At 40.7% G+C, this 142,500-nt stretch overlaps 4 protein-coding genes, 2 long non-coding RNA genes and 4 other non-coding genes across 16 annotated transcripts in view; 8 read left to right on the top strand and 2 right to left on the bottom strand.

Moving 5' to 3' along the window:
* si:ch211-195b13.1 (STKc_SGK domain-containing protein) overlaps positions 1 to 8,380 on the bottom strand; it is a 17,504-nt gene extending 9,124 nt beyond the window's left edge. Inside the window, exon 1 of the mRNA XM_037794186.1 lies at positions 8,038 to 8,380. Coding sequence (XP_037650114.1) covers positions 8,038 to 8,065 — 28 coding nt within the window. The 5' untranslated portion in view covers positions 8,066 to 8,380. The remainder of the gene's footprint in view (positions 1 to 8,037) is intronic.
* Positions 8,381 to 30,209: 21,829 nt separating this feature from the next.
* Positions 30,210 to 30,691, top strand: LOC119502909. Its single transcript, XR_005210214.1, has 2 exons — positions 30,210 to 30,241; positions 30,499 to 30,691. It is a non-coding gene; the product is annotated as an uncharacterized LOC119502909 (long non-coding RNA).
* Positions 30,692 to 51,447: 20,756 nt separating this feature from the next.
* On the top strand, positions 51,448 to 54,709 carry LOC119502907. Of its 6 annotated transcripts, XR_005210202.1 has the most exons (7): positions 51,449 to 51,493; positions 51,729 to 51,769; positions 52,359 to 52,446; positions 52,632 to 52,696; positions 53,104 to 53,191; positions 53,836 to 53,923; positions 54,285 to 54,709. It is a non-coding gene; the product is annotated as an uncharacterized LOC119502907 (long non-coding RNA). The 6 variants fall into 6 exon arrangements; XR_005210199.1 differs by lacking the exon at positions 52,632 to 52,696; XR_005210201.1 differs by lacking the exons at positions 51,449 to 51,493; positions 52,632 to 52,696 and adding an exon at positions 51,549 to 51,573.
* LOC119504054 lies at positions 51,933 to 52,069 on the top strand. Its single transcript, XR_005210499.1, has one exon. It is a non-coding gene; the product is annotated as a small nucleolar RNA SNORA9 (small nucleolar RNA).
* LOC119504050 lies at positions 52,577 to 52,713 on the top strand. Its single transcript, XR_005210496.1, has one exon. It is a non-coding gene; the product is annotated as a small nucleolar RNA SNORA9 (small nucleolar RNA).
* On the top strand, positions 53,321 to 53,457 carry LOC119504052. The gene has a single exon (XR_005210498.1). It is a non-coding gene; the product is annotated as a small nucleolar RNA SNORA9 (small nucleolar RNA).
* Positions 54,021 to 54,157, top strand: LOC119504051. Its single transcript, XR_005210497.1, has one exon. It is a non-coding gene; the product is annotated as a small nucleolar RNA SNORA9 (small nucleolar RNA).
* A 2,157-nt stretch (positions 54,710 to 56,866) lies between the features above and the next one.
* Positions 56,867 to 62,898, top strand: si:dkey-154b15.1. The gene is made up of 3 exons (XM_037794188.1): positions 56,867 to 57,172; positions 61,208 to 61,299; positions 61,391 to 62,898. The coding sequence occupies exon 3, from the start codon at positions 61,391 to 61,393 to the stop codon at positions 62,564 to 62,566; it is 1,176 nt and encodes a 391-aa protein (XP_037650116.1). The 5' UTR covers positions 56,867 to 57,172; positions 61,208 to 61,299; the 3' UTR covers positions 62,567 to 62,898.
* Positions 62,899 to 65,055: 2,157 nt separating this feature from the next.
* On the top strand, positions 65,056 to 123,137 carry myo1g (myosin IG). Of its 2 annotated transcripts, XM_037794174.1 has the most exons (23): positions 65,056 to 65,255; positions 69,118 to 69,218; positions 73,287 to 73,495; positions 76,257 to 76,350; positions 76,600 to 76,765; positions 78,301 to 78,354; positions 78,529 to 78,624; positions 78,790 to 78,906; positions 79,865 to 80,071; positions 80,317 to 80,462; positions 80,553 to 80,667; positions 83,106 to 83,276; positions 84,619 to 84,689; positions 90,836 to 90,910; positions 91,059 to 91,191; positions 94,006 to 94,172; positions 95,372 to 95,579; positions 96,197 to 96,420; positions 97,835 to 97,979; positions 100,658 to 100,762; positions 101,483 to 101,596; positions 107,187 to 107,344; positions 122,684 to 123,137. In XM_037794174.1, the coding sequence occupies exons 2-23, from the start codon at positions 69,124 to 69,126 to the stop codon at positions 122,844 to 122,846; spliced, it is 3,033 nt and encodes a 1,010-aa protein (XP_037650102.1). In that variant the 5' UTR covers positions 65,056 to 65,255; positions 69,118 to 69,123; the 3' UTR covers positions 122,847 to 123,137. The 2 variants fall into 2 exon arrangements, with proteins under 2 accessions (XP_037650102.1, XP_037650101.1); XM_037794173.1 differs by lacking the exon at positions 65,056 to 65,255 and having other exon boundaries at positions 68,881 to 69,218.
* A 17,370-nt stretch (positions 123,138 to 140,507) lies between these two features.
* si:dkeyp-92c9.2 (uncharacterized protein LOC571482 homolog) overlaps positions 140,508 to 142,500 on the bottom strand; it is a 4,579-nt gene continuing 2,586 nt past the window's right edge. Inside the window, exon 2 of the mRNA XM_037794189.1 lies at positions 140,508 to 142,500. This exon is cut by the window's right edge and continues 457 nt beyond it. Within this exon, the coding sequence (XP_037650117.1) occupies positions 141,796 to 142,500 (705 nt within the window). The 3' untranslated portion in view covers positions 140,508 to 141,795.

Below are 142,500 nucleotides of genomic sequence, written 5' to 3'. Positions count from 1 at the left end.
ATCTGTAACCCTGTAAAGTTACATAACTGTGCCATAATGCAGATAGCTATACTGCCTGGGGAGGAGAGAGAGATGCATAGCAAAGTTTCCACTGAGTGGTCGTGATATTTAAGCAGAGATTATGTGGCGTTCGTTGATTAAAGTGTCGTATGATCACTCACAGAGTCTATAGTGTTTTATCCGCTTTTACTCCACTGTATATCAGAGACTTTTTTTACCCCACTTCAAATATTTGGCAGCTTTAGTTGCTTTACAGATAAAGATTCATGTTTTACCTACAAAAAATAATGTATTGTTATCAAAGCTGAAACTATAAGTTGATTAAAGATGTTTCCAGCTCGAATGTGAGAATCGGCTGCTTTTAAAGGGGAACACCACCCAAATTAAGATTTAAATTCAGGCCGTCAAAGTTAAAGCAAATTTGTTTTAACGCCACTAATATCTTTAACACATCTTTAGATTTTTAGGTTGTAGAGAGTTGTAAAGCTAGAGTGAAGATACTTGCATCATATGAAACTAAAAATTAAAGGTCCCATATTGTAAAAAGTGAGACTTTCATGTCTTTTATATCATAAAGCAGGTTTAAGTGCTTTATAAATACTGTTAAACTATCAAAACACTCAATATACGGAGAAATACACGCAGCCTGTATTCAGAAATTGTGTGTTTGAAACAAGCCGTTAGGATTTCTGTCCACTTGTGATGTCACAAATATACAATATTTAGACCATTACACGGTTTTAAACGTAAACATTCTAAATGTGTCCCAGTTTATTTCCTGTTGCAGTGGATGTGAATAACATCAGCTGACAGGAAGTAAACATGGACCCAAACTGTTGCCTAGCAATGCAATTCCTTTGAAATTCCGTTGAAATGCACTAAAACGGAGCGTTTCAGACGGAGGGTAAATACAGGTATATTCAGGCAGACAGTATGAGGAAAATAAAGTGTTTTTTGAACATTACAGCATGTAAACATGTTCTAGTAGAAACCTAAAATACAAGTATGAACCTGAAAATGGGCATGATATGGGCCCTTTAAGGAATCCATTGGTACCAACCATGTCATACTAGCTTGTGGCCAAGGAAGCTAAATAACGCTCCAAACTTACGCTAAATTTTGGCGAGGAAAAATTGGCATGGCCTTTTTCAAAGGGGTCCCTTGACCTCTGACCTCAAGATATGTGAATGTAAATGGGTTCTCTGGGTACCCACGAGTCTCCCCTTTACATACATGACCACTTAATGATAATCACATGCAGTTTGGGGCAAGTCATAGTCAAGTCAGCACGCTGACACACTGACAGCTGTTGTTGCCTGTTGGGCTGCAGTTTGCCATGTTATGATTTGAACATATTTTTTGTGCTAAATGCAGTACCTGTGAGGGTTTCTGGACAATATCTGTCATTGTTTTGTTTTGTTAAGTGATTTGAAAACAAACTATCAAATCCTCACATTTGAGAAGCTGGAACCAACAAATGTTTGCTTAAAGAATGACTAAAAGGATTATTCGATCATCAGAAGTTGCAATCAACTAATCAATAAATCAACTGGCCATTTTTGACTGTAAACACGAATGAGTCTATAGCCATGGATGTATAAAGAGACGTCTGTAAACCAGAGGATCATTTCGAGGTAGATTAACGTCCCAGTACAAACACTTAAATAGCCCTCATTTAAATCATTATGTCCTAAAAGTTGTAAATTAACCAGAGTTATTTTCCTCAGCATAATGAACGTGCATCAGACCCACGGGACTGCACCGCCCTGCACCCTCATATGACATATCTGGTTCTGCCAGCTTCCTACTGGCTGTATGCAGCTGTAATAATGGAGATATCGGCTGTAATTCATGACTTTTATTATCTTATAATAAACCCATGGGCTGTATGCTGTAAGCCTGTACCGTAGTGGATGTATTAACGTCTCTGTTCCCAAACAACCGGCTATCAACCAGTAGCTAGTATTTAGAATTTAATGTAGTTGTAGGCTATTTACTAACACGCAGGGCAAAAGCACAGGACACAACCTCTCATACATCCATGGTCTGTGGTCTATTGGACATCCATTTTGGATCCTTGACGTTAAAAAGTTTGAGATTGCTCTCAAAATCTGTGTTGGATTTTTCTAACTTCCTTATATGTCCATCGCTCGCTTTATGCTCCTCTGGGGAAAAAAGTTAAACAAGTAAGTAAATAGTTATAATAGTATGGATATTTATAATTTTGCCATTTCGGTAGAGACATTAAAATGATGACGATAGAATAGAAATCATTTTGTTGTACTATTGTACGGCACTTTGTAGGCGGATGTTTTACTGGCGTCTTGTAGCCGCTTTCAGTCCAGAATGGCGGAGGCGTAGCTCTGCTGCTGGGCACTGATGTTGCAATTGAACGAACCATTGACTTTCACTTCTTAGCAATATACGTTCTTTGCCCGCTCCCTATGTCGATATAAACAGCTCATTCTAAGGTAACGAAAACACAACAACTCTTAATTTCAGGTCATTTATACACCGCGTTACACACTGATCTTTTTAAGTAAAGGATCTGAGTACTTGTTCCACCACTGTTATTAAAAACATCTGCCAGAGATTCATTCATCTGTGAGAGGGGAACTTCTGGGTTTTGTCCCCAGTTTGACATGTGACAGACCTTTTATAAATTAAAGGAAGTGAGATATCACAGGACCGGTCGTTCTTGTATTGGGGAAAGAGGAAGTGCCGTCTTAATCTGTGGCACATGGGCCCAAACTGAAACTGGCTGTGTGTGGAGCCAGCCAGCCAGCAGCGTATCATGTCCTACCAGCCAGCAGCGTATCATGTCCTACCAGCCAGCAGCGTATCATGTCCTACCAGCCAGCAGCGTATCATGTCCTACCCTGGAAAGCTACCTGAGCAAACACTCCCAGCTCAGCTTCAGCTCTGTTTACTCACAGGAACGCACCGGGTCCGGTGGCATGACAGCGACACCTCTCACCAGGCTTTGTGTGGGGCCCTTTCCTCACCTCATGTAGTCTTACTCTGAATTATTCAAGTGTATCACGTTATCATCTCTGGTAACACGTCGAAGGACAAACAGGACTTGGGCAGTTCCCACGAACGGCACCAATTTCTCTTTGTTTGATTTGCATTGTTTCTGTTGTGATGGAACAGGAAGTCAGGTGCTGTTGAGCAGCTGGTTGAAGAAGTACTTCCCCTTTTTACAGTACGTGATGTTTTTATGAGTAAGAGGTGTGAAAGGAATCTTGCTGTCACGTCTTTCCTGTTATGATAGAGAAAGATGATTTGTCCCCGTAGGAGGTTTGAGATCACTACAAATGAACTGAACATGCATTAGAGATGGTATGTCTTTCAGTTTCTCTATGAGTGTCTCTCTAGTGCCAGATTAGTCGGGTTTTATTTAGCACCTTCACAAAGGCTTCCCACTTTTCCGTCGCTCTGTCCAACCATGCGTTTGATGCTGAGCAGACGAGCAGCACTTGGAGCAAGTCGTGTGAGTCGCCTGCCAACAGATCCATAAAAGTCTTTCCAACCCTCGCGGGGTGCCATCGATCACAACTCCCCGGCCTCAGCGTGACACCACTTGTGCCACATGATTATAGGCTCTTTCTGGGGCTGCAGGTTGGTGCGTGAGTTGCATGGAAAATCAGCCCCAGCGTTTGCCTCTCATGTTACATTCCAGTCACAGAGCTAAGCATCCTTTTTTACCTGACGATCTTTGAAAAACAAATTAATTTACGATTAATCACAATTAACTATAGACAAGCATGCAATTAATCACTATTAGATATTTTAATTGATTGACAGCCCTAAAAAAATATTGATTATAGCACCTTTAAAGACTTCTCTTAACATCTGGATAAAAAAATATTTTGTCTGTTGCACAATAAACATGTTTTTAACCTGTTTGTCAAGTTGCAAATGTATTTCATAATCCAAAGTATCTGAAGATTATACATGTCCTTACTCTTTTTGTAAAACACAGGCAAAATATGGCCGTTTTGTTCTGGATATTTAGAAAAAATATACTGATATGCTGTAACTGATGATACATTTTCAAAATGTTGATTCATGTTGTGCAAATTGAGCTGGAGAAGATTATCAGCTACCATCTTTATTTAGAATAAGAAAAGGAGGTGCAACATGGGAAGCAGGTTAAAAATCGTTGTTGTCCAGCGGACGATATATTTTCTCACTCAGGTGGTTAAAAAAAAGTCTTTAAGGATTTGTGAAATACCTTCAGAACAGTTTTAAGTGATGTTAAACGACCTTCTTGGTTTTTCAAAGATTGCTGGGTATTTATTTGTCAGAAAATCGGATGCTGTTTAACTCTGTGACTGGAGTGTAATACATGAGAAGCTAGACTTCTTCTACCTGCTTAGCCTCCAGTGTGGTGGGTAGGAGGCAGCAGAAGCTGGATGAATGAGTCATACAGACAAACAGGTCCTCGCTGATCAACCGTAGGGCCGGTAGGAAGGCTGTCGGCTAATGAGGATGGAGGATCTCTAATTATAATGTTGGTCTTGTTGACCGGCTCTGATGAGCGATCACGGCCTTGTGTGTTTCACACCCACACGGTCACACCGACATCATCACCCTCTGCTCTCGATCTCTACTAATATCACATCTCTCTCTCCTTCCTGTTCCTGTTTTCAGTTTCGAGCTTGCGCCGTCTGCATCGGTTCTGTCTCATACTCTTGGTATTACTCATGCAGAGAACCGCAGAGACGCAGACCTGGAGGTGTTGGTCTGGTCCGACGGCGTCGCAGTGCAGCCTCAAGCCGCAGCAGCGACTGGGTGCACATTTTGGCTCGTGAAACCCCAGAGTTAGAATTGCTCTTTCGTCTTTGTTTCCCTCCTGAATTTACCAGGCAGGAGATGAGGTTATTTTATTTTTCTCCATTCTCCACGGGGGGATTAAACGGCTGCTCATACGCCTGCTTCATCAGATAAAAAAGAAATGTTTGCTCTCTTATGTGATGACTCAGACATACATTGCTGCCAAATTATTCCTAATGAAGCATTAGTTTAATTTGCTGCCAAGCAAGTGGGATGATCCTGCCTATTTCCAACCGCAGAGCGTCTATTAATTATATTAATGTGACTGCTGTAATTACTATCTGGTACTACCTCCAGTCTACCATCATATTTCTGCTCTGCTAGACGTTACTCTGGTTTCCTGAGCGGTACAGAAACTATAACAGTTCAGTAAAAAAGGAAGCACGTAAATAAAGTCAGAAGCCATTTTCATTCAGAGCACCAGACTCTCATTCACTAACTGCTCCTCCCATGTCGGCCAAACATCATGAATCAGTGGACAGTGGTGACTTCCGTTATTGAATGCAGTTCCTGTTTCTCTGTTCGTGGCCTGCATTGTGTTCATATGAAAACAACAAGTGACTTGACACGTGGATAAAAAAACCCATTTAAACTCCTTCCTGCTTGTTGAACACATAGATTGTATATAATATAAGTGGACGTAGTCACCGGGACGTCACCCAATGGTTTGTGGACTGCCATTTCAAAGCCTCAAGATCGGCATTTTGTCCGTCGTAATCTTGGTATTTGGCCATTGCCATGTTGGTCTTTTGCAACCAGAAGTGACACAAGAAAATGAAAACACGGACAACTCCCAGACCGGACAACGCCCTGGTAACGACCTGTCAATCACAAGGTAGCCCCGCCCTAAAGCATCCCCTGCTTTATGGTCTGCTTGACTCTAAACGGGACCATAATTTACTAAATGAACATCATGCTGTATTGAAGAAGACTTGAAACTAGCAATTGAGACAATAAACTCATGTTTACAATGTTTACTGAGGTAATAAATCAAGTGAGAAGTAGGCTCATTTTCTCAGAGACTTCTATACAATCTGGCCATTAGAAAGAATGCAAGTTCATCATTGGCTTCGCTTCTCAGACCCCGTGGTTGCCCACTGGTTGATCATCAACATTGCCCTCTATAGCAGCACACAGACTAGCGTAAATAAAGCGAACACACTTGCACAATTTATTGATTTGATCCAGTTTGCGGTCTGAGTGTTGATGGCTCCGCAGATTCAGCGTAAACCTCATGAGGTCAGTTATCGCTATGAGATATTCATCTGGAAAACATCCGCTGAGAATCAGTCGAGTGTGGTAGCCGGAAACCAAACCAATTAATGACTTGTGATGATGAACGAGTGTCATCGTTTTGTGAATTTGAACCGGTTGGCAGTTTCGTGGCCTTGAATGTCTGGAGTCTAGTCAACAGAAACTAAAACAAGACGTGGATGGTGGAAAATGAGGCGTGGTTGTCTCACTTCAAGTTCATTCAGGAACTTCGGGGATTTCAATGTGGATATTTCACAGAGGAATTTCCCCAAACAGATATCGTGTTTTTCCAGTTTGATAACAGGCCGTGAAAGCTCAATGAGTGGAGCATTTATTCAGTCAGGTGCAGGGGAATATAAGGGAGAGTTTTCAGTTATCTGAATCAGTTGGTTAAAGAAAGTCTGATCCAATCACCTGCAGAGTAATTTAAAGTCTACGCCCACTCATGATGCCCCTAATCCTAACAAATACCTACTGAGCTTTTAAGACCCCAGTGAGCAAAGTAAAGGTTAAATGCCTGCTCTGTGAGGCTACAGAGTGGAGGCCCAATATGTACATCTAGACATGGCTAAAACAGGCAGTAAATGAAATGCTCTGAGAAAAAAAGAAAGAAAATCCGGTATCTGTGGCTGTAATAAGGACTGTAATAAGCCCGTCCAATCATTCATTCGGTGCCTGTCTGCCTACCTTCCACTAGTTTTTCCACAGATTTAGGTACTTTTAGAGCTAGTGCTACTAGCTACTTTCATTGGAAAAGTGTTGGCAACACTGGGTTGGGTTTTTTCGGTTGGATCATTATAAAATCTAGCGTACTCTTGCTAGTTTCTCAACATTACTGACCCTAGCTATGAAAGAATAGTGGACATTTTGGGAAATACGCTTGGCTTATGAGAGTTAGATGAGTATTGGTACCACTCTCAATGTCATGGACGATACGTTTGAAGCTGCAGCTTCGCACAAAAAGTAAATATACAGTACAGTGGAATATCTACAAAAATCAGTGTAAAAGGAAGAGTTTTTTGGGGTTATGTGCTGGATTATATCTTGGCTGAGTAACAGTAACTTTGTGGAGTCTTGTCGTCACAGTTAAGTTACCATACAACCAGCAAACTAGATGAAACAAAGGAGATATAACGTGTTAATGAGTGAGGCTTATTTAGTCACCATTGGACAGAGCCAGGCAAAACTGTTTCCCCCGTTTTCAGTCTTTAATGCTGAGCTAAGCTAACCATCGGCAAGCTCTAGCTTCATATTTATCCACACAGACATGAGAGGAGTTTCAATTTTCTCATCTAACTCTGCAAGAAAGTCTAATTTCCCAAAATGTAGAACTATTTCTTTAAGGTTTAGGGGCTTGAAATGATCAAACGTACTTTTATATTTGTCATTATTAGCCCTGCCTTTTTCATCTGTATCCGTGGGACCAAAACAGTTTTCACTGATCGCCAAAAAATCATCCGATCTCTCCAGCCCTGGTTAAAATATGGAGGCCCGGCAGTGGCTTTTATCCTCTCAGGTGACAAATTAGATGAGGAGCAGGGTTGCTGCAGGGAGGAGGGGAGAGTCTCTGCGTTGGACATTACAATATTAACCAGACAACGCAAGAACAGACCGCCAAGGAGTGCTGGTCTGGATGATGCCTTTTTGAATTTGGCATGTATTTGTTTGTGCAGCCAAAAAAGCAATCTTAAGCAGTGGCAATGACGTCAATGCAGAAAGGAGGAGAGGGCTGAATAGTTAATAAACAGTCTTAAAGATACACGATTAAATAGGCATACATATTTATATGATTGAGCTGTTGGATCCAGACAAGAATGTTTCCCCACAAAAGAGGAAAAGTTGCACGTCTCAAGGTGCATCCTCCTCTGCTGCGCCGCTGAGAGGCTGCACATATATTCCCCAGACAGTCTCACAACACAGACAGAGAATTAAAGGAGCGCCTACCGATGAAGGATTTCTTGCCGGTCTTCATGTCCTCCTAAGTGTTTGATTATATTTGTCTATCGGGCACCGAGTCTCTGATGAATGAACGTCTGTCTGCTGCAGAGTGTCCAGGTGATTGAGTGCATGAGAGAGATGTAGTCCTCCTGTAAATATATGCCTCCCTCTCTCTCTCTCTCTCTCTCCGTCTTCTTTATCAATGGCTCTCACTGCAGCTCTGGCCGGGGAAAAAAGTCTTTCGATTCACAGGCAAATAACTTTCCCCGCTGCACTTCCCTTTTCCCTCTGCCGTTCCTTCCTCTTATCGCCCTGCCTGCGCTGCGACCAAATAAACCAAAGATCTGTGACGCACCTGCTTCTCCTCCTCTATACACCCGCCACCGCCACCACCACCACCACCCCAACGCATCACCCCCACCCTCATCTGTTCTTTTATCTACCTGGAGAGCCTCGGAACAAAACAAAAGCAGGTGTCTGGTTACGGCTCCCCTGAGCGTGGGAGTCCCGCCGGAGGCTGAAACCAAGTCTCCATGACGCGGGAACCACCTGAGGAATACAGGGGAACAGACAGCGAGTGTTTAAATCTGCTTTTAATTGGTCACCGCTGCACAGGAGATGTGCTCGCCGCTCATCAGCCCTCCTCTACCTCCTTCGTTTGCTGTCTCTGAGGAGTTTAAGAGGGGTGGGGAGGGGAAGGGGGTAAAATCATCCGGTTAGTCACACTCACTGGTGGCCCTGAGTGCTTTGTTAGCTGTCTGCCTCAGGCTGCAGGCCATCAGATACAATGAGTGCTATGTGATGAGGAGCGAGGTCGGTGAGGGGCTGACGTACAGGAGCAACAGCAGCATCACTGATGAGTCGGGCTGTTTGTCACACGGAGAGGTGCTGCGTTGAATTAGGAGTTTGCTTTGCAAGCTGGACAAGTGAACTACAATCATACTGTAAAGATGATAGGTTGGGATTATGGCTATCATACAATTAAAATAATGAATCGCGATTAAAATTAATATATTTTATCTGTTCAAAATGTACCTTAAAGGGAGATTTGTAAGTATTTAATACTCTTATCAACATGGGAGTGGGTAAATATGCTGCTTTATGCAAATGTATGTATATATTTATTACTGTAAATCAATTAACAACACAAAGAAATGACAGATATTGTCCAGAAACAGGTACTGCGTACCTGTGAGGACACATATCTTGAGGTCAGAGGTCAAGGGACCCCTTTGAAAATGGCCATACCAGTTTTTCCTCGCCAAAATTTAGCGGAAGTTAGGAGTGTTATTTATCCTCCTTCCCAACAATGACCCAAAGTATGACATGGTTGATACCGATGGATTCATTAGGTTTTGTAGTTTCATTTGATGCCAGTATCTTCACTCTAGCTTTAGAACAGACAGCTACGTTAATGCGTTAAAGAAATGAGTGGCGTTCTGAAGAGGGCTGTCGAGTCTGGAAGGCTCTGAAGCTTGACTGGACTTGGAAAGACTTGCAAATGAGAATATATACAGTGTTAAATGGCAGAAAATTGTCTATCCTTACGTAAAGTTCTCACAGATAATGATGACTGTCTGTGCGAACGCTTATCTGTATTGCTGATAAAATCAGTGTTGCTACGTAACATATGCATAGTCCTGATGTGAGACATTCATTTTGCCTTTATTGCTGCTGAATCAAAAGCTTCTGACTCACAGATTCCTGCCCTGCTGCTGAACTCCCACCTTCACACCAATACAGAAACTGATCCCACCGCCGACTAACGAGCATTATTTAGATCTGAAAACTAAACAGAGGTCAAAGAGGGTTTATAAATGTACTAATTGTATTGAGCTGTGAAAGAGAACTGGCCTTCCTCTTTCAAAGCTTCTTTCAACGCTGAGTCATCTTATATCTGCAGCCCTGTGTTGAAATGAAGCAGCTTGGCCAACAAACATATTTCTTCAGCCTGCTCATCACCTTGAACAACACTGACACTGACATAGTTCACAGGGAAAGGGAAAATAAATACAGATTGATATCATGCAACTCGAGAAAAGACTGCAGGGATGTTTTCTTTTTTTAAAAAATATAGGAGTACAGTGTTTCGTGATGAGGCCGAAGCACACGAAGGAGTAATATATGACTGGACAGATTTGCATGTCATTTAAATGAGGGCAGAGTGCGAGCAGAGAGGAGCACGACGGATATGAGTCGGTGTGAGATGGAGTGACTCAGAAATGGGTCGATTTGCTCATTCAGACGTGTGATTGTTTGTCACTAACAGTCTTTGGCTTCATTGTTGAGGAGTTTAGTTGTTTCCTGTCAGACACAAACACTAAAATCATTAACTTCACCCCAGTTAAAGCGGCAGTAGGCAGAATGTTTTTGGCATCATTTGGCAAAAATTCCATAATAGCCTTTCAGCATATTGTAATTCAAGTGTTCTGAGAGAAAACTAGACTTCTGCTCCTCCTCATGGCTCTGTTTTCAGGCTTTAAAAAATCTAGCCCGTGACGGGAGACTTTGGCCAATCACAGGTCATTTCAGAGAGAGATAGCGTTCCTATTGGCAGAACTTGGCGTCCGTTCAACAGATTTCACAATGGTCACAAACTTTCTCATTTTACAGCTAAACCGTGCACAGTATAGGCATTAACGTAACATAATATTGATTCATACACTGTAAAAAAAGTGTAAAATAACGGAAATTTTCCGGCAGCAGGGACGCCAGAAAATGTCTGTTAAAAAACGGAAAAATACCGTCCGTTAATTAACATAAATAAACTGTAAAACCCCCCCCAGTAATTATCTTTATATAGTTAGCCTTTAATACTGTAATATTACAAGAAATATTTGACTTTTAACATATGTTTATTGTTAGAATAGTCATACACCGTAAATCTAAGACCATTTACATATAAATCACAAATGAAACACGTAATTTTACGTTGCAAAAGCCCAAATTTTGCAAAAAAAATCTGTAATTTTACAAGAAATATTTTTAGTTTAATTCCATGAAATCCTTTTCTTCTAACATAAATTAATTGTTAAAATAGAGTCATAAACCTCTAAAAAAACAGAATAAATATCTTTAAAAATGATCAAGAAAAGCTTAAATACAGATAATTACGATTGTGATTACAAAAAATACTGTAAATCTAAGACCATTTACATAAAAATCACAAATGAAACATGTAAGTTTTAAATTTTTTTTCTGTCATTTTGAAATACAGACAAAAAATGTAAAATTTCTTGAAAAGAACTGTAAAAAAAAAGCTTTTTTTTTACAGTTTATTTGATCAGCGCTGCCTAGTTTGACCGTTTGGTCGAAGTTGGCGAGTGATTGACAGCCGGCTCTCATTGACAGCAGCTGGACAGCAGATCCCAGATCAGCTCTTACTGCTTGTTTTCCTCCGGTCTGTAAAATCTTGCAGATGCCGTTAGGAGCACCGGAGGACACAGAGGCACATGATTTTTTTCAGGTTACCTGTTTCATGTACTACTGTCACCATATAGCGACCATTTTATAAAAATAACTTTTTTTAATCATATTTGCTCCGATCTCGCCTACTGATGCTTTAAACAGACAGTGAAAAATTATTGTTTGTTGCAGCTTTAATGTGGAACACAATAAAATGTTGTCCACTAAGACCCTGATATGGGGGGCAAACCCAAATTAAATACACAGAGTGGCTGTCTGAATACCTTTGTAAGTTTAAGTTTGTGTTTGCAACCAAAGCCAATCCCACAGTGTGTTTTGATAAAACATAACTCTCGCTCTAAAAGCAGATGGTCTAGAAATGCAGGCATGTGTTCGTCCTGCCCGTCCTGCTGTCTCCTACAGATCTGCAGCTCTGTGCTGTGGAAGTCAGCTCTGAGGACGGGAAGGTGAGCGAGGAGGGCGAGGGATTGAGATCACTCTGTCTGTACAGTAGGTCAGTCTGTGAACAGCCCCGGCTCACCTGTTGCTATCTTTAACCTGATTAGCAGCAGGTTATGTTGGAGAAGGATCTGTCGCGTGTGTGTGTGTGTGTGTGTGTGTGCGTGTGTGTGTGTGTGTGTGTGTGTGTGTGTGTCGGCTCAGCTCTTTCACTGTAAAAGTTAAGGCGGCTGTTTCTGTGAAAATCTTAATCTAATACGAGTCTTTCTTGTCTTGTCTTCCTGTCGAGCCGTTGAGAACCCAATTTGTACAATTTCAGGGATGTCAAAGAGAAGCCAGAGTCTCTGTGTGAGGGTCACCCGCTAGGTGAGGGTGGATTTAAGGAGATGCTCTCGAGACATTGAAGAGCTTATCACCCGCTGCCCCATAAATAGAAACAAGCTGGTCGTCTTAAGAACCGTGTGATCCTAAATGTGAAATGTTGAGTCACACTGGCCGTGGACAGAGAGGTGCATGTCCCAGTAATATGAAGTGAAGGGAACAGCTGGGGAAATTTTCCAAATAAGCTGCTGTTTATGCACTAGAGACCTTTTTAAATAACTTAAAATCGAGATGAAATGAACAATGCCTTTTTAACTCATTTAGATCACATGCAAAAATACAAAAAATCTATTTTTTTCGTATTAATATCAAAATCCAGTCATCTTTTCTTCCTGTAAAACTAAATATGACGTGTGCATACGTAAGCTAGTACCAACCAGTTTCCACCACGACATCCGTCCATCATTTACTGTCTTTCAGAGGCTGTAGCAAGTTCAGTTTTAGTGCCAGAGTGACTCATATGAAACTAGATCTGAGGTCTACGAAACCTGAGGAATCCATTGGTGACAACCACGTCATGCTATGTGTTATTGTCTCCTATTCTAAAAATTGCGTATTTGAATATTTCTGCACACTGGGGTCCATAAACAGTCTTGGAATTACATAAATTGGGTATCACTGTAAAGCTGAGACTCTTCTGGATCCAACTGTGTTCATGTGTGATGATGTTAGTCCCCATAGGAGACATTTCATTGTAGTGAGACCATTTGTTCTAATTTGACCTCACTGTATTAAATGACCTGTGGTGACCTCTAGGATAATCACAGCCTCATGAAACTTTACAGCCACAAACTACAGACCTAGAGCATTCAGAGGATGGATGGCTTTCCTACGTAGGTAGATTGACAATAAGGGGGTTTCTGTGCAGTTTCCAAAACAGAAGTGCTCGCTATGCAATCGGTGAAACATGCAATTATTGCAGAAATCTCAAAATGTCAAAAGTTTTCGAAACCAAATCACAACATGTTTTCTTCTATGGTGTTCCTCAAGGTCTTAGTGTCTTAATGTGGTATTTGGAGGGATTATTGATCATTTTTATCGATTCTCGAGTGGTAAAAATGGTGAAATTTAGCACCAAATCTGTGTAACAAATGGTATCAACCCCAAAGTTGCTGCAGTGAGTATATTCTAAGTCCTTATACACTTTCACAATTTATTTTGATTATTAATTAATTAATGTTTATGTCTGATTTATGACAAGAACAACTTCACACACAGTGCTGCATCTCAAATTAACCCTCAGGTTCACAGCTTTCAGATGATGTACACCACTTCTATGTGACATCTACTGTTGACCTGCTATCTCCCCCTAAAGACCCCCTGTACCCCCTAAGAAACGTGACTATGTGAGTCTCAGAGGGTTAAGGAAACAAGAAATGAGCCAAACAATTCAAAGCAAACAGGATTTGTTTTTAACTAAAAACTTGAAATACTTAGCAGTAGTGTATGTCAGACTTTATTTTGTGGTTCTTGGCGATCTATACTTGTATACTTTGTACACATGTGAGATATGCATGATGGTTATTTCACAGGATGAAAGGAGACGATATATTAACCCACTAGATGCTTTATGTTTTGTCCTCACGTCACTTCCAGCTGTCAACACGGCCCCTTGAGAGATACTCGCTAAGAGGAGTCAGTGCATTTGCAAATCCCTTAAAGTCACTTAAAAGCTCTGTTAACCATTTATCTTGGTGCAAAAGACGTAAGTTTGTAAAAACACAGCCAAATATGACGTGTGTTATATCAGTAAAACAAGGTTCAACTTAATCTAAACAAGAAACTGATCCACTTTGGACCCCGCAAAGAAAGTGACTCTGAGAGACGAGAGGAAGAGAAGTTTAGGCCGCTCTACTAATAAAACATGTGATGGCTTCATTTCTGTCAGTAATGAGGACACCATGCTTTGCTTGGATTATAGTAGGGCATCTGGCCAGTCTACCCCCAAGGACAGAGGACGGAAAATATTATCTATAAAAATAGCCCACTCGTTCCCTCTCTCTTGAACGTAATTCTCAGAAGTCCCCGACTTTTAAAAAAAAAATGTACATATCAGAAATGACACACATTACATCACACTAAAAGGTCAGATCATTAATGTCACCGCTTCATGTTATACTCTGACTTATAATCTCCCTGCTAGAAATGTCATTATCGGCTATTCCTTGATGATAGCTTATCGTATAAGGGCAGAAGAGGTGTGTGTGTGTGTGTGTGTGTGTGTGTGCAATCATGCCGTTGTAACCCTGTACGTGTGCAGCGCTGCAGACCAGTGAGCAGGATGAGTTTAAATGTCCATCACAAACGCTTTGTGCTGGGAAAGTTACACAACACCTCTCGTGGTCTTACCTAACTGCTGCGCTACTGGGGAGGATTACAGGGATGTGGTGGGATACTGGGAGTGATGTGAATGTGAGTGAGTGTGTGTGTATGTGGGAAAGTTTATCGCCACCAAAATCTAATGGGTTGTTCATTGTGCTAAACTCCACCCCTCAAAAAAATTGCATTCAAATCCCTTCGCAAACTGTTGGAGTAATCCTGCTAACAGAAGGACAAACAAACAAACCAACGCCGGTGAAAACATAACCTCCCTGGCCTCGGAAGGAGGTTATGTTTTCACCATAATAATAATTATTATATCGTAATAATCATTAGTTGTAGTGTTGTGTTGTGTAATTACACCCTTGTTCGGTATGTTTACTCCGTACGTGTGTGCTGAGGTGAGTAGTACTCTGGTATGTGGCAGGATCGTACAGTAAGAGAGAGTTTAACTGGGTGTGGACTCTGAAACATACCTGTCAAAGTGACTCAAATGTACTCTTGGCAACTCCACAGTTTAGTCTGTGGTTTATACAGTGTATGTAGGAAACTGTTCTTCATCATCATCATCATCATCCCCACCACTCGTTTCTCTGATCCGCCTCTGTCCTCTTCACACACTCTGCGTCTGGAGGTGCGTCTGTTTTGTCCTCCTCTCATATAAACTGCAGCATTGAGCTCTGCCGAGCACAGCAGAGACAGTTTACATAGTTAAAAAAAAAAGCAACAAAAATGTAAATATTGTTTAAAAGATGGAGCCTCACGCTGAACAGAGCTCCGGCTGCCTGCGAGAGATAAGTGAGAGCTCTGTTTTCTTTTAATTCAGAAGCCTGTGGGGATTTCTTTTAGAGCTAAGATGAGGGTTACGCATATTACTCTTTAAAAGAAGGAATAAAAATGTACAATCTGCTAACTACTTATCAATATACCTAGGACTGTCAATCGATTAAAGTATTTAATCGTGATTAATCGCAAATTAATGAGACATCTTTTATCTGTTCTAAATGTACCTTAAAGGGAGATTTATCAAGTATTTAATACTCTTATCAACATGGGAGTGGACAAATATGCTGCTTTATGCAAATGTATGTTTATATTTATTATTGGAAATCAAGTAACAACTCAAAACAATGACAGATATTGTCCAGAAACCCTCACAGGTACTGCATTTAGCATAAAACAATATGCTCAAATCATAACATGGCAAACTGCAGCCCAACAGGCAACAACAGCTGTCAGTGTGTCAGTGTGCTGACTTGACTATGACTTGCCCCAAACTGCATGTGATTATCATAAAGTGGGCATGTCTGTAAAGGGGAGACTCGTGGGTACCCATAGAACCCATTTACATTCACATATCTGGAGGTCAGAGGTCAAGGGACCCCTTTGAAAATGGCCATGCCAGTTTTTCCTCGCCAAAATGTAGCGTAAGTTTGAAGCGTTATTTAACCTCCTTCGAGACAAGCAAGTATGACATGGACAGTACCAATGGATTCATTACGTTTTTTAGTTTCATATGAAACCAGTATCTTCACTCTAGCTTTAAAACTCAGCCCACTACAACCTCCGAAATATCGATTGTCTTAATGTGTTAAAGAAATTAGTGGCGGTGTGACGAATATGCGTTAACGCGTTATCATGGCGTTAACTTTAACACCCCTATAAATAACAAAAAATTGTCTTCACTCTAGCTTTAAAACTGAGCCTGCTACAACCTAATTTTTCAAAATTTTCAGTCAGTTCATAAATCAAACAATTACTTGATTAATTAAAACAAATAATCTGCATATTGATTGATAACAGGGCTGCATCTAGTGATTATTTTCACCATCATTCGTTCGTCTATCAGATGTCAGAAAATAGTGTAAAACGTCTGATATAATTTCCCACAGCTCAAGGAGATGTATTTAAATTGCTTGTTTTATTTGACTAACAGTCGGAAAAACCCAAAGTATTCAGTTTACTGTCATATAAGAGAAAGAAAAGCAGCAAATCTTCACATTTGAGAAGCTGGTACCCGTGAACATTTGACAGTTTTGCTTAAAAAAAATGATTGCAGATTAATTTTCTGTCAGTCGACTAATCGTTGCAGCTCTAATTGTTAAAAAATAATACCAATAATGAAGCCAGTGAGTTCTGCAGAGAGGACGGGTCTGTTTTTTCTTTTTGTGTCATTTTTCCCAGTTAACTCTGGGCTGCAGGCTTTCATGTGTTTTACATAACAGTGCTGAATTCCCTCTCCAGCCTTTCATTTGATGGATGCACCAAACACTCGCAGCCAACAGGAAGTAGAAACGATTCGACGGCGCTGCCAAGAAGTCAATTCAAATGTTTGTCTCTCAGTTTGAGATGAATGTCAAACAAAGAAGTGCTGCGTCACGGCGCAGAGCAGATTTAATCCAGATGTACAGTGACATGTCCGCCGGGCATTAGATGACATCACTGTCGCTGGGCTTCAGAGAGCTGGCGAGAGTTTAGAGGAGGACGATGGTTACATCAGCCTGCAGCCGTGAGTTTAATATTAATGAGCCCCTCTGCCATCACGGAGTTAGTGGGATGAGAAACAGGGAGCAGGTGCAGGCCGGCAGCAGCGAGTGGTGATGACCAATCGCTGCACATTTCCCCGAGAACATGACTGGGACATTTACATAATGTGTGTGTGCGTGAGAGTACAAACACACCTATTACTCAGTGACGTCCGATGATACAGAGCGAAAGTAATGAAGTGTGATCTTTCCCTCAGGGCAAGGCCAACTTTATGTTTTGCTTTCACTAATATCAGCGGATGTGTTGAAGGGGAAATCCTTTGAATTATGATCAGACCGGGGTTTCAATTCCAAATTAATACTGTTTTGATGCTTTACTTGGTGGAATATAAATGTTTTTTTGTATATTTAGTGGTGTTTCTTTATTTTATCTGGAGCTGAAATGATTAGTTGATCAACAGGAAATGCATCACCAACTATTCTGATAATTGATTAGTCATGTAGAGTTATTTTTCAAGTGATAGTGCCAGACACTTGTTGGTTCCAGCTTTTCCAACTGGAGTATTTGCTTTTTTCTCTGTTTAATATCTTTGTAAACTGAATATCTTTGGGTTTTGGACTGTTGATTAGACAAAACAAGACATTTAAAGACGCAACCTTGGCTTCAGGTAAACTGTGATAAGCATTTTTCAGACATTTTATAGACGGCAGATCAATAATAAGAACAATCGTTCGTTGCAGCCCCAGTTTCAACACAGCAGCCAAATACAAACATGTATGATAAGCAAGGAGAAGCTCGGATTACAGCACATACAGAGGGAGAGAGACTTCGTTCTCTGCGCAGGTAGACATTACTATATTAATTAGTATATTAATGCTCTGGGTATCAGATATGCACCTTTAATGTAACAGTGATGAATGTTAAGTTGTTACGCTGGTTAAATAACGTTACGTGAAAAGTCGGGCAGTTGTTGTTTAGTTATAGGGTTACTACATTAATAGCTACATCATTATGTTGTCACGCTACGTTGTCACGCTACGTTGTCACGCTACGTTGTCACGCTACGTTGTCACGCTACGTTGTCACGCTACGTTGTCACGCTACGTTGTTACCTTATTATTTTAACACCAACCATGATGTTTTTTCTTACCATAACCAAGTAGTTTTGTTGTCTAAACCTAACCAATCGTTTCACAACGTTAACCATGTGACATTGTGCGTTTCTGCAAGCGTGATACGAAACTGATATGAAACGTATTTATGAATTTTTTGTTCAGAAACGGCGACATTCAGCGTATCCGTGGTTTGCAGAAATGTATAATGCCGACATTTTTTCTGTCATTTCTGTCAAAATGTCAGAAAAGTTACCTAAAGCCCAAGGCATCATGTACAAATGTCATGTTTCGTCAGACCATTTTGTTTTTCATTTTACTCAAAAACTTAAACGATTAACTGCTGCAGGTGTTTTTTCTGTCAATTGACTTAGCAATTACTTGAAACTAAAATGTTTGCACGGTCTATTATTGGCTGATTTTAACAACAGAGGCTAAAAATTCATCATTTATAGTCATCATTCTTCAAGATTTGCATAAAACGTCACTATAAAATCACAGAACACTTTACCTTTCAGCAATGAAAAGTTACTGTTTATCAATTATCCTTCTAATAATTAATTAACAGCTTTTCCTGTAAGAAGATAAAAGTAAAGCTTTACGTTTAATGTTTTTTTTTATTGAAGCTCATGTATTTTGACTGCTCTCCTCCCTCTTGTCTGGTGGAGGAGTTAGTTATGTAACATCCAGAGAGGAGAGGCTCCAGAGAAAGAAGGCCGCGGGGGAGACGGGCTCTGACCTGCAGGTGCAGCCGCTGTGGGAGGACCGCCTGTTTCTCGGCTGCCGGAGTTTAGCACTAAACCCAAACACACATTAAATCCATACATTTCATGCAGAGACACGTGGAGAAAACAGGATTTAGAGAAAATAACAGCACCACCAGCTAAATCCTTGTGGGCGGAGCCGCTATTTCTGTCTATGTAGTGCTGTAAAGATGTAAAGATTAGTTCAACTAGAGTTTGTGTTTCCAGTTTAACCAAAGAGAGATTTTTTTACTTCTTGTATTTTTTCATTTGAAAGACTTTTAGAGGCCTGAAGAAGTAAAAGCATCCAGTATTTTACAAGAAATGCAAAAACAAGAGAAAAACTCGGACAAAAATCTAAAGTTTTTGTAACAGAAAACATTTCTATTTTCTTTATTATATCAGATTTAGCCTTTAGGACTTAAATATCTGTATTGCAGTTTCACTATATTTATTCTAAAATGATAACTTTTACTTTTAAATTACCATCGAGGACAAAAATAGGATCCAACCTAATCTAATCTTTAATGTTTTAATGTTTTTATAACTGTTTTAATTACGTCTTAATGTTCTTTTGCACTTTGTCGCAATGTTCTTGAATGTTTATGTAAAGCACTTTGAATTGTTGCTGAAATGTGCTCTACAAATAAAGCTGCCTTGCCTTGCTCATCTGAAATATTTGTTCTTTCCTTTAAAGCAACAATTTCAAACCAAACATGTAAATTCATGATACTGCAGATGGATCATGGAGTAACAGCTTAAAGTTGTGTAATGGGAGCAGTAACTGAATGATGGAAGTAGTTTGTTGTGACTACAGTAGCTCTCACTTTCATTGTTTAGAGAGGAGCCAGTCGGCACTGATGTCATCACACATACAGACACGAGGAAAACACAGTTCAGACAAACACCTGCCAGTTTGAAAACACAGTGTTTAAAGGGCCGTCCATCTGCGTTGTTTTCCCTTTTTTTCAAATGGAAACGCCCACAAAGCAGTGACGTAGGTTACTAAAGTAAACTAATCATGAAGCTAATCAATAAGGTTATAATTAATGTGAACGCTAGCACTAGCTGAGTCAACGTTAGCTGTTTGAAGTTTGGAAATAACTGAAAGGGTTCATTTGGATTTTTTTGACGTAGGGTTGTGTCTAGTCTATACTCCTGTGTTCTGTAGGTAAAATGACTGGTTTTGTGAATGGAGTCTGGTGGATTTGAAGAGAGCGATATAACGGCTTCAGTTCCCCGTCGGAAAGGGCCGTCTGACGGCGAGGTAAAGCGGCTGTGGACGAGGGCAGCAGAGCAACATAATTTATCCACCTAAAAAACATCAATATCAGTTTAAATGTACGCTATAATTAGAATATTTTCACCGCTTTACCTCGCCGTCAGACAGCCCTTTCCGACGGGGAACTGAAGCCGTTATCGATGGTCTCTTCAAAGCCACCACTGGCTCTCTGGAGAGGGCCATTCGCGTTTTCGTGTCAGCCGCCGTAGCTCTCCAACACGCTTGGCACACGGGAGAGGCTTCAGTTTGGTTGTAAACTCCTCACCTCACCGCTACATACCGCCAGATCCTAGACACTGGACCTTTTAAAGGTTGGAGCAATATTATTATTACCTCCGTGCAGCTCTCAACATGGCGAGGACTGAGCCGGCAGCTCGCAGCAGAAGTGCTGACGGAGATAACAGTGTTTACCCGAGGGGGGAAGCAGAGGGTGGGAGCTACGCTTCCGCGATGGAAAACAATATATAAAAATACAACATTACGTTTCAGAGAAATATTCAGCTTCAATATACAGTAAGAACGTTTAAAGCTAGTTAACGCTGTAGGTAACTGCGCCTAATATCGTGTTTTTTGAAATCCGTTATCTGCTCTTTGTGGTGTTTTCAGGTCATATGAGCTCCTCATGAAAATGGACATGTGTTCCAGTTTTCAGAGATTTATAGTCGTCTGTGTGACCCGATCATGACCGAGACTTTTGACTTACTACAGCCGGTAATAGTGACCAGAAGTTAAAAGACGAAACGGAGATGGAAGAAGCGAAAAACTGGGCAGGCCACATAATGTCAAAACAGTAATGATCCACATACCGTAATATATACTGCTGTATAAACGCTTGTAATAGTAGCTAAAGCAAGTTTCTATTGTCATAACATCATCTAATCAATAAGTCTCAGCTACAGAGGGTGTTTGTGTGTAAATAAAGAGCGACATAGTGTGACAACAATCTCCTCAGATGAACCCGATGAAGCGTCTCCTTCATTATTCACGAGGGGAAAACAGCTCCGCGGCCTCGGCCCTGGATCTGACACCGACCGGATCAATGACCTCCTGCTTTTCCTTCTATCGTAAACACAAACAAAAGTCTTCTGAGCGCACGTGAAACCGCATGGCTCGTCTCATGCGGTGCCACAGAGAGAGAGCAATCATATTACTGATCGTCAGTTGAGATGACGGAGAGAAGTTGCACATTCTCGCTGCAGAATGGACCTTTTGTTTGCCATCGTCATTCAAATCCCGTGATGGGATGTACGTCGTCTTGGATACGTCACGAAAGATACACTGCTGGTTTTTACTATCTGAACCCATCACAGGTTCAGAAAACACCCAGAGGGAAAAATACTTTTTAGGAAATATTCAGGGAGTTCCGAGCAGTTGTCAGGCAAATGAGGTCGGAAAAAGTCAGTCAGTGGTGTTAGTGATATAACCCGCGGCTGATGTAGTCTCAACAAACAGAACCAGGTGAACCAGCTGCAGTATGCAAAAGAACGACGGGAACAAATAGAGCGTGACTCACTCTGGATTCTCTGCAGCAGGACATCAACAGAGCTGACTGACAGGAGGAATTTGAATATATGTTTGAAGCCTACAGCGAGGTCTCGTTCAGGTATACTGGAGGAACAGGAAAGGCTGCGTGAGACTTCACGTACTTCACATTTTTGTCTGACAAATGCTCAAAACTTTCACCTTTAACTTTCTTGTCCCTGAAGGGGAACGTGTCTCACAGCCAGGGAAAAACAAGAGAATATACCAACTTAAACATAAGAAACATAAATCATAATAAAATACATAAAACATATAAAAATATATATAAACCTTCTGCTAAACCGTATACGGAAGTTCATGCACAAAACGCTGTGCGTAAAAGTGCCAAAAATAACTAAACTAATGGCTTATTTGCATAATTGTGGTGCTTTATTTAAATAGGAAAATGTCTTTTGAAGGTCATGACTCTTATATAACTCTCTCTATATATAACGCTTATATAACTCTTATAAATAAGTCTGACTGACACAAATTGTGCGACACCAATCCAGCAATGCTAGTGTTATCATAAGTGAAGGTAAAAATGTACAACTTTCTGCTTTTCTTTATTATTTCTTTATATATATTTAGTGATGGATGTACAAAATGCTTTGAATTCAAGGGATAACATGTTGAAGGGAAAACCAAACTAACACCAAAAACCACTACCAACACACATGAAACTAACCCAATAATAAATATCATTATCAAAATGCTAAAATATAACAATAATTAACAATAAAAATAACATTATAGACATGACCAGGATTACCAACCCTAGCTTTAATAACCGGTCACAGTTCTGACACAACGTTTGGGTCGATTTTGATGAAAACCAGGAGGGATAATCCGGTGTTTGTTGGTGATTAGTATGAGATGCTGTGAACACGTGATGAAAGAGCTTTATCTGCTACAAAGACGGATCAAATTCAGTTAATCATTGTGCCTTTTTTTTCTTTCACCCCGTGTACCTGAAATGTTGATCGCAGGTGGTTTGAGCTCTTTGTTGTGCTGTTAGTTGTCTCTTGTTCCTTTGAAAACCTGAATATCAAAGTCCTGACTGCCCGACCTCTTTTATAGCTGACAAAGGCCGTCTGATCAGCATTAAACCTGGTGTGACCCACATGTGTACCAGAGGTTTTAAAATCTTTTTACACCGTGTATTCACATTACATCGTGTAGCTCTACTGTTTTACTTTTTATATTAATATTAAAGAGTTAATCTGACGGTCAGTGTATGTGAACAAAACTGATTGTTAAGCTGGAACAAAGAAGCTTTGTGAGGAAATGAGGACAGACCTGGGATCAGAATCACTAGAAGAATCTAACCAGTGGTGGGAGAGAAGTATTCAGATCCTTTACTTAAGTAAAAGCACCACTGCAACAATGTAAAAATACTTTAATACAACTAAAAGTACTTGTATAGTATAGTATAGTTTTATGACATCATTAGATTGTCAATACTGATGTATGAATGTGTAAGGAGCGCTGAAGGTCGAGGTGTGTTTTAACTACTTTATTGGGTGTTTTAGTTCAGCGATTCCCAACCTAGGGGTCGGGCCCCTCAAAAGGGTCACCAGATAAATCTGAAGGGTCGTGAGAGTATTAATGGGAGAGGAAAGAAGAAAAAACAAAGTTCTGTTACACGAGTACATCTTATTTATTAATTTTTAGTCATATGGCCATTTTCAAAGGGGTCCCTTGACCTCTGACCTCCAGATATGTGAATGTAAATGGGTTCTATGGGTACCCACGAGTCTCCCCTTTACAGACATGCTCACTTTATGATAATCACATGCAGTTTTGGGGCAAGTCATAGTCAAGTCAGCACACTGACACACTGACAGCTGTTGTTGCCTGTTGGGCTGCAGTTTGCCATGTTATGATTTGAGCATATTTTTTATGTTAAATGCAGTACCTGTGAGGGTTTCTGGACAATATCTGTCATTGTTTTGTGTTGTTAATTGATTTCCAATAACAAATATATACATATATTTGCATAAAGCAGCATATTTGCCGACTCCCATGTTGATAAGAGTATTAAATACTTGACAAATCTCCCTTTAAGATACATTGTGTGATTAATATCCGATTAACTACGGACAATCACGCGTTTAATCGCGATTAAACATTTGAATAGATTAACAGCCCTAGTTTTTATGTAAAATCTTAATCTGAAAAGTACCTGTAGCTGCCAAATAAATGTAGTGGAGTAGTACAAGTACAATGTATCCCTCAGAAATGTAGTGGAGCAGAAGTATAAGTAAGGGATAATGTACAGCGAGCTGGTCATTATCAGGAATCCCCGACAGGGCGATGTGCGGAGGGGTCTCACAACAATGACCCACTAACTGTACATTATCCCGCTTATTACACGGCTACTTACTGAAGAAATCTATATTTTGACACAAAAACGGTCTGCCAGAGTCCGACATCAGAGCTGCGCCCATAGCAACGGTCTGCTATACAGAAATTACAGGCCGCAGAACGCCGTGATTGACCAATCAAAATCGAGTATTCAACACAGCCGTGTAATAAAGTAACATAAAATGGATATACACAAGTTGTGTAACCCGCAGCCAGCTGTGGTGGATATATAACCCACAGATATGTAAACCAGAGATTAATAATGATGTAATGTGGAGCATCTATTAAAAAAACAGCTGTGGCGGGTAAAAGGAGCAAGGCTGATTACTTTGTTAAGTTCATGGGCCGGTCATGAGGGGCTGTGAGGTCGTGTGATTCAGCTGGAAAATCTGCATTAGCACTATTTCCTCTCTGCATATCGTAAGACAACATCCTTTGAGTTATGTTTCCGGTTCACATATTAATAAATAACAGTTTAGTTTAATGCCTCCTGCACACTCACGCTCTGCGTTTACGATTAACTCTGCTGATCGGAGTCGGAAACGAGAACCCGCTGTCTCAGTGGAAGTAATGGTGCTGCTGAGCTCAGTAAAGTTCCAGCTACAGTCATGGAGGAGCTTACATAACCCGGAGAAACTGTGTGTTCAAGAATCTACTATATGTGCAAAAAAACACAAAACACAAAACAGGCTTTTTAATTTGCTGATGCTATGAACAGCTGTTTGTTGTGAAAAAGGAGATTTAACTCATTGAATTGTGTTAAAGTGGAACTTAACCATTAATTTGACTTAACACTAAAACAAAGGATAACTAATTACTCATGATATAGTTAGGGCTGTCAAAGTTAATGCAATAATAACATGTTAACGCAAATTCGTTTTAATGCCACTAATTGATCTACAATAATAAATATATACATGCATTTGCATAAAGCAGCATATTTGTCCACTCCCATGTTGATAAGAGTATTAAATACTTGACAAAAAAAATGAGAATAATTTGTGATTAATCCCGATTAGCTATAGACAATCATGCATTTATATATTTATTTATATATTTTAATTGATTGACAGCCCTAAAAATAATGCAACAATCCAAGTTGGAAATGATAAAAAAGTAAGGTTGATGATGCAGCTCAATCATCTTAACCCATTAATCCGGACTTTGTCTGAGTCTCCTGATTACTTTTTGTTCTTTAATTTAATTTGCTCCTCTGTCTTCTGTTTAAGTCACTCTTGATCCGCCAAAGATCACTGACGTCACCCGGCTTGATTGCCGGTCTTTCTCTTACATAAACCACAAGGCCAGCAGCAGCAGCAGCAGCAGAGAAACACAAATCCTTGTGAAAGACGAAAGCTCTTTAGCGCCTTTCACTTCGGTTGATGCATGGCTGCCTGAACACTCGACCTCGGTCGCTGCCGTCAGTTGGCCCCGAGTAGTCGCAGACAATGAATGCGATGGCTTTTACCTAACATCTCATAACCTCCAGTGTTTTCTTTACTTCTCTGTGTCTCTTCATTCCTTTCATTCCTTTCCTACTGTGCATGCAGAGGAAGGATCATAATGTCCCGCTCAGATGATGGGGTTGCATAAGAAGCAAGTGTTTTTTTTCCTCTAAACCAAACTCCACCGGTCTGTAAAGTGGGTTAATGCTGCTGCAGCGTGACTGAAGGAACAGTACAAAGTCATGCAGCGGATAAGATCTGATCTCAGAACAGCAGGTTGCCCTCAACAGCTATGACGTGACCTTGGAACACACAGTTTGTCTGAGAGCAGTCGATGAATCGATTAGTTGAACGACAATTAACTGACGACAACGTTGATAATTAATCGTTTATCATTTCTTTAAAGGTCCCATATAATAAAAAAGTGAGATTTTCATGTTTTTTTATTATAAAGCAGGCTTAAGTCCTATATAAATACTGTGAAAGTGTTGAAACGCTCAATCCACAGGGAGATACACACAGCTGTCAGGATTTCTGTCCATTTGTGATGTCACTAATCTACAATATTTAGACCATTTACACGGTTTTAAACGTAAACATTCTAAATGTGTCCCAGTTTATTCCTGGTTGCAGTGTATGTGAATGTCATCAGCTGACAGGAAGTACACATGGACCGCAGCTGTTGCCTAGCAACAGAATTCTGTTGCAATTTCATTGCAATTCCGTCGAACTGCGCTAAAACGGAGCGTTTAAGACAGAGGGTAAATACAGGCATTTATCAGGCAGACATTATGAGGAAAATAAAGTTGTTTTTTTTATCGTTACAGCATGTAAACATGTTTTAGTAGAAACACAAAATACAAGTATGAACCTGAAAATTAGTATAATATGGGACCTTTAATATATTTATCAAATTTTCCTTTTCCAATTCCAGCTAGTCAAATGTAAGGATTTGCTGCATTCTCTTCTGCATGTGATTATCATAAAGTGGGCATGTATGTAAAGGGGAGACTCGTGGGTACCCATAGAACCCATTTACATTCACATACCTGGAGGTCAGAGGTCAAAGGACCCCTTGGAAAATGATAGCTAGTATGACATGATTGGTACCAATGGATTCTTTAGGTTTTCTAGTTTCATATGATGCCAGTATCTCCTCTCTAGCTTTAAAACTGAGACAGCTACAACTAAAAATCTCAAGTTGCGTTAATGCGTTAAAGAAATTAGCAGCGTGTTATTATCGTGTTGACTCTGACAGCCCTCGGCCTCGTTTTATATAATTGAATATCTTTGGGTTGCATTGTCGTGGCCATTTTTCACTGTTTTCCAACATTTTATAGAATGATTTACTCATAACAAAAAATGTATTGATAATAAAAAAAACGGCAGATAAATCAATAATGAAATTAAGAGTTATTTGCAGCCCCTAAACAATTTAATTATTAATTTAAGCTATTATCTTTTATCATGCACTAATAATTTGATAACGCTCACTGTCCTCAGGAAGGCCTGAGTTCCTGCTGCCGCTCTAATTGGACGTTAGCTCAAAGCACCGATGTGGGCTGATGCCCATAATGGCAGCGTATCATTTGGCCCGCTGCGAGGCTGGAACATGTGGGTTTCTTTCTCAGTGTGATATCAAGTTCAGTCAGACAATGGAAAATAAAAGAGAAATAAGATCAATTGAAAACAGCATACAGAGAATACAAAGAATGATCTGTTTAAAGTGTGATAATGTCATAATATGGATGACATCTTAAATACTGTGCTTTTTATATATAATATCCTTAATCCCACAGAGGGATTTTTAATGGAGGTTTCTAACAGCAGATTACAGACTCTCTGCTGCATGATGCTGGATTTTGAGTTGATTTATTTCATTTTTCTGAACTCTTTTTTCTTTTTCTTTTTTCCCCACAGACGTTACGAAACACCAGATGGGAAACTGAAAGAATCCCAAAGACAACAAGGTCAGGTACAGATTATGTTTCTCTCAGACTCCCCACCTGCAGACTTCATCTCATGCAGGTAGTGGCAAAGATTAGATCAGATAAAAGAATCTTCACGCCGATTTTACGAAAGCATGCGTCACAAAGTATCTGAGTATCAGTCGCGCTGCTCTGATTGGACGATCCGCCGTGGATCAGTTGCAGGAAGTTAAGATGGCATTGTTGTTATTTAGATTGTGTAATCTGTGATCTGGCTGGTATCCCAAACTGTGCAAGTTCATCTTATAATTCCTGACTGTGAATGATGTCTTTCAGTTATTCAAGAGATGTCATAGTTATATAACAGTCGTGTAATATTCAGGTGGTTGTGTCTGTCGTTTCACTTTCATTGGTTTTGTAATGGTGCGTCTGGAGATGAATGCTCTGTGATGCTGAGCCCAAGAAGCGTTTCCCCAATGGGACAGGTGAGCAGCGTGGCAGGCAAAGGCCAAATGAAAAAAAATCAACCTGTGACTCGTGCGTAGTGGCGGATATAGGGCGGTAACCTTTCACAGCATTGTGTATTTATTGTAAGTGAATATCACAAAATGTAATGTCTGTGCTGAAACAAAACTCCAGTCAGACGGAGTCCAACGTTGATCTTTTCCAGCCAGGCTGCATCAGCCACGGAAATGAGCAGCAAAGTGTCTGCGATGACGAGCCGATTGATCCGGCCACAGTCGGTCACTTGTAGGAGGTGTCGACGGCGCCCGTCAGCGTCGGTCTGACTGAACGCTGTGAGATCTGAGAGATGTGATTCACTTCCTCCAGACAGCTGAGAGCTTAACATTTTCAAATATTCTCTGTTAGCGAGGCGTGAGGGTGATGCACCAAGACAGATGTGATCAGTCAGCGCTGGGTGACGGCCCAGTTTGAGCATGAAGTGGAAGATAAACTCACCTAAAATCATTTTTATTCAGCTTTTGAACCCATCATAAAACTCTGATTCTAATTTGTGGCATGTTGTGGTTTAGATTTATAGTTTATTGAAGGTTATCTAAAACATCCCTCAAACATAAGAGCTGTTTTCAGAGTACTGGGTCTTTTATTGTTTCATGACCTCAGTATCTCTAGAATCCTCACTCTGCTGTCTCTCATTGATGACGGGTTTTATGTAACTATTTAAATGTCTTATCATCAAAACAGATATTTGACATGTTGTCAGCCAACACATTCTCACTGCCAACTCGTCAAATACCAACGTTTGGTCAGTGGCCCTACGCTACAAACTACAACGCTCTAAGTAGCGACGCTTCATTTCATTATGAATATCATTTATATTTATTTTAGACAGAGGAAGGTTAAGAAACATGTAGTTACTTGTAAATAATAGTAATAATCCACAATTAAAAACCCGGTACTATATTCATTCATGGAGCTCTCCAAGTCACTGCATGTTCTACAACACTGTCCGGTACTTATTTCAGAATAAAAGCCTCGTGTTAACAAATTAATGAATTCTGTCCACAGAAAAAAATGCTTGAGGGCTTTTATTTTGAAATAAAGGCAGGAAGTGTTGATTTAAAAATAAGTCCTTACTTTTTTTCATCTCCGTAACATTTTTTACACATATAGACATTAATAGAAACTGTAGTAATGTTGCTGATATGATGTCAATATACTGTTAATAGATCACTTTCATCGTCACAATAAAAGCGGTAACTTCCTTCTACCTCTGAATAGACAAAAATGAAGCAAATATATATATTCTGGCATCAAAAAAATATATTTTAATGGTAAAAAAACCAATCACGATACATAGTTGAATTTTTTTCCCCCACCCCTAAGATTTTATTGGATTATAATTATTGATGCCTTTACGTGTTCATCACTTTAATGTTGCAGCTGGTAAAGTACAAGTACCCCAAAGTTTTACTCGTGTAAATCTATTTAGTTACTTTCCACCACTGCAGAACATATACAGTATATGCGTATAATGCACGACTTATGTTGAAGAGAAATGAAGCCAGATAAAAGAATCCTCTGTTGGACGCTCAGTTGCAGAAATTTCAAGAGGCCGTTTTCATAATTCATGTAGATTGTGTAACCACATCCAAAACCAGCACAAGCTTAATATATTTATGCATTGATGCTCTCCGGTCTCTGATGTCCGGGGCCCAGCTGGTACCACTTTGACACACTCCAGATGCAGAGACTCCAAAGATCACACGTGTTGCAGAATCACTTGATTAAATCTTCTCTGCCCAATTTGGGTTTAATTCATCCAGAGTGAACGCTGCAGAGAGAGAGAGAGAGAGCCACTCTGGAGACCGCTGTGCATCTAAAACCCCCGTCTCCTCTCAGCTACTCATGTTCCTTCTTATGTAACCGTCCCAACGGAGTAATTGAATCATCCATGTGCTGTACGATATCACGGGCCAAAAAGCTCTGACATGACTTCCAGTGCTAAGTGGCCCGCTAAGTGTCGGGTCGTCTTTCCGTAACCACTGTCACTCATTGACGTACGACTGATTATTCTATGTGTTGGTGCTTGAACAAACGGTACAATTAGTTTACAATATGTGGTGAATCGTTACCAGTGAGTCGTGGATATTCCCTTACAAGGTCACAGTGGAAGTTGAGTTCAAAGAATGTGATATTTCTGCACACTGGGGTCCATAAACAGTCTTGGAATTACATAAATTGGGTATCACTGTAAAGCTGAGACTCTTGTGGATCCAATGAGCCCAACTGTATTCATGTGTGATGATGTTAGTCCCCATAGGAGCCATTTCTTTGTAGTGAGACCATATTTCGAAACTTGACCTCACTGTATAAAATGACCTGTGGTGACCTCTAGGATAATCACAGCCTCATGAAACTTTACAGCCACAAACTAGAGACCTAGAGCATTCAGAGGATGGATGGCTTTTCTACGTAGGTAGATTGACAATAAGGGGGTTTCTGAGCAGTTTCCACAACAGAAGTGCTCGCCATCCAATCGCCGAAAAAATGCAGCTCTTGCAGAAATCTCCAAATGTCAAAATGTTTTGATACCAAATCACAGCATGACTTTTTCTATGGTGTTCCTTAGGTCTTGGCGTCTTAATGTGGGATTTTGGAGGGGTTATTGATCATTTTTTATCAATTATTGTGTGGGAAAAAATGGTTAAATTTAGCACCAAATCTGTGTAACAAATGGTATCAACCCCAAAATTGCTGCAACAACTTATGAGTCATAATAGTGAATGGGGATGACCATCATATACTTCTATCATAATGATCTAAACCCTTATACACTTTGACAATTAATTTTAAATAATTAATTAATTAATTCATGTTTATTTCTGATTTATGACTAGAACAAATTGACACACAGTGTTGAGTTGCATCTCAAATTAATCTTCAGGTTCCCAGCTTTCAGATGATGTACACCACTTCTATGTGACATCTACTGTTGACCTGCTATCTCCCCCTAAAGACCCCCTGCACCTCCCTAAAAAACACAAACATTGTGGTCTATTGTGGGTCTCTTAACCTGTTTTCAATACAAATCAGCTTGTTTCAAGAATTTTCAAGATTAAAGTGTAATTTTTGTGCAGGGAAATGCCTCCTTCTGTCCTCTTTCAACATTTATTAGGAGATTATTGTTTTATATTAATATATAAACGATAAGCTGGATATATTTTTTGCAGTGAACAAAACAAGCCGGTGCTTCTTCTCGTACATCAAACACTGACGGGAATGTTTAGGCTTGTGGTTTATAATGTTTGCGAAGCAGTTATAGCCGCCATAAACACAGCACACTGAGGCCTGACATACGCAGGTTACAAGCTTCGGGATTGACCTTCAGATTGTTTACAAAATAGCGTGAAATATTTCCACTGGATCATTTGGAGATTCACTCACAAGGTCAAGGATGAAGGGGGATAAAAAGCAGCTTTGTGTGAAGACAAGAGGTTAATCATAGCGCCGTCAGTACTGTCCTTCCTTTATTAAATTAAACATTTACAGAGGGCACTGGGTCATATGAGCCTGCAGGGAAAGACAAGTGGGGGAAAGTTTAAAGACGTCTTTTTATCGATTATTCAGACATCTTTCTGCATGACCCAACAAATCTTCTCTTTTCTCATTCTTCCTCTCAGAGGAATGCCCTTGTTTTTATGGCCGACAAGTGCTTTTGCAACTCCCTCTGCTTCCCCGAAGCCCAGGGATTCCTCAGATAAGACCGTTATTCTTTCTGAACAATGCCAAGTTTGTCCGGGCGTCTTCTGGGCCTCACGCTGTTCCCTTGGCCACCGAAGGAGGAATTTTCCACTCCGAGCCTTCCCCGGAGAGAGCAGCTTTCCTCTCGTCTTGTTTTATAGACACAGGTGGAAGTGGGTCGCTGCAGTGCGTGTGACAGTGTTTTTTGTCGCGAAAATATTGATGCATCTGCGGGAGGATGTTAATCTGCCCTCGCTGGGTTTGTTTTCTCGTTGACTGCAGAATGACTGCAGTAGAAGTGCGAGTGGTTTTATTTAGGCCAACACAGCGCTCTGATTTAGCTGCGTGCATCTAATTTGTGTCACTGCCTCCCGGTTCTGACATGAAAGAGGAGTTTTGCATAAACACAGAGACAATGCTGCTGTCAGGAGTCCCAAAGTAAACTTTCTTTTTTTCTTTGACGCCAAAACATTGTATGCCGATGCCATGCTGGGCTTGACAAAAGTCGCGCTTAATTTAACTCCTCCGCCCTCTCGTTCACGGTGATCATCGCCTGTCAATGCCATTTAAAAATAGCACTGTGTCATCAGTTTGACGCAGGAGGGGACAACCACAAGTCGATCATCACGCCTCGCCCAGCTGAGCTGTGCGACAAAGTAGTGAGCATGTTGTCACAGCTGTAAAACTCCACTCTTTATGCATCAATTAAAAATAAACTGATCACATGCTGCACTGTTTTTAAGTGAAACCAAATCACACCAGAATCACAGCACGGGCCTTAATACGCTCGGACAATCCAAGTTCATCTTGAGGCCTGACCTGAGCTGAATGAATCCACCATAATCTTTCTCCAGCTGGAACTCGGCCCACGTTGGCACTCCGTGCACACAGACAAAGACCATAGTGGTAATATCGGATGTCGTGTTTGTAGACGTGTAGAACAAAGTGTACGTACACAAGCAGAACACGTTGCTCTGAAGATGACACCTCAACAGGCCTGCTCGCATCTCTGTCTAAGAATTACTCTTTGATCTAGGGCTGTCAATCAATTAAAATATTTAATCGCGATTAATCGCATGATTGCATCTGTTCAAAATGTACCTTAAAGGGAGATTTGTCAAGTATTTAATACTCTTATCAACATGGGAGTGGACAAATATACTGCTTTATGCAAATGTATGTATATATTTATTATTGGTAATCAATTAACAACACAAAACAATGACACATATTGTCCAGAAACCCTCACAGGTTCTGCATTTAGCATAAAACAATATGCTCAAATCATATCATGGCAAACTGCAGCCCAACAGGCAACAACAGCTGTCAGTGTGTCAGTGTGCTGACTTGACTATGACTTGCCCCAAACTGCATGTGATGATCATAAAGTGGGCATGTCTGTAAAGGGGAGACTCGTGGGTACCCATAGAACCCATTTTCATTCACATATCTTGAGGTCAGAGGTCAAGGGACCCCTTTGAAAATGACCATGCCAGTTTTTGCTCACCAAAATTTAGCATAAGTTTGTAGCGTTATTTAGCCTCCTTGACGACAAGCTAGTATGACATGGTTGGTACCAATCGATTCTTTAGGTTTTCTAGTTTCATATGATGCCATTATCTTCACTCTAGCTATAAGATTAAGCCCACTACAACCTAAAAATCACAAGTTGTGTTACTGCTTTAAAGAAATTAGTGGCGACTCTGACAGCCCTACTTTTAAGTTTCCAATTAGGAGTGAAAGTATATAAAGGAGTGTATACAAGATCTAAGCTGATGTCTCATTAAAATCACACTGCGCGGTGACAAAACCTCCAAACTAAATAAACTCAACTGATTAACGCCCCCGCTGCTCTTTTTGTGACTTTGATATACTTTTCAAAGTGAGCGTCTTCCCTCCCGGCCTCCCTGACCCTGATAATAGCAGCTTTTTCTAGTTCAACCAGGGGAAGGAAGAGGAGATGCGAGTGGCTTCTTCTTGTAGCTCCGCAGAAAGCAGCTGGTTCATTTAACCAGATCAGAGATCAAAGGAAGCGGCGCGGTCCTCTGCTTCCATCGCCTGATGCTCCTGATGCTCCACAGCCTTTGAAGTCGGCCGTGTGCAGCATCCTCGCTTTGGGATAATAAGAGCATCTTGCATTTTTTTACAGGTACTTTGAAAATCACTGCTGCATGTCCTGGTATCAACTGGCAGAGGGAGATGAGAGGCTCATGTAACTGTCCTATATCCAAGGAGACTCCAAACATAGCTCGACTTCTACAGGCAACAAATTATCCAGCGATGTGAACAGTGTGAAATACCACAGTCTGGGCAGAGTGCGCTGCAGGCACGCCTGTACCACACACCCAACTTCAAAGTGTAAACATCAGAGCTGAGTCTCTGAGTACGTGTGAAATATTTACTGGGACACTGTAGTAGCTGGAATCATTAGAGCAGATTCATGTCTTCTGTGAATCAGTCATGAATATTCAAGTCTGAGGTAGAGCTTTTATTTCCAGACAAGCTTAACAAATGCATTTTGAAGTAGGGATGTCACAAAACTAGAAATGTAGTAGTGGATACCAATACCAGTGAAATGTTACGTTTCTCAAAAAAAAAAAAAAGTAAAAGAATAAATCCCATGTACTTTAAGTTAACCAGGTCATAATTCCCTCTCTAATATATATTTTATATTGTTAGATTTTTTAAAGCCTGAAAACAGAGCCATGAGGAGGTGCAGAAATTTGGTTATCTCTCAGAACACTTGAATTGCAATACGCTGAAAGGTTATTATGGACTTTTTTCCCAATGATGCCAAAAATATACTGCCTACTGAAGCTTTAAGGTCAAAGTTTTTCCTGAGACATTCAGTGTAAAACACGAGTGAACGATCACAGAGGCCCTCGTGCCCTTAATGAGGCCCGTCGACGCTCTGATCATGAGAGCGGAGGGTCGCTGAGCTGAATCATGGGAACCAGAGGCTGATCACTCGTGAACCGTCTCCTTATGTTACAGAATCATATGACAGAAGCAGCAGAGACACGAGAGGTTTACACTCCTACAACATTCCTGACCTCGCTTTATCCCATTATATACTATATAGAATGCGTATCCACACACATTTTTCTACTGATTTCAGCTCATGAGAACCGTTCAGCATTCCTGCACCAAGCCACATGAGAGGAATTAGGGTAATATCCGACGAGAGAGTTATATAATGTTATTCTACAGGGGCCCGGCCTGTAACCTTTATTTATTTACTCTCATTCAGACACGTGGGAACATTAAGTGGACGGAAATGAACGCTGTGTAACAAACAGGAGAATCCGTTTTCTTTAGATTAATGTTGGATAAGAAAAAAGTTCATCTCTTTATGTTTACATGATGTTATTCAAAGCTTGGGTAGTTGACCTTTGGACAGCAGAGGAAGCACGTTAGAGTGCAATCGGCTTTTTTGGTAAGAATTTCAAAATGCAAATTCGTGGATGAACGTGTGAAAACAAACTCTGTATGCCGTTAATCTGTAAAGTCCTTTTCAGACATGGAATCTGTAACATTGCTGGCTGTAGTAACGAAGGTGTCTGATACATAAATGTTTGTTATGGCTTTATTCAGAGATGACGGGACATTTACAGAATATAGTGAGGAAATGCATTTGACTGGTTGAAGGTGTGCGTATTAGGTCTGTTTTTTAAGGCTGATATTTTCAGACCAAGGTCACTGGTAGCCGATATTATGTCTTATCTTATTTTTTGACCTTTTGCATGTTGAAAAATAACAAATCTTCAGTATTTCCAAATAATATCAGTCCTCGTCTCTGTAAAATCAGATGGACAAATCCATTTTGCTTCACATTATGTCGCTGCAGTCCGGGAGAGAAATCCAACATGCTTCTCTCTCAACAGCTGGGAGTGGGTGTTGGTTGGATTATACATCTTCTGTGTGCATAATTGGGATTAGCATTAGTGTGCATAATTCTGCACACTAATCTGGAGACAAAACCATCATTCAGAAAGAAAAAAAAACTGCTGCGGCGCCGTCCGACCGCGAAGCTTACATAGCAAATACGTGAAGGGGACTGGTGAGAAAAAGTGCACGGAGAGATTTAACTTAATCTGACTTTGTGAATGAATGAGCGGATGAATGGATGAGGAAGGGGGGATGGTCAGGAGGAGCCAGCAGGTTTATTCTCTCTGGGTGTCATTATAATGATATCCAATGTTCCTGGCAGGTACAGGAAAATGGAAAATAGTTTATTAGGTTAGCAACTTCTCCCGCACGCTTTGAATGACAGGAGTCATTATTCAGTGAACTAAGGGGCATACATACAAATACAACTATTATTCTCTCTCACAGCAGAGAATGACCTCCAGGCTTATTTATGCAACACTTTTGCCGGAGTTGTACTGAAAATCTGTTGTGTACAAGGTGAACAGGCGGGGAGACAGCACTGTCAGGTAATCTGTAATCCAGGAGATGGTGGACGTGTCTACTCTCATCGCTTGCAGCTTCTTCCTCGGTAGCAGTGGCTGCATGGTGCTAATATAAAGAACTTGTGCATCACCTTCTTCTTTTCAAATATTTTTATTAGGAAGCATGTACATATCAGTAGTACAGACTTCTGCGAAGTGAATATCATTCCTCATTTCAGATATGTAACAACAAAGACAAACAATACGATGAACTAAACAAGACAAAAAAGGAGACAAGCAAACACACAAAAACAAATAATAAACAAATCAAAATGAACCCACATGCAACGCCCTATAAGGCGACACAAATCAGTGCATCACCTTCTTTAAAAAGACAACAGGGACACACTTACTCCCACACGTTAGGCTCGTTCGAGATGAACGAAAGTAGATGAGATCAGGCGGCAGCAGCAGCAGCGGGGCGGAGACAGAAAGCTGCGGTCAAGTCGAACAATTTCCGGCCGTTTAGAGCCGCCTTCAAAGAATTTACAGGAAGTCACAGGAAAAGTGACATCGTGTTAGATCCGATCTGTAGGCTACTTGTAGTTTGCAGACCACATTCAGATTTATTTATATCTGTTTGTAAATATATGTGGAAATGTGCGTGTATCCGGCATTGGATTCTATCCTTTATTATTTTTATGTCAGCCTTGTTAATGACCATTTGTTTATTAATAACCTTCGTTATTATTAATATTATTATCAACCACACAAGATGTGTTTGTTAACAGATGAAACCTTCATTGTACAACATGAGACTAATACTGTAGCTACAATCTAACGTTAAATATCACAGAAAGTTCGGACTTTCTACAACACGTTGTGTTCGATGTCAAAACTAATAGCCAATCAGCTCTTTGATCAGGCGACAGCCAGGCGTTTCCCATAATGCCCTGGGTCTTGCAGTCGGTGGAGAGCAACTGCGGCGCCTGGCTCTAAAAACTGCGGCCGCCTCGATCTCGTGAGGTTATCATTGCCCACGTCGGGATCAAGTCGGAAACAAATCTAACCGGCATGCATTGCGCAGCGATTGTCGGCTTTCAAATCTGCAAAGGGGGTTCTTAATCTCCAACAAGCCTAACGACACCAGCTTGTCTCTACGGACGACTGAGTGAACTCTGCACCATCACCAGACCTCAACGACAGCTGGAGGAGCGGAGACACAAACAAGCTGAAATCGGGGAAAATAAAACCCAGACATATCAAACTTTAAGAGATTAAAATGCTGATTTGTACTAAATGTACTGAGGGGACATGATGCAGAATTTAAGCTCTTTGCAGCACAGAAAGGCTTAATGCAGGAAATAGAAAGAGAAACCCTCTAGGTTGTGTTTTAAAATGATGCTGTTTTAGGGTTAGAGACTTCGGGGCCTGGGTGTGTTTTTAACAACGGGTGACGGCCCCTCGGGGACTAGCGAGTACTTTTATGTCACGAGTGTTTCCGGCAGAGACTTCAGAAGTGAGCCGAGTGGTTCCCAGCAGCACCGTGGAGGATTTGGACTTCGCCTCCTGCAGATATGCTCTTTCCTTGGCTCTGACTCAAGTGTGTCTGGCTAATAATAGCAGCTCGCCGCCCCGGACAGCTCCAGACATCTGGTGTTATGTGCATTTGTTACTCCACCGTTTCTGACGGGATTCGCTGTTTTTTGTAATGTGGTGTGACAAAAGGTCACGCAGCCTACTCTCACTTTATTGCTGTGAGATGGAAAACATCTCTAAGTCGTCAACATTTGTAGGACTCTTTTGTGTTTTAGTGCTGAAATAGTCAATTATTTCATTAGTAGAGTTGGTTGAAGAAGGGGGATGCAGTTCAGGTCGCACTAGCAGAAGGATCCTGTTGGATTTGGGCAACAGATAATCGACTTAAAGACAGATCCCTGCAGCCTGGCCCCTCTTTTCTCAATGAGAGCTGCAATCACTGAGCCCGCTGATGTGGAAACCTACCAGAAGATCGCCGTCTGTGAGCGTCTCATTGATTGACTGCTGTCAGCTGATTAGTCCGGGGTGGAAAATTCCACCCGAGTTTCTGCAGAGCAGTTTGAAATATAACCTATCCAGTCAGTGGCATAGGGTCAAATACTCAACATCACATGATAACAATAAGGCCACAAAATGTTAGCTCCTGACAACACGTTACCATGGTCTCGCGCTGTTCCCCTGGCCTTGGTCTCACACTGCTTTTGCCCTTTCAGTTAGGAGTCAAGAATAGGCCTAACTGAAGATAAGAGAGGGAGGAGGGCGAGTTCGCAGCCAGTCAGAGGTGTTTGATTTTACAAGAGACTCGGAAAAAAACGTATTTAACCGGAAATCAATTCTTCTTCTTCGCCGCTCCAAAACAGCAGCCTTCACTGTGCTGTCGACCTGGATGTATCATGGCTTCCACTGGCAACTACCTGATTGCAGGTAGTTTGTCACGTGACGATAGCAAACAACAACAGTGCGGTGCTAGAGGAGAGTGTAGTCAGAGCGAGGGAAATGTCAGCCATCTGACCAGGCAACATTTCATAGTAGAAAACCTGTTCATGTTTTAGAAAGGGTTTAACCTGAAACAGGCCATACAACAAAGATAATAATCATAACACATCCATACATCGTCAGTAGTAAACAGCTGTTAAACAATAATAATAACAACTATATATATTTTGTTATCACGCTGGTATCGGATCTGTACTCGGTATTTGCCGATACCGCAAATGCAGGTATTTTATTTGTATAACCCCAAATCACAAATTTGCCTCGGGGGGCTTTACAATCTGAACAGGACACGACACCCTCTGACCTTTACAGTAAGACCCTTTCATCGGATAAGGAAAAACTTAACTAAAAAAAAAAAATGGAAGAAACCTCAGGAAGAGCAACAGAGCAGGGATCCCCCTTCCAGGACGGACAGACGTGCAATAGATGTCGTGTGTACAGAGTAACAACATAATGAAAATACAACATAGACAATCCATATGACAAAAATAATACTTATAATGTGAAAAAATATGTGAGAAGGTGGATCTAGGAGGAGGTCAAGCAGCTTCCCGGCATCGCCAAACAAATAGAGCCAGAGCAACACGACCTCCTAAGTTAAAATGTGGGCGAATACACAACTAGATTTTAGCTCCCGACCACAGAGAAAATGATCTTCTCTCATTAAAATGTCATAATGCTCAGTTCAAACTAAATGAAAGCAGTGCTTTTACAGAGAGTTCGACTCTCTGACCGTCTGACAGTTGAGGATCCTGATAAGTCTACCGCAAATTCAGGTATCGGAATCTGTATCGCGAAGGAAAAAAATGGATTGGGAACATCTCTACTACTTCCGAAGGACATGCAAAGTATTTTTGCCGTGCCACTTTCTGATGTGACCAGGCGCTTCCAGTTGGTATTTCTTGCCATGCAAAGCCAGCAGTATCTTCAGCAGCTCATTTACAGTAAGAAGTACTCAGGACATATTTTTTGTCAGAGAGGGAGAAACTAGGTAAGATAATCTGATAAAGTCACTGATGCATTCAGACATGTGGAGTACCGTGGAGAGCTGGTGAAAACATCCAGCCTCCTTCCCTCCTCCCCACAACGGTCCCTAAAAACGTGTAAAGGGATTAAATCCATCAGAGGAAAAAACATCTCTGTTGCCATTAGCCTCATTTAATTGATTTTCCCGAGCAGAGCCCCTGTGTAGATCAGAAAAGTGTTCCTGCACGGTTCACCATTAATAGCTTGACTCCCGGCAGGAGACGCAGTGACACTGTGGCTTCGGTTTGAACACCACCACCCACAGGTAGAGGCCGGGAAACAAACCACCAATTATGAGCGGCAGATCAGCATGTTCTGTCCCGGACCTCCTCCCTCTAACCTGGCCTGTTGTCAAGCTGCTCGTGCTCAGCCCCCCGCCTCCGTCTGCCTCCTCACATCTACCTCACAATTACTGCCTGTCTGATGGAGTACAAATCACTGAAGTTATCAAATCAGGCTTCAGATCCGCTCCTGTGTTTCTGCTACAGTATCTGCTGCTGCTGCTGCTCTGATGAGGTGATCAGAGCCTCATCTATCTCTTCCTCCCTCTGCTGCATCGTCACCCAGGATACAGCAGATAAACACCACTGGAAAGGTTCAAGGCCTCTCCATGCTATCATGCAAACAACTGCATGGAGGCAGTTCGGAGACCTTTGCGTGTCTGTTTCCAGTGGTGGAAGTAAAAGTAGTGATATCACACTACAGAAATATTCACAAGTGAAAGTCTTGCATTCAAAACAGCAGTCCAAATTCAAAACATCGGAGCTGTGGCCCGTCCGCTCCTCCGATGTGACTGAGAGCAGTTAGCGCAAATTTTCGCAATTTGAGGGTTATCTTCTAGACACAACCACGTTACCCTCTGGCTAGAAGCAGTAAAACAAAACTACAACTACTTTAAGTTTAGGCAATAAAACTACAACTTCTTTAGGTTTAGGCAAACAAACTACAACTTCTTTAGGTCTAGGCAACAAAACTTAAACTTTTTTCCGACATTTTTTTAAAAACTTTTTTTTAGACAATTTAAAAAAAAAAAATTCTTCAGACATTTTTTTTGGACTTGTAAAACTTTTTTTTCCGACATTTAAAAGATTTTTTTTTTTTTTAAATTTTAAATTCTGACATTTTTTTTTAAACTTTTTTTTTAGACAATTTAAAAAAATTCTTCAGACTTTTTTTCTGGACTTTTTTTTTAATTCCGACATTTTTTCGGAAATTTTTTTAAAGACTTTTTTTTAAACAATTAAAAAAACTTTTAAAACTTTTTTTACGACATTTAGCTTTTTTCTGACATCTTTTTTGACTTTTTTTCTGACATTTTTCTGACATTTTTTCTGACATTTAAAAAAAAAAACTAATTTCTGACTATTTTTTTGAAAATACTTTTTTTCAAACAATTTAAAAAAAAAATTCTTCAGACATTTTTTTTGGACTTTTAAAACTTTTTTTTCGGACATTTAAAAAAATAAATAAAAAAAATTCTGCCCTTTTTTTTTAAAACCCTTTTTCAGACAATTTAAAAAAAATTCTTCAGACATTTTTTTTCTGGACTTTTCTTTTAATTCAGACATTTTTTCGGACATTTTTTTAAAAACTTTTTTTTAGACAATTAAAAAAAAAAAAAAAAAAAAAAATATTCTTCAGACATTTTTTTTTGGACTTTTAAAACTTTTTTTCGGACATTTAAAAAAAAAAAAAAAAAGATTCTGACATTTTTTTTTTTAAATTCCGACTTTTTTTTAAAAAAAACTTTTTTTTTAGACAATTTAAAAAATTCTTCAGATATTTTTTTTCTGAACTTTATTTTTAATTCAGACATTTTTTCGGACATTTTTTTAAAAACTTTTTTTTAGACGATTGAAAAAAAAGATTTTAAAAAAATGTCCGGAAAAATGTCGGAATTAAAAAAAAATCCAGAAAAAAAATGTCCGAAGAATTTATTCTTTTTTAAATTGTTTGAAAAAAATATTTTCAAAAAAATAGTCAGAAATTAGTTTTTTTTTAAAAATGTCAGAAAAAAAGTCAGAAAAAAAGTCAGAAAAATGTCAGAAAAAAAGTCAAAAAAGTTTTTTTTTTTTAAAACCCTTTTTCAGACAATTTAAAAAAAATTCTTCAGACATTTTTTTTCCGGACTTTTTTTTTAATACCGACATTTTTTCGGACATTTCTTTAAAAACTTTTTTTTTAGACAATTGAAAAAAAAAAAATCAAAAAAAGATTCTTCAGACATTTTTTTAAAAACTTTTTTTTAAACAATTAAAAAAACTTATAAAACTTTTTTTCTGACATTTAATTTTTTAACTTTTTTTCTGACATTATCTTTTTTGACATTTTTTCTGACATTTTTCTGACTTTTTTTCTGACATTTTTTTAAAAAACAAATTCTGACTATTTTTTTGAAAATACTTTTTTTCAAACAATTTAAAAAAGAATAAATTCTTCAGACATTTTTTTTCTGGACTTTTTTTTTAATTCCGACATTTTTTCGGACATTTTTTTAAAAACTTTTTTTTATTTGGTTTAAAAAAAAAAAAAAAAAAAAAAGATTCTTCAGACATTTTTTTGGGGACTTTTAAAACTTTTTTTTTGGACATTTAAAAAAAAAAAAATTCTGACATTTTTTTTTTGAAATTCCGACATTTTTTAAAAAAACTTTTTTTTTAGACAATTTAAAAAAATTCTTCAGACATTTTTTTCTGAGCTTTTTTTTTAATTCCGACATTTTTTTGGACATTTTTTTAAAAACTTTTTTTTAAACAATTAAAAAAACTTTTAAAACTTTTTTTACGACATTTAATTTTTTAACTTTTTTTCTGACATTATAAAAAAAAACAAATTTCTGACTATTGTTTTGAAAATATTTTTTTTCAAACAATTTAGAAAAAATAAATTCTTCAGACATTTTTTTTTGGACTTTTAAAACTTTTCTTTCAGACATTTAAAAAAAAAAAAAAAGAATTTCAGACAATTTTCTGGACATTTCTTCTTACTTTTTTCAGACAATTTTTAATATATATATATATGTATATATATATATTTTAAAAAAAAAAAAAAATCTTCAAACATTTTTTTTGGGACTTTTTTTTAAATTCTGACATTTTTTCGGGCATGTTTTTTAAAACTTTTTTTTAGACAATTAAAAAAAAAAAAAAAAAAAGATTCTTCAGACATTTTTTTTTTGGACTTTAAAAACTTTTTTTTGGGACATTTGTTTTTTTTTTTAAAAAAAAAAAGCTTTTTTTCAGACAATTTTTTTTGGACTTTTTTTCTGACATTATCTTTTTTGACTTTTTTTTCAGACATTTTTTCCGATATTTTTTGGACGTTTTTCTTCATGTGTAATGTTACAATAGAGTGGAGTACCCCTTTAACCTTTCACAGATCAGGTTCATTCATATGAAGTTGGAGTAGCAGCAGCAGGTAAAGCAGTAATAAGGATCAATAACATTATGATAGATAGATAGATAGATAGATAGATAGATGGATAGATAGTAACTTTATTAATCCAGAGGGAAATTCAAGTTTCCAGCATCACAGTTCCATAGTGCAAAACATGTTAATAAAAAGGCAGTAAAAAAGTTAGTAGTGCAAAGTAAAAAAAACAAATATACCAGATATAAAAAATACAAGGAGATGAAGAAAACTGTTAAAACTGAATATAGTGCAGGGTAAGAGTTGTGTACCGGTATATTATATTTTCCATCAACAGAAATGACACCATATTTTGATATTTCCAAATGCTCAGACGTATCAGTCAGTATCATCATGTGAAAGAACAAATATCCATAAAATAGTGTTCGTCACAGACAAATGGAAAAAAACAAACGTGATCCCTGGTATTTTTATGGGCTTGAACTTCACGGGGTAAACCGGGATCGCAATAAAAATGTCACAACAAGACAATCATCACCTCCCATTTAGAGGGGAAGGAATCCGTTGAGCCGCTGCCAAACATGTTTGAGTAGGCTACAATATAACTTCTGTTGCTGATCGTAAAAATGCTCTTATCGCTAATGCTTTACCGTGTGAAATACCTTGTGTGTGTGTGCAATGTGTTTATTGCTGTGTTAGCTCAAGAACAAAACATTTTGATCCACTTGTACTGTAAACACTCATTAGTAACACTTTTCCCAGCACTGTAGGTTGTGAAATCCAAACACAGCGTGAGTCGTTCCTGCTGAGTAATGCTGCTCAGGACACTCTAAGATAAGAGTTTTTTTATTTATCCTGACTCCTAAAAAGAGAACACTGGGTGCAAGTTATTATCGATCGTGATGTGGATTTCCCAGAGCTAACACACAGACATGACACTGAGATGTGAGCGCTTGAGTGAGATAATTTGCAGAGTCATGAAGCCGGGACACTGTGTCATGTGATAAGGCTATTAGAGAAGGATCTGGCCTCCCTAAATAATCTGGATTTAATCTGACGCCATGGAGTGTAAAAGAGACGTGAAAGCGTATGGGGTGATTTGGTGGCACATGTGAGGAGGAGGAGGAGGAGGAGGAGGAGGGGGAGGTGGGAGACAGAAACAAAGAAAGCTGAGTCAGAGTCACAGAGAGAACATCCTGCCTGCGTCGAGTGCTGTGCGGCGTTAAGAGGCTGACTAAGTCTGGATGGTGGGAGAATCATGTACTGGAAAACTTCTTAGTGTATCATCCATCTCCTGAAGTACAACTGATGTTCACGCAATGAACTCGCTGCACTCTGTTCAAGTGTCAACGTATCCTCGTACAACGGTTCGTAAGATATCATACGGAATGTTATTCCTCATTTTTCGTGCGTCCTACGAATGTCCAGCAACAACTCAAGTACCGCTCGTTACATGCATACAGTCTTTTCAAAATAAACTTCCGTCTTCACAGGAAACAACTTGGTTAGGTTTAGGAAAAGATCACGATTTGGGTTAAAATAACTACACCTGAAATACTTCTACAACTTCTTTAGGTTTAGGCAACAAAAGTAGGTTTAGGCAATAAAACTACAACTTCTTTAAGTTTAGGCAACAAAACTACAACTTTTTAGGTTTAGGCAATAAAACTACAACGTCTTTAGGTTTAGGCAATAAAACTACAACTTCTTTAGGTTTAGGCAAGAAAACTACAACTTCTTTAGGTTTAGGCAATAAAACTACAACTTCTTTAGGTTTAGGCAATAAAACTATAACTTCTTTAGGTTTAGGCAACAAAGGTACAACATCTTTAGGTTAAAGCAACAAAACTACAACTTCTTTAGGTTTAGGTAATAAAACTACAACTTCTTTAGGTTTAAGCAACAAAACTACAACTTATTTAGGTTTAGGCAATAAAACTACAACTTATTTAGGTTTAGGCATACAACTACAACTTCTTTAGGTTTAGGCAGTACGGAAAGTTATTCCTCATTATCCGTGCATCCTACGAATGTCCAGCAACAATTCAAGCCGCGCTCGTTACATGCATACAGTCTTTTCAAAATAAACTTCTGTCTTCACAGGAAACAACTTGGTTAGATCTAGGAAAAGATCGCGGTTTGGGTTAAAATAACTACACTTGAAATACTTGCTTAGGTTTAGGTAACAAATCTACTTAGGTTCAGGAAAAGATCGTGATTTGGATTCAAATAACTACGGAAGTGGCGTAACTTAAGTATGGAAGTTACGTGACAAATAAATCAATGTTGATTTCTGGTTTCACACGGGGTACCCAAAATCTTGTTTTCCCGAATACCTCTGATATATGAAGAAATGTAAAGATGACATTTAAGTGGTTAAACTGACAAGCTCTTTATTAATGCATCAACATTTAAAGATATAACTAAAACTCTGACTGATACTGCATTTACTACAGTGGTGGAAGAAGTACTCATATTTTACTTAAAAATAAAAGTAGAAATACTCACCATATAAACCATACATCACTTTCATGATGCGGCTGGTAAAGGTTGAGCTAATTTTAATTACTTTATATACGGCTGGGTAACCCATAATAGTATATCATAATTTATTAGTCAATTTATGTTTTGTAATCTGAATCTGCAAAGTAACTAAATTGTCAAATAAATGTAGTGGAGTACAATATATCATTCTGAAATAGAGGAGTAGAAGTATAAAGTAGAAGTAAAATGGAAATACTCAAATAAAGTACAAGTACGTCAACATTGCATTTAAATACAGTACTTGAGTTACATTCCACCACTGATAAAACAGTAAATAATGAAAAGAGAAGGGAGGCCTTTTCTGCCTTTTCCTCGACCACGTGAATGAAGTGTTTCACCTCATTTCGTCGAACAGGGATCAGGTGAAAAGGATTATGTGCTCATTAAACCTCTAAAGTCTGAATCAAACCTCAATTATCCTCAAACTGCAAACCTTCCAAAGCTTCTCGGGTCGCTGCGTGGTTTCATAAGAGAGGCCGGGAGCTCCTGAAACCAGCTGGAGCCTCAGCTGCACCTCAGCTCTCCTTGTGTTTCTGTCATTGCTGCTGCATCCAGATCCGACTGAACTGTGGGTCCACGTCAGATTAGCCCCGGCACACGGACTCAAACAGAAGGGGCCCTGCCAGTTAACATTAAAGTCAAGATGGAGACAGAGTTTGCACGTTATTAGATTAGTATACACGTCATCTGTCTGTTTTGTTTTTATTGTTTAAGAGAACTTTTCTTACCCGACTCTGAAACAAATCTGCCTCCAGGCAAATACATATTTTAATGAAATATAAACACATATTTTATGATTGTTTAATTGTATGAGTCATTTATCAAGCGAAAATAGTTCCAACCTCTCAAATGTGAGAATTTCTTGCTGTTTTCTTGATTGCAAATTCAATATTTTTCTGTTTTGGACTTTGAATTGGACAATAAAACCTACTTGAAGACTTCTTTGTGGGCTCTGGGGACTTGTGTTTGGCACTTTTCACTGTTTTCTGACATTTTATAGATTGAATGGTTAATTGATCATGAAAAAAAAGTGTCACTGTAGTTGCAGCCTTATTAACTCTTAAAGGTGCTAAATACGGGATTGAGAGCATTTCAATGGCTTCTCAACGACTCGCAGCTAACAGTGCAAACAGCGGCCAAAGTTTTGACGGCTAACAGTGTGTAAACATAGGGGCTGTTTTATTTCTGGCAGCTATTTTACATTTAGGCTTAGTCTTAAAACATTGATGCTCATTAGTTTTAGTCACATACTAGTCATTTTTATCCTTGATAGTTTTAGTCTAGTTTTAGTCGACGACAACTTAAAACGTTTTAGTCACCGAAAAGTCATCTGATTTTAGTCAAAATGTTTTCTCTCTTAATTTTGTCAGCTATTTTTTTTGTATTTAATCTTAGTCCTGTTAAATCATCAGGTTATATTGAACATTTCTGTCATCTTAGTCAAACATATTTCACATAAAATGCTTATCTTATTATCTGATGCAAAACACAGGTTGAATGATTAAGAATGCAGCTTTGCAGTTAGTTCGAGTCATCCTGACTGAGCTCATTAATGATACGCCGCGGTTCAGTCGCACCCACAGTTCCATTAAGAGAGCAAATCCGCCCCCACGCCCAACATGTAAAAATATGTGTTACTCAACCACACCAACCTGACCAGCAAACCGCCAACTTTATGCATTATAGTAGCACAATTGTCATGAGTGAGACAAGAAGGACAGAGACGGACTGAGCGCCGCCGCCCCAAGTTTGACATCGTCACCGTTAATGTTTAATGACGTCGCTGCCGTCTCATCAACGTCTCGTCATCGTCTCGTCTTAGTCATGGAAAAAAAAAGGTTGTTGACCAACACATTTCGTCATAGTTTTTCTTAAACGAAATTAACACTGCCTGGGGGTGGAACCTGGGGGTGGAACCGGAGTTTGGGCGCTACGCTTCCACAACGAAGCCGTCGGTCGGGACGGCGTTATCAGCAGTAACCGCCGTATGAGAGCAGTGCAGAGCGTCAGCTGTGAGCTAGCCAGTGGGGCACGCTTACATGCACTAAAATCTCATGCGAACGGCCCGGCAATGTCAGCAAAGCATGGAGAAGCTCTGATTACAACACACACAGAGGGGGAGAGACTTCATTCTCTGCTCAGGTAGACTTTACTCCTCTATATCGTTACATAGCAAATAGATGTTTGCTGCTATATTAATGCTCTTAGCACCTTTAACTACAGCAGTCTTTCAGACAAGGTGGCATCTCGTGGAGCTCGACGATTAGTCAGCTCCTACAACACACTCACACATTCACACAAAGGCATTATTCACATGCTGACTAAAATCTAATGCCGCTTACATAACTCTCACTTACAGTTTTAAAACAAGCCGTGCAACCCTCTCCTCGTTCCACACTACATGTATACTGCGCAGCAGGTAAACAAATGGAAGATATAAACACAGCTGGAATGAAGGTGTATTACATAACCTCAAGGTGATTCAGAGAAAAGGCTCTTATAAGGGTGTGACTCAATCAGCTGGTGGTGATCCTCAGAGCGTCACCTGGATACAAATCAGAGAGCAGTGACGACATTTGGAGCAGCATTCACTGAGCTGGCCAAAATACCTTCAGGTAGATTACAGATCTGGTGTGGAGTGTTATCTGCGACCCCGCCAACCCTCTGACGTCTGACACAAGTTTGATTCAGCAGTGCATCCTCTGTGCCGCCCTTCAGCCGGGCCTCTAGTCAGACCAGGCCCTGACCAATTTGGTGCCTTACGCAAGATTTTAGCTGGTGCTCTCCTCTTTTTTATTTTTTTTGTGCACATGCAAAGCACACCGTGCCAGGAGGTTCTTAAACAGGGTTATTTTTGTGCATACAGGATTGATATAACCTGCTTATAATATAACTACCATATTGACCTTGATTATGAGACGGAAAAAGAATTAAATCTGACCAGAATGCACCAGTCACAGTTACATTTGAAAAAAAAAATATGGTAAGCTTATATATCTTTTAAATTCAATCGTCTTGTTTGAATAATCCAAAAATTAAACTGTAGCCTACTGGTAGGTCTATTAAAAACATAATTTAACCATCTAAAAGTGAAAAATAGAACCATAGTTTATATTTGAATTAGGGCTGTCAAAGTTAACGCGATAATAAAGCGTTAGCACAAATTTGTTTTTAAGGCTCTAAATTCTTTAATGCATTAACGCAAATTGCAATTTTTTGGTTGCAGCGGGTTGAGAGTGAAGATACTGGCATCATATGAAACTAGAGAAACCTAAAGAATCCATAAGTACCAACCATGTCATACTAGCTTTTCGCGAAGAAGGTTAAATAACGCTCCAAACTTACGCTAAAGTTTGGCGAGGAAAAACTGGCATGGCCATTTTCAAAGGTGTCCTTTGACCTCTGACCTGAAGATATGTCAAAGAAAATGGGTCCTATGGGTACCCACGAGTCTCCCCTTTACAGACACACCCACTTTATGATAATCACATGCAGTTTGGGGCAAGTCATAGTCAAGTCAGCACACTGACACACTGACAGCTGTTGTTGCCTGTTGGGCTGCAGTTTGCCATGTTATGATTTGAGCATATTGTTTTATGCTAAATGCAGTACCTGTGAGGGTTTCTGGACAATATTTGTTATTGTTTTTGGTTGTTAATTGATTTCCAATAATAAATATATACATACATTTGCATTAAGCAGCATATTTGACCACTCCCATGTTGATAAGAGTATTAAATACTTGACAAATCTCCCTTTAAGGTACATTTAGAACAGATAAAAAAAATGTGATTAATTTGTGATTAATCGCGATTAACTATTTGAATCGATTGGCAGCTTTAATATAACCACATTGATAAGTGCAGCTTTAATTTTGTTGGTCTAACTGTCCTCAGCAGTAGCTACTATACAGCCCTGCCTTATTATGACATAACATCTGATATGAATGTAAACTCATTTGCGGCTAGAACAGCTCATGTTTGTGTCCAAACACAGATTCAGATTGTAAGTTTTTTTTCATCATTATGCAAAACTGTGTCAGCTGGCCGAGTGGTCATCATCACTGCGGGCTAAACAAAGCTGAAATTCATGCCGGACGTCTGCTGATGGTGCTGCAAGTCTGCTCCTCTATGGATCGTATTGTTGTACGGCGATGCAGTCTGAGTCATCGACCACCAGTCCTCGTCCTCCTCGCGGACGCTCCCGAGCTGCCAACACCCACCAGCAGCGGCTGTCCAATGGGTTATAAAAGACCTCCTACATAGAGATGGGCTGTTTACAAATCACTTTATCTACACTATGTAGATGGTTTCATACTAAAATCATGAATAACACATTTAGAAAATAAATAAAACCTGTCCAAAATATTAAAAAAAACAATAAATGTGTCCAAAAGAAATCTACACTGTCTTATAAATGAGCCATTATGTGCCAATCTCTCATGGCATCAGTCCACATGGGGACATGGGAAGTCATTTCTTAACCATGTGATCATAATAAAAGAAATTTCCATTTCCTCTATCTTATTTTGGACGACATGTAAGGTGAAGATTAGTTTTTTCCATTTGCTATCATTGTGAAATTTCTAGTATAAGGAAGTGAGTCGGACTGTTTTGGGAATTATTTACATTTTTAATTATTTTTTTAGTACATCGTGGTTTGTTTTGGATGCGTTTACTGTACATACTTTTTAAGAACTTTTTAATTAAATAATTGATGTATTTATCGTCATGCATTCTCGTAGGCTGCGTAATCACCACCACTTAGTTTCTCTTTTCTTCTCTCGCATCGATGATTAACTATAATCAAAGTTTAACTTCTGTTTTGAAAAGTGCTATCCGCTTTATACCATGTTTGTTAACCTTTTATTATTGTAATTTAATTTTCAATTTCAGTTACTGTAGATGGATTTCCCCTAAAATCACATTTATTTAAAGTGAAGATGTTAAATTCAGTTCAAACAACCTACCACCATCTTTGGTGTTTTACTGCCCCCTGCTGGGAGGATCTGATTTATTTAATTTTTTTGTGCAACATTGGATGCCAACTATGTGCCCCAATGTTCTAGATATGATGGATATCTGGTTCAAATGCAATAAATTATCCTTTGATGTTAAAAAAAAGTGCTTATATGATCTTCAAACCTAAAAATACAACCCTATCAGATCATCTTCCCTTCATTCCTACAGTTTATAATGTGCTTGAATGTGCTTCCCATGATGTTACAGTTTTTCTCAATCGCTTTGGCTAATTTTTCTCATTTGCTCACTTAACGGCAACAGGAATAATGGAGAGAATTTAATTATTAGTTGTATCATTATTGTTTATTTTAGTTAGTTATTATTATTATTATTATTATTATTATGATTATTATTATTAATAATCATAATAATAATAATGATTTATTTTATTTTATTTATTTATGTAAATATATATATTAAGGGCAACAGAAATAATAGAGATAATTTGATTATTAGTAGTATCATGATTATTTTATTTTAGTTAGTTGTTATTATTATTATTATTATTATTATTATTAATAATTATTATTTATTTTATTTTATTTTATTTATGTAAATATATTTTAAGGGCAACAGGAATAATTGAGAGAATTTAATTATTAATAGTATCATTATTTTATTTTAATTAGTTATTATTATTATTATTATTATTATTATATTAATAATAATAATAATAATAATAATATTATTATTATTATATTAATAATAATAATAATAATAATATTTTGTATTTATTTTTATTTCTTATTTCTTATTTTATTCATTTATGTATTTATTTTTTCCTGCTAATCTTCTGCTCCACACTTCAGTCCAGAAGGTGGCGTGTTTGCCAACCGGCAGTAAACACCAAAGAAGAAGAAGAAACTACGTCACATCCGGGTAGACGTTCCATTCGAGCCTCAGCGGCTGAGCAGCAGAGAGGTAAACTAATGTTAACTAATCTAATCCGCTTCCATCTGACTCAAATTATAACATATTTAAAGTTTTTAACCACGTGAAACGTTACTAGAAGCGAAAAGCTTGTGATTAAATGTCGTATTTGTTGAGGAAATGTTGTTTTTAAACGTTTAAAACCGGTGAAATGTAGGCATGTGAACTTCTGCTACTAACAGCCTTTATTTACTTTCTGTGTTGTTGTTGTTGTTGTTGTTTACAGACTGAAGACTTCAGTGTAACATCCAGCATCAACATGCCAAGGTAAAACTGTTGTTTATTTTGTTTAATTGATGACTTTGTAGCAGTAATGTGTTGTGGATGCATTGGGTTGGGTTGTGTAAAGCTCTGCATGTTGTCCACACATGAGACACTTCAGTTATAAACTCCAGAGAGACTTTTGTGTGTGATGTTAGTTAGTTAGTTTGTGCAGACCTTATCCAGCGAGGCTCAGCCTGCTGTGGCTCTGATCTTTCCTGTAGTGTCTGCTAGAGAGACGTGAGGCTTGTTTGAGGCCCTGCTGTGACTCTTCGCGGCGGGGTTATAGGTAAACCTCCGACAAACCTGCAAAGCATCCATTCATTTATAGTTTAAAGTGAATTATTATTACTAATAGCCCGTTCTGAACAGGCTAAATGCCTAAAATTGGCACTGCACTAGTATTTTATAACTTGTGAAATGCAGAATTTGAACAGAGTGGCAAGACATTCCCAATGTTTGTAATTTGACAGTTGATTTAATTTTATATAATTGTCATCCATTCATGGCACATAATGTATGTTGTGACCTTTTGGTAAATTAAAAAAAAAATGCCCAATTGAGTTGGATTAAAATATTCTTCTTTTTGTAACAGGACTGCAGAGATGAAGCCAGGCCTGGCCCTGCTTGGACCTCCAGACTGACATCTTGTGCTCAAGTACGACTATGAGCTGAAAATGAAGGTTAGTTTTTGTAATGTGAAGACAACACGTGGCCTGAAAATAGCTGTTTTGTCGTGTTTGCGTACTTGTAATACCGCCACATTGTCTCGGACCGATCCCCTCCATCTTTAAACCTTGCTCGTGAAGCCGTGTGCAGACCTTTTCCAGCGAGGCTCAGCCTGCTGTGGCTCTGATCTTTCCTGTAGTGTCTGCTAGAGAGACGTGAGGCTTGTTTGAGGCCCTGCTGTGACTCTTCACGGCGGGGTTATAGGTAAACCTCCGACAAACCGCAAAGCATCCATTCATTTATAGTTTAAAGTGAATTATTATTACTAAAAGTTTAGAGAGTCTGCCCTAAATCTGTGTAGTGTTTTCTTCATTAAGTACATTTTGAAGGGAGATTCCTTGAACCAATGAGGAGACCATGTGCCATGAAGGGATGAGTCTGCAGATTTCAACAATTTTACACAAATTTCTCTGGGAGAAACCCAACACGCTACTTCATACTGTCAACACAAACTACACATTCAGTTCCACTCAAAATAACCTTACATAAGCCGTTGAAAAGTATCATCCCGTCATGGCACATAATGTATGATGTCACCTTTTGGTAAATAAAATAATAAAAAAAAAATGCCCAGTACTTGGAGTAAAGTATTATTCTTCTTTTTGTAACAGGACTGCAGAGATGAAGCCCGGCCCTGCCCTGCTTAGACCTCCAGACTGACATCTGGTGCTCAAGTATGACTATGAGCTGAAAATGAAGGTTAGTTTTTGTAATGTGAAGACAACACGTGGCCTGAAAAAAGCTGTTTTGTCATATTTGCGTACTTGTAATACCGCTACACTGCTCGGACCGATCCCCTCCATCTTTAAACCTTGCTCGTGAAGCCGTGTGCAGACCTTATCCAGCGAGGCTCAGCCTGTTGTGGCTCTGATCTTTCCTGTAGTGTCTGCTAGAGAGACGTGAGGCTTGTTTGAGGCCCTGCTGTGACTCTTCGCGGCGGGGTTATAGGAAAACCTCCGACAAACCTGCAAAGCATCCATTCATTTATAGTTTAAAGTTAATTATTATTACTAATAGTTTAGAGAGTCTGCCCTAAATCTGTGTAGTGTTTTCTAAATGATGTACACTTTGAAGGGAAATTCCTTGAACCAATGAGAAGACCATGTGCCATGAAGGGATGAGTCTGCAGATTTCAACAATTTTACACAAAACTCTCTGAGAGAAACCCAACACGCTACTTCATACTGTCACAAACTACAAATTCAGTTCCACTCAAAATAACCTCACATAAGCCGTTGAAGTCTCAACCCATTCATCGCACATAATGTATGATGTCACCTTTTGGTAAATATTGTAAAAATGCCCAGAACTTGGAGTAAAATATTCTTCTTCTTTTTCAACAGGACTGCAGAGATGAAGCCAGGCCCTGCCCTGCTTAGACCTCCAGACTGACATCTGGTGCTCGAGTATGACTATGAGCTGAAAATGAAGGTCAGTTTTTGTAATGTGAAGACAACACGTGGCCTGAAAATAGCTGTATTGTCATGATAAACTTCAGAGAGACTTTTCTGTAGTATGTTGTTAGTTTGTGCAGACCTTATCCAGCGAGGCTCAGCCTGCTGTGGCTCTGATCTTTCCTGTAGTGTCTGCTAGAGAGACGTGAGGCTTGTTTGAGGCCCTGCTGTGACTCTTCACGGCGGGGTTATAGGTAAACCTCCGACATTGTCATTAGTAAGGTTTAAAGCCATGCAACATATTATGCAAAGTGGAAGCACCTTAGTTCAGACAAAGAATCGGCTGAATAAACTTACAAAAAGTGTTTGAGAAATAAATTTTCTTCTTTCCTTCACAGCCTCACCAGTAACCATGTGGATGGATGTTGTGACTCCTCATTGAGACTGCGAACTTCAGATTTCACCAGCATGACACAAGACGTTGATGCAGGAGAAGATTGTTCCTCCGAATCAGTCTGATGGCTCTTGATGGTTTTATACAAGAAAACAATGAATTAAATCTATATCTGAGGATTTCATCTGAGTGTTGGAGAACCAGTTCATCTGCTGAGGAGAAATAAAGTTCATATTTGGATGTTTAATCTTCAGATAATTCCCAGTTTTACCTAATTTGTGCAAACATCTTCAGTAAAATCCAGTCGAGGAAGAATAATTGTCCAGAGTTTTAATAATCGCAGTAAGATTTATGTTGATGGTAAAGTCATTTTAAATTGTACGAGGGTTTGACGAGAAACACTGTTGAAATAAAATCATTCTAAACACATTTGCTGTGGCTGTAACTTGATTGGCAGTCGGAGAAAAAAATATGTTTAATAGAAAACTTTTACATTTATCGCTTTCGATTGTAATCGTGTTTTTGTGGAACAGGATTTGCCTGGTCTGTGGCCAACTGGTGAAGGGCAGATTAAGCTACAGTCCTGAAAGTGGAAAAAAGTTAATAAATCTAAACATGATGCATTTAATTTATTATTCTGATAAAATGACTAATGCAGCTTTTCAGTAAAACTTGTAATGATGTTCCTGATGACTCACAAGACTAAAGTGGTTTCAACAGACTTCTCATACGAGCATTTGCATTAATATTTAACTTTGAGGAAACTCAAATGTAATCGTATAAAATCTGATGAATTTCCACCTGCAGTTAAGATCCTTTTAGATCTTTGCCTAAAACAACAAATATTGAGGACATATGGTTTGAAATAGTGTTTCAGGATAAACTAGACACTATCTGTAATACTCCTCAACATTCATGTGAGGGCGATATAGTACCAAGTGTAAACTGTAAGCCAGGACCTCTTGGTTTAAACTGAGAAACATTTTAGTTTGTTTTCATTCTCTTTAATTCCAGTTAAAATATTATTTCATGATTTCCTGGGGGTGTTTTTACTCTGATCCACCAAGAAACATCTCTATTGAATAAAGGGGAAAATGTTTGCAGTTAATCCTAAAATCAACCAAGCGATCTATCAACAAACCTTTAATTGAGTCAGGTTTACTTCTTCTTTCCTTTTATTGTTTGCTGCCTTAAAGAGGTTTGGACTTGTTGATAGTTACTGATACTGATGGATCATGAGAGATTTCCATTTCCAACAGGTATAATACTGAATGAAAGAGGTGTTTCTAATGTTTTGTCCACCCAACTAACAAACATGAGGGAAAAAATATTAAATATATAATTTATAAATTCAATAATGAACAATTTTAAATGATTGCCTTGCTGACTGTGTCAATCAAATTCATTATCAGATTTTATATGAAACATTGGCTGAAACTAAACCAGACCTGTGATCACTGATTATTGATTGGGAATATACAGTACATATGTAAATTGATTGTTATGTACGATGTTGTATTATGTGATTTTATGTATGATGTGCTATTCTGTATTTTTTTTATTTATTTTCTTTTTCTTAAAAGCCTAACCAGGGACAAGTTCTGCAAATTAGCTATGGCTAGAAGTCCTATATACATTGCATCGGTTGCACTTTAAGTGCAACAATGCCAATGTATTAAAAAAAATAAAAGAATTTACGGCTGAACTGTTGCATTGATTGTTACAGGTGCACACAGTGTAAATTAAGGTTGCTTTCATGCATTAATTATGAATATATTAACAATATAAAAGCTCTTTGTATTTAACTTTTTTAATTTTAACCCTAGTGTGTTATTTTATAATATTTGTATGAAATGTTTAAGGGGTTTCCATGGATACAGTCAAAGGTTTCTTTCCCAGTTATTCTTTTTTTAAAGGTCCCATATCATGCTCATTTTTAGGTTCATACTTGTATTTTGTGTTTCTACTAGAACTTGTTTACATGCTGTAATGTTCATAAAAACTTTATTTTCCTCAAACTGTCTGCCTGAATATACCTGTATTTACCCTCTGTCTGAAACGCTCCGTTTTAGTGCATTTCAACAGAATTGCGTTGCTAGGCAACAGCTTGGGTCCATGTTTACTTCCTGTCAGCTGATGTTATATAGGTAGGTAGGTACTTTATTAATCCCTGAGGGGAAATTTCTGAGTTACAGCAGCAAAAGATAGATCAAGCACACAACAAGATTAAAAATAGAACTGGAATAAATAAGATAAACAAGAAATAAACAGGGACAGATTTAGAATGTTTACGTTTAAAACCGTGTAATGGTCTAAATATTGTATATTTGTGACATCACAAATGGACAGAAATCCGAAACAGCTTGTATCAAACGCACAATTTCTGAACACGGTCTATGTGTATTTCTCCGTATATTGGGCATTTTAATAGTTTAACAGTATTTATAAAGCACTTAAACCTGCTTTATAATATAAACGACACAACAATTTCACTTTTTACAATATGGGACCTTTAACTATGAATATATTGGAAATATAAAAGCACTTTGTATTAACTTATTTCATTTTACCCCTAGTGTTTTATTTTATAATATTTGTATGAAATGTTTGAGGGGGTTCTATGAATACAGTCAAAAGTTTATTTCCCAGTTATTCTTTAAAAAAAAAAAAAAACACACACAGATCCACAAAGTTATGTTCTTTTCCTTTCTGAAAAAAAAAAAAAAAGTCAAGAAGGAATTTTATTTTATTGTGAAATGCCTTACATCTGGAGCGGAAGTGACGACATTACTTTCGGTTTCCTCCGCACCTGAACGAGCTGACCTCTCTCTGTTCGCACTGATCAAAACAAAGTAAAGTAAAGTCATGAAGTCAACAGGAGTGACCTGTAAGGTAAGTTCTTCGTAATGTTTGAGACATTTAGTATCTTTGCAGGATGTCCTGTAAAGGAAGTGAAGTTGACTCTGTAGGATCACTAAATAGTTTGCAAAGAGAGTGTGTCTCATCTCTTCTACTTAACATCTGCACAGTCACTGTTTTCACCCGCAGTAATCTTAATATACAGATGTTTAATAGAAGCTACAATTTACCAGGAATGTAATAACTTTCACTTTCGATGAAACGACTTTAAGTTTCATATTCTCGTGTAGCTTTTAGCTGACACACACAAACAGGACAATATGAAAGTATAAACAACAGCATATACAGACGTAGGCAAAGTTGTTGGTAACGTTCCGTTAAAGAGAGAAAAACCCACAATGGTCACTGAAATAACTTGAAACTGACAAAAGTAATAATAAATAAAAATTCACTGAAAATGAACTAATGAAAATCAGATATTGTTTTTGAATTATGGTTCAGCAGAATCATTTAAAAAAACAAACTAATGAAACTGGCCTAGACAAAAATGATGGTAACATTAACTTAATATTTTGTTGCACAACCTTTTGAGGCAATCACTTCAATCAAGTGATTTCTGTAACTCTCAATGAGACTTCTGCACCTGTCGACAGGTATGTTGGCCCACTCCTCGTGAGCAAACTGCTCCAACTGTCTCAGGTTTGAAGGGTGCCTTCTCCAGACTGCATGTTTCAGCTCCTTCCACAGATGTTCAATAGGATTTAGATCCGGGCTCATAGAAGGCCACTTCAGAATAGTCCAATGTTTTGTTCTTAGCCATTCTTGGGTGTTTTTAGCTGTGTTTTGGGTCATTATCCTGTTTGAGGACCCATGACCTGCAACTGAGACCAAGCTTTCTGACACTGGGCAGCACATTTCGCTCCAGAATGCCTTGATAGTCTTGAGATTTCATTGTACCCTGCACAGATTCAAGACACCCTGTGCCAGATGCAACAAAGCAGCCCCATAACATAAACGAGCCTCCTCCATGTTTCACATTAGGTACAGTGTTCTTTTCTTTGGATGCTTCATTTTTGCGTCTGTGAACATAGAGCTGATGTGACTTGCCAAAAAGCTCCAGTTTTGTCTCATCTGTCCAAAGGACATTCTCCCAGAAGCTTTGTGGCTTGTCAATATGCATTTTGGAAAATTCCAGTCTCGCTTTTTTATGATTTGGTGTCCTCCTCGGTTATCTTCCATTAAGTCCACTTTGGCTCAAACAGTGACGGATGGTGCGATCTGACACTGATGGACCTTGACCTTGGAGTTCACCTCTAATCTCTTTGGAAGTTGTTCTGGGCTCTTTGGTTACCATTCGTATTATCCGTCTCTTCAATATGTCATCAATTTTCCTCTTGCGGCCACGTCCAGGGAGGTTGGCTACAGTCCCATGGACCTTAAACTTCTGAATAATATGAGCAGCTGTAGTCACAGGAACATCAAGCTGCTTGGAGATGGTCTTATAGCCTTTACCTTTAACATGAAGGTCTATAAAGTTCTTTCTGATCTCCTGAGACAACTCTCTCCTTAGCTTTCTGTGGTCCATGTTCAGTGTGGTACACACCATGGTGCCAAACAGCACAGTGACTACTTTTCACCCTTTAAATAGGCAGACTGACTGATTACAAGTTTGAAGACACCTGTGATGCTATTTACAGGACACACCTTAGTTTAATATGTCCCTATGGTCACATTATTTTACATCTTTTCTAGGGCTACCATCATTTTTGTCCTGGCCAGTTTCATCAGTTTGTTTTTTAAAATGATTCTGTTGAACCACAATTCAAAAGCAACAGCTGATTTTCATTAGTTAATTTTCAGTAAATTTTTATTTATTATTACTTTTGTCAGTTTCAAGTTATTTCAGTGACCATTGTGGGTTTTTCTCTCTTTAACGGAACGTTACCAACAACTTTGCCTACGTCTGTATATGCATATATACTGTTGTTTATCTTTGCTGTGATGTGAATGATCATACAAACAAGTGGACAGCCAGAAAGAAGTAGTATTTACATACTTAAAGGAGTGAGAAGAAGTACAAATTGATTTAATCCCACCCTTTCTCCATAAATCATTCATTAATAATTAACCAGCTTCCTTATTGAGCCATACATATACTCTAATTACATTTTCTAAACTTGTCTAACTATAATTATTACCTTCTATCTATCTATCTATCTACATATATATGTATACAATACACAGCATCCGACCATGCATATAAAATACATATAAAATATGAAGATTATACATTGTTCTTATACCCAAAAACCATATAACTAGAAATGTACATTATTCTTTACAGAAAAAATCAGAAGATAGACTAAGAGAGAATAAATATGAAGTAACCAAATAAATAAATAAATAAACAGTAACTCCTGTAAACATCTTGTGATTGTGAAACCTCCACTTCATCCCTGTATCTTGAGAACATCATGTCTTTATACCTTATTTTAAACTGGTTTAAGTTTGGACATTGCTTTAGCTCCACATTAAAACTCTTCCATAGTTTCACTCCACAGATTGAGATACAAAAACTTTTCATGGTCGTACGAATACTATGAAATACCCCTCTCGATCACTGAACAATTTTTTAATATTTCCTGGTAGCAGGTTATTTTTAGCCTTAAATATTATTTGTGCTGTCTGAAATTCCACTAGATCTGTAAATAACAAAGGTTTTCTTGAAAGTTTCAATCTACATACTTCTTTTAATGGTTACTAGCTAATCTGTGGGCTTTATCGCCCTCCACTGACCATCAGTAGGAGTTGCATTAATGTTATTAGTGGTACATCACATACAGTATGTTCAAGGTTCTTTATTTGTCAGTTCCAGCAAAGCAGTCATCAGCAATGAAAATCTTTGGTCTCAGGTTCCTTCAACAATGCTCATAAAATATGTATATAAAAGGGGAAATCACACAGTAAAAGAAAAAACAAAATGATAATCGAAGGCATAAAATAGTGCAGTTAAAATAAGTAAATATAAAAAAGTAATGTAAATGTAAGTTTGTTGAAGACTATTTCAGATGGGAAAACTGAATGTAGTATGTATATGCATGATGATAAATAATATACGTACACAGAGGTATAAACAGGAATGTACTATGTAATAATGAGAAGTACTAGAAATTACGGCTGTCAATTCATTAAAATATTTAATTGCGACTAATTGCATGATTGTCCATGATTAATCACAACTTAATCGCACATTTTGTATCCGTTCAAAATGTCCCTTAAAGGAAGATTTGTCAAGTATTTAATACTCTTATCAACATTGGAGTAGGTAAATATGCTGCTTTATGCAAATATATGTATATATTTATTATTGGAAATCAATTAACAACACAAAACAATGACAGATATTGTCCAGAAACCCTCACAGGTACTGCATTTAGCATAAAACAATATGCTCAAATCATAACATGGTAAACTGCAGCCCAACAGACAACAACAGCTGTCAGTGTGTCAGTGTGCTGACTTGACTATGACTTGCCCCAAACTGCATGTGATTATCATAAAGTGGGCATGTCTGTAAAGGGGAGACTCGTGGGTACCCATAGAACCCATTTACATTCACATATCTGGAGGTCAGAGGTCAAGGGACCCCTTTGAAAACGGCCATGACAGTTTTTCCTCAACAAACTTTAGCGTAACTTTGGAGCATTATTTAGCCTCCTTCCCAACGAGGTAGTATGACATGGTTGGTACTTATGGATTCCTTAGGTTTTTTTGACAGCCCAACTAAAAATATATATACAGAGGTGTAAACAGGAATGTAGTATATATGTATAGAGAAGTAGTAAATATGTATATATATACACAGAGGTGTAAGAGTTTGTAAAACAGCATGTAAAGTATATAAAGGTAAAGTGATAAAATGATGTGTACTAATGTGTAGCCTATGTGGGTCTAAGTTTATTTCCGGCGGCTCATTTCACTTTCACCACACTGATCTATAATTATAAACTATCTTACTTGAGTCTCTGTTATAAGTAAGTAAGTCCAATCCTGGTTTTCTTTCCACAGTTGCCGTTTGAGTCTTGTGTCAGAGCCCCCGTGTGCTGAAGGTGAATCACCAACAGTATCATTTAACAGTGAAGGCAGCCGAGCATATCGAGGTAACACGTTATGTTCGGTCAGATTAATCCTTTACTTATTCAGAATCTGCAAACTCTTTATGTGCTGTCCTGTTGGTGTACTTATTCTCAGATGGATCTGCCGGTGGAGGCGACAGTACAGTTGGATATTTTCCGCGATGAGGCAGCAGTGCGAGAGATCCTCAGGTCACATGGCTTTACGGTGACAGATCTGAGCAGCAATCGGGTGCGTGTGAACGGGTCGTTTTTGGAACTCAAGGCTGTAAAGGCCTCTCTGGAGCAGCTTCTTAACTCTCAGACCAAGACGGACATCACGGCAGTTCCAAAGGTTTCTTACTCTGGAGCCGTTTCCAAATACTACACCAGCAACAGCTCGGTGTCACATGGTAACAGAGGCGGCCGAGACGAGCCTCCGCATGCTTCCCCATCTCCACCCACCACCTCCTCATCTTCCAACAGACTTCCAACCTCAGACCAGCGTGGCTCATCCAGGCCTGGAAGAGAGTCCTTCGTCGTTGATGCAGATGTGTTTAGGTACGCAGAGCAGCTCAGGAAAAAAGACATTGAAGGCATCCTGCACAGCCATAATGTTAAAATGGAAACGCATGAAGTTGGCGACAGCTTCAACATCAATGTACAGGGTAAGAGCGCGAGAACAGCTGCCTTTAAACTACAGAGCCTCATGAACGATCTCAACAAATCACTGCGCACACAGGAAGTTCCTCTGAAGGACATGGATCGCGAAGGCCAGGCTCTTTTACAGAGGATTCGGAAAGACAAAAACATTTGCAATTCAGTGCTCGTATGTCCGATGAATGACAAACTCCACCTGATAGGACCGTCCAGTGAGAGCTACGAGTTGAAGCAGAGGCTGCTGGGGAGGCCGGCTGGACGCACAGGGAGGACGTCGGACAGAAACCCCAACAGGAGGAGCAACTCTCTGCCGCCAATCGGTCGCAAGAACACAGGAAGAGATAGCGGTGCCGCCGCCGCTAAGCCGCCTCCTAACGGAGCTGCAGGTTACTCTCCATCAAAGTACAAGGATGATGAACAGGAAGCTGCCGAGCCCAAGCGGGGGCTCGCTGCTCGTTTTGGTCTAGCTGGATCTTTGAGGGGAAGAAGCCGGTCTGAGACTCGCACAAAAACACAGGCAGAAAGGGTTAATGTGCAAGAGGTGGAAAACAAACATCCGCCTTCTAATTCACCCAAGAAAGGCATGAAGCAATTACTAAGTTTCAACACAAAAGACATAGGGAAAATGTTTAAATCTAGGAAAAATAAGCGGTGAAGTTCTGTCTGAAACTCCTTTTTTTTTTTCTTTTTTTTTTTTACAGGTTTTGTACTATTTTTTTTTACCAGGTTATGTGTCTAAATACCTGTGATTTGTCTTATTGAGTAACATGTTTGAGTATGCAGTCACATGGTGTTGTATAGTAGCCAATAGAGAATGGGAATCGCGGAACATTCTGGGGCACACCGCCATTTCTAGAGGGTAGCGCACGGAGCTACGGTACATTATCATTATCTGTCAGCGGTCTATTCATCTGTCATCTGTCAATCGTTCATCATCAGAAATGTATGAAGCACAAGTAAAAGACAAATATAAAGAGAAGCTGACAGCGGCAAAGAGACAATATATTACAAAATTGAAGTTAGTTAATGATATCAATCCTTATGAATTAGAAGTACCTTGACAGTTCGCCACCCATTACGGTCACTGATGTGTTTTGGCGTTAATGAACACATCAGCAGTTCAAAATATGTCAATCTTTGGAGGCTGATGTCCAGTTTACAAACGTGTAGGTGTATGACATTAAGATCTACAAGCTAAATACCAACTACACAATCATCTGGACAAATCAGAATCAGAATCAGAATCAGAATGGTGTTTATTGCCAGGTGTAAGAGGTATACATTACTAGGAATTTGCTTTGGTTTTGTTGGTGCAAGTTAAACAGTATAATAACAAAAGAATAGATAAAAACGTTAAAAATAAAATAAGAATACAAAATTAGAATTTCTACTAATACACAATATACAAAATAAGCTATAAACAAAAATAAACATGATATAAACAGATAGTGCAAATATTGCCGGAGTGCAAACAATCAAGTATCAGAGGGAGAGAGAGAGAGATACAGTACAAAGATAAAGATTATACAAAGATAAGCTAGGTAATGTTATGCTAACGGAATACTAAGAAAACGTAGGCTAATACTGCATATTGAATCTACCGCTATCTTGCAAGATGAAACCCATAACGTTAGCCTACATGTGTGTCTGACTGTATACTATTTATACTACAATTCAGCTTTTGAATTTTATTCACTGTGCAGTGTTTTGTGTCGTCTTTTGACACTTGCCGACGTGCTGTCGGTGACGTCACATTCCCATTCCCCATAGCAACACCTATATTTGAGCATTAACGGAAAAGTTTGACATCACAGTTTATTGCTTTCTTGCCGAGAGTTAGAAGAGAGGATCGATACCACTCTGACTTCTGTACAGTAAATATGTAGCTGTCGTCAACAGCTACTTATCTTAGCTTATCATAAAGACGGGATCAGAGTGTAACAGCTAGTCTGACTATGTCTTAAGGTAAACAACTCCTCCTACCAGCTCCTCTAAAGCTCACACTATATTGCTACTGTATCTGTGATATTACTAAAATTAGCCGATAATATCAGCCATGCATATATATCCATAGATATCTGTTGTGTAGTGTTGACTCAGCTCTTCTGAATTATTATTGTTGAAGTGTAAAATGTAATTTGATCAGTCAGACTGATGAATGTTGTTGTATTGTTTTAAGATTTAGACTGACACTGTATTCTTCTGATATCAAGATTTTTATTAATCAAACAATAATAATCCATGCATAATATTAACTTTCAACTTATTCCATCCTGATAACGGTCGGTTATTTACAGCCCTTGACTGACATCTCCTGCACAATTAGTTGCTTGCACTGTAAATGTTGATGATAAACTGAAGGGCTAAAATATCATTCATGTAAATGGAAAACGGAAGAATAGATATGGCAATTGATTAAAGGTTCCCTATACGATATCCAGAGCGTTAATATAACAGCCAACAACTATTGTCTATGTAAAGATATAGAAGAGTAATGTCTACCTGAGCAGAGAATGAAGTCTCTCTCCCTCTGTGTGTGTTGTAATCACAGCTTCTCTGTGCTTCGTTGACATAGCCGGGCCGGCCGCATCTGCTTTTAGTTTATGTTAGTGCATGTGAGCGTGCCCCACTGGCTAGCTCATGCCCGCCGCTCTGCACTGCTCTCATACAGCGGTTATAACTGATAACGCCGTCCCGACTGAGGGCGTCGTCACGGAAGTGTAACGCCCAGTCTTTTCAAAAGCGATAGCTGTGAACGGTGATTGAGAACAGCCTGCCAGGTTAACACCGTTAGCTCTGTCAGCACTGTTAGCGGCGTTAGCTGCGAGCCACCGGCTCAGCCGTCGCCTGTTGAGAGCCGCGTTGAGGCAATAGAAAAGCTCTGAATTTCGTATGGAGCACCTTTAAACAAATAGGCATTAAAAAGCACCAATATTTACAATAAAGTACCAGTGATTTGAAGGATCTTTGGGTCTTAATTAAATGTGATAATGAGATTTATGTTTGAGCTCTACCATCGTTACGTTGTGCATCTGTGGCTGTTGTCAGTGTGCGTGTCTGCTAATGTTGTTTGTTACTGAAGGCGACATCTAGATGGAGACAGAAACAGACGTGAGAGGAAGCGTGAGCAGGAAGTGAAACGGTCTTTGACAGTCGACTGAACTCATACTGAGAGAGGAAGTATACTCATGTTTGATGAGGACCTAACAGGCAAGTGTATTTACAGGAAGGTTGGACTGCATGTTGGACTGGATATTGCTGCCTATAAAACAGTATAAAACAAACTTTAGACTAAGCGTGAAAAGAAAAAAACAGGCTGTCAAGACACAGATGCTCTACAGTAGGTAGGTGTTATGTATTTCTGACAAATCAAAATGTTTCAATTTGATGATAAAGTCCCTTTGTTCACATGAGTAAAGAACAGGGCTTCACTGGTGACTGTGATTATGAGTCAGAGGCCAATCAGTTTGATGAAATCTCTCTTCCACCACAGAGCTGTGGGTTTCCCCTGTCAGTGTTTATCTGTTGCCATGGTAATCTGACAATGAATCATGTCATTACATTATCTTTTAGCCAAAACCAGGAAACATAAACAGCCTATTTCGAGGGGTTAACCAACCAATTAAAGGTTTAGTTCACCGAAATTACTAAAAGCATCAAAGTTCAATATTTACTAGAAATTGTGGATAAAACAATCCCAACTCAAGGTCCAATTACCAGCTGTTTCTGGAGCATTTATCTGCATCACATTGTCTTCATCGCTTCAAACTCGGTTTGTAATTCTTCTCCATGTTAATTTAAAGGTTAAGCATCAAAGTTCATTCTTTTTTTTCGTAACAATTTATTGGGAGTAACATCAGGTGTATAGAAACATACAAATAGAGCACAAATGTAAATGATTGTCCCTCAATATTTTGGTATTTTTCCCTCAAAGCCCCCTCCCACCCAACAAAAAAAGTTCAATTAAATAAAAAGAAAGAAAAGGATTTTTTTTTAATTAAAAGAAAATAAATTAATAATAAATAAAGTTCAGTACAATAGTTCAGTTTTTTTTTCTTTTTTCCAATTCTCCTTGTAAAATAATCTGTTAAACACACACAGAGTCCACACGGGTAAAAGTAAAAAGAGTAAACACATAACAGTTAGCCCAACAGAATTTACAGTCAGTATGTTGCGTTAGCAAAACCTCAGACCTCAAGCTAGTAGATGAATAGCCAGCTTGGTTACCAAGTAACACATCAACAGTTACACACCAAGTATAATTAAAGAATAAAGAGGAACAATGGCATTTGGGGAGAAGATAAAAGATGACTGTCAATATTTGCTTTGTCACAGATCGGACAAAATGGTGGAAGTAAACATAATAACAACATCTGTGTTCAAAACTAGTGATGTTACGTGCTGGGCAGAGTTTTCGGAGCATGTGTCGAGTATCGAGGCTTGTATCGTTTTAGACCAATGACGTCATTGATGACGTCCAAAACCTATCTTCCCGGCCATATCGTGTGACTGGATCAGGAAGTGGTTCAGATCTTCCCTTGTTAAACCAATGCCACTTTACAGAAGTGACACAGAACACTAATATTACCCCTCCTGCCATTATTATATTACACTACACTACAATATTATTACTGACCAAAGGATTGGTTTACACACATAAGATGCATTCCTCACAAAATAATTACAGTTTATTATACATGTATGTTATATACTCATGATATACTTACTAGAAAATAGACATTATATTATATATTATAAAGATATAAATGGATTACATGGTAATATATATTTTTTCATTGTTTATAGTCATTCCCAACAGCCTTTACTGGCTCTGAATACAGTATATCACAGATCACATGGTTAAGATCATATCTGCCTGTTTTACACTCTTTGGCCACCAGGTGGTTTCGTGCACATGAAGCCTCCAGAAATGAACCCTTTTCCGAACCAATTTGCTGGAACGCTTCATGAAGCTTCAGCTCGCCATCACTATTCAAAATTGCATACTACGATATTATTCATTCACAGGCCTACTGAGCTCGTAAAGTTGAGTATGTAGTGCGTTCACACTAGTATGGATTTTGTGTATGTGAGAAATGCCCGGATGTATACTACATTAACAAGAAGTTCTGAGTATGCGGTGTGAGCTTACAGCACATACTCAACTGCCCCACAATGCATTGCATCTGGCCGAAATGCAATGCAGGTTAAAAAGCAGTTAATATGTCACTTTATTAAAGGGGAACACGACCCAAATTTAGAATTCCAATATGTTATTTCTATGGCCTACTAAAGTTCAATCAATATTTGTGAACCTCTCTATCAAAGCCAGAAACCAGAGAAGAAGTCTCAAACTTGTGATGTCATAAAGTGTAAAGTCTGGAGGTGCTCCATAGACAATGAATGGGAGACCCACAGAATGTTTGTTTTCTTTTTTTTTATACCCAAATGAGCTTTATTCTATTGTAGTGTTGTCAGTTGTGAAACAGAAAATGTTCCCCTATACTCAGAACTTTCCTCTGGGTGCTCTCAGTGTCATCTAGAACTTCTCTCCCTATTCATTGTCTATGGAGCAGTTTATACTTGATGACATCACAAGTTTGAGTTTTAGCACTCTAGTTTCTGGATTTGGGAGAGAGTTGCTCATGTTTTCTAATATTTTTGGGACATTCTTAGACCATAGAGATAACATGTATGAATTTTGAAAATGGGCGTAGCTCCCCTTTAAGTTTTAATATGTTTTCAGGCGAGACCAATTATGTGGTCAGTTAACGTGTTTGGAAATGTATTGCAATGTTTTCAGAGATGTGACGGAGCAGCTGGCGGGGTGCCTTAAAGCCGGCCCGGCTGGCAGTCAGGTTACATGTCTTTCTTGAGTATACTTCAGAGTCTGCTGGTGAAATCATACTTAATCGTTCATTTAGTAGGCAGAAGGCTACATACTCATTGAGTATGTGTGTTAGTATGCAATTTTGAACACAGCCAATGTCCGTTAAACTGCAGCTGCTACGGAAGTTGCTATTGTGACCCCTTAATATGAAGTAATGTCATCCTAAAACCATTTAACGGGTAGCATAATTTAATATAGCGTCTTCTTATTTCCTACCACATTAACTGTCTCGTACCTCAGGTACTTTCGCTCCTATTTTTATATTTCCTTCTATTTAAATTGTTTTTTTTTGTTTCACTTTTGTTTTGCTTTTTGCACCGTGTTGTATCTTGCTTCTTCTTTTTTTTTACCGATGTTTCTTGTTTTTTGCACTATCCCCTTTGCTGCTGTACACTGGAAATTTCCCCATTGTGGGATTAATAAAGGAATATCTTATCTTATCTTATCTTATTTGTCAGGGACTCAAAATTTGAACAGCGTTCCTTGAGTGGAAAAACAGACAAACTACCCTGAAAAGTTCTTGAAAAGTTTCTCCATTTCAAGAAAAAGGTCAAGTGGTGCGAAAAGGGATTTTAGAAACCAACCGTCTCAGCATTAGTCAGCATTCCCGTACACTCTCTGAACTCAATCACACACACCTACACACTGCATGTGCTTTACATGTCAAACAGTACAGCTAAACCTTTTGGCTCCAGCATCAAAAAACCCCACCAAAGAACAAGTTTCTCATGTTGCAGCTTGGGAACTTTGTGAACCTCTGGTTTAGAGAAAAACCCTTTAGGGACTCGTTGTACTGCCAATGCAAAGTTAAGAAAGGAAATGCCACGATCCTTCCCAGGAGATAAAGGCCATTTTCTACCCCCAAATTTGCAAGGTTAACTGCTCGTATCTGGCAGTATAGGCCTGTGTCAGATGTGGGTTCCAGTTTCTGGGGAGAAAAGATATAAAAAATGTACACAAAAACAAGAGAGTAAAGCCTCGTAGTGAGAGATGTTCTGTTTAGAAAGACCTTGTGGCAGAAAGAGAGAGACAGGAGGATGCAGAAGTGGTGTGAGCTCTTAAAGATAGCCTCGTACTATTTATATAGTTCTGTGCGAGGGCATGGGCTGACTGACAGGGTGACGTGCTGAAGCTTGTAGACCACAGCTCTCTAGCACACCCTCAAAATCCACCAAAGAGCTCGCCACGCCCACAGCACACACTGTCTACACTACCGGGGCCCCAGAAGTCGACCATACTTCTCTTTCTTCTTCCTTGAGCTGCTTTCTGTTCCTCTGCGCCCTTTTTTCATTTTTAGTGTGTTTTGGTGAACACAGGCAGAGATGGCGGAGCTGGAGGGCCTGGAGTTTGGGAAGTCGGACTTTGTGCTGCTGGATGAGGTGACGATGGAGCAGTTTATGGAGAATCTGAAGCTGAGGTAAGAGGCTTGAAGTACTGTTATAGAGAGGAGGAAGCAGCCGGGTGTCAGAGATGTGAAGGGCAACGCTTCATACATACCTTATACGTGAAGGACAAACTGCATGGTCTTTAATATATATGTGTTCAAATTAGTGTAAAATAAGTAAGATAAAGGTGTATATTAAAGCAGCAGTGGGTAGAATTCAAGCAAATATGAGTTAGCTTTATAGAACGGTCACTATATCCTCCGGTGCTCCTAACGGCATCTGCAAGATCTCACAGACCGGAGGAAAACAACCAATCAGAGCCGAGCTGGAACCTGACGTCTCTGAGCAGCTGTCAATCACTTGCAAACTCATATCAAACGGTCAAACTAGGCAGTGCTGATCAAATATTAATCAATATTCTGTTACTGTAAAGCCTATTTTTTGCGTAAAATGTTTTCAAAAACACCTTGTAGTGTACTGTTTAGCTGTAAAATGATAAAGTTTGTGACCCCGGCCGCCATGTTGAGTAGAGTTGAGGAAGCACCGCCCACCAGCCAGAGCAAACTTTCTCATTTTACAGCTTGACAGTAAACTACAAGATGTTTCTGAAAACATTTGAGGAGAGAAATAGGCATTACAGTAGCAGAATATTGATCCATATTTGATCAGCGCTGCCTAGTTTGACCATTTGACCGGAGTTTGCGAGTGATCGACAGCTGCCTCCGTTGAATGAACAGCCAATAGGAACGCTCTCTCTCTGAAATGACCTGTGATTGATCAAAGTCTCCCATCACAGGCTAGATTATTTAAAGCCTGAAAACAGAGCTATGAGGTGCAGAAGTCTCTCAGTACACTTGAATTACAATATGCTGAAAGGTTATTATAAATATTTTGCCCAATGATGCCAAAAACATTCTTCCTACTGCTGCTTTAACTGTCCCTGACATTCACAAACTTCTGAATATCTCAAGTAAATCATGACGTAAAGATGAAACATAAAGGGGGGAAAAAGAGACGATCATGAGTCACTTCTACCTTTCCGGCTCACCCTCGGGGTTCAGATAAACTTGTGGTTGGTGTGATGTCATCACCGCACTACACACTGGCTGTCATGAGAAGCAAATGAAGCACATGGCACATTACCAGAAAAACAGCTACTCACCCAACCTGTTCAAGTGAATCAGTAAATGTAGCTTTTCTTTTGTCTTGTTTTGTGACCTTTCTACTGTTTCTTGGTGTAATGCTTTGGGATTTTACACTTGTTTCTGAGTGCAGACAGTGTCCATTCTCACTTCATCTGTGTCCATTGCATGCAGAGGGGCAACATGTCCTCAGTTCCAACTGTTAGAAATCACAGTTTTGCTCGGCAGACATCTGAGGATAAATAATGCATGTCGCTTAGTTTCATCCTGCAGCTTGATCAGACTTGTCGGAAAGTGTAGCAAGTCTGTGCTGATGTCTGCCTACTTTAAGGATTTGCTCTACTTTTTCATTTCTACCTGTGAGTTCAGGTGTTTGCTTTTCTATTTTGTTTTCTAGTTTTCCTTTACTTCTATCTCTAAAACTTGTGAAAGGATTTCCATGAAGGTTGGTGGACAGAGAGGCCTTAGTGGTGATCCTCGACGACCATTACACATTGGTTGCCTTACCTATAAAACTACCAGAGATCAAGACTTGATTGGAAAGTTTAAAATGTTTTCGTTAACAAAACGAAACCTTTTTTAGGTTTTTCCCTTCTAAAGCCCTCATCAAAACCTTTTCCCACATGACCTGACATAGCTTTCTGTATGATGATGTTCTACATATATCTTTATCCATAGTCAACGTATTATCTACAGTAACTTAGATGACGGTCGGCATGCTCCCAGTTTGAAGAAGCAGACAGGAAGCTAAGTAATGTACTGCCGTGGACGCCACGTTAGTTTTCATCCAAAAGTCTCACAATAACACAAACAAAGTAACCGATTGACACAGCGGCAACTCCCGTGTTCTGCGAGGTAAAATTACTGTTTTTGTGAATGGAGGCTGGTGGCTTTGAAGACCGATGTAGCGCATCTTTAGTTCCCCATCGGACAGGGCTGTCTGACAGCGAGTTTAAGCGGTGAAAATATTCTAAATATAGCGTACACTTAAACTGATATTGATTTTTTTAGGTGGCTAAAATATTTTTTTTCTGCTGCTCCCGTCCACAGCCGCTTTACCTCGCCGTCAGACAGCCCTTTCCGACGGGGAACTGAAGCTGTTTTATCGCTCTCTTCAAAGCCACCAGACTCCACTCACAAAAACAGTCATTTTACCTCGCAGAACGCGGGAGTGTACATACAACCCCACTTCAAAAAAATCTGAACTAACTCTTTCAGTTATTTCCAAATTTAACGTTGACTCAGCTAGTGCTAGTGTTTACATTATTCATATCCTTATCGATTCAATTACTTTGGTAACCTACAGTATGTCACTTCTTTATGCTAACGGCTGAGTGGGCGTTTCCATTTGAAAAACCCAGAATAGAACGCAGATTTGAGTGGTAGAACTGATACCTTTAATGTAATATAACAACAATAACAGTTTGGGAAAATGGCAACACAGGATTTATGCTCTTTGAGTTGCTTCTAGCTCACATCAGCTGTAGTCTCATATGGACTCGGCCAGCTGCTACTTGATTGGTCAGTAGTAGTAGTCATTGCCAGGAAGAAGACCGGGTACTTCTCTATTTGTTTTGGCACCAAACCCAGCTGTTACTCAGAGGGAACCTAAAATTTACTGTGAGATTTTCTTTTCTTTTATATTATAAAGCAGGTTTAAGTGCTTTATAAATACTGTTAGACTATCAAAACGCTCAATATATGAAGAAATACACATGGCCCGTATTCAGAAATTGTGTGTTTGAAACAAGCTGTTAGGATTTCTGTCGCCTTGTGATGTCACAAATATACAATATTTACACCATTACACGGTTTCAAACGTAAACATTCTAAATGTGTCCCAGTTTATTTACTGTTGCAGTGTATGTTTATGACATCAACTGACAGGAAGTAAACATGGACCAAGCTGTTGCCTAGCAACGCAATTCCGTTGAAATTTGCTAAAACAGAGCGTTTCAGAAAGAGGGTGAATACAGGTATATTCAGGCAGACAGTATGAGGAAAATAAAGGGTTTTTTGAACATTACAATATGTAAACATGTTCTAATAGAAACACGAAGTACAAGTAGGAACCTGAAACTGAGCACGATATGAGACCTTTAACATACATCTGCAAAGTAACTTTCACTCATTTGATGGAGTAAAACATATAACGTTTCCTTCTTAAATGTAGTGCAGTAAATGTATTAAGTTGCACAAAGTGAATATAAAAATTATATTAAAAAGCAGCTGAAAATTGTAGCTACTTAAGTAAACTGGACATTTAATAAGTAATAAATTACTTATAGGTTTATGTCTTTCTCTTATTATCTATATTGTTAATCCAGTTCTATTGTCGTATTATCAGTGACTGTTAAATACTCTGTGGTCACATGATATTTCCCAACTTTACTGGCACATGAATGATCCAGTAAACAGCTGACCAGTACATTGGTTGTGTCCTCCAAATTCAGGAATAAGAAGGAATTGTTTCAGCCTCGGTCCTGTTATGATGAATTTGGTCTACAAATGTGAACCTCAGAGGATCGGCCCCTGAATTGAGAAGAGCTGACCAGTCGCAAACCCAACTTAACAAAAAAAGTTTTAAAATAAAAGTATGTCTTGTGACACGTCAGTTTTACCTCTCCTAGCTCAACAAAGCTACATGAGGATGAGGTTACACAAGGCTGTGACGCCCTTCAACCACAAAGTTTCATTTCCTGCTCTCAGTGTACACACTTGTGTCACTTCCCGTCAGGAAGTTACGTATGTCATAAAAGGTGCATGGTCTTTTATGGAACTTTTTTCATGGGTGGTGTGAAAATGTCATGAAGCTAAACGCCTTTTTGTCCCTTAAATGAATGATTGAATAAATTAAATATCCTATATTTGTACACACAGCATCTTTATTGTTTATGCATCTATATTATACCTGTACATGTTTGTGAAGTATGACATATTTTTCTTTTGTTTGAACAGGTTTGAGAAGGGTCGTATCTACACCTACATTGGAGAAGTAGTCGTCTCCGTTAACCCGTACCGACAGATGGACATTTACGGCACAGATACCATTGATGCGTACCGAGGCCGGGAGCTGTATGAAAACCCTCCTCACCTGTACGCAGTGTCTGATGCTGCCTACAAGGCCATGAAGAGACGGGCCAAAGATACCTGCATCGTCATATCAGGTCTGTCTCTTTCACACTTTTAGCATCACCTCATGAGCCACAGGTCTGCAAACTGTGAGCTGTCTGCGGTGTATGATTAGTTTTCAATGCAGGACTACTAACCGCACTTTAAATTCAAACCTGATTGCAGACTTGTTTGTGGGCTGTTTTCATTATACATGTGAAAACAAAACTGCTAGATGGATAAAAAAAACTAAATGGACAGACAACCTTGCTATTCTTGGATCCCTACCTCTGTTAATCATCAGGTTTGGCCTGCGTGTGGCGCCAGATGAAAAGATATATGTTGTTACCCAAAGACCCTTACCAAAAATACGTTTATTCAAGTGTGCTATTAGTATACTTCTTTTAAACTTAAAATAAGAGAGTATACTTTCAGTTGACCTTTTTATGTACTTATCAGAGATATACTTAACAAACGTATACTTTAGTATACTTGGCTCATACTGACAAGTATACAGAAAGGTCTAGTATACTTGGCTTATACTGACAAGTATACAGAAAAGTCTAAGTATACTTGGCTTATACTGACAAGTATACAGAAAAGTCTATGTATACTTGGCTCATACTGACAAGTATACAGAAAGGTCTAGTATACTTGGCTTATACTGACAAGTATACAGAAAAGTCTAAGTATACTTGGCTTATGCTGACAAGTATGCAGAAAAGTCTATGTATACTTGGCTTATACTGAAAAGTGTACAGAAAAGTCTAAGTATACTTGGCTTATACTGAAAAGTGTACAGAAAAGTCTAAGTATACTTGGCTTATACTGACAAGTATACAGAAAAGTCTATAAAAGTATATTTGGCTTGTAGGCCTACTTGTACTTAATATTTTGATCGAGATATATTTAAGAAAATTAAGTATTAAGTAATTAAGTATTCTTGCCAGGCCTACAGAGTAGTCTTGGCTCAGCAACCAAAAATGATAAAAATCATCAAATTTAAGATATTTCCAGTCTTCCTCTTGGTCAGAGCACACCAGTGACTCTGCCTGTGTTGATGCTGCTTGTAACTGTACTAACATACTATTATTTGTCTCTATGTTTATTCTATGATCATACAGTAGGCTACAATATATTCATATGCATGTCTGCATCCTCATTCATTATGCATCATATGTTAATCGGATTCAAGTACTCAACAGCTCAGATACCACCTTCACAGTCTTCCACTCCACAAGGAATCAAACCTGTACGAGGTTATAAGGTTCATTTATTTGTCATTATACAACACAGGGTTGCACAATGAAACATAAGTTGTAGCTTGTTCACGCTGCACATACATAGAACATAGACAATTATTTGCATTAGAATAGAATACAGTGAAATGAGATAAAAAATATTTACTTATATACAAATCCTTATATACATATATAGAGACTTTGGTTTAGTGGTTTGGTAATGTGCAAAACCAGCATAACAGAAAGTTCCATGTCATTTATTTATGGTGGAGGATGAGGAGGAGGAGTCTCAGCCTGAGGAAAGAAGCTGCTCTGTAGTCTGGTGGTACTTCTGTATCGCTTGCCAGACGGCAGCAGGGTGAACATGCTGTTGCTGGGGTGGGTATTGTCTTTTAGTTTCCTTTGGGCTCTGCACAGGCACCCTGCCTCTCCGATATCACTGATGCTCGGTAGATGGGTACAAATGATGCTCTGGAGGGCCCTCCTGTCCTGGGCCATGCACATCCCATACCAGTTTTCAGTGTTTCTAGTCAGAATTCTTTCTATTGCTCTTCTGTAAAAGTTAACAAGAACTTGGCGAGGGAATTTTGCTCTCTTACGTTTCCTAAAGAAATACAGCTGTTCCTGATTAAAGAGACATGGCGTAATAATTATTATATTATGGAGCTGTACTGGGGTTGCACAATTAAAGGTCCCATATCATGCTCATTTTCAGGTTCATACTTGTATTTCGTGTTTCTACTAGAACATGTTTACATGCTGTAATGTTCAAAAAAACAACTTTATTTTCCTCATACTGTCTGCCTGGATATGCCTGTATTTACCCTCTGTCTGAAACGCTCCGTTTTAGCGCTTTTTGACGGAATTGCAATGGAATTGCAACAGAATTGCGTTGCTAGGCAACAGCTTGGGTCCATGTGTATTTCCTGTCAGCTGATGTTGTTCACATACACTGCAACCAGGAAATAAACTGGGACACATTTAGAATGTTTACGTTTAAAATTGTAGTCTTGAGTCTAAATATTGTATATTTGTGACATCACGAATGGACAGAAATCCTGACAGCTTGTTTCAAATGCAGAGTTTCTGAATACGGGCTGTGTGTATTTCCCTGTGGATTGAGTGATTCGATACTTTCACAGTATTTATATAGGACTTTAGCCTGCTTTATAATAAAAAAAACATGAAAATCTAACTTTTTTATAATATGGGACCTTTAATGAACATTTTATCAAAGTCTGCTGCAAAGTATTTGTCAAAATACCGTTTTGAATTAAATATTGTGGTTCTGTAGAGATGTCCTGGCATACACATCATATTCTACAGACTAATGAAAACATCTTTCTTTGGTACAGAATGATCAAAAATCACACCATAATCATTTTTATATGTTTTTCAATGAAAATGTGAATAGTGATGTAAAAATGATCATTCCCTCTAATATCGCAAATTATATCGCAATTGCAATATCAGTCAAAATAGTCGCAATTCGATTTTTTTCCAAAATCGTTCAGCCCTAAGCTGCACTCATCTGTTCATCAGTGTTGTGAAAGCTGTGTGTGTTTTTGTCTTTCAGGTGAAAGTGGGGCAGGAAAAACAGAAGCTAGTAAATACATCATGCAGTACATCGCAGCCATCACAAACCCAGGCCAGAGGGCAGAGGTCGAGAGGTGAGTGATGCTTATATATATATATATATATGAAAGATAATATAATAGAACTATTAAGTCATTAAGGCAGTGCTGTAAACTGAAATGTAGATCCAGACAGGTTTTATCCTCAAATCCAACACAAATAATTAGATCATGAGAATATGATGTTACCATAAATCATCTCACTTTCTTCTTTTCCATTTCCTCCTCCCTGACGGCTGTTTCTCACACGTTTCCATCAACGGTTACCACGATGTGATGAATCAGTGTGAAGAATGTGTTGCTCAAATCCAACTGTGTGCTGGAGGCCTTCGGGAACGCCAAGACAAATCGCAATGACAACTCCAGCCGCTTCGGCAAGTACATGGACATCAACTTCAACTTCAATGGGGAACCCACCGGAGGACACATCAACAACTACCTGCTGGAGAAGGTGAGGGAGGGAGTTGGTGTTTGGGTGGGTGGGCAGGATGATGGAGGGGCTTTAACTGCAGACGGGGGACCTTCATGGCTCCAAGAAACCCCAAAACAAACTAGTTCTGCGCTCGTTGGGGACATAATGAGCCCACCTCCAAAGGAAAGTACAGAAAAGTTTTGCTCATTTAGTTTTTAAATTACGTCTTCTCTCCTGAACATGAATGTTTCATGAGGTGATGACAAAGAGGTGCGAGGGAACATCCATGAATAGATGTATCTGCGAAGCCGATGTGCTGCTGCGTGTTAATGAATGGCTCACCTGGGGCTACTGCTGTATTTATCCGCTCCGTTAAAGAACCGTCTGGCACTCAGAGCTGGTGTGAATGATGGTGCCATGATTCATTTTCAGAGGGCAGGAATAACCACGCTGTTACTAAGCGGTCCAGTTTCTGCATCAGTAGTCAAAGTGGTGCTGAGCAGTGTCACACAAACTGGTGATGGGTTTGGTTTCCAGTGCTTCTCTTGAAGAAACAATTATACTTAAACACTAATCGAAAACAGACGGTGGAGATTTTGTCGCTTGGTCGTGGTGGATTTGTCTAAATTTCTCAAGCAATCTGGATGATCCATCCTTGACTGCATGGAGTTAATTTGAGACATCCTGAGCGCTGCTATAGCGGAGATCGGATGCATTTTCAGCTAAAACACCAGCGCTATGTGTAAGGCTTTGGTGTCAATCCCTCGAAATCCAGGAGCAAAGACCTAGTTTTAAATGTACAATTTGTCACCAAAGTTCAGCAACCATCAAGGTGAAAATCTGTCTATGAAACATGAAAGTGACAGTTGGCCACATGACATGCTGCACTTTGAGTTCAGATTGTTTCTTTCACTTTTTCTTTTGAACTAGAAAACTTGCTTTGACTCTTTTTAGAGCTCTGTTAGTTGTTGTTTCTTACCTCGGAAACTCATTGCACATCTGAGGCCTGTACTACGAAGCGAGTTCAACATACCCAGGGTATCTTCTTGTTATCTGGCTTAACTAACCCCTAACAACCGAGATCCCGCTAAGCGGTCCTACGACGGTGGTTATCAAGTCGGCGAATCAACCCAAGGTTTCTCCATCTGGCTGTGAGCGCGTTCACATGAGAGGGGCGGTGTTTGCAGCATCTGACCAATCACAAATATGGACAAGTCTACTGTCAGCAGAGCGACACATTTTACAAAGGAAGAGCGAACTATAATATTAGACAAATATAAGAGACATTAAACATATAATCCAGAATAAAATTTACATTATTTTGCTTAATATAAATTCAGTTTCAGTTAGTAAATTCTTTGCTCGACCAGACAAGCTAACAACCCTTCCTCTTGGGGCAGTTGAAAAGCAATTTAGAGGAAAACTAAAGTAAGAACAGACAATGCAGGACAACAAACAACACTTAACTTTTAAAAAGAACTCCTGGAACGCATCGGCCATCACAGAATAATTGTATGGCAGTGTGTGTGTGTGTAGATGTTTGTTTAATACAACAATCTGTTCTCCTGTTTCAGTCCAGGGTGGTCCAGCAGCAGGACGGGGAGAGGAACTTCCACTCGTTCTACCAGGTAAACTCTAATTTGTGCTGCAAAACATACGCTGATGATGCTCCATATTACTCCCTGAACTCACATCGGGACTGTCAAAGTAGTAAAATATCGTGGATTACCGCTCCAGTAGGTCCTGCAGAGTGAACATTAGATTGGATGTGAACTTGTATGTTTGATGTGTATCTATAACAGTTACTCCGTGGAGGCTCAGACGGGATGCTGGAGTCATTTCATCTACAGAACGATCCTGCTGTTTATATTTACACCAAAGAGGGAGCCGCAACTGCCGTGAGTTTGTCGCCTTTACATTCTTAGTTGCAGACAAAATGAGAGATTTGGTATGTTGATGTTGATGTTGGTATGAAATGAAACAAACTTCTCACGACACAAATTTTAAATTTGCCTTTGTACTTTCTGAGATAATAATCCCAAATCTTTTTTTTTCCCCTTAAGACCTCTAACAATGATCGCACAAACCACAAAGCGGTGATGAGTGCCCTGGAAGTGATCGGCTTCTCAACAGAGGAGATCAACTCAATTTATCAGATCCTGGCCTCCATTCTTCTGTTGGTAAGTTACAGCACGGACGGGTTGTTCAACATAGGAAAAGTTAATGCAGATATTCTACAATTAAAACTATATGAAAAATATAAAACACCTGTGTATATTTCGATTTTGCATTAGGGCTGTCAAAGTTGACACGATAATAACGCGTTAACGCAAATTCGTTTTAACGCCACTAATTTCTTTAACGTATTAATGAAACTCGTGTTTTTTAGGTTGTAGCGAGCTCAGTTTTAAAACTTGAGTGAAGATACTGGTAACATATGAAACTAGAAAACCTAATGAATCCATCGGTACCAACCATGTCATACTACCTTGTCGTGAAGGAGGTTAAATAACGCTCCAGACAAATGCTAAATTTTGGCGAGGAAAAACTGTCATGGCCATTTTCAAAGGGGTCCCTTGACCTCTGACCTCCAGATACATGAATGTAAATGGGTTCTATGGGTACCCACGAGTCTCCCCTTTACAGACATGCCCACTTTATGATAATCACATTTGGACAAGTCGTAGTCAAGTCATCACGCTGACACACTGACAGCTGTTGTTGCCTGTTGGGCTGCAGTTTGCCATGTTATGATTTGAGCATATTGTTTTATACTAAATGCAGTACCTGTGAGGGTTTCTGGACAATATCTGTCATTGTTTTGTGTTGTTAATTAATTTCCAATAATAGATATATACATACATTTGCATAAAGTAAGCAGATTTGCCCACTCTCATGTTGATAAGAGTATTAAATACTTGACAAATCTCCCTTTAAGGTACATTTTGAACAGATAAAAAATGGACAATCATGCTTCATTAATCATTAATTGTGATTAAATATTTTAATTGATTGACAGCCCTATTTTGCATCCATGCAGACTAAGCTCTGATCTTTGAGATCACCAACACCAAAAGCATCAAGTAGTGATTGATAGGATCGTGGATCTATACTGAAGCAGAATGGTCTGTTTTTCAGGGTGAACTGCAGTTTGAGAGCGATGGTGAGAGCGTTCAGATCCTGGGACTCGAAGCCGTTAACCACATCTCCGAGCTGACATCCACGGAGGCGGACAGCGTCAGCAAGAGCCTGCTGTTCCGCACTGTGGCCACCGGCGGCGGCGAGGTCATCGAGAAGGGACACACAGAGCAGGACGCCTGCTTTGGACGAGACGCTTTCGTCAAGGTGCTGTTGACTTGTTTGTGTGTTAATTTACAAATCATACAGCCCAATTTATTTTGACAAAGTAGCTTATCAGGATGAGATTGATGCTTTAATACAGATTAATCATTTCACAGCTTTTCTAGGATGAGAAAATGATGTGAACATCATCACTGTGACATGCTTTCCTTTTATCCAATTTTCACAGTTGTCACATTTGTTTGAATCTCCAGCTCTGTTAAACACATTCTCTCATTTCCCGGCTGCAGGCTCTATATGAGAGACTCTTCGGCTGGATTGTAAACCGCATCAACAGCGTCATTGAAGTTAAGAACTACAACCCAGTGCTTCATGGGAAAAACACAGTCATTGGCGTGCTGGACATCTACGGCTTTGAGATCTTTGACAACAACAGGTCGGTGTTGTTGTGTTGTGAAATCTACTGTATCGTAATCGTTGTTGATGCCGTTGCTCAAGTGTTTGTTCCTCTCTTGTCGGCGGCCAGTTTTGAACAGTTCTGCATCAACTACTGCAACGAGAAGCTGCAGCAGCTCTTCATCGAGCTGATCCTCCTACAGGAACAGGGAGAATACGAGAGAGAGGGCATCACCTGGACACACGTGAGAAACACACACAAGACAACACTCGCATGCAAGAGGTTGCATGTCCACTGGTCTTTCTTTTTGCTCTTGCTCACACAGAAAAACACATTTGCAGATCAACTGATACTCATATGTTCACCATCTGCAGTTGACATTCAGCAGCTGGACAGGACATTGTCTGAGTTCTTACAGTGTAGTGACAAATAAGTGTGTGAGGCTAGGGTAGGGAATTAATGAATGTTTTCCCTAACATTATTCAGGTGTTTTTAGTTGCCTCACACACTTGCGGATAAGCAACACATTCTCATCCCAACTCTTCATTACTGTGAACGCAGTACTCGTACTCTGGTGCGGACCAAAAGAACCGGTCCGAGGCTGCTTGCAAAAGGTGGTCTCGGACCTTTCTAAGCAAACCAAAACGCAAGCTGCCTGCGTGGACATTTGTTGAGATGGACACAAGTAAACGACTGGCTAACATGAGTGGGAGAGGACTGACCTGGACTTCTGCAGAAGTTCAATGTTTGCTTGACATCTGGGCCAAAGAGAATATACAGAATATGCTAAATACAGGCCACAAAAATAGTGACGTTTATAAAGTCATTGGAGATGAACTGGAGGAGGAGGGATTGGTGCACACAGTAGATCAGTGCCGAATCAAAGTGAAAACACTTCGGGAGTATTGCCTCAATTCCTGCGTAGAAGTGGCAGCTTTCAAGATGAAAAAGATAAATTTGCTCCTTCGCACACGCTGCTCTGGAAATATTTCAGTCTAGACTAAATAGAAAATGAACCAAAAGTATCAATTTCACTCAGATTCAGACTAGCCAAATGGACTTTTATTTGTGAAAGCGCCCCAAGTGTCTAATGGGGACAACATTTTATATATTTTTGTCCAGTATTGAGCGAGAACGCTGCAGACAGCAGCGACTAAACAAGCTGTAAAACAATCGCTCGGGGCAACTCCTAGCCATCAGTGTACTGTACGTCCACTGTACTTGCGCTATACTCCAACACAGCAAACTCTGACAACACCAGTGTCCCGTAGCGCTCCTCTCTCCACTTTCACTTCCACCATTGTCTTCCAGTCACATGACACAATAACAAACAGAAAGGTAAGAAAAAGGTTTCATTTCTCTATAGGGTTCTTTCCATAATGTTGTCAGACACTTATAATAACAATCTGAGCCTGTCAGTGGCAAAAACAAGCACTTTTAGTGGACGTACATTGACGGTGAGGAGTTGCCCAGAGCGATTACACTCTCCCTCAATACTGGACCGGTTTCAAAAAGTGTTGTGCCCATTAGTCACTTTGACAAAAAAACATGGGAACATGGGAACATAGGGTCCAGGATGAAAAATACCAAAGTTACCATTTAACCTGTTTACATCTCTGGTATTGTGTACATTCAGTTTTTGCACTTTACTGATAATCTTTTGCACTCTTTCCCACTTTGTACTACAAGTGCTGCACAACAATTTCCCCTAAGGATAAATAAAGTTGCATCTTATCTTAAAATTAGTTTGCTAATGTGAGAAAGTTGACTATGAAAAATAATTTTTGGGAGATCAATCAATCAAACTTTATTTATATAGCACCTTTCAAACAAGTCAAATGCAATTCAAAGGGCTGTACAGACGATTGACAAAATGTAGAATGTAAAAAAAAATGTATTTAGAGACTAATGCACACCAAAACAACCAGTGTAAATAGTTAATTGAGTAAGAAAGCAATAAGAGATGGGTATTTAAGATAATAAAAGATTGTATTAAAATAATGAAATTTTAATAAAATAAAATAGAATAAAAGAGATAATAATGATCAGCAATAAAATGTTGATTAAATAAAACAAACACTATAATGATGATGATAAATAAAATAAGTATAAACAATAAATAACATAAAATTAAAAAACTATAAAACACTACATAAAAGCCAGACTAAATAAATACATTTGGTGCAGATGTGACACACAAATGTAAGCTTGTAATGCTGCGTTCACACTACGAGCAGACACAGCTTCAGGCTACCAGTCATTTTTAATGGAAGCCGGTGACATGAAGCTACAAACTGACGCCCACTTGTCGCTGCGTGACGGCCGTGATGTGCTACAAATTAAAGTTGAGCTGGTCTTTCAGCGCTCCAATGATACGGTGAAGCATCAACCAATCCTATGTTTTGGTTTCACCCTGTTCTGTTTTCCGTTAGCCAGTTCCCAGTACTTTTTAATTACAATTACGTCAACTAGCACTTGAACAACACTTCAACGGTGACTAAGCGACGACACTGACAATAGCTGGCCGTTTTGTTGCTTTTGTCACTCGTAGTGTGAACGTAGCTTAAGTGAACAAGCATGCACTTGTACAAAACCCCACACACAGTACATGTACTAACATGATTCATAAACATCACTCCATCCACGTCCCTCTTTCTTAACAATCGTACTGTTCATTCACAGATTGAATACGACAACAACCAGATCATCGTGGACCTCGTGGAGCAACCCCACAAAGGCATCATCTCCATTCTGGACGAGGCTTGCCTCACTGTGGGTAAAGTAACAGACACAGTCTGCTTGGAGAGCATGGACACCAAACTGGCCCAGCACCCCCACTACACCTCCCGCAAGGTGAGATCACAGATCACAACGTCGTCTGTCAGGCTTCATCTCTCCCGCTCATATCGATATTCAGGGGACCTTTTTTTAGGCTGCTGTCTCAGAATGAAACTGATATGATGAAAACATGGTCATAACTTCACTTATTTAGTAGGAAGTGGTGATATGTTGTTGACATATCCTCCTTAGACTCTAAAAAACATACATTATTTTCTGCCTAAGTTGTAATGCCAAAGTGAAACATTGAATAGCAATATTTTAGTATTTCTTCTTAAAAAAGATGCAGGTTTTGGGCGGCTGTGGCTCAGAGGGTAGAGCAGGTTGTCCACCAATCGTAAGGTCGGTGGTTCGATCCCCGGCTGCTCCGGGTCACATGTCGATGTGTCCTTGAGCAAGACACTTAACCCCAAATTGCTCCCGAAGGCTTAGCCATCGGTGTGTGAATTTGTATTTAGATTAGATCCTGATGGGCAAAGTTGGCACCTTAGTAGCCTCTTCCATCAGTGTATGAATGTGTGTGTGAACGGGTGAATACTGACATGTAGTGTAAAGCGCTTTGAGTGGTCGGAAGACTAGAAAAGCGCTATATAAATGTAAATCCATTTACCATTTACCATTTTGGTTTGATTTTTACAGAGGATGTATTCAAAACCGCATACTATACTAGTAGTACGTACTGATTTGGCCAAAATGTAGCATGTAGTGTGCGAACAAAGGCAAAATCTACAATACGCCAAAAATACCTGGATGTCGTACTGATTTGGAAAAAATCTCCAGTATGCATCAGACCAGTCTACCTGACCTACTGTATCCCACAATGCAAAGCGCTGGAACAGTACAGGCTACGGTTACAACAACAGCAACCAAAAACGGCTTGTTTTTTACATTTTCTGTAACTATTTCATCACTAAATTCACTTCTGAGAATAAACAGGAAGGCAATCCAAAACACCAAAACACTCAAAAGTGGCAATGAGGAAGGAAATATATTAAAAAAAAAGACTTCTGAGAATGTCTGAGACCGAGAAATCACGTATGTGCTGTATACTGCATACTACGTTCGTCAGTTATATGTAGTAGGTGGTTTTGAATACAGCCAGAGACTCTATACTGCAGTGTAACTTCAACATTTACTAAAACACAGGTGCAGTTTTGCATTGCAGTCAGTAGGGAGCAGAGTTTCTCCAATGTTGTGCCTTTAGAGACATCATAAGATGCTTTTCAAACAACAGGGGCTCTAAAATGCAGCCATCATTCCCTCCTCGTCTTTACTCTGTAAATGTTTGTAATATATTTGATGTGATATTTTATACAGTCCGCTCTAAACTCACAGTGTCCCCCCTCCTCATTTCCAGCTCTGCCCCACGGACAAAACCATGGACCATCAGAAGCACTTCCGTATTCGCCACTACGCTGGAGACGTCACGTGAGTCGCTCACACATTTAACACACTTTGTCACTTTGTCGTCTGCTTCGGGCCCCGAGGTGGGTGGGCGGTCTGTGGCTGAATAAGAGTGACAGTGCAGAGTTCAGAAGTGTAAGGCAAATCATCCTGTTACTGTAAGAGAGGTCAGCGGTGGGTGAATTCATAGAGGCCTTCCAGTGGTGTTGTTAGAGTTCAAGTTCAAGTTTCAAGTTTATTTGTCGTATGCATTTAAAAGTACAGTGTGCAATGAAATGCAATGAAATGCATTTTACCCTGGCTCTCTCTCAGCCCTTAAAATCTATAAATAGTACAGTTGATAAATACTACAATAAATAAGACAATACCTGAGAATAAAATGATAAAACAAACTAAAACATCCATAAAACAATCCACAGCTCTGTATTCATTTAGTGCTGCTGTTCAGTAGTCTGACTGCCTGAGGGTAAAAACTGTCTCTGAGGCGAGAGGTCCGAGCTCTAATGCTCAGTAGACGCTTCCCTGAAGGGAGATAGGAGAAAAGTGTATGTGCTGGATGACTTGTGTCCTGTATTACAAGTGTTGTGCTCAAAGTGACAGCTATAGGCCGAGTGTCCATATAGCGTTTTTTTCCTGAGGGCCAGCATCTTATTTTCAATTGTTTACAATGAGGAGAGAGCGTATGAATCTCAGGTACTGCATTTAGCATAAAAAATATGCTCAAATCATACAGCTCTCAGTGTGCTGACTTGACTATGATTTGCCCCCCAAACTGCATGTGATTATCATAAAGTAGGCATGTCTGTAAAGGGGAGACTCGTGGGTACCCATAGAACCCATTTACATTCACATATCTTGATGTCAGAGGTCAAGGGACCCCTTTAAAAATGGCCATGGCAGTTTTTCCAATGGATTGCTTAGGTTTAGTTTCATATGATACCAGGATCTTCTCTCTAGCTTTAAAACTGAGCCCGCTATGACCTAAAAATCGCAAGTTGCGTTAAAGAAGTTAGTGGCGTTAAACCCTGAAAACAGAGCCATGAGGAGGTGCAGAAGTCTAGTTATCTCTCAGAACACTTGAATTACAATATGCTGAAAGGTTATCATGTTGCCTACTGAAGCTTTAAGTATACAAATGGGAAATGAAGTTACAGAACGCTGGCCACCTATTCCATTTGTAAGAGTAGGATGTCAGCCATATGCCTACATGTGAATTGTAAGCTATGTGAAATGCAATCCATTCATGTGAAAACACATGAAGACAAATCATCCCCCGCATACATAAAGTGAATTCACTGACCTGCACAGCCAGGCATACAGACACAACCATAGGCATGTACAACACACGTGGCATAGTAGAAGCAGGGAGAGGAGATGCTCTCATCTGTTTTGACGGCACAGAATCACTGATCCCAAATGTTCAAAACGTGCCGTATTGCAGCTTTGATTTTTAACATTTTATGACTCATTCTTTGTTTTCCTTTTTCCCTTTTGGAAATAATTAAAAACAAATATTTGCAAATATTAGGTCATATTTTACATGCACGTTTTGCAACATTTGGAATAAATGTTGTTATTATAGGAAAGATCTTATCTGAGATGCAAATGAAAGATAAGTTGCTGATCTTCTCAACAACAGTGGGAACATGTGTTTATGCCACTTGTTTGGGCTTTAAATGTGTAGTTTAAAACCATCCCTCCCCTTTTAGTTTTAATTTATAAAGATCTTTTTGGCAAATAATTTTGCCTTTGGAAAGATTTGGCGGCAGGAAATATTTGATGACTTGCAAAAAGGTCCTGGACCAGATTAAAAAACAAGAGCCACTCAAACATAATTTACAGGATTAATTATACTGTCTCGTAAATCATGTGTAACGCTATAAAACGGATATATGCATATTAAGGCTTTTTTAGCTTTTATCCTATTCCGAAAGTACAATTTTTTTTGTTTGAGTTAGTGGTTTGATTTTTCATTAACAGACTAGAGATCAAGCGGTTTGTGACGTTTCCTTCTCCATCTCTGCTCCACTTCCTCAATGTGCTCTCTGGATTTAAACGTCACAGCGCTCGGATGAGGCCCCTGGCCAGCAAGTCACCCGTCATGGCTTTGGTATGAGAAGATCCCCACGGCTCACGTGTACTGCCCTCAATCTAGACAGGGGAAGGACATTAATATGTCAAAGGAACACGAAAGGAGGAGGAGGAGGAGGAGGAGGGCACGGAGGGATGGAGCCAGCTGATGAGACAATTTGGTCTGTGCGAGATGTAGCAGCAGCAGTAATCAAGGAGGACTGGAGTAGGGTTTATTGAAGGTCTTTGACTCGGGGAAATCCAGGCTAACACGATGTCGAACACACAACGAAACACAGAGCAATTTCATCCATCTCTGAAGCTCAAGACAGCTCTCACAGACAATTACTGCGCTGTGCTTTTCCTCCCTAACCGCCCTCCCCTTGTCAACGTTCAGCAGCATTCAGGTCCGTTACTTTACACACAAAGTACTCGATGATGTAGAACAATGACCAGCATGAGAGCAAGAGGGTTATGCTGTTATATGTTATGCCATTACAGTATTATTACTGATGCATTAATGAATGTGTAAGCAGCATTTTATTATAACGGATCTAAACACTCTACAGGACTGACAGTTTCTGTTCAGAGGAAGCGTTAAACAGTCAACATGAAGCGTTACGGTGCATTTCCACCAGATCCGGTGACGGTGGGCATCTCAATGTTTTCATTCATTTCCTACGGAAAGCAGGAAAAGCAGTCGCCCAGTGCATGGTGGGAATTGAAAAATCTCTACTTTATGCAACAGAGCCCATCCAGAGCGACGCATCCGGCTCACGAAACATGGACCAAGCTGTCAAACTAGATGATCTAGCTTTAAAAACGAAACGAGATTCAGCGGTGACATAGCCTGTTTCTTGCTTAAAGGTCCCATATTGTAAAAAGTGACATTTCCATGGCTTTTATATTATAAAGCGGGTTTAAGTTCTATATAAATACTGTGAAAGTATTGAAACGCTGAATCCACAGAGAAATACACACAGCCCTTATTCAGAAACTGAGCTTTTGAAACAAGCCGTCAGGAATTCTGTCCATTTGTGATGTCACAAATATACAATATTTAGACCATTTCAAAGTTTTAAACGTAAACATTCTAAATGTGTCCCAGTTTATTTCCTGTTGCAGTGTAATGTAACAGGAAGCAAACATGGACCAAAGCTGTTGCCTAGCAACGCAATTCCGTTGCAATTCCATTGAAATGCACTAAAACGGAGCGTTTCAGACAGAGGGTGAATACAGGTATATTCAAGCAGACAGTATGAGGAAAATAAAGTGTTTTTTAAACATTAAAGTATGTAAACATGTTGTAGTAGAAACACAAAATACAAGCATGAAGCTGAAAATGAGCACAATATGGGACCTTTAAGTTAAGTTGCAGATTAATTTTCCGATGATCAACTAGTCAATTATGCTCTTCATGTGTTGTAAAATCTGTAAAAGTACTTTAACTTTGATTTAGTGATGAATATTTAATGTTTTACAAAATCAAGACGGGCTGGATAAAGAGCATGCGTGACAGACCTGCAGTGGTGATGACAGATGGCTGTCCCTGTCACTGTGCGTCCCCATCAACCCTGCCTCACGTCGGGGTCGCTCCAGCTGAGCTGTCACCCCTCGTATATCGCTTCCTGGTGGCGTTGGCCCCCCCATCATCCCCTGTCCCATCCCACCACATCTGAGTCTACTCTGGCTAAATATACCCTCGTCCTCGCCCCTCCACTCTCACCACACCACCACTATCACAAGCTTTGACCTACTTCCCTCCCTCCTCCTCCTTCTCTTCCTCTTTTTTTCCCTCCTCCCTCTGTACTGCAACCCTCACCTGACTCTCTTTGCCATCCACATTTTAATTCCCTGCAGTATTTCAGCCTGCACATGCAGCACTTTGAGCAGCCATAAGATATATCATATTCCCTTACTGCACAACTTCATAATGCAAGAAAATCTCACATCTTTGTCGCGTTGGCTCTCTCAGTGTGAGCTCCCTTTCACCTCGTACAGCCCAGCCCTCTCCTTGCACCAGCCTTGACCTTCATACTTTTGATATACTTCCCTCTAAATCAACTTCACATCTCTGGGGAGCCGCTGCCTTTATCTCTGCATGTCCTCTCCTGTCCGTCCTCCCAGCACTGTCCTGTCCTGTCCTTGTAAATGAGCGTTGTGGCTTGTTATTGTGTTGTTCTGACTGCTCTCTCTTTTCCTTTCACACTCTCCGTCTCTCTCCGGTGAGCTTCCCGGGATTTGGTCAGGTGGTTTCGGGGGGCCTGTGAGCCAAGGGGACACATCTGTCATAGCTAGCCTCCGCTTCTTTGCCTCCAGATGTGACAGCCAAGGACACACTCACAGACAGGGCCATACAGACGACATGTGACATGCTGTGTGTCTGTGGTTTGGTGTGTGTGTTTGTTTGTTAGAGAGGGAGTGATGCAGAGAGAATATGTAGAAGAAATGTGTGTGTGCAAGAGAGCGTGAGCTACTGCAGTGGTGAAAGTACATCAAGTGCTGCACTTCAGTACAGTTCTGAGGTACTTGTACTATATTTGAGTGTTTCCATTTATGTTACTTAATACTTCTGAACTACATTTCAGAGGAAAATACTGTACTTTTTACTCCACTGCATTTATCTGACAGCTATAGGTACTTTATGGATTAAGATTTTACATAAAAACGTATGATAAAATTAACGTAATTTAATTGCATTAACGCAATTTAGGATTTTTATATCATAGCGGGCTCAGTTTTAAAGCTAGGGTGAAGATACAATGTCATACTAGCTTGGAGGAGGCTAAGGCGGCTAATTAACGCTCAAAACTTAACGCTAAATTTTTGGCGAGGAAAAACTGGCATGGCCATTTTCAAAGGGGTCCCTTGACCTCTGACCTCCAGATATGTGAATGAAAATGGGTTCTATGGGTACCCACGAGTCTCCCCTTTACAGACATGCCCACTTTATGATGATCACATGCAGTTTGAGGCAAGTCATAGTCAAGTCAGCACGCTGACACACTGACAGCTGTTGTTGTCTGTTGGGCTGCAGTTTGTCATGTCATGATTTGAGCGTATTTTTTATGCTAAATGCAGTACCTGTGAGGGTTTCTGGACAATATCTGTCATTGTTTTGTGTTGTTAATTGATTCCTCATAATAAATATATACATACATTTGCATAAAGCAGCATATTTGTCCACTCCCATGTTGATAAGAGTGTTAAACACTTGACAAATCTCCCTTTAAGGTACATTTTGAACAGATAAAAATTTGATTAATTTGCAATTAATCACGATTAAATATTTAATCAATTGACAGCACTAAAAATTTGTTGAACATACTTTGGTTTTTTACTTCTTTCTTATTCCAAATACTCATCTTATGGCACACCAAATGTATCTTCACTCTGGTGGGAACCACTGGATTAAACTACCTAACTATATACAGTAAAAAATATAGAAATATGAAATTATACATTACGCACATTGGCCATTTTTCTGTGGAACAAGTACTTTGTTTTTGTGCATTTGAAGTAGCTGATAATACTTCAGTGGGATTTTGAATGCAGGATGCATTTTGTAAGTAAATCCTCCCCACTGTGTGAGTCATTGTTACCTTGTGAGCGAGAAAGGAGAGTTTTATTTGAGGCAACGCTTACTACAGCAGGCTCGTACCCCGGGGCTGGACGGCTTATGTAACTGTGCCTTACAGTGCGCCCGTGACCTCCCGCTGACGCCTCACCAAAACCAACTGAGCTGTTTGAAAAACGGCAGACAGATTAGTTTGTAGACAATTTTCTTTTTCTTCTTCTTCTCCAAAACGTGAGCCGTAGGGGGGAATTTGACCATGTTCCTAATTTGTAAATCGTCTAAGCGGCATGACTGTTGTTCTAATCCTCCAGCCGGAGGACTGTGAATCATTTGGAGCAGAGAGTGGAGTCCGTTAACGGGTAGTGATAGTGACCCTTTTAGTGACAGACAGAAGCTTACTGTTTAAACTGTGTTCATGTCTGTCCGACTTCCTTGTAATTTGTGCTCTTCAGTGGGGCATCCCTCCTTTTGAGCTGCTTTGTTTTATAATCACTGTCCCTTTCTCCCTCTACATCTATCACAGATATTCTGTCGAGGGCTTTTTGGACAAAAACAAGGACCTGCTCTTCCAAGATTTCAAGCGTCTCATGTACAACAGGTGCCAAACATCATGATGCTCTTGACAGTTCAGTAACTGGGTCACGTCTATGTAATGAGTGTCTTGCACATCACTCCTCTGCTAACCCAGTTAATGATCCTCCTGTTTGCCCCCTTTTCTTGCTCCCCTTTCTTTTTCTCTCTCGTAGTGCCGACCCAGTCCTGAAGGAGATGTGGCCAGATGGCCAGCTGAGCATCACAGAGGTCACCAAGCGACCTCTGACCGCGGCCACCCTCTTCAAGAACTCCATTGTGGCCTTGGTGGATAAACTGGGCTGCAAGGTCAGTGGTTTCAGCTTAAGAGTGACTTCTTCCCTTCCCTTTAACGCCTGAGGGGGAATCTGTGGTTGGTGTTTGCAGTTTTTAGACTGATTAAATACATCTGACAAATATAAAGTAAAGCCATGCAGCTCTGTAAAGGAAGAGAGCAACAACTACTGTATGGATGCTCTGAAGATTTAAAGTTTCAGGCTGGACCGAAAACTGTGTGGCCGATAGAAAGAACATAATAAATAGATAACAACATGTATTCTTTCTGCTTTTATGTGAATTTAAATGACTTTATTTAAGAAAAAAACAACTTTGTTTTGATTATTTACAGTCTATAGTTCACAGGAAGTAAATGTATCTCTGTTTCGATAGGCGTCTGCTAAGCTGGTTAGCTTTTCAGGAGTTTTTTTTTCTTCTATCATCTCATGCATCATTTAGTTATGTGGAATAAGAGCTATCTAACACTTGCTATAGCTGTCTTGCATTGAGTTGGCTACACAGACAGTCACTGTGATTTGACCTGGTTTTAGCTCTGTTTTGTAGTTACTGAAAGTTTTGTTGTTTGCACAAAAATTATAAATTTCTATGGCATAATCATTTTTTAAATGGTTAAAACTAGAGCTGTCCATAAAATATTTAATCACGATTAATTGCCAATTAATCAAAACAAATTTTATCTGTTCAAAATGTACCTTAAAGGGAGATTTGTCAAGTATTTAATACTCTTATCAACATGGGCAAATATGCTGCTTTATGGAAATGTATGTATATATTTATTATTGGAAATCAATTAACAACACAAAACAATGACAGATATTGTCCAGAAACCCTCACAGGTACTGCATTTAGCATAAAAACATATGCTCGAATCATAACATGGCAAACTGCAGCCCAACAGGCAACAACAGCTGTCAGTGTGTCAGTGTGCTGACTTGACTATGACTTGCCCCAAACTGAATGTGATTATCATAAAGTGGGCATGTCTGTAAAGGGGAGACTCGTGGGCACCCATAGAACCAATTTACATTCACATATCTGGAGGTCAGAGGTCAAGGGACCCCTTTGAAAATGGCCATGACAGTTTTTCCGAGCCAAAATTTCAAAGTTCAGAGCGTTATTTAGCCTCTTCCAGTATCTTCACTCTAGCTTTAAAGCTTAGCCCACTACAACCTCCGAAAGATTGATTGCGTTAAAGAAGTTAGTGGCGTTAAAGCAAATTTGCATTAAGCTGTTATTATGGCGTTAACTTTGACAGCCCTAGTTAAAACTGATGCCAAAAAGTCAGTCACTTTTGACCAGATATGTAGTTACTGTGTTTTGGGTTTGTAGGGCAGAATTGGTGTCAAATCAAAACCACTGGAGGTTCGATTTTGTGATCATATTTTCATGTTGGAGTTGCAGTCCAATGTAGATCTCCTCCCCAGTTTACGCTGCTGTCATCATCAGGAAGATGCTGTGAACCAGTTTGCCTGCTCTGGTTCCTGTAAAGCCTCAATGAGTCACGGGCTATTCTGAGGCTGCCAATGTGTCTCTGCGATGTCTCTTTTGGGAGGACGGCTCGTCACCATGCATGACAAAATATGAGCAGAGAGGCAGTACACAGCCGTCCAGCAGGAACATGTATACATAGCAATGTGCTGTTTTTGGTGTCGGAGAGAGAGAGAGAGAGAGAGTAACAGTTTTTGTAGGTCGCTTGTTCTCCACCTGTCTGGCTGCATGTGGAGTTGATAGGGTGGTGAGGGGGAGGTGGCGCTGGACCATAAAATGTGCTGCTCACCTCTCCTGGCCTCATCTCACTGACTGAAGTCTGACATTTCCTGCTGTTATTTTGGGACGGCCCGCTGTCAGGCTGTTGTAGCATCTCGTCTCGGTGTGTCTGAGGTAGAATGAAAGGAAACTCCCCTGGCAACCTTCAGGTCACGTTGAAAGAGCGGATGTTTTCTTCAACTGCCGAACAGAAGCACCTGTGCCCAGACTGCCCACCTCATCTGCCCCCAACCTCCATTAACAGACTCTTTTCTTAAATCTCTGCTGAACTGAATTGAAACTGGTTTGGGGCACACATGCACATGCATCATTGATATGATGGATGACAGTGTTGGGGGAGCAGAAAGTGTTCACTTTGTTCCACCTTGTTCATCTTTCATGGACAGAGAGTGAGAGACGGTGAAAACACAGCACTCTGTGTTCTGTGACAGGATAACGTGTCCCTCAGAGATCCCTGTCAAGGTGCAGGCGTCCGTCCAGACATTACTCCACACCGGAGCCTTTATCGTCTTTAGAGTTGTAATGTGCAGTTAAATGTGCTGTTAATAAGTCGATGTGCTGGATGTGTTATGAGGCTCAGCTGCTCGCTGTAGCGTCTGTTGAGATATTCTGCTTAGGGTCAGTGAACTCAGTTTGCCAGTGTCGCAGCTTCGCTGTAGTGTAGTGTAGTTTATTTACTCGCACAGTGATGAACACAGCAGTGATGAAAACTATGATAAAAACATGCAAAAATCAGAGACAAATACAAGTTTTTGCAGGTGATAAAACAAGAGTGTTATGAAATAATATTGCCTCAATCATACAAACAAAGTGCTGGAACAACGTGGACACTGTGTCATGCTATGGCTGTACTTTTATTGTGCTTCATTGCATCCTTACTTTAACCTCCTTCAGTATTATTGTGTATCTTTCTGTATATTGATGCACAAGCCAGTTACAGTAATGATGATGTGATCATTGATAACTGCTGGGAAATAAATAAAAGCAGGCATTTGGTGTCCTCTGTAGTTGAAAGATGATCTCTCTACTCGCTTCTCAGAGGATGACTTTGTCTTTCAGGAGCCCTACTATGTGCGCTGCATAAAGCCCAACGAGATGAAGTCCCCGGTCTTGTTTGACGACGCTCGCTGCCAGCACCAGGTGGCTTACCTCGGCCTGATGGAGAACGTGATGGTGCGCAGAGCGGGCTTCGCCTACAGGCAGCATTACGCTCGCGTCCTGCAGCGGTAAGAGAGCATGATGATGATCTATGAAGCAAGACTTCTGCAGTGTCCTCCTTTGCTAAACTCCTCTGTGAGGAAGTTGAGAGAAAAGTCCTGTCATTTTGTGTTACTTCAGCAGCTCAGTGTGACACCAGTGATGTAACATGTACCAGACTATCTAGTACTCATTGCTATTACGATGACATTTAACTTAAAACTACAAACATAAAAGTTAACAGCAGAGAACAATGATGCATGCGATCGTTTTCATTAAACTCTAAAAGGCGAGAGTTACCCTGGCTCTTAGTCACTTTTATGGATCAAGATCCAAAAACACGATATGCGATACTTCCCATAATGCAACTTGAAAGCTTCTTTTGTTAGAGCTTCCCTGCCTGTTAAAGCAGCAGCGGGTAGAATTGGAGCGAATATGATTTGAAAAAGTTATTTTTATTAAATGGTCCCTATATCCTGACAGTAGTGCATGAGACAGGTGATCTGAAAAAAATCATGTTCCTCTGTGTCCTCCGGTGCTTCTAACGGCATCTGCAAGATTTCACAGACCGGAGGAAAACAACAAATCAGAGCCGAGCTGGAACCTTGCCGTCTCTGAGCAGCTGTCAATCACTTGCAAACTCCGATCAAACGGTCAAACCAGGCAGCACTGATCAAATATTAATCAATATTCTGTTACTGCAATGCCATTTTCTTGCATAAAATGTTTTCAGAAACATCTTGTAGTGTACTGTTTAGCTGTAAAATGAGAAAGTTAGTGACCCGGCCACAATGTTGAGATCACTTTAACAGCTAAACGGTACACCGCAAGATGTTTCTGGAAACATTTTATGCAAGAAAATGGCATTACAGTAACAGAATATTGATTCATATTTGATCAGCTCTGTCTAGTTTGACCGTTTGATCGGAGTTCGCGAGTGATTGACAGCTGCCTCCGTTGAATGAACAGCCAATAGGAACGCTCTCTCTCTGAAATGACCTGTGATTGGTCAAAGTCTCCCTTCACGGGCGAGATTATTTAGAGCCTGAAAACAGAGCCATGAGGAGGTGCAGAAGTCTAGTTTTCTCTCAGAACACTTGAATTACAATATGCTGAAAGGTTATTATGGATTTTTTGCCATTTCAAAAGCCACTCAGTCACAGTAACAATTGTTCCACTTTTGTATATACTGAACAGCACTCTTGTCGTCATACGTGAATGTCTACAGGTATAAAATGACGTGTGAGTACACCTGGCCGAACCACATGATGGCCTCGGACAGAGAGGCCGTGGAGGCCATCGTCACCCAGCACGGCTTCCAGGACGACGTGGCGTACGGACACACCAAGCTGTTTGTCCGAACGCCGCGGTCTCTCTACACTCTGGAGCAGGAGCGAGCCGCCCTCATCCCCATCCTGGTGCTTTTCCTGCAGAAGGTCAGCCACATTAGTATCAGCATCACTGTATTAATTGCTATCAGTGTGGTCATCATCATCGTCGCTTTTTGGTATTCATCCACAGCCTCAACACAATTTGAGATATCAGATCTCTGCGGCTGTGTTTAAAGTCGTGCATGTACTTTGATGAGGATGTATTGATCTGACATTCCTATTAATCGACACAGAGACCTAATTTAATGTCACCGGCAGCTCCGATCTCAGTTAATCACCCACAACGTTATCTTCTCCAGTTTCAAACGCAGGCCTCTGGGTTTCAAAGTGGAGATTTCCGTTTGCGTCAGCCTCATGAATACGTGGCTCCTGGTTATGTTTGACTGAAATTCATCTGCCAGCTTGAATCCTAATTTCCTGTAACAATAATTGGGATAATTAATGAGATCCAGAGCACAGTTACATTACAGTCAATTACTTCACTTGCTCAAAGAAACACCATTCTGCTTTCTCTTTCCCCTGACCTACTTTGATGACTATTCGGAGAAGTCTGGTTCTTTAACTGGAGCACCGGTTCGTCTTCAGCTCAGTGGGACTCTCTCGTTCCTCCTCTCTCTCTCTTTTGCTTTCTGTCTTTTAACACGTCCCTCTTTTTTCTAAAGGTGTGGCGTGGGGCTTTGGCTCGTGCGAGGTGCCAGCGAATGAGGGCCATCTACACCATCATGGGCTGCTATAAGCGCTACAAGGTGAAAGCCCACTTCTGGGAGGTGGAGAGGAGGTTCGCTAATGTGCGAAACATGGGCGACTACGGAAAGAGCGTGGAGTGGCCGACCCCGCCTGCAGCTCTGTCCCAGTTTCACAACAACACAGTCATGCTGCATCGCAGGTCAGATCCCACTAAATGAAACTCATACACCATAAAAACAAAATGTTTCTGTACAATATTTAGTCTTTAACCATATTTTACTTTGACGAAACTGTCAGCAAAGTGAGATAAATTCACTTTTAACAAAGGTAAGCATAAATGCGTTTTGAATAAGGAAATAAAATGAGATGCTTTAAAGGAATAGTTTTACATTTTGTGCGGTAAATATGAAACTAGAGTCAGCAGTCGGTTAGTTTAGCTTAGCATAAAGACTGCAAACTGTGGGAAACAGCTCGCGGAAATAGTTCACATAAGGGCATATAATAGCACATAATGGCCCACAAAAAGCACAAGGAACTGTTTTTACAATTTGGTTTTTGTACAAATCAAATGAACAAGATATAAACTGTTAATTAGTAAACTTTAAGGGTGCTGGTCGGCAGATTAAGTTACATTTGGACAGAGCTAGGCCAGCTGTTTCTAGTCATCCTTCCACTCCCGGCTGTAGCTTCATATTGAACACACAGACGTAGGGCTGTGTATTGGCAAGAATCTGGCGATACGATACGTATCATGATACAGAGGTAACGATTCAATACAGTGAGATATATTGCGATACTATAAGCAAGGCGATATATTGAGATTTTGACTGTCATAGACATCATATGTATAAAACCTGAGTAATAAAAACGTCACTATGTGAAATGGCTACTTTTGGGACTAACATCATCGCACATTAATACAATTGGACTCATAGGATCAACATGAATCTCAGCTTTACTGTGATACCCAATTTATGCAATTCCAAGACAGTTTAGGGACCCCAGTATGCAGAAATATTCAAATACACCTTTTTAGAATAGGTGAAAATAACACAATTGTACTGAATTTTTGCCCCAAACTGCATGTGATTATCATAAAGTGGACATGTCTGTAAAGGGGAGACTCGTGGGTACCCAGAGAACCCATTTTCATTCATATATATTGAGGTCAGAGGTCAAGGGGACCCCTTTGAAAACAGCCATGCCAGTTTTGCCTTGCCAAAATGTAGCCTAACTTTGAAGCGTTATTTTGCCTCTTTCTCAACATGCAAGTATGACGTGCTTGGTACCAGTGGATTCTTTAGATTTTCTTGTTTCGTATGATGCGGTGGGCCGTTAGATTTTTACAAGGTTAATTATAAATTGCAAAACATAATATTGCCATACCCTGGCAGATTTCATTCATTCTCATAAACAGAATAACTTAAATGAGTCTCTGGGTGTGTGAGTTTTGGATCAACAAGGATGTCTTGGCACTGCAGATGAAGTATATTTTTATCCCTCACAGACTAATCTTAAAGCCGTTCCTCCTACTGTATTGTTTTCTGTTAGACCTTTGATGTATTATTCCGCCCACGTGACGCGCTGTCTTGTTCCCGATCTCTTGTTGCCAGGTGGTGGGCGAGGCAGATCGTGAAGAATATCCCCCCGTCTGACATGCAGGAGGTTCGGGCCAAAGTGGCGGCTCTGACTGCTCTGAGCGGAGAGAGGAGAGACTGGGGAGTCGGCAGATCCTGGGAGAGGGACTACCTGTCCAATGTAAGAATCACACATGAACAAAACACAAACAAAGAGGAGTCTCGGTACTTCATGTTCTATTTATGATCTACCACATGTCATGTCAAAGTAGTCCATGACGTCCTTGAGTACTCTTGGTATTTACATGAAACTAATTAAGCATGGAGACTCATCCTTGACCTTAGGAAGACATATCTGTGTTAAAATATGTGAGGTATCAGTTACAGTTTCACCCGCTGGCGAGCAGCCTAATCAATTTAATTTAATTTAATAATGAGGTGAAGCAGCTTTTATTTTGTAACGCATCGAGGGCTTCTTTTGTAATTGTTGTGGCAAAATTGTTTTGCTTTAAAGCGAGGGCAAAAATCCATTGTGAAGTGCGAACACAACATTTATAATAGCTTTTCCTCTAATGTCTAATCAACAGAGGTTTTGTGTTTTCTCCGTGTTTTCTCTTCACTTTCTATTACCGGAAGCATTTTGTCCTCGCCACAAGAGGACCTCATTTACTCTAAACGGCTCACTGTGACACTCCGCACAACAAACTGCTTATTCCTCGTTTGAGAAATAACTGAGAAAATCCATTGGATGTTTTTCACTTGAATTTATCACAGTAAATAAGACTTGAATGACCAGCAGTGTGTTGGATCACAGAAATCATCTGTGGTTGTGAATGTATACGGCGCATGTGACGGCGAGCCTCCCAGCATGACTAAAGGAGGATGGTGCTCGTGAACACAGACCTTCTTTAATGAATCCCACAGTCGGCTCATTTAACAGCTAATCTGAGCTTGTTTGGTGGCCGGAGGCCTGAAAGACGCCTTCAGGGGAGCGAGAGCATGACTGAGTCGCTCCCCTCGTTAGGTTGTCAGACGGCCCGTGACTCGCTGCCCTCCTTCAGGCCTCCAGCTTCACGGGATTGTTGTTAATTCCACAAAGACCTATAGAGAAGTGCATGTAATCCGGTATGCAGTCTGCCTGAATCGTGACTTGTTTGCGGCTGACGTTGCTTTAGGTCAAGTGTCGGAGCACGGAAACGGGGAGAAAGGAAAGTTAGACCAATTAGTGTATGTTACGTATTCTCAGAAACCTTCAACAAGATTCAACAAGTTTCAAATCAAAGTTGTTTTCATGTGAGGACATGAAAATAAGGAATTGCCATCACATGCAACTTATTTCCTGTAGACATTTATATCCATCTACCATTAATTTATTCCCTTCATGTGTGCGGGAAGCTAACAGACAGTCACCCGGCTCGACCTGAGGAAATCTCAGACAATCATGATCTGAACCAACGTGGCCAGAGAACAAGTCTACTGAGCATGCTCTGTGGGCCCGAAGAGCAGCTTTCATAGGAATGAATAGGGATATACAATTCTTCATATTACATTCATGATATGGGGTGTAATTGTTTGAAACGTCTGGTTCCAAAACCATTAAAGGGACTATTTGTAACTTTCAGAAATGCTTTTTAACAGCGACACCTGTGGCCGTGAAGTCAACGAAAGTCAGCGTCGGGCTCGCGCTTGCTCACTCTACATAGACATGAACGAGCATCGCTCAAAACAGTGAGGCGACACACGTCAGCTAAAACCACAATATCACTCTATATTTCACCTGCTTGGCAGTAATGTTAGCTGACCAGACGAAGGTCTCTCCATGAATCAATGCTGGCTTTTCCTGCCTCAGCCTCCAGTGTCTCCCTCTCCGGAGGAAGGAAATGCGGGTCGGTGCCGGGGCTGAGCAGGAAGAGAAACGTTATCACCTCCCAACTGCGCCCGCAGGGAGACACCGGAGTTTTGGTCGGAGACGATAACGTTTCTCACTGCGGAGCCCCGTCACTTCACAAGACACGGGAAACCTCTGTTGGTCTGGAGGAGCTGCAGCAGTTATTTCTGCACAAACGTCCACTGTACATTCACTAGATATTCTCAGAGCTAAACTAACTCTTCTGCAGTGTGGAGTGAGTGCGCGTTCACGTCTAGAGGTGGAGCGAGACAGCGAGAACGCGCGCGTGGCATGTTAGTGACGAGGCTCCGGCCACACGCGAGCGTGCATATGCGAGCGCGCATGTGTCCCGACCTGGTACATTTATACGCTTAAAAAGTTACAAACAGTCCCTTTAACATTATATCATAACAACCTCCAGTCTCCTCTGAAGACTTCCCACAAGATTTTGGAAAATGGCTGCAGTGATTTGACGCCATACAGTCAAAAGAGCATTCATGAGGTCACTGATGGTGGGTTGGAAGGTTGGAAGCAGTAAATGTATTACATATTAAGTATGAATGCATCTTTAAAAAAAATATTTCCAGTGAACATTTCCATTGTAAATCATTAGAACTGGTCCCGTGAAAGTAGAGCCGTTATTGTGTCGACTCCACTCTATAGGAGCGAGACTGTGACACGGCTTGAGATTAGCAGCCCCCGACTGTATTTCTCATCAGGCAGTTTAGCTCCAGTATCAGCCGCCCTGCTTCCTCTCTACCGGCACGTCAAACACCGCGTCTGGTTAACAGCAGCCCGAGGCCACGAGCTTTGATCTGCTGCTTATGGAATTAAAGCGATAAAAAGGGTTTGAAAGAGGCTGAGAGAGGTCACGCAGAGTTTCACGACTAACGACGAGAGACATTCCTGTACCGCCGTAGTGTGGCTGCCTGGTGGCTTCTTGTAATAACACTCTTTCTTTATTTCTGCAGGTGCGAGACTGCCCTCAGACCAGCTCCGGCTTCACCCGCTTTTCCAAGGAGCTGAGGAACAAAGAAGAGTACAGTCAGGTCCTCTTCTCTGGCTTCTGTAGGAAGGTACAGTACAAGCAGGAGAAGAACACGCTGAAATGAAAATGTCTGTTTTGTACAAGGACGTCCTTTTTTCTTTTTGTCGCTTCCTTTTAGCGTCAGGATGTGTTTCTCACTTGCTGTGTTCTCCTTTCCACCCACTCGCACTCTCTTCCCTTTTGTGTCAGCTCGTCTTTCAAGCTTTCAGAAATGAATATAAAGAAACAAGATAAAAAAAAAATAATCAGAGGATTCATCATGAAAGGAATTCACTCCTACAATTTTCTTAACCTTTAAGATATCCTTTATTTTCAAAGTCTGCCTGTTGTGACTCAACTAAACGGAGTCAACTGAGGCCCAGCCTTACGATTAACTCTTATCATCTCCCTGTGGATAATAATGTCCATATTCTCCTTATCAGGGATTATAGAGAGAGGGCTTCCACTAAATTCTGGGAGCAGCTTTAGCCAAAGTACATGTTGAAGATATGCAGGCTTTGATGAAGTGAAATAAAACAGCCTCCAACACTGACTAACCCGCCAGAGCCTTTGTCTTCTTATCTGATTCTTCTTGTTTTGTTTCGTGTCGCTCCACAAGGGAAACCTGTTTTTGAAATGAGAGCAGTGATAACCCAAAAGATCCTACAAGTTGCCAAAAAAAGGGCTCTTAACAGAAAATAGAAAATGTACAAACATGCAGCTTTATCTTGTTCTTCTTCTTCTCTCTTTCCCTCCTCGGCTCTCTCAGGTGAATAGATTCAACAAAAGCACAGACCGAGGCCTGCTCATCACTGACAAGTGCGTCTACAAATTAGAGCCAAAGAAGCAGTACAAGGTTTTGAAGAGGCTTCCCTTAGACGCTGTAAGTACTCACACGGGGGATGCATGCACGCTCTTGCATATTCACACACAGATACACAACCTTAATCTGAAGCTATAGCGCTCCGCAGTCATCCAAATGCTACTAAAAACACTTCAGGAGCACCGGAGGACACAGAGGAACAGGATTCTTTCACAGATTATCCGTCTCATGTACTACTGTCGGGATATAGTGACAGTTTGAGCAAATATAACAGAAAGTTATTTTTATTAACTGCAGCTTTAAGTACAACTCAAACATCAGAGTCATACAAAAGTAAATACAAAAAAAACAACAGAATCACTCTGCGTCTTTTGCTCGTGTGTGAAATTCACAAGCTGCCGTCATCGGTCTAATTAGTTTAATCTTCACGGTTCCTCAGATGCGGCGTAAACGCTGTCAGGAATGCGCAAAAGGAACATTTAGTTCCTGAGTTTAGTTCGTCTGGTTTCATAGCTCCAGGAACTTGACTCCAATTTGTAACGTAGGCTTTCTACTAAGAGTAAGGCTGTCAATCGATTAAAATATTTAATCGCATGATTGTCCATAGTTAATAGTAATTAATCAAATTCATTTTTTTTTATCTGTTCAAAATCTACTCTCTTAAAGGGAGATTTGCTCTTATCAACATGGAAGTGGACAAATATGTTTGCTTTATGCAAATGTATGTATATATTTATTATTGGAAATCAATTAACAACACAAAACAATGACAAATATTGATCCAGAAACCCTCACAGGTACTGCATTTAGCATAAAACAATATGCTCAAATCATAACATGGCAAACTGCAGCCCAACAGGCAACAACAGCTGTCAGTGTGTCAGTGTGCTGACTTGACTATGACTTGCCCCAAACTGCATGTGATTATCATAAAGTGGGCATGTCTGTAAAGGGGAGACTCGTGGGTACCCTTAGAACCCATTTTCATTCACATATCTGGAGGTCAGAGGTCAAGGGACCCCTTTGAAAATGGCCATGACAGTTTTTCCTCGCCAAAATTTAGCGCAAGTTTGGAGCGTTATTTGACCTCCTTGGCAACGAGCTAGTATGACATGGTTGGCATCAATGGATTCCTTTGTTTTTCTCTAGTTTCATATGATACCTGTATTTTCACTCCAGCTTTAAAACTGAAGAAATGAATGGCGTTGAAACTAATTTGCGTTAACGTGTTGTTATTGCGTTAACTTTGACAGCCCTAATTAAGAGCATGTAGTCTCTAACTCCATGGAGTGCCTCTTTAACATAAACTTAACCATAACCCTAAAATAAACAGTTAAATAATAAACCTTAAATTAAACATAATCAAGGGCACTGACACACAAGTAGCAGCTCCACTTTCTCACAGCTACCAGGAATGTGGGTCAGACCTCTCGTACTTTGTCCCAGCTGTCCTTTATTTCTTACTCTGTCCTCTTGATAGTGCAGTTCCTCTATTCACTCCACAAACAAACACACATCTTCCATCATGTTTGACCTGGGTCACTGCCATCCATCAATAAGTGCAAGAACACCGTATCCTTTTGACTCAAAGGGGCTTATGACCTGTTTCGAGTGAGTCAGTGTGTGTTCATGTCAGGTGTCGTGTTTGTTGTGCGAGGCCGCGGTCGTGATGTGACACACATATATATATACGCTCAGCTTTAGGTTTTCTGCCGCCTGGGGCGAACCTGGCTCGGTTCACAGGCCGATCTGAGAAAGTGGATCAGGGATCTCACAGGGCATCAGCTCTCGAGGACGGGGATGCTAAAAATGAAGAGAGAGTAGATGACAGCTTTATTTAATCTGACGCTTTTCAAGGTTCCTCGAAATAGCTTTGAGATCATGAGGTTTTTCCATGGTTTGATGTTGGGCAGGGACCTATAGACGGCGGGGACTTGATTTAAAGGCAGGGTTTACGGTGTTTTCCAGTAGACACTATTTGTTATATTGGTTTGAAATTGTCTCTGCACCTCGACAGCGATCCATTACGTATGAGCTCTGAAAAAGGACCGGAAAAGAGCCGTCATCTGTAGCTGCTGCAATCCTGTAAAAACGTCTACCAATCACTGCCTCGCGGTCCGCTTGGAAAGAACCAATCAGATGCCTCCCTGCTCGTACTTTACCCTTGGCGTGCACCAGCCTGAACTCAAAACACGTCACCGTTGCATGTTTACTGGAGAATGGAAGAGAAAACTCAGCCCTGCAGTAGCACCACCCCGGTTACTTGTCATGAGGTAGCGTTGTTGAGTTGAGGTCCTCTCTCCACTCTGTGTCTGTGAAGTAGTAACGATGCGGCGCTGCTCGTGCATGTGTGTGTGGGGGCGTTGCCTTGGAAGGAGCCCCGAGTGGAGGCGGTGGGTTTAGACGGAGCTCCTGACGCGATTCTTCTTTCAAATTAGTCTAGCTTTCCAACATCGTCGACCGTATCTTTAAGAGTTTAACAGTAGCAAGACAAAAAGTAGGGGGCATTTGTGAAAGCCTCGTTAGTAAGCTTTATGTTCTTGCATGGCACATGTGCATTTCACAGAAACGGTGGCAGACTTCACATCAAAATTGTGTCGGCAGAAATTACAAGATGACTGAAACAGATTTTCTCAGCTACAGCTAGCTCGCATTATCTAACTACCTGAAGCTAACCATGTGAGTTGGCTGAAAACTGTCTGTAGCTGATCTTTTAACGTTTCTAGCTGCAGTATAACAATATGCAAAAAACATAAATGGGATGGCGACATACACAAGGCTAAAGCTAAATGCCCCAGACCGAAAGTGAGCATCCTCACTAAGGCTGCGACTAACGGATTATTTTCATTGTCGATTAACCTGTAGATGATTGTCTTGATTAATCGATTAGTGTTTCCCAAAGCCCGAGACGACGTCCTCAAAATGTCCTGTTTTCTCCACAACTCAAAGATATTCAGTTTACTGTCATAGAGGCGTAAAGAAACCAGAAAATAATCACATTAGAGAAGCTGGAATCAGAGAATTTAGACTTTTTTTTTTTATACTCAAACTGAACTAATTGGTTATGAAAATAGTTGACGATTAATTTAATATTTGACAATTAATCGATCAATCGTTGCAGCTTTAATCCTCACCAGCTGATGGTCCATGTAGCAAGCATGGAATTAAAGAAACAGCATTATTTGTGTCTTGCAGGGTAGAGCTGGTTAACCCCAGTATTATGTTTATTATAAATAGTTCAAAAGTTATTTCTTGGACAAATTTCTCTTGGTGGTTGAATTTTTTGGGGGATTTTTTATGGACTTACCGCTGGTACTGTACACCATGATCCATTATCTACTTTATGACATCTCCATGTCATTTGTTGTCGTATTTAAATATCTATATTACGACATCTTGTTGTCAGAATCTATCAGTTAGGCAGTTTTAAGTGAAACAGTAATCAGATGGTACAGATACGTTTCCTATTTGTGTGTAAAATGTAATTCCACTGAAGGTTTGTGTAAAGACCAACACCTGCATAACACAATGAGTCAGCACAGCTGGACGTCCAGCAGTGGTTTTAGAGAGTGAGACAGAGAGAGAGAGAGCTTGAAACATGCCAGAGGGTTAAAAACCATCATTATGCAGCAGCGGAGCAGCTAAAGATAGCTGATGCCATTAAGCTCTGCTGCTCCGAGTGAAGGATACGAGTGTTATCCAGGTCAGAAACAGAGACTAAAGAAGAAGCACCAGAGTCTTCGCTACAGAGTCATCACGTTTGACCGTCAGCACGGAAAGGCTGAAATGTCACTCAGGTCACAAACTGATGGGACAAAACAACAGCGTCATGCAGAACTGTGACTTTTTTTTACTGTATTTCCTGAATCGATTAGACTTGTTTTTGTGAAATGAAACTCGTCAAAAAAAAAAAATACTCCAAGAAAAATACAATCTGCAGTTTAAATTAACTAATTTACATTTTGAATAGGGCAACCAATCAATTAGAATAGTTAATCGAGATTAATCGCAAATTAATTGCACACTTTGTATCTGCTCAAAATGTACCTTAAAGAGAGATTTGTCAAGTATTTAATACTCTTATCAACATGGGAGTGGGCAAATATTGCTTGTGATTATCATAAAGTGGGCATGTCTGTAAAGGGGAGACTCGTGGGTACCCAGAGAACCCATTTACATTCACATATCTTGAGGTCAGAGGTCAAGGGACCCTTTTGAATTGACCATGCCAGTTTTCCTCGCCAAAATTTAGCGCAAGTTTAGAGCAATATTTTACCTCCTTCCCGACAAGTTGGTATGACATGGTTGGTACCAATGGATTCCTTAGATTTACTAGTTTCATATGATACCAGTATCTTCACTCTAGCTTTAATTCTGAGCCCGCTACAACCTAAAAATCACAAGTTGCGTTAATGCATTAAAGAAATTAGTGGCATTACAACATATTTGCATTACAGCGTTATCACGTTAACTTTGACAGCCCTATTTTTTAATGTAGCTAACTACCGCTCTTAAAATCTAGGGGGTTTTTTTGCCCAAAAGAAAATATATCATTAATTCCAGGTCTAAAAAATAAATTTGTTTTGTATTGATTAGATCATATGACCTTATCTATACACATGCTTTTCCATGAGATTATTCTCATTAGTCAAAAATATGTCCGTTCATCACATATTTACAGTAAATGACTGAACACTGGAGGGACAGGTTGTACCACAATCTGGACACATTGCCTTCCCTCTTGGATTAACCTGTATGCTGGGGGCCGTAAAAGGCTTAATCTACTCCATCTCTGAAATCTGTGTCTCTCACACCTCTGGCTCTCTCGTACTTTTACTTTTGGTACTTTAAAGTACACTGTAGTATTGTTCCTCTTACTCGAGTAAAACATCTGAATACTTCTTCCACCACTGGTCGCCGTAAATCTGTACATTATTCCAACTGGGTCACACCTCATGACTTTCCCTTCACTGCAGCTCCAGCACACGTGCACCGCGGACAGCTTTTCTCTCACCCTACATTCTCTGAGCAGAAAATAATCCGCTGAATTCATTCATGGCGTGATTTCTGATCCAGGATATACTGTGCTCTACTGTATTAAATTTACAGGTATTATACATTGACGTTATAATCCTGATACTTTTTATACAAATGAATTTCCAGTGCTCCTGTGTGTGACACTGAACATTCAGCCTGTAGTCAGGTCTGGTCCACAGGATTCAGGTCTCTTACTAAACTAACAGTAGCACTGAAACAATGCTTTTTTCTTTACCGCATTCAGAATTAAAGGGATAGTTTGGGTGTTTTTAAGTGTGGTTGTATGAGGTAGTTACCTATAGTCAGTGTATTACCTACAGTAGATGACGGTCGGCATGCCTCCAGTTTGGAGAAGCAGACAGGAGTTACCACATGGAAGCAAAGCGATGTACTGCTGTGGACGTAAACGTATTTTAGCCTCCTAAAAGAAAGGCCCACCTAAAAAAAATCAATATCAGTTTAAGTATACACTATATTAAGAATTGCTTCAAGAACCTGCATGAAGACTGGGGAAAGTTAAACCGTGACGTACATCCTTTACTGTGGCCGTACACTCAGTCAGAGTTGGTGTCGGGTCGGAGTCTGACTTTGTGGTGTTTGTTTCTCTCCACAGTTTACCGGACTGAGTGTGACCAGCGGGGTCGACCAGATGGTGGCGCTGCACACGACCTCCCAGGATGACGTCCTGCTGTGTCTGCAGCGAGGGGAGCTGTGCACCAACCAGGATCGAGTGGGCGAGCTGGTGGGCGCGTTGGTGGACCACTTCACACGGTCAGTTCACAGTCACACAACCAGACATTGTTTCCTCATCAGGCAAACCTCGCTAACTTGATCCTGTGGCTTCCTGTTCTGATCGCACTGCGGTCTCTGAAAGCCTGAGATGCTCGATGGTTTCAGGGACGTCTCACACTTTGGTTCGAAACCTCCGGACGTCTCTCAAGAGTTGACACTGTCATGTCTCCTCAACTGTGATGATGTGACTACGCTAAAAGATGAATACTAAATTATAAGTTCAGTTTCTCTAAAGGCTCGATCTGGATTAGACCATGAATCATTTTTCTCATCAATTAGACACCAAAAGCATTCAGAGAAAACACCTTTCAAAATGATTGACACAGCGGGTCATCCGTTAGTTGCAGGGTCCACATGTCGACACTTTCCACATGTTGAAGTGATCCTGAGCAAGATACTGAACCCTAAACTGCTCCTAATGGCCAGGCCAGTGTCTCGAATGGCAGCTCCATCGCCGTTGGCATGCGAGTTTGTGAATGAGAGACGCATTTTAAAAGCGCTTTGTCCATTTAAGATAGAAAAGTATACAGGTGCAGCCCTGTTTCATTCATTCCATCTCTCACTCAAACTCAACTACAAAAAACAATTCCTCCAATCATATCTAATCTGAAACACATTTAAACTGCAACATAAATGTTTTTTATAATAGTTATTAGGCGTAGGGGACATTTTTTTTTCACCTACTGTATGTATTGCAATAATTATTATTTTTTTTACGAATTTGAAATTGATTTTTGAATGCCATAATCAATATATTTACTTCATTTGAGTCTGTGCAGAGGTAGAAGGAAGTTACTGCTTTCAAATGGTGACAATGTCAAATGTTGACGAAAAAAGACGAGACTAAAATGTAGTTTAAAAACATAAAAACTTTACCAAAATCTCTCTTTATTTTCGTCACCTTCCACCTTCTCCTCCCCTCTCTGTCACTCTCTCTCTGTCTCAAACACACACACACACATAACACGCTGCGGCAGCAGTGCTTAGTCCGTCTTGTCTCACACCTCAGTCCTAACAATTGTGCTACTACTGTATAATGCATAAAGTTGGTGGTTTGCGGGTCGGGTTGGGTTGGGGTGGTTGGTTGAGTAACACATATTTTAACATGTTGGGCTGATTGGCTCTCATAACGGACCGGTGGGTGCGACTGAACCGCGCATCAGTAATGAGCGCAGTCAGGACGACTATAACTAACTGCAAAGCTAAATACGTTTTACCAAAATGACAGAAATGTTCTATATAATCTGATGATTTAACAGGATTTAGATTAAATTAGAAAAAAATAATAATAATTATTAAGAGAGAAAACATTTTGACTAAAATCAAATGACTTTTCTACAACTAAAACTGGACTAAAACATTTTGATTTGTCATCGACTAAAACTATGAAGGATAAAAATGACTAAAATGTGACTAAAACTAATATGCATTTTCGTTTTAAGACTAAATCTAAAATAGCTGCCTAAATTAACACTGACGGAAAAAGTAAATTAGTTTAATTACTTTTTTTTCTCATACTGATCATTTATTTGTTTTGGTGTTTTGTTATAAGATGAGATTTCATTAGAAACCAAAACACTACAGCAGCTGATTCCACTCATTAGAAAACTTTCAATAGAGACGAGAGGTTAATTAGTGATTGTGAAGTGATTGTTGGAGAGAAAACATGCAGCCTTTTCAGGGCCTCGGTGTCACACGAACGAACAGCACAGCATATGACATCAGGGTTACTGGTCAAAGACCCCCCGGCTAAAACTGAGTCTATTAATGCAGCACAACAATTACGCAAATCATACTCTTGGCATTTATCACTGTCATAGTTGTCGGTGTCGGCGCCTCGCTCTGAATAACCTCCGTGAAATGAATCAGTCACGCTGACATTTATCACATTTATCACTCGGACCCTGATTTGTCATCGCTGTTTATAAAACCTGATTCACATCCACCCACATTCATCTCTGCCAGACTTCATTTGAATGGCACAAGTTTTCACACAGAGCAGACTGTTTTGGTTGTAGTGTGTGTGTGTGTGTGTGTGTGTGTATTAGTGTGGGTGTGTTGTTGTAAGTATGAGACAGCACCCAGTCTGCAGTGATTGGTCTCCCAAAGTATTAATCCTCCATATCCTGCCAGGACCACAATGAGTGACGGAAAAGTACCAACAAACACACGGCGGAGCTCGTCTGGTGAAAATTTATTTTGTTTATGCCAAAATCCACCAAACACTTCAACCTTTTATACACTTCAAACTCATTATTTTGAGGTTTTTATTCTTCAAAAATGAGTTTTATTGTTGAAAACAAGGTCAACTTACTCCGTGTTTCTGAAGCTTTCAGCTACTATGATACAGAATTACATACTTGGGTCACATGTTAAAACAATTATAGCATCTTCATTTGTTTATTTGGATCTCTTTTAGCTCAAGGTCTGTCTCCCAAGAGTCCATATTAAAATTAATATAGCATATATACGCATCATGTAAATATAAACACTTGATTAAAGATACTTTAACACACTCAATCATACATAACCATTCATAGTTATGTAACGCACATCATATGCTCACACACATACAGTATGTACCTACTGATGTGATGCACACATACCGACTGCAATAATACACAATAACTGCTCTGAAGAAGACCATTAGATGTGGCTGAAAGCTTTGGAAACACCAAGGGAGTGGGAAGGGATGATTTATGGGCAAATTGAATATATGAATGTTTATTTTTATTATTTAAAATCTGTTGGATATAAATAATACGACAAAAACTTGTGAACATTTTATTTTAAAAGTACGGTTTGCAGAGTAAACACTGTAGTTTAAAGGTGCTCTCACATGATATTCAGAGCATTAATATAGCAGCAGACAACTATTTTCTATGTACAGATATAGAGGAGTAATGTCTACCTGAGCAGAGAATGAAGTCACTCTGTGTGTGTGTTGTAATCTGACTTTCTCCATGCTTTGTTGACATAGCCGCATGTGCCTTTTAGTGCATGTTTGTGCACGTGAGCGCGCCCCACTGGCTAGCTCACGGCTGCCGCTCTGCACTGCTCTCACACGGCGATAACAACTAATTATGCTGACGGTTTACACTTTTAGCACCGTTAGCTGCGAGCTGCTGCAGCCTTCGCCATGTTGAGAGCGGTGCGGAGGCAACAGAAATGCTCCCAAACTGAGGTTAATATTAGGGCTGCAGCTAACAGATATTTTCATTATTGATTATTCTGGAGATTATTTTCTCGATTGATTGTTTTGTCTATAAAATGCCAGAAAATTGTAAAATGAATTGAGAAAATAACACATAGATAATGAAATCAAACAGCATCCAGACTCAGACGGCAGTTTATTAGGAACACCTACAGCAGATAGAATGAATGCAGTCTGATGCAAGGTGTTGATGCAACACTATAATTTGTATTTTTGTGCTAATATTTTGTCAACCCCTTTATGTCAGTGAGGGTAGACTAAGTGTAACTGATGTGCTTGTTCTAAAAAATCCTGTTATATATCAGTGAAAATCCCCAAAAGCAATGAGCCTTATTCAGAGTCAACAGTTTGATGTTTGTATGTGATTTTCTGGTGTCATGTGGGGATAAAACATCAAATGAGCCATCAGCTCGTTCACATCAGTGTGACAGTACTTCTTATGTTTAGTCACGTATTTAGTTTTTGCAGCTCCGAGGCCGGGCAGACAGCAGACGCACCGCGGTTGTCTGTTCCTGCTGTCATTAGTCTTTCTGTGTGTATGTTCAGCTAGCTGATCCCAGATCCCCGGTGAGGCTTTGTGGGTTTTACGAGTCTTCGCCTTTTGGTCTGGGGTTGTTTTGTTTTTTTGGGAGGGGGGGTATCTGCATCACCGGGGTCCTACGGCAGCTGCGTGTCTCTAGTCGGGGTGCGGCGGGCGTTGCAGAGGAAAGTCGACCATCGGGAGTCAGTTTCAGCTCTCCGCCTGTCTTTGTGCCACCATCTGCGATGAATGGAAGGGGTCGCGACCTCTACTCATGAGACAAAGTCCGGGGTGAGCTATGTAAGTGTGTGAGCATGTGCGAGGGGGGGGAGAGGAGGGAGGGAGGAGGATGACAACACACTCCTCTTGTGCTTCCTTCTGCCAGACTTTGAGTCACGCGCACGTCATTTTTAGTTTATGAGGTTTGCAGATTGGTCAGGGGAGGAAACATTCAATGGAGCGATTGTGTTTTTTCCTCAAAACAAACACGAGCGAGTGGATCTGTGAGTCTGCGAGTGTTTGGTGGCACAATGAGTTGTACAAAACTGGGTCAGCGAAGGCAGCGTTAGAGGCACAAGGTAAAATCTGACTTCAAAGCCGCTCTGCGTTGTCGGCGAGGACGAGCGAAGACAAGCTGTCTGGTTTTCTGTCATGTCACATCCGTCTCTCGTTCCCTCGGCGGAGCTCGTTCCTCCCCTCTCTCCTCTTTCCTGTACGCGCCCCGATCCTCTCATCCCCGTCTCTATCCCACTTTCTCTTCCTGTCACCTGGGTCGGAGCTGTCGCCATGAATGAGGCGTGTGTGTGCCGGTATGTGTCTGTTTACTGTGTGCGTGTGTGTTTGGGAGGGGGTTGGACTCGTGGGCCATCTGCTGGGACAGCTGGGGGGAGTATGAGTGGGCTAAAGGATTTAGGGTATGATCTGCCCGGCCTTAAAAGATTGAGGAGGATTCTTTACTTAAAAGGCAATTTGGGGATTTTATTATCCTTTCTGATCACGACCAGAGACTGTTTCTTTATAGAATGGATGTTTCTGTATCGGCTGTGGTGCTGTTAGTTTGTGACATTTTTAAAGACACTGAAATGAAAATGCATGTAGAAGTTTATATTTACAATACAAATACAAGTTCTTATCCCCTATCCCTACATTCATTCCTTTGCAAAGTCAAATACATGTAAAAAATGGCAAATTTGAGTATTTATTACAAATTCAAACTAACTAATAATTCACTTGTATGCAACCCACATTGTGTATTGAAGAATGTATGTTGTTGTGTTTATTTGTGGTGCCTCCGCTGCGTTACACAAGCTAACAAAGTCGACAAACAACCTTATATTTATTTTAGGGCTGTCAATTGATTAGAATATTTAATCACGATTAATCGCATGATTGTCCAGAGTTCATCGCAACTTTATCACACATTTTTTTTTCTCTCGAAAATGTGTTATCTCTGTCAGTGCTGTTGCCGTTGTTTGCACTGTTATCACTGATTTCCTCGCCAAAATTTGGCGCAAGTTTGGAGCATTATTTGGCCTTCTTTGGGACAAGCTAGGATGACATAGTTGGTTCCAATGGATTCATTAGGTTTTCTTCTTTCACATGATGCCAGTATATTCACTCTAGCTTTAAAACCCGAGCCCGGTACAACCTAAAAAACACAAGCTGCATTAAAGAAATTAGTGCCGTTATGACAAGTTTGCGTTAACACGTTATCACGTTAACTTTGAAAGCCCTAAACTATTTACAATTCTATGGTGTCAAATCCAGAATGATTCCTCACGTCTCTTCTCAGATGATTGTTCAGCACGGTCGCCAGTTTGCTCCATTTTACTTCAGTGAAGACAACAACAATAGACTAGTTTACTAACGGGGGATGCAGTCGGTCAGATGGTGTGTTTTTCACCATGTTCGCACAATAATAGATTTAAAGTGACGCCCTAATTACATGTATCAAAATTCCTCTTTTCTCTTCCTGTAAAACAAAACAACAGAATATATTTGATGAATCATCCTTCCCCCCCCCCCGACCAGGGTGTACACAGGGAATCATCCAAACAAATATGACTCGGGGTGACCAGCGAACACCTCACATTTTATAAAACGGCACTTCATTAGCTCGTGGGCCAAACAGCTACTCCCCTCCTCTTGCCTTTTATTCGTATTCATTTACTCTCTTCCTCTCCCGGCTTCTCTCTCCCTCTCCGGCATTTTCTAAATCAGCACTTTCCGCTATGAATATGGAAAGACCTGGGACGGTGTTGCATTAATAGCAATCTTCTGGGTCACCCCCTCCCTTCCCAGGGAAGTAGCAAGAAAACAAGTGGGGGAAAAAAAACAGGATTTCATTAACCTCAAAGCGTACGCGAGTGGTCTTATGATGCGTCTTCAATGACCTGTTACTGATGTCGAAGGACTTGTTGACTTTCTTGTTTGACCTCATTGGATGTCAACAGTTTGTCTGTTAGTTGGAGGCCACTCTCTATTCTAAATTCACTTTTTTAGGTCGTGAAAGGCGTCATCCTGAAGCCTGAAATAGCCTCGTCTGTTTCTCTGCCTCCCCTGTTTTTTCTCCCTCAGTGGCTGTCCTTAATGTGTTCGTCTCTGGGCCGGAGCAACAGGAGAGGCAGCGTGTGCTCTGGACTGTCCTCGGTCAGCGCGTCCTCTCCGCTCACTTCCTGCCCCCCGTTTTGTCTTTTTTATGTTTTTCACACCTCGCAGCTTGTGATCTGGTTTTTAGTTTTGGTTTCATACACGGCTCAGGATCGGTGTTCATGCAGTGTTGATCATATGGAGAGTAACTAAGTACATTTAATCAAGCACTATACTTAAGTACAGCTTTATGCTGACCTTATGGTACGTGTCCACAGGGGCGTTTTTTATCGCGAGGGGACGCACCGCTTCCCAGCATTGGACGCTTGGTGGGCTGTCACTAGACACAAGGCACTAGGCTCCTGATTGGACGAACGCATTCCCTCCGTGGGCTGCTGCTCCCAGCTTTCAAACCGGAAACAGTGTGGAGGCTCGTTTGGAAACTTTCTTCTCTTATTTCACGGAAATAGTTCACCTAAATGTGTTTCTGAAAACATTTGAGGCGAGAAATAATCCGTGCAGTTGCTGAATCTGTCTTTATTTTGGATCGACAACGTTTATTTTAAAAGATTCTCGGGAGTTTCGAGAGGCGGCGAGTCGAGTCGGACGCCCGTGATTTGCATAAAGTAGACTAGCCCTCAACTTTATGCAAATAAAGAGCGGACGTCGTGACGCTCCGTTTCTAGAATCGCCCCACCACGCTACCAGAATGCATTGCACGGCTGCTTACATAGACAATGAATGGGAAGCGTGGAAAGGACGGAGCCTGTGGACATGCACCATTACACCAAACGACTTTTCAAGCGATTTCACTGTCTCAAAATCCTGAGAGTTTTGCTAGAGTTGCGGCACGCTCCCGTGACCTTGATTGTTCAGTCCAAGCGGTCTTAAGTCAGTCTGTTTCTCATCTTGACGTTCTGATAAAATCAAACAAGTTTAATATTATCGTAAGTTCAACGACGCAAACATTTTCAACGACCAATAGGTGCGCTCTCTCCAGCACCAAACAGGAAACGTGGCCTTCCAGTTGTACCGTGATAAGAGTGCAGAAGGAAAAAAGCTGCTATTGCTATTAGCCTACGAGCTAACTGTACGTTTCAGCTGAAGATTGCTGGCTTGAATCATATAAATCTGGCTGCAGTACTCGCTGTCTCTCTTTGTCTCATATACACACGTGTTTCTCAACAGTTTTTCTTCTTGTAAATGTCCACCATGAGCAGGAAGTGACATCATCTCAGAAGGAATCTAGTTGTAGTCTTGTAAATAGTGATCCTGCAAGATCCTCAGTTTTTGCAAACTATTATAGTCTGTGACTAAAAACTCTGAGACTTAAGACACGATGTCTTTAGATGTGAGAGGGCATCAGACTTTAGTCTTTTAAAAGTCTTTTCAGAGTCTCCTAGTGTATGGTAGGCATTAGTTACTAGTTACTTTACAAATTAAGATTTTTGCACACAAAACTTACCAAGATATATAAGTATACAAGTACAGCTGAAACACATTAGTCGATTAATCGATTGACAGAAAATTAATTTTGCGATTCGTCTTTTTTCATGCAAAAATATTTCATGGTTCCATCTTCACAGATGTGAGGATTTGCTGCTTTTCCTCTTAATCATTTTTTAATAATGTTGAGGTTTGTACTGTTGGATGGACAGGAATGCGTCATTTTGGGTAACTTCTGGGTAATTTGGAGTATTTTCTCGATCAATTAATGGCGAAAATAATCATCAGATTAATCCATAATGAAAATAATTCAATAATAATAATAATAATAATAATAATAAATAATAATCAGTTGCAGTCCTTTATACAAAATAGTTAAAATGTGCTCCACCTCAACCAACTACAACAGTAAAATCCTGCTTTTACATGAATGCATGAGTAATAATAACCTAATATTATAATAGTATAACAGTATCTCTGCTTTGAGTACTTTTACTTTTGATACTTTAAGTACATTCTCCTGATTTTACTTATTGTATGAAACATTTTAAAAGCAAGACTTTTATTTTGCAGCAGAGTATTTTACAGTGCTATATTAGTACTTTTACTTATATAAGGGATCAGAATACGTCCTCCACCGCTGAGAGTAACTATGGCAACAGCTTTTAACCCAGGTGGACGTAAATAGTGTATATTACACTGACCTATTTCCTTCTCAGTTCGCATACAGCTGGCAGGTCATGTGGTTCAGTGATTTAACCACATTTAGCCTCATAGTCCAGCCTGAGTCAGTTGATTACAGCCGGTCTGCACCGCGTGACTGACTGCCGTCAGCACGTGGGTGAATAACTCGAATACGTTTTTATCCTAATTTCCATGACATATAAGGATATTAGAGATCAGTATCTATTAGAGATCACTATCTATTAGAGATCAGTATCTATAAGTAGAACTGGCACAACATTTAGTTTCAGTGTTTTTCTGTGTCCGTCTTTCATGTCGTGACCAAATGCTCATATTAAGATGAGATGATTAACAGATTTCAAGTAAGGTCAGACATATTTAAGAAGCTGTATATTTTGGTAAATAAAGAATTTGTTCAACTAAAAGACTATTTATTCTCAGAGTAATGAACATGAGTTTAATTTATACCACACGATTCCATGAAACCATTTTTCCGTTTGTATGGTTTTCTGTCTCTTCCACTCAACAGATTGTAGATAACTGTCCTTCGCTGTGATGCAGCTCCACTCTGTAGAGGACAAAACTTTCAGGGTCGTTAATGACAAAATTAACTGAAGGTCAAACTTTGTGGACACGTTCCTCCGGCGCCACACGGACCATCAAACTGAGTATAAAGAGTATTTTGATTCTGATTTCTAGCATTTAGATTGAAGGATGTCTGACTGTCTGTTTTGTTGCAACAACTAAAAGACAGCGGTGTATTAGTGAGGAAGCAGCACTTTGTGTTGAAGATAAAATTACACTTTCTTTAAATAAAGAGGAAAAAGGACAAACGCAGTAGTTCAAGCGGACACAAAATACATTTCATAGTCTAATATGGCCCATATAATGTCAAATATGTCAACATTATATCTAACTCTAGACAGTCCAGACTACCTTTTATTGCTCCTTCTATCCTCATATACCAACACAGTGCTGCTACACTGCTTCCTGTAAGTGACTTACAAAAGCCTCATTCACACAGGATTAATATTAGAGAGGGAAATGGGTTGTAATATAATAAAAGCCATCCTATCCGGATGTCATTTTAGCCGCTGGCAAATTACACGAGCTGTGAGGGAAAGCCATGTGACCTTCATTACAGTACAATACTTAGGATTGTATTTAATATTAGTATTATCTCTCGGTAATTATTTAGCTGTAATTTTACCCTCAATAGACAGTTAAAAAACAACTTAAATATATGTTTCTGAATGTGGATTCGGCTGCTTTTACAGTAAGGAAGGGACGAGTATCTGCAGCAGTGTTAATACATGAAGCTCAATGCACTTCAAATCAGCTCAGCTGAACATAAAGATTAACCAGGTACGAGTACTAGTCATTCATTTCAATTAGGATGCTCATTTTGAAAAATGTTCTTAACCGATAACCGACCCTCGTTAACCGATTATTAACCGTTAACCGACAAGATTAGTGCCTCGTACCAGAGACCGGAGCCGACTTCCTGTATCCTGCAAGTCTGGCTCCGCCTCGTAAGGTGGGCTGTTAAGTTGGACCAGCTTTTCTCCTTAAAGTGACGAGCCGCTCCTCTGAGCCGCTCAGCTTTTTAATTAGTTATTAATATTTCTTTTAACCGTTTTAACCGATAGCGTTAATCGGTTAAAATGCTTAATGTCGGTTAACGGTTAATTATGAACATCCCTAATTTCAATCATTCTCCCAATCGTGATTATGATTCCTGATGCCGTTACATAGAAGCAGTTCTATGAGAAGTACCGTCCTGTTTACTGTGCAAACATGAGGGCCCGTAAAGCCCTTTAAAATGACATACTGGGATTCGAGCTACAATATCGGCAAAGTGTTTCAGAGATGGAGAGAAGATGTTGTTAATAGTTTAGCCTCCGTCTTCCTTTTATAGGATGCTTTGCGGTGTAGGTAGTTGTTGCCAATGCTGAATAGCAACTTTTCCTGCAGGATATTCCACCGTTGAGTCAGGCTGCACGCGCATCTGCATTTGTAGTACAGCCAATAGGAACGCTCTCTCTCTGAAAGGACCTGTGATTGGCCTGAAAACAGAGCCATGAGGTGGTGCAAGAGTCTAGTTTTCTCTGAGAACACTTGAATCACAAAATGCTGAAAGGTTATTATTTAATTTTTTGTCCGATGATGCCTATCCAGCTTTTTAACGAGTGATCTGTCAGGTTAGCAAAATCATTCTCTGTTTCTTCAGTTGTCACGTTGCGTGCTGAGTCAATTAACCTCAGAAACGCAGCTCCGTGTATAAAGATTCAAAGACAGTGAGTTAGCTGTAAAACAGAAGGTAATTAGGGCTGTAATTATTACGGGGATGGGGGTTGATCACAGACATATGCGCTCTGGACGGGATTAAAAACCACTGAGCAGCTCAGGTTATAGAGAGAAAAATCCCATTTCTACAGTAGATAACCAAAAATAAGTGTATTTATAATCTAAGATGTGTGTATACATGCAAGTAGGAGGATATTTTTACATTAAAAAACATATTAAATATGCCAGAGAACATGACTATCAGCATGTTCTGTTTAACCAAGCCTTCATAGTTGGGTCCAGGCAGACATAAAAGGCACAGAAGCGGTGATGTGCTGCAGAGGAAGGATTTAACAGTATGATGGGATGGGCGGTGCAAGACTCCGAGACAGTGAACGCTTTACATCATATTTTCCCGATGAACTCATTCCCACACGTTGACATCAAAGACACTCGGGCTGCGGAGGAGCAGATTTTATAAAGACGTCCCGACTGGTGCCTCGGTTGTTAAATCTCGGGGACTTTCTGTTCGAGCATCTCAAAGCCTCCTGGGCGCACTCACAGAGACGGCAACTGACCTCAAAACTGCACCAGCATCAAAAGGCCTCTTTGTGGATTCAAACGACACACACACACACACACACACACACACACACGTGCTGCCTTTAAATCCACCTCAGAGTGCAACAAATGGATTCCTCAGCAACATTTTCATTCTTCAAAACGGTCTTTTTCTTGTGTTGTCACTCAGCTGATGTTTGGACGGATACGATGAGTTCAAAAACCGTCACTAACAACATGTCCAAAGCTCCTGCCGCATAAAACCCCCCTCCGATAGCAATCGATCATCTTCCCCTCATTGATATCGATTTGATGAACCGCTCGTCCCTCTGTGAGCTCCCTCACTGTTAAACTGTGAAACGTGTCGGTGGTCTTCAGAATTAATCAGCACTGAGGAAATTACTGAAGCCGGCGCTGTTAAAGTACATCACACATGATGTCACACATTTATGATTCAAGTCAAGTGCGTGTGTAAAGACCACAGTGTTGCATCTTAAATCGATTTGCACCGTTAATAGAAATCACTCTTCATGCATTAGCTCTGCCGTCGTTACAGTATGACTCACTTTTTTTCCCAGAATGCCCCCTGATGAGACTCAAGACGCAGGGTGCAGCTGGTTGAGATAGGCCAACTGTTTCTGATGACGGTGATGGTAATTTTATTGGATGATTAACACTATGACGCCAAAGCAGACCCCCGCCATGGTCCGCTCCCCCGCCACCTCTCACCCGGGAACTCGAGTGGCCTCGGCCCGCGTTGCCCGTGAGACGCAGATGCTGCTGTTGCCCCAGAGATGGTTGCCAGGCAGCTGGGAAAGTGCTAATTAAGATTGCGAAAGGGGGAAATTGCAGGCTTGTGTTGAGGGAGTGGGTGTCGAGTCGGGGTGGGATGGAGGGGAGGGGCTCTGATGGATGGAGAGCTACAGGTGAGTGTGAGACGCTTCCTCTTCTAATCCATTTATTTATTTACATTTAAGAAATGTGCTTATTAGATGAGGTACACATAGAACCCATTTTCACATGTCTTGAGGTCAGAGGTCAAAGGACCCTTGTAAAAATGGCCATTCCAGTTTTTCCCTCGCCAAAATTTAGCCTAACTTTGGAATGTGTTTAGCCTCCTTCCTGACAAGCTGACATGGCTGGCCGGCAGATGTTTAAGAGGTTAAAAAGGTTTAAATGACACATTTCTCTTCTCATCTCTTTCTCTGTAGTTAAGTCTTCATACCTAAATGAAAATAACAGGTCATTTTTGGGTGCTGTTTTCACGTGAGCCACCTCAAAGGTTGAGGTCGGGTTACTGTAAGTTTATGAAACTAAAACTTCTTGGTTAAGGTCAGAGGAACGATCGCGGTCGAGGTTAAAAGAAACCATGATGATTGTTGGTTAGAGACGGGATGCAAACGGTTGTTTCCGGAAAACATCCACCCCAACCTCCTCCCCGAGAGGTTTGGCAGCACTTTAACAACGTCATGCTACTTCCACCTTTGCCTCTGAGATTTATCAGCTTGTCAGAAAGGTTTGAAGAAATGAGAGATGCTGTTGTTGTTTTGGGTGAAGACAGTCTCTGAAAAACGTTGCTGTACGTTGAGCATAAATTCTGCAGTGATTAAAAACAACTTCCATTTTATACAATAATGGCTGTTGTTTACCACTCAGCTGTGTTTGAACAGAAGCGCTCACTTGAAGAGTGACAGCCGGCTGTATTTAATCGTAGCCTTGGACCGTCTCAGCCTCCACAGTCTCCAGCTGCACATTGCTGCGCCACAGGTCTTCACGTCCACTGTCCTCAGGCGCCGCCAGAGGCCTTCCTCAACACACACTGCCGGTGTCCGGTTTCACTTGTGGTAGCCAGTGTGATGAGATCTGTATCGCACACAAAATCAAAAACCCCCGTGGAGGTCAGTGGGTTTCTGTGTCGGCCTTGTCACTGCTGCAGGAGGGCAGGACAGCTGGTTTAGGGGGTTCAGCCAGGCGCTGTTTGAGGCTGACGAGGGGCCAAGTGGAAAAAAAGAGAGCAAGGCCACACCTGTTGGAGTGACTTACTGTATGATGAACAGCGACACAGATTTGGAAACGTGCAGTGACCGAGTTCAATCTCTTTTAGTACCAGGAAAGCAAATAATGTGGCAGCTTAGAGACTTGTTTTTGTTATTTACCCCCACGACTGATATGCAGCGTCATGAGCCTCATCTTTTATCTGTCTTATCTCAGTCGCCCATCGGGACAGTTTGGGACCGTTGGTGAGCGTCTGTTGGCCTAGTTTTTGCGGTGTGTCCCTCACCGTCGGCTCTAGTCTGCCAGTGTCAGAGGTTTTTTGGCCGATTCAGCATGTTGAATTGGCGGTGGAGCCCGTCGGTTAGATCACTATGATTGGCTGTTCAGCTTAAACGTATCAGTGCACGAGAAGAGAAACGAGAGGAAAGCAAGCCAACGAGTAAAGTCAAGAGGAAACACAGAAGGATCTTCTCATTTTTCATCTTCATCTCATCTGATCATTGCAATACACAGATATTTTCACAACGACACGGCCACATCTGGCCATCGCTTTGACACCAAATCCTCCGCCATCGTCTTGTTTGTCAACTCTCTCTCGTCCCGTGTGTGTGAAATCTGACTCCTGCTACTCTGAGCTGAGACTCAGTACGGAGCAGACACTTTCACTTTCAGTTTGTAGTTTGATTATGTATTGATTACACAGTGCTGATACCTGAAAATGAACGAAATGGGTTTTATTTCTATAAGAAAAAAGGCAAAACGTCAGTCGGGGCGTTGGGCAAGTAATGTAATCGATATATGTGCAAGCCTAAATACCACCAATAAGATGGTTTTATATACAGTACAGTTTATACTTCATTTCACAAGCCAGTGTTTCGCTTTCACATGCAACAACACACGTGACTTGTTCTATTAATACGCAGTTCATCAGTGTCTCAGTCCTGTCTCCATTCTCAGGTTTTAGCCCGTCTGACGCTCTCACCTGGTGTGTGTCTCTACTGCACTAAACCAGATTGCCGGTGCTGTTGCATAACCGCTAAAACATTATGTAATCTGCTTAAATTAAATTCACCTTCCAAACGTGGGACTTCATCTGATTTTCAGCCAGTGTGTTTTGAAGAGGACCAGTCAGTCTGGGGAGAATAGGACTCTAGCGGTTTGAAGCGGTAGACTAGGTCGTTCTTTCCAAAGGAGGCAGACAGTCGCCAAGCGCCGGCTCTGCTTATCAGTCACATTATCAACATTCAAAGGCGTCCACAAATAGCTGCTTGGCAAATATTGTTCTGCATCTGCTTTTTAAAGCCTTCAAGTTGGGTTCAAACAAAGTGCGTCCGCGGATAGACAAACAACAATCACAAGAGAGTTGGGAATATCAACCGTGCACTCCGAGTCTCCTGGGCCTCAGGCTGTGACGTAGGTGGATCCAGTAGAAGGCTCTTTGTATGCACACTGCAGAGACTGAGCCGTGTGCCGGTCCAGCTTGTGTCGGTGGAGTCGCTGCGGCTGGGCTGAGGCCGCAGGATCCCCGAGGGCCGAGAGGAAGCAGCGACTTCACAGTGGATCATCTTCAGCTGACTCTGCAGCAACCGGCCTGTCGAGCAAGCAAAGCCACGCTTCCTTGTTCCAGCTGTCAGCAGAGAGACTGGGGGGGTGTGACACCAAAGCACCTGCACTGTGGAGGTGACTGTGGACTCTGGTCAGTCGAAAATCATCTCATGGCACGGGCGAAAGGATCAATTACAAACTTCAAACTTTTTATTGACCATTTAAATTGCATAAAAAGATGTTTGTGAGGAACAAAACTCTCATTTTGCAGGTCTTCACCTCCACGAGGAGATGTTTCAGGGTTGAAGATTTTTATTGGACCTACAGAGAATATGTTGTCGTGATGTTTTGTGTGATATATCTTATTTTGCTTGAAAACATCTACAGTTCATAAAATGCAAAAGTTGAAAGGAGTTAATTAACGGTTTTATCGAGCATAATAATAATACAAAAATGTGTTTGTCTTTCTCTCTTTCAGTATAAGAAAAGTCCACTTTCCCGTGAAGGTCTGCACTCCAGCCGTGCGGCTTCACATGCGGGGCAAACCAAAGAACGTCACCGTAGAAACCAAACCGGGCCAGAACCATGCAGATTTCAAGAAGAGCCGAGACGGATTCATCCTGCTCGTCCCCGCAAACTAACTGTCCGTCCGACAGAAACACCAGCAGCTCAGCCCGGTCGCGCAGCAGTTCATGAAATAGTCACAAAATTGAATGTATTGATCCGTGTACGTAGACACGAATTTCACATTTTTTCCGCGATGGTCAGCACTAAATCAATTTGTATGTAATGCAGGTAACTGTGAACCGGGAAGTGAATGCTGCGTAGGAAGGAGGCCGGTCGGATTGTTGGCTCAAAACACACACGACTTTTGCCCAGGAGACTGGTGTTCGTGTCCCATCTGAAACCACAAGTCAAAATTGATTTATTTTGTCACGTAAATATGACTATAACTAAGTTATTTTAACCCAAACCGTGATCTTTTCCTAAACCTAACAAAGTAGTTTTTGTCATGTAACTACCGTACTTAAGTTACGGCACTTCTGGAGTTATTTTAACCCAAACCGCGATCTTTTCCTAAACCTAACTAAATAGTTTTGTTGCCTTTACCTAACAAGGTCAATCTATTCCTAAACCTAACTAAGTAGTTTTATTTTGAAAAGACTGGAGTGGAAGTTGACATGTGTGTCACGTGTTAAATACGTTGTTGAAAGTCGTGCTGAGCGTCGCGAAAAAATAGGAAATTCATGTCTATGCACACAAATCAAGATTCAATTTCGTGACTATTTCACAAACTGCCGTGCGACTGTTGAGCAGCTGGACCTCAGGACCTCGACTAGACCACTGCTTTGAAAAGCAACTGTTGACTAGCGAAGATTGTTTAAATATTTCAACCCAGAGCAGAGTCTGCTTTCTTCATCCTGAGCTGCAGGAGGACAATGTTCACCGGATAATTACCAAAATGCTGAATAGAGAAATTATGAGATTATTATGTTGTTGCAGAGACTCGGGACAGAGCTTCCGTACAAACGTGTATGACACTGTCTCTGCTTTTAATGTTACATTAGATGTTTGAAGATATTTTTTAAAGACAAGAACAAAAACAGAAATAAATGCACTTTCTTTTTAAAGACAAATTGTTCATCACAATGCATAAAAAACAATCAGGAGAAAACATCCCAGATATATTTTTGTACACTGAGTTGACTTCTAATGAAATGAGAACTATTTTTTGTGCCTTGTCTCACGCTGTGACACTGAGACAATTATTCCATGTCAGAAGTAATAAAAAGTGGAACGAGAAACAAGAAGAAAGAAAATAAATTATTCAGGGTTTACTTAAGCGAGCTCTCTGTGTGTTAATTTCTCCCTAATGCTTTGCCACATGACTAGACAACACGCTGTAGACAAGTCTACATTATACAGCGAGTCAAATGTGTTTCTCAAATGTGCTTTGGGGCTTTGAAGGAAGACTAAAGACATAATGAATGGAGGAGTTCGGGAGTCTTGTGTTGTTCTGTGTTGGAGAGGATGTCCTGTACAAATACAGTCAATTTACAGTATCAGTTCAAGTTGTGTTTTTTTGTATGTTACACTTCTACTCCCCGCAGGAAGTGCCGTTCAATCCAAACCGTCCTCCCTCAGCAGCATCAAACGCTCCCGTCCGGAGAAAACTGGACTAGGTGACGTAAAAGCTGTTTCCTCTCTTGTCCCTTCGGTGTCCTCTGGGTCAGATCAGCTGGGCTGATAAACACACACAGATGCTGCAGACATCATTTCACAGGATTTAGGAGGGATGAAGCCGCTGTCATTTGGAGGGTGCAAAGATGTTCAGTGTAGTTTCAATCAAACCGAACGTCAAAGAAATGTGTGGAAAAAAAACGTTTTCTTTACTTATCTATTGTTGTGTCTAGCATGCTGATGGATTTGGTTTTATTTGACCACCTTTTTGAGACTTCATGACTTTTATCTACTTGTTGCTACTTTTACAGTAGTTGAGCATTTTAGCAAAAATGCTAAACAGTTTAGCGTTTAGCCTTATCCCATAATTGTTACTTCAGCAAAAGTGAGATAGTCTCCCTTTAAAAGAATACTTGATACCGATTTAGCTTTTTTTTAACAACACTAATTTCTTTAAAACATTAACCGCAATTGATCTTTCAGAGTTTTAGCTAGAGTGAAGATACAGGCATCATGTGAAAGTAGAAAACCTAAAGAATCCATTGGTACCAACCATGTCACACTAGCTTGTCGGGAAAGAAGGTAAATAACGCTCCAAACTTACGCTATATTTTAGTGAGGAAAAACTGTCATGGCCATTTTTCAAAGGGGTCCGTTGACCTCTGACCTCCAGATATGTGAATGAAAATGGGTTCTATGGGTACCCACGAGTCTCCCCTTTACAGACATGACCACTTTATGATAACCACATGCAGTTTGGGGCAAGTCATAGTCAAGTCAGCACACTGACACACTGACAGCTGTTGTTGCCTGTTGGGCTGCAGTTTGCCATGTTATGATTTGAGCATATTGTTTTATGTTAAATGCAGTACCTGTGAGGGTTTCTGGACAATATCTGTCATTGTTCTGTGTTGTTAATCGCGATTAATTTGCAATTAATCGTGATTGAATATTTTAATCGATTGACAGCCCTAGCAGAACCAGCAGTATTGTAGTTTTTATTCCACGTATTCTTCTTCCTGGTGCCTACATTTCCCAGCGTGCAACTCGAGCGCTGACAGTTCTGTAGCGGCTAATGTGGCCTCGAGCCGCTAGCCTCAAGCCGACATGAGGAGCAGGCTGCACTACAGACGTCTAGTGAACACTTCCTTCTAACTCCACAACCCCAAGATTTGTATTATTTTTTTCCAACTAGCCCTCAACCGACTCTGACTCGAGTGATATCAGACTTCAGACTGCTTCCTCTGGCCATCACACATACAGTAGTACTCCCCAACATTCCCCTGTTTCATTGCAAAAGGTTCATTTTAAATACAGGTGATAACGTCCACTGTTATGTATCGGTGAAGCTTTATAGTTGCTGAGCTGCCAGCAACATATTTTTTTTCAAATGGTGGATATTTCAGTTTGTACTCTTCGTATCTCGGTTAACAGTTCAGTCCGAGAGCTTAAATCCGTCGTCCGCTGCCAGCTTCCATCCCGTCTCTCTCCACAGTGACCTATTAGTGCGACTTAGTGACGGCCGGCCCTCACTGTGACTTGGCTCTCTGACACACTGTGATTCCCCCAAACCTCTGTGTGAGTGTGCAGATGTATTTTAGTTTTACACCGCACTCTAACGCTAATTCCCCTGTTGTTAATTTAACTCTGAGACACTGTGCTGTGTTTGTGTACGGTACATTCACACCTATGAGCGTCAATTTAACACTCCTGCGCCGCCCTGCACCTCCTCAATCAACACTCTGTAACTTAAAATAACTGTAACTGCAAAAACAAATCTAAATGGTGTTATTAGAGCGCGGGCCCGTGAGTATGGGTCTGTGCAAAATGTCGAAATCCGTCTCCGTCTTTGTGTGCTGTGCTCTGGTTTTCTGTCTGCGTGTATGCAAATATCATGTCTTTGCTTACAGGCCTGTTGAAATTATGTTTCAGGACGTTGAACACTGGCTCGGGTTTATCTATTTTAAATCTGTGCTCGATGTATGCACTTAAACCATTTGTTCACATCGATTTATAGCACTTACTGTAGTCGCTTTGGACAAAGAGTGTCCAAATTTGTATCTTTTCATCCCAAAACTTTGTCCATATATATATATATATATATATTGTACCATATCTAAGGGTACACATATCTAATAAAGTATAGTCAATTTTGGTATTTTCAGTCTTTCTTTGTAAAATACACAACGCTAATCACATTGATTTTAAGGACTGATGTAAACTGAACATACATTTAACCAATCAATACGTTATATCATGCTCCTAAGTTACCATTTAACGAATACAACGCTTCAAAACTGTTTAAAACCAGCTAAATCCATACTGTAAATTGATGCCAATTTAAACCCAGTTTCCCTGTTCTCTTTTGAAGTAGTCGTGGGACGATCTCAAGCACAGTGATGTGAGTGTCATCCAGATCGGGGGCTTGAACACAACACTTATCAGCTACTTACAAAGCCCTCCCGAGACGTCCTTTCTCAGGCGGTTTGACACCAATTCACAGCTTTTATTCTTGTAACTCTTAAAGATTCTCACACGCCTGCAACGTGACCCTAATCATAGACGGGTGACATCAACGTGTGAACGACCTGGAGGAAGTTTTAAATGCCTGGTTGTGTTCCCCCACCAGTCAGGAGAACAGATCCTGTGTGACAGCAATGCATTTGGACTTGTCTAGATACTTTTAGGCAGTTGTTCCCAAACATTTTCTGTCCTGCCCCATTAGGAAACCAAAAAGAAAATTTAATCCCAACCTGACAAACCTTGATCACATTTTTATGCCTCCGCGCATCATGTGTTTGGGTACATCCGTACGATTCTTGTGAATATGATATCTCAGGAACGCCTTCAGCAAATTTCTTCAAATCTGGTGGGAGAAGAACAAAGTAAAACTCACCTAAACCGTCGTCGTTACTCTTTCCAACAATCACCAAGTGTGCTTTGGTCCAACTCAACTGTAATTTTAGCGAGTTGAATTTGAAAAAACGCACAATCTACAGGTGTCGGAATTGCGTTGCTAGGCAACAGCTTGGGTCCATGTTTACTTCCTGTCAGCTGATGTTGTTGTAATGGTCTAAATATTGTACATTTGTGACATCACAATTGGACAGAAATCCTAAGGGCTTGTTTCAAACGCACAATATCTGAATATGGGCTGTGTGTATTTCTCCGTATATTGAGTGTTTTGATAGTTTAACAGTATTTATATAGCACTTAAAACTGTTTTATAATATAAAAGACATGAAAATCTCAGTTTTTACAATATGGGACGTTTAAAGCCTGTGGTGTTAATGCACAGGCTGAGCGGAGTTATTAAAAAAAATTCCCAGTGCTAGATCATTATCCGGATCGCAACCAAAATCTAATGGATTGTTCATTGTGCCACACCCCACTCCTCCAAAAAATTGAATTCAAATCCGTAACGGATCTTTGGAGTAATCCTCCAAACGGAGAAACAAACAAACCAACAAACAAACCAACGCAGGTGAAAACATAACCTCCTTCCTCGGCCTTTGGCCTAGGCGGAGGTAATTATGCTCACGCACGTTTGAATGTTCTGATGTTTCAGAACGTTCTGTTGTGTTCTGAAAAAACAGAACAAAAATGTTCCGAAACAAGGACATAAATGGATTTAGAACCCTTTTACGTCTATGAAAAGTGACCTGCATTACCCACAATGCTCTTTGCCTTCAGGTTCTACTAACTAGGTGACCCAAGTCAGCAGCTCTGCAGCAACACATTCATTCTCCAGCACTTTTTTGTTAGGCTCAGTTATTTTGAGATCTCATTAGTCAGAGTAAACATCCGGCAGAAATACCCGTCCTCAGCCCCCTTTGCTCTCGTGCCCTATTTTGACAGCAAATTGTGTTTAGTGGCAAAACAAAGTTAATTGTGAATCTAATTTAAAGTCTGATTCGGGCAGAAAGCTTGCTTGGTTTTGTGGCGCGGTTGAGTCAGAAGTCTGAATGCTGCAGCCACAGCTGCAGTGGGAACTCAAGCAAATGACCGAGATTTGTTTATTTAAATGCCACGAACATCGCCTCATCCTCATCCTCTCTTATCTGTCTGTGTGGAGGCTCTGCAGGGACCATCAGCTGCTCCGCTAAACTGGAAGCCACAGCTCCTCTCCCAGTTACAGCTCCACCAATCAGACGACCCGGTGTGTGTTAGCCCGACACATTCAATCGGAGATTATAGCATATACGCTGGTATATTTGTTTATATGTAATCCTTTAATCACTGATGTAAAAGCTATGATTTATAAATTAAAGCTGGAGGAGGCAGTTTATTTTTTGGTGTTATTGGACATAAATTCCATAATAACCTTTCAGCATATTGTAATTCAAGCGGTACCCCGGGGTAGGCAGTTTCTGCTTCAGCAGTCTCCCGTCACGGGCTAGACTTTTAAAAGCCTGAAAACAGAGCCTTGAGGTGCAGAAGTCTCTCACAACACTGGGATTACAATATGCTGAAAGGTTATTGTGAAATTGTCACCCAATGTGCCAAAAACATACTGCCTACTGCCGCTTTAAGGGGGAGATCAATGCAAATTCAAGCATATCACTGATTATTTGACACATTCAATTCCTAAACAGATGAACAGTTAATCATCAGATCAAACGAGGACATTTGGATTCACCAAAGCAGAATCTGTTCATCATGTTTTTCTTATTCTGTGATAGGTTTAGTTTGATGGCAGCTTTTCCATCCGCACAAGTGCAACAATTATTCCCCCGATTGTTTGCTCGTCACAGCCGCTTCACGCTGCCAGGCTTTTTGCTTCCACATAATTTTTTCCCTAATCATTTTCTTCTCTGACAGCTCCAATCACATCCCTCCTCACTGTGAAAGGAATGAAAAGCTGCAACTGACTTTCAGACGTAACTATTGCAATCAGTCGAGTAGTTATAGAACGTAGACTCGTGTAAATCAATTCTTTTCATCCGGTGTCTTGTTTTGGATTACGATGAAGGTTCTTGGTTTCTCCCCGCAGCGGCGTACAAACAGGATTCTTCTACTTCAAATTTAATTCATCAGGACCGGCAACTGTTGATGCAATCACTTAAAGCGACGTGCAATTCCATTACAAAAAAGACTGGCACCTGGTCCGTCTCTCTTTAGAGATTAGCAGCCCTGCAGCGAGGATTTGGTAATGAGTTGGAGAGGATTTACCAGTGGGAATATAATATGTGGCCCAGAGCTGCTGTGTTGTCCCCCCCCCCCCAAATCCTCTCAGGGCAGACCGGCCACTGGTTTGGTTGAGCGCTGCAGGTTTTCCCAGCATCCCTGCGTCATCAGGCCAAGGGGAGGTCACATGCTGGAGATTACAGTAACATGAGGGGGGAGATTGGTTTTTACTTTGGCTCGCTCTGAAGCAACATGCCATCAGCCTGGATGCTTACTAATCAGGAAATATTTGAGAAACCAGAGCGCTCAGACCTTAATGTTTTTTTTATTTATTGATGTAGCATGTAGCTACAACCACGTTCAAGCATGCAACGATGCATGTTTTAGATTGTGTGGTTAGTTGACAGCGGTGGACGAAGTACTCCATTACAAGTACAAGTCGTGCATTCAAAATGTAACTTAATATCAACAGTTCAATATTTGTTGAAATTCACTTTCTTGTTGAGAATTAGATGAGAATATTGATACCAATCATATCTGTGTGGTAAATATGAAGCTGCAGCTAGCAGCTGGTTAGCTTAGCTTATCATAAAGACAGGAAACGGTGGGAAACAGCTTGCCTGGCTCTGTCCAAAGGTACAGTAACAAAATCAAGATAGTAAAGATACAGAGGTGTAATGTCTACCTGAGCAGAGAATGAAGTCACTCTCCCTCTGTGTGTGTTGTAATCAGATCTTCTCCGTGCTTTGTTGACATAGCCGGGCCGGCTGTGCATGCATTTAGTGCATTTTCGTGAATGTGAGCGTGCCCCACTGGCTAGCTGAGGGCGACATCTCTGCACTGCTCTCATACAGCGGTTACAGCTGATAACGCCGTCCTGACCGACGCAGAAGCATTTTCACCATACAGACAGACTGGTGTTGACCTTCTTATCTAACTCTGTGCAAGGAAGGAATGAGCGTATTAGCTATCCAAAATGTGGAACTACTTTAATCCAAGGAGCTGTGTCACTGAAGAAGTTCACTGACATTTGTCTATACTGTATATCTTAACACTAAAAGCAACAAAAAGTCTACATTCAAAGTTAGTTCTTTATCAGTGTTTACCTTGTACCCCTATTTACAGTAAAGGCCTTACAGTAATGGTAATGTAAAACTACATATTTAACTGCTTTATATAGGCTACTTGGGTATTTACTTTCTATAACAATGCGTCATATTTTATATAATTGTCATATGTTAAGTATGTAAAATCTACTCTGGAAAGTAGAGTAAGAAGTAATAGAGTAGAAAAGGAGTAGAAGTATGAAATGAAAATACTCAAGCAAAGTAAAGTGGCTCAACATTTTACTTAAGTACAATACTGCAGTAATAGGATTGCTTATTGGTTTTAGCACTTTATGAAGCTTTAATGGGACCTCGGATTGCCCTTGACAGAATTCGACGTCCCCGTAGAGTCCTCTGGAGTCCCCTCCGGCGGTGTCCTTCGCCCAGTACTTATGGGTGCATGGCTGAGCGAACCATCTGTTCACTCAGTCAGGGTTGTGCCAGCAGGCTTCTGCTCTCCAAGGTCCTAAAACTGTTCCATTGATCTGTAAAGAATCTCACAGTGCAGACTGACCCCGATATCAAATGATTTTATTCCTCTTAAATGAACAGGACTTTTTCCAAACTTAGCTTGTAACCCCACAAACTAATGTAGTTATTTAAAGGTTCCATACTGTAGAAAAGTGAGATTTCATGTCTGTTTTGATTATAAAACAGGTCTGGGTGCTATATAAATACTGTCCGTGGAGAAATGCTCACAGCCTGTATTCAGATACTGTGTCTCTAAACGAGCCATCAGGACTTCCGTAAGGTTGTGATGTCACAACTAAACAGTCAGTTCCGCTAAACAGTCGTTTCTAGAAGGTAACTCGCAAGTTGGGGAAACTCTCGCGAGATAGTTAAGGTTGGGCATTGATCTCGAATAGTTAAAGTTAGGATAGGTTGTCGGGCAGAGAGTCTCGCCAGAATCTTTGCAAGTTTTTGCAGATCTCAGATCAGATTTTGCATTTTGCGGGTTACCATCTAGATACGACCCGATAAACTCTGTGTAGTTGACACACCAAGTTAGTCCCTGGCTGCAGTGACGTTGTGAAGACGGTGACAGCACAGATTCGGAACACAGGAAAACGATGACCATCCAGAGCAGACTGGGCTATTTCAGGAGGGGGCTCTTAAAGAGACAGGCTCTAAAACGGAGCGTTTCAGACAAAGGGTGAATACAGGTATATTCAGACAGACAGTATGAGAAAAATTATGTTTTTTGAACATTAAAGAATGCAAACATGTTCTAGTCTAATCCCAAAAATACAGGTATGAACCTGAAAATGAGCAGGATATGTCTCCTTTAAGAAAAGGCTCCTTGGCCCTGGTTTGCTTGTTACGACTGCGGGCAGTAAGTTAGTTAGCTGGACATGCTGGATTGCAGTTTAAATGTTGGAACAGACAGTTTAAGGTGACATCCACACCAATACGTTTTAATACGCATAACTTTTGCTACGTTTATGCCTAGTAGTGTCCACACTACTCCGGCGTTTTCAAGCCCCTAAAACAGAGATGTTTGAAACCGCTGCTGACCTCGTTTTAGTTTAAAAAGAGTTGTTGCGTTTTAGTCTGGACTGACAGAAACGGAGACCTTTGAAAACGATGACGAAGACACCTACGTCGACTTCTTGACTGGGTCTTATCAGTCATGACTTGTCCTTCACTGATTCGTCACGTGAACCTTTTCCCGAAATAAAACAAACGACATCAGCCTCGACCACCAGAGGTTAATTTCAACTTCGAGTTACAAGCGTAGCTGACCTTGTTGTCGATGCTAGCAGCTGTTGTGCAGCTAAATTCTGCATTTTATAATGCTGCTACTGCCTGCATGCGTAGGAGGTTCAAGCTATTATATTCAAGTGCTTTACATCAATTCCCGTGTCCAGCATTGCTTCCTGTTTACACTGGCATGTGCAGGCCCAGTGTACGTGCCATTTTCCTACACTTGCACTCATGTTTTGGTTTTGAAAAGAGAATAAAAAAGATAACGACTGTTCTTATTTGAGTCAAAGATTGTGCTGCCAAATATTGTTTCTTTAAATGTTTTTTTAAAATGTAAAGCTGTAATTTGTGGTGAGATTGAACAAGAAAAATTATACTAGTTTATAATAGCTTGAATTGATAATGTCTCTGGATGCCAGGAAGCATTGACAGAGGTGGGAATGAAGCATGTTGGCTCCCAGAGGGCTGATAAAAGGCAGCGAACAGCAGCCTGAGGCTTTCAGAAAGCCACTGGGAACACACTGAACCAGTATAAAAGTGTGACACTGGGAGGCAGAGAGCCGGGTGATTTGTGTCCTCAGAGGACAGGAGAAAGCTGGAAAGGACTCAGTCAGGCTGTGGCAGCCATCTGCAGCGATGCCTCTTCATCGCATCTAATCAAAGCATCACCTCCGTCACCTCTCTGCCCTCTGAGGTGTCCCCAGCCTCCGCCGCTGACCCTGGCTCCGGCCGGGGCCATATGGTTCTACCCCGCTGCCCTCTCGCTCCGGCATTGTGAACAGATTATAAATGGCATTTAAATAATCATTTCCCAATGCCATCAGACAAGAGAGAGAGAGACCAGGCAGACGCACCGCGCCTCGCCAAGTAAGCTGCTTTGACTGAAAAGTCATTTTGAGTCTTAGTTTTATGGCAGACATCTGTTATGTGATAAAAGCTAAATTTGTCTGTTATTAAAACGGAAAACCCCCGTCCATTTTTATTCTGGGTTGTTTGTGGTATTTTCAGACTTGTGACCTGTATATCTGTCTGTTCATGTGCAGAATATTAGCAGCTGTGTGTTTGTGTGAACTCAGATAGTAGCCTACAGCTTTGTTTCATTTTCTGAAACACTTCTGAAAACATAAATGTAATCACCATTTTATACAGAGCAACACAACCATCATTTGTTCTGCAAAAGACTCTGAAAGACGTTTATCTCATTTGAAAAGTAAATAAGTGTATCAATCGGTGCTTAAAGGGACTGTTTGTAAGAATCAGAAATGCTTGGTAACAGCGACACCTGTGGCCGTTAAGTCAACGAAAGTCAGCGTCAGGCTCGCGCTTGATCGCTCTACATAAACATGAACGAACATCACTCAAAACAGTGAGGCGACACATGTCAGCTAAAAGCACAATATCACTCTATATTTGAGCTGCTTGGCAGTAATGTTAGCTGACCAGACGAAGGTCTCTCCATGAATCAATGCTGATCCTAGTGTTGGCTTTTCCTGCTTCAGCCTCCCGACCGCGGCCGGAGGGAACAGGGGAGACACCGGAGTTTTGGTCGGAGACGATAACGTTTCTCGCTGCGGAGCCCCGTCACTTCACAAGACACGGGAAACCTCTGTTGGTCTGGAGGAGCTGCAGCAGTTATTTCTGCACAAACGTCCACTACATATTCTCAGAGCTAAACCAACTCTTCTGCAGTGTGTAGTGTGCACGCATGCACGTGAGAGTGGAGCGAAAGAGTGAGAACGAGCGGTGTGTGTGAGTGAAGGCAAGCAGGCAGAGGAGCAGAGGAGCAGAGTACAGCAGAGACGCCGGCCCTGGAGACCAAAGCTACGGTCTCCCCCGCGTCCTCCGACCGCGGCCAACACTGTTTAACAGACGAGCTTCACTAGATATAACTCAGCGGTTTTGGTGCTTCCCTGTAGTTTGTGTTGGAGTCTTGTCTGAACAGCGTAGCCACACGCGAGCGCGCATGGGACACCGACCCGGATTGATTTATACGTGTAAGAAGTTACAAACAGTCCCTTTAAATTAGTATTAAGTACTTGAGTAAATATACTTAGTTACATTCCACCACTGGTACTGTAATGCACAAACGGTTGTGAGAAAATGAACTAAAGCAAGTGATAAATACACAACTGTTTATGTGTATAAATGTGATAGACAGTGGAAGTGACAGTGGAAGGTAGCCTGCCCTGAGGCTCTCGCTACTAAACGTGGACATCAAGCCTGCTTTCCTCTCAGAGGAGACTGTTGCTGAGCAGAGAGGCAGCATCACAGTATTTCCACCTGTGGTCGCAGCACAGAGGGAGGTGATTGACTGCAGAGACATGCTCAGATGGAGCGCAACACCCCCTTCTCTTTCTGACAGGAAGCCAAAAGGCCATCTGCAGCGCCCGGGCTATTGTGTGGCTGTGCATTAAGCTATTTTATGTCCCACGTGAATTTACTGCCAGTCTTAAGTTAGTGGGGTTGCAGGGCGGGAGAGTATTTCATGTGCACCATGTGGAGAACAAAGGCAGTTTTAGTTAAGTGTGTGAGCCTCGCAGATGTAAAAAGCTGTATGAAAAGAGAGGAAACAGATTTTGGATTTCAACTCAATACTTTATTAAATAATCAACATCATCATCATGAAAAAGGAAAACAAACAAACAAAATAAATGAAACAGTCACATTTGTTTTTCTTCAAGTTTTCCCCGTCGACAGTATTTTTACTTTTAGCTACACACACGCATTTTTAGTGGCTTTACAAAAGTCACTCGAGCTGATGTGCTGCTTCATTTTGGTGTGACAGTTACAATGATGGCTGAGGGAGGTAACTATGGAAACCGGGCGGAGGAGAAGGGAGGAGATGGACACTAGACAGTTATATATTTATCTCTGTATTAACATCTGTCCAGTGTTGACACAACACGGACGAGGTGTTGCGATGAATGCGAAGTCGTGAAATTTGAAAGCTTTTTTTGCATCAAAGCTACAATCAGTGAGGACGCGGGCCGAGCTGGAGCTGCCTGCGGCCGACGCTACATAAACAACGGCCGCCTTTGTGTCACCAGCTGGTGCATTGATGAGTGAAGCTATTGATAGCCGCTAACTCGATCAGCTCTATATGTATACTGTAGGCTACGCTGTGTGAATCTGAGAGGGCGCAGTGATATTCTCAGTTGTGGTGGATGACACACCATGACCACATCTAAATTGGCAAATTAACGATGAAGTCTGGTGTGAGAGTTCAAAAGAAAGGATGTTCAGTTATAACTTGTCATATGAGTTCACATGCTTTGCTATTTTCAGGACCGAGCCTGAGAAAATGAGTCGATCAGTTATTAATTTTTCTGTCTCTATTGTTTCTAAACATGAACAGACCACCGCAATGATGATAGTTACACCTGCAGTCACAAGAGACTTTAATACTGTTGTACATCATGTTTCCTATAGAGAGGCGAAGTCCCGCCCCTTTTCCAGTGGACCACCGTGGGACCTTATTTTGGAAAAATTATGAACGGTAGTCTGAGGCAAGAGACACATATTTGTTTGATCCCATCTGAATTGAGCCATGAATCTCACATATGATGTTTGTCAATTTAAAACATCATATTGCAAGTCAAGAAAGTCACAATTTGTTGTAAAACTGACTATGAAAATATGTAATTAGAAAGACAACACACCCAAAAGTTGCGTAAGTGACGTCTCTCTCTCGTTGAAGCTACGATGCCGGTGTGTTTCGTACTGGGATGTACTCACATGAGCAACGGGTCTGATCGTTCTGTCTCTTCCCGGCTCATAAAAAGACCAGGAGTCGCTGGATAAAACACATCAGATAAAATAACGCTTCATTCGTGCCTGGTCATAGCTAAGTTAGCTAGTGTTGGTGACGTATATTGTGCGAGACGAGAGATGTAGTTCACCAAGCGGTTTCACACAAAACTAAATGATACTACGACAAACGTAGACTTTCTTGACTTGTAAAATGATCTTTTAAATTGACGAACATCATATGTGTGATTCATGGCGCAATTCAAACAGGATCAAAAAAACATCTGTCTCTTTGTCGTTGACTAGCGTTCATATTTCTTTACGAAATAAGGTCCCGTGGGGTCCACCAGAATGGGAGGGGCTTCGCCTCTCCATGAAGGAACACTCCAATGAGATCCAGTTTTAAGTTACCAAAGAAATAATATTTAATTTAAAACATCACATTATAAAAATCAAACAAAAGCAGAGGTAAAAAAGAAAAAAAAAGAAACATTTCTAAACTACCTGGCTGGCATGCATGCTACTACACAGAAAGACTATTTCTTTTTGTTCATTTTTTCATTCTTAACAGCTCTTTTTGTTACACACCCACATTATTTACATCATCAGTCGGCGGTGTGCCATTGAAATAAATCTCACACCAGCCTCCAGCAGCATACTGAAATAACTTAACACAACTCATAGAGCTGTGGTGACTTAGAGGAAAAGTCTTGTTATGTGCCTTTCTTATTGTCAACAGATCCACAACTAACAGGTATTTTCAGATTTCTCTGTGCCGTAGAGCTACATTTCTGTCCCAAAAAGTACTAAAAACATATCAGTGAGCCACACTGTTGCACTGGATGACATGCTCCTTTACTACGAAGAATGTGGGCACTGCAGTTTTTTTTTTAGTCCCCAACAAATGCACTTTTTACTCCTGTTTGAGTAACGTTTGCTAAAAACTACAGTGCCCAGCTTTTTTTAGGAATGTGCTTGGCCTTTTTTAAAGATAAAAGTATACATTCATGATGTGTTTTTAAAGATGTATGTCTTTCATAAGAACAAAACACAGAGAAATCTGAAAGTACTAACCGTCTAATGCATGTTGACAATAAGAAAAATGTAGAATAACAGCAGACTTATCCATTAAATCTTTTATCACATTGTTCACACAAACCCAAAAGTCCTCAAATCAGAGCCGGTCTAAGGCCGATCTGAAATATTCTGCCCCAAAAATGAAGGTCCCATCCACAGAGAAAGGTCCAGTTTGCACTAAAGGTCCAAGTTTAATCTTGTTTAAATAGCTGGAGTCAATCAGTAGCAAGAGTCATGTATTATCCACGGAGCTGTCACACAGGCATCGTGCGTCTGCTTGCCATCAGTCAGGTATATAGAGCTCGGGAATCAAGCCGAGGGGTTTGATTGGATGAACGGAATTAGAGCTTCGGTTGAGATGCGAGTTAATGGGCTTTGGAAACCGCTCCGCTGTGCAAACCGATTGGAGGAACAGCTTCGTGATTGGACGGGAGGTACTGAAGTGAGGGGACAGTCGCCTTCTTTGTCACATTTCACAAATTGCGTTAAAGCTCAGTTAGGCTTAAATGAACATGGTTCCTCTGTGTCTGTGCAAATAACGATGAAGAATGAGCCAAAAGACCTGCAGCAGATTTATCGGTCATTTGGTTGATATCAGCAGCACTTGAACACGCTGTACTGTATCTTCTGATTTAATTAACGCCCAGGTCGGATGGTGGAGGCAGATGTTGCCCTTAACTTTGACCCACATTCACACACAAGCACAACCAACCCGATGCCAACAAACAGACTCATTCTGCCCTTCCTCGTCCTGACAATGGCTGGCGGGTGTGGGGTGTCAAATCTAATGAAACAGGCCAGGAACAACAGCTGAGTGTGTGGAAACAGGGTTGGAGGGGTGGAACGAGGACGGGGGGGGTGAGTCAAGACACAAGTGTCCTTGTCAAAGCCGAGCTGCACTGACCACAACAACGAGCCCAAAATGGCTGCCAGTCAAAGCTCCAGAGAAAGAGACGGTGGCGTCTCGGGCGCTCTGCTCTCTGAGCGTGAATCACCGCCGCCGTCACTCCTCTCTGGTTGACTGGTGGGAGCTCATGCCAGATCCCTCAGGCGGGCAGGGAGGCAGGCTTGACTCCAATAAGCCCCGGGTGAGCTGCAGTAGGCAGCAGGGTTGAGCTTTGGGTCTCTGACGGCCTCCAGTCTGTTCGAGGCAGGATTTGAAGGCTGCCGTGGAAGTGTGACACCAAATCTCATCGGATTCTGAACCGTTTACTTATTTCCTCATGTTTTCATCCTTTAGCTCCCTCTCTCTATTTGATTGGGGCGGGAGGATTAGGACTGGATTACCCAAAGGAGGGGACGTGTGGCAGAGTGCGTTTGTTTGCACATGTATGTAAAGGTTGGATCTTATACGGACGCTTGTTTACCATAATGTGACCTTGTTGGGGAGTATATACTGCAGCGTCATCGCAAAGTGTGCGAGAGCGACTGCCACGTGGAGGAGGGGAGTGGAAAACCTCCAGATGCCTCAACACAATAAGATTAAGGCTTTGCCACATGCTATTCTCGGTGGAAGTCAAGCATCCATGTTTTTAGGTTTGAAGCAGCTTCCTACTGTCAACCAGGGTTCCCAAACTGGGGGTCAGGACCCACCACAGGGGTCGCAAGATAAATCTGAGGGGTCTCAAGATGATTAAAAGAGGAGGAAAGCAGAAAATAACCAATTCTTTCCTCTAACCTTTGCTTTTTTTCTTGTAAATTACTGCTTAATTTTTACTTTTTCACTTTTTGGGTAAACTAACAGCTGGTAAACATTTGCAATTAACAATGAGGGGTCACGGATAGACATAGTTTCATTTTAAGGGGACACAAGCCAAAAAGTTTGGCACCAAAATATCAGTAAATGTGTCCGTTTTGATTAAAATTACCAGGTAAATCTTTTTTAGATATACCATAACGGCACATACCCCGTGTAATTTAGCCATTAAACGTCTCTTTTTAGCCACTCTGGCGCATTATAGAGTGCTGCGGAGTGACGTATTTTTGTAGGCCAACCAGGAAGTTAGCATCGCCCTGGGTTCCCTCGACAAAAAGCCAACGGGATTTTTCCACTGGGTTTTGGATTACTGCTGAAAATAAGCTCTGTGGCAAACAAACATTTATAATACTTGCATGTTTTGTTCGGCAAGATAAACTTTACAAAGCGTAAAAGCAATCGCCAGAAGTAAAAAGCTAACGTTAGACTACAAACGAACTACACCATGGTCGCATGAGCACAAGTATAAAAAACGAGGCTGTAAAGGCAGACGAGTCGCGTGATGACGTTTAATCCTTCAAATGGGGTCGTGTTTACCGTGTTCACGTGAAGAATCCATATGAACGCCCCCCTCTTGCGATATTCACAACCTCGTAAGTGGAAAGTTTCTGAAAGCTCCGAGTTCATGAGTTGTAACGTGTTTGTTGACGTTGTCAGAAATGGCTAAGGCCATGGAAGTTCATTTTTCGGTGCATTATAAGTTAATATATTGTAATTTTAGTTGTATTTTGTAATTCTTCATAATTTTATAATAAGTCTGAGGAAAATGTTGATATTCCCAACGGCCTCATCTTTCTCCTCTTTCACTATGCGTTTGCATTTCCTGCATTATGTTACCAACGTGCTAGCTTGCTAAATTGTTAGCCTCTGTGGCTTCTAGACGCCGACAGTAACGTTTATATTGATGTTGCTTAGTAGCGGTGTTCTCACGACTTAACCACTTGAACACCGAACACATTGTGTACATGACTTCCCATGTTGTAAACACGAGCTCACGAGTTTCAGTTGAAGGCACCAATAGTCCCATTTAGCCACTTGTTAGCAACCTTTTTTTTTAAGACGCATAAAGGCTTCAAAATTCACAAGTGGGGTATTTATTGATGTATTTTATGTTGTAGAACAAAACGTTAAAATCTCTTAGCTTGTGTTAACCACAGACCTTTTTTCAGGCATAAAAACCCATTGACTTCCAGACGGGAGAACTTGAAGCTAAAATGCCATCTCATTTCCGGGCTTTAGGACTCATTCCAGTAGCACTCTATTAGCAGCTAATTTGTGCTCCCCCCCTCATCTACTTTCTCTGAGTTATTAACCTCGAAACATGAGCTGTAAACTTCGGTGACCTCTTGCAGCAGGAATCCAAACTTTTGGACGGCTGGTGACATAAAATCCATCTGAAAATATATTTAATCTGATCTGCTTTCAAAAACATAAAATCCATATATTTTTCAGTGTAACAATAGCGATGAACCACGGGCTCATCTGTGACCACCTCTGACAACACACATTGAAACACATGGGAGGAAATAAAGGCATTGAAGCACAAAATGCCAATGGTTCATTCAAGGGAATAATTTGGATAGAGACGGGGAGTTGATGGAGGGATAAGAGAGGATGAACTCTTGATGGCAGATGAGGATGCGCAGGTGACTGAGGAGAAAGTGGGACACATTCTTCAACCACAACAGCAGAGAGCTTCGCTGACCCTGAGCTGCGCACGTGTCTCACACGGCGTTTTTATTCATGCGGTGAGGGAGAATAAAGCGCACGCGACAAGGCGTTTCAATGTGCCTACATTCGTGTGTGTTTAAAGTCCGGTGCGGTCCAGCCTGGCCTGGATTAGCTCAGCAGGGCTGCCCGAGTGGACAAGAAGGGGGCAGAGGTTGAGGGAGGGGGGGGGCGGCAGTAATCTGCTAATCTCATTAATACCACAGCCTGCGCCGGTGCCCTGTCAACAAGACGCTGGGGAACAAAGGATGGAGTAAACAGCTGATGACCCTGGCTGCCGTCCAATGCACAATGCCTTCACACACACACACACACACACACGGCCATGCATACGCTCGCACAAAACACGTACATTCTGCTTCCACCAGGAAACTCTCCTGAGATAGAATAGAAACACTGAGGCAGGTTTGAGTGAGTCAAAACAGCGACTGTCCCCTCAGGCCAGACGAGCCTCAAAAGGCTCCACAAAACATTTGCCTGTTCGTTTTGCTTTAGCGCACAGCAGGACCAGCAGGACCTAACATGGACCTCTCAGCTGTTCCCATCAGTCTGAGTCACTTTTCAACTGCTGGCACATGGAGGCTTAGCCAGCAGCGGATGTCAACATGTCTCCTTGTGTTGTCCTGGAAAATATATAACTCAGCGGATTATATTGTCTGTTTTATTCTCCTGTGAATCCTCCTCGGATGTTTTAGAATATGAGAAAAATCCCTTGATGGTGTTTTTGTGGAGTGATGGCATCTTCTTGTGCACACTGATTGATCACATTCAGAGAGGATGCTGGGAGGCCTGGCTGTGCAGATCCTGAGGGGCAGCTGGGACGACTTGGACCAGACACATGGGGTCAGACGGGACAGGTGGACCAAATGGTTCCTCAATTCAAGTAAACTCAGGTGGATATTCCAGCCAGGACACACAAAAACACACAACTGTGAGCTTCTGTTAGCCAATCATCTTGGGGGGGGGGATTCCTTATTTCTATCTGTGGATGGATGGGACAATGGCAACAAAGATGGAATGATTAAATATGTCTACATGACTGTCAAGATGGGCCTTCGTTGCTCCTGCAGGGAAGCAGAAGAAGAAAAAGGGGCGAGGAATCTGTATGAGACCAACGTGTGTGCAAGTATAAGTGAGCGTACAAAAAGGCATGCAGACTTCCTCTCACCGATCCAGCACCCGACTATAGTCCTGAGGGCCGCAGCCGCCTTCGCTCTTGAGTTCAGCGAATACTTGTGTGAAAAAGTGCGGGTCTGCGTTGATGCGCAGCATCTTGGCGCTAGTGGCGTCGATGATGGCGAGGCAGCGGTCCCAGAAGGCCTCCTTGCCCGCCTCGACTAGGAAGGGCTTGAGCGGGTACGAGATCTCGTTGCCCATGTAGGAGTAGGACAGGTAGAGGCAGGTGAGCAGGATGGCCTGCAGCTCGTGCTCCGACGCCACCAGGTCGCCGTCCACCACGTCTCGGCACAGCATGTAGACGAAGACCACGTTGGCCGGCGTGACGAAGGCCTGGTCCTGCCAGCCCTGCAGCAGCAGCGAGCGGTCCACGGCCCGCAGCCACAGCACCGGGTCGGCCGGAGACAGGTGCTTCAGGCGGTAGCAGCGGCAGCACAGGAACTCCCCCAGGCAGCGCAGAAGCTCGCTGGTGGAGGCCTGGACGATGACGCGCTTCGGGGACGAGGTCACCGTCGCTTGGGGGACTTTTTTCACCGAGGACAGCTGCTGGGACTTGCTGTAGCTGTATCCGTGCCCCTGGCCCATCCCCATGCCGTAGCCGATCCCCAGACCCAGTCCCGCTGGGCCCTCGTAGCTGGACAGGTTGGCACATGACAGCGACTTCTTCACGTTCTCGCGGTTGAGGTGCAACAC

Source organism: Sebastes umbrosus, chromosome 15 (assembly GCF_015220745.1).
Source record: "Sebastes umbrosus isolate fSebUmb1 chromosome 15, fSebUmb1.pri, whole genome shotgun sequence".
In the NCBI taxonomy this organism is placed as follows: Eukaryota; Metazoa; Chordata; class Actinopteri; order Perciformes; family Sebastidae; genus Sebastes; species Sebastes umbrosus.
This window is presented reverse-complemented; position numbering and strand designations above follow the sequence as displayed.

Excerpts from the sequence above, each read along its gene's own strand:
- si:dkey-154b15.1 (XM_037794188.1), top strand. The coding sequence starts at position 61,391 with ATGGATCTGCCGGTGGAGGCGACAGTACAGTTGGATATTTTCCGCGAT.
- myo1g (XM_037794174.1), top strand. The coding sequence starts at position 69,124 with ATGGCGGAGCTGGAGGGCCTGGAGTTTGGGAAGTCGGACTTTGTGCTG. Across the intron at positions 78,625-78,789 it reads AAGAGGGAGCCGCAACTGCC|ACCTCTAACAATGATCGCAC; the intron begins GTGAGTTTGTCG and ends TTTCCCCTTAAG. Across the intron at positions 94,173-95,371 it reads TACGCTCGCGTCCTGCAGCG|GTATAAAATGACGTGTGAGT; the intron begins GTAAGAGAGCAT and ends GAATGTCTACAG.